Raw genomic sequence first — 141,468 nt, 5'->3', positions numbered from 1 at the left:
AGTTTCTCTTAGATTTTTCAGTAGTGAGAAAGAAGATGACTTACTAAATACTTACAGTAATTCTTGGGAATATCTTTTAAAGACTTCCAAACTGTGCCTTGTTCTCTGGCCATAACAAGCTAGTTATTCCCAGAACACTGCACCTCGTGTCATTCTCTGCCTCTGCTATGCGTTTGTTCCCTCTGCTGGTCCTTTTCTTCGTTTTGCAGGTGAGCCTCACCTACCATATTCAAGGTCGATAAACGTCGCTTCTTTGAGGCTTTCTAGCCCCTACTCTAACATATATCATATTGGATTATAGTTAGGCTTTTTAAAAGGCTTGCTTTGATTTGTTTTACTATATAAGAATTAGAGGACTACTTTCTTGTAATTATAGTTCACAGCTTTAAAGAGCAAACTGTGAAAGTCTTGCCTCCTGCCCTGTTCCCTCCTTTCCTGACTCCCAGTTCCAGCTTGAGGGCAGGGAGGATTAATTCTTTCTCTTTAAGAGTTCGTGTCACCCGAGTCCTACTCCTCCGCTGCTTCAGTAAGCATTCAGCAGATATTTGGGTAATTGAGTCAGGAGTGAAAATAAACCCAGAAAGTCCAGGTGCGCCCTTGAGGAGAGAGATGGCAGGAACAGTACTTGGAGAGCGCGCTAGAGTGGTAGGTTTGAGGTAGAGTATGGCTACAGGTAACCTCCCGCTTTTCCAGAATCCGTGCAGTCACCAGCTCGGAGAATTATTTCGCCCTGGGTGGATGAGGTGGGCAGCAGGTGAGCCGGGAGAGCTGTCAGGTGGAGTGCTGCGCAGTGGGGGTACTGGGAGCTCCACACCTGACCGCCCCTGGGCGAGCTGGGGAATAGGTGGGAGGGGGCTGGGGGCAGGTGAGCGGGGGTTGTGGGTGCTCACCGCAGAGAGCAGCCAGGCAGAGAAATGAGGAAGGTGGAAGAGGCCAGTGGGAGGGAAGGGAACTGGAGCTCAGGGGGAGAAAAATTGTACGTGTTGTATATTTAGGTTCTGTGCTGGCCATTGCTTAGGACCCTAATATATGTTACATACTGTTCTCTGTTTAAGCTCTCACAGCCCCCTGCAAAGTAGGTGTCCCATTTTATAGTTGAGGAAGATAAGGACACTTATCTTAGGCTCAGGAAAGATTTTTTTTCTGAGACAGTTCCCCTGTGCAGTTCAGGCTGGCCTTGAACTCACTTTGTAGCCCAGGCTGGTGTCAAACTTGAGGCGAGGCGATCCTCCTGCCTCAGCCTCCCGAGTGCTGGGATTATAGGCGTGCGCCGCTATGTCTGGCTAATACTTTCATTTAAAAAGTGATCATGCTGATGTTTTTTTTTTGGGGGGGACCATTTTAAATAAAAGGTCAAATTACTTGAATTTAAAAAAACTTTTTTTTGGAAATCATGTTGTTCGCAGGAAGTCACAAAATGAGTAGTGTCCCATGCACCCTTGAGCCAGGTCCCCCAGTGGTGACAGCTTATGTACCAGTGTGTAATGTCAACGCCAGGAAATTGACATGTCAGTTGTTGTCTAAATTACAAACCTGAGTTTTCGTTGGTTTTAAGTGTGCATTCATTTGTGTGTTTATGGTTCTGTGTAGTACTCCATGTGTTAATTCGTGCTGTGCCTTGCAGGTGAGCCTCACCTACCATATTCAAGGTCGATAAACGTCGCTTCTTTGAGGCTTTCTAGCCCCTACTCAGTGCCAAAGCGGGAGGTTACCTGTAGTCATACTCTACCTCAAACCTACCACTCTAGCGTGCTCTCCAAGTACTGTTCCTGCCATCTCTCTCCTCCATCACCGCAGTCAAGGCACAGAACTACCCTCATTACAGAAGAACTCTCGTGTTTTTAGTGACCCTCCCCCAGCAACTGCTCACCTGCTCTCCAACTGGTAGTTTTGTTATTTTGAGAATGTTACATGAATGTAATTGATACTATGAAACCTTACATTCAGTGTATCTGTGTAACCTGTGGAAATTCGTCTTTTCTCTGATCATAGTGCCCTTGAAGTCTATCCATTTTACGTGAATTTTAACAGCAGAGACAGATAATGAAATTGAAAGGAATTATCAGCTTTACATTAAGTCTTTGCTTCAATAATTGTTAGTTCTCGATAAATCCTAGTAGTAAGAATATGAAAAGTATTAAGAAGTGCCCCTGGGTGTGGTAGCACATGCCTGTAATCCCAGTGCTTGGGAGATCGCTGTGAGTTTGAGGCCAGCCTGGGCAACAAAGTGAGTTCAAGGCCAGCCTTGAACTGCATAGCGAGACCCTGTCTCAAAAAGACCTCCCCCTATATATCTATGTTTAAGTTCTAGGCAATATCAGTGACCTTCATAATAGAAGAAATAAGAGAATTTATACTCTTTCCACTTCCTCCATCCTCACATTTGATTATTTTACTTTGTCAGCATCTTAAAGCATCTGTAGTCTGTTTTATAACCATAATTTCCTCATCATTTAGTATTTTATATTTTAATGAATTCAGGGTTTCCCCACTGGTTCTTTCTACTATGGTTTTTCCATTATTGAATTTTGTGATTCATTTCCCTAATGTTTGGATTTTACTTTTTTTTGAGACAGGGTCTTGGTGTGTAATTCAGGCTGGCCTTGAATTCACTATGCAGCTCACTCATAGCAGTCCTCCTATCTCAGCGTCCCAAAGGCTGGGGTTATGGGAGTGTGCCTTCGCACTTGTTAATTTTTATGGAGTACCTAAGTGGTGAATTAAGAATATCTGTGTGCTTCTGTATTTTTTTTTTTTTTTTTCTTTTTTTGAGACAGGGTCTGGCTTTGTAGTTCACACTGGCCTTGAGCTCACTTTGTAGCCCAAGTTAGCGTCAAACTCTCAGCCATCCTCCTGCCTCAGCCTCCCGAGTGCTGGGATTACAGGTGTGCACCACCATGCCCGGCTTGCTTCTGTATCTTGAAGGACATCTTGGCTTGGTACTCCCTTGCTGTGATTTTGTACACATTGTACCTTCCAGGATTGAGTATTCTCTTGATCTTTTTACCTATTTATTGTCCGTTACCTGATAGTTCTTTTCCAAAAGTGTTCATAATCATAAATCACTGTTTCCTGCATTGTTTCATGTTTGAAAATGTCTGCATTATCCTTATCCATAAGTGGAAGTCTTGCTGGGTCGTACATGGTTTTTCAGATACTTCTTTATTGTTTTCTGTCAATACAGCCTGATATATGGAAAAGCCTAAAATTCATATGATACTCTCCCCCTTTCTCAGTCAGAGCTAACTTGACTTTTCTGCCTGGGCGCTGAAGAAATCTCTGTTGAAGTTCAGTAACTGTCAGGACGTCATCTAGGGTACTTTGCTGTGGAACATGGCATGTGGGTGCTCGTGACCTCACCTAGTTCTCTAGTGCTGGTTATTGTGGAGCCAGTGCTTTTTGTTACCTACCCTCAATACTGGAACAGACAAATTTCATGCATCTTTTTATATTCTCTGAATTTGTAGAGTACATTTCTAGAAGTGGAGTTGTGAGGCACAGAGTAATCGCTTTGAAAAATTTTGGTGGCTAGCCGGGCATGGCGCCTCATTCCTGTAATCCTATGTAATTCTATGTAGCCCAAGCAGGCCTTAAACTTGTGATGATCTTCCTGCCTCAGCCTCCCAAGTACTAGAATTACAGGTGTGTGCTACCATACCTTGGTGGTTGGCTATTCTAGAGCTGCTGATCTTTATACATTTTTCTGTTGGGTCAGTCAACAGCTTTTTGAAATGTAATTTGGCTGGATAATTTTAGAATATTTGCCAAAATTGATCAGGTTTGAGTTGCTTGCACATTTGGTTGAGCAGTTGCAAGATGAATCTCATGCTGCCAATTTTGTCAGAATAAGAGCACTAACAGTTGTGTACTAATTCTGTGGACTTGAATAAAATGACAGTTGTGATGGGCTGTACAATCTGATAGTTTTCTAAGTCTTCACACATTTACCCGTTTGTCTAGTGATCGATGTAACTAGGATGTACAGTCCCTCCTGCTTGGTTTGTCGTCTCATTTAAGAATGTTTTATAAATGCAAGTTTAATTGTAGGAGAGCAGTGCCATTATTCCAAGATGTGGAATTTCCTTGGTGAAATAATTTTCTGGTAATCGTCTGTTGCTGGTTCTGTGTGCTGAGTTTAGGTACCAGGATATAAATGCAGAATGTTGTTACATCTTTCATAGAAGCGTCTACCAGTCGTGTTTAGCATTTCTGTAGTTTTTCAGTGAAATTTCCCTTGGAGCGCTAATAACCTGGTTAAAGGAAGGCACCTGTCCTGGGGCTATAGGTCTGAAATGTATTGGATATCTTAGGTTGTATCTTAAATATTTATTGTTTAAAAATCAGTGCAGGAATGACTTAGCCAGACCCTGTCTGAAATTTCAAACTAAAAGGGCCGGGCATGTAATTCAGCGTGAAGGCCCTCGTTGCAGCCCCAGCCTCAGCCTCCCACGTGCCTGGGGCTGCAGGTGTGCACCTCTGCCCTGGGCGGGCTTTGTCGCATGTTTCTGCGGGGTGGCTGGTCCGTATGCCTGCGCCTCTGCAGACAGATACAGTTCATTGAGACGTGCTGTAAGATCACATTGTGGTGTAGCTATCTGTAAATGAAACTTCCTGTGAGGAGAAAAAACTTGAAGGAGTTGAAAAGGTCTCCAAAGCAATTTAAAAAAAAACGTTTTCAGAGATGGCAAAGAACTCCCCTTGCTGTGTGATGGAACATACCTAATAATCCCAGGTACTTAGGAGGCTGAGACAGGAGGAAGTAGATTCTAGGCCAGCCTGAGCAATTTAGTGAGACTCTGTCTCAGAATAAAATACAAAGGGTTTGCTGGGCCTGGTGGTACGTGCCTGTAATCGCAGCACTCAAGAGGCTGAGGCAGGAGGATTGCCATGAGTTCGAGGCCAGCTTGGGCTAAATAGCGATTCTTGGTTTTTGGTACCAGGAATCGAACTCAGGGCCTTGTGCTTGGCAGGCAGGCGTGTGCCACTGAACCTTAAATAAGGGACCTCCCAGCCCCTTAAATAGTGATCTCAAAGCCAGTTTGAACTATATTGTAAGACCTTGCCTCACCCCCCACCCCCATGCACAAATGAAAAAGAAAAAAAACAAAGTTGCAAAACACTGTGAGTGTATCTGGTTTATAGCTACAGAGTAAGGGTAGAAAGGGTAGATAGACCTTCTGAAAGCTGTAATTCTGGAGAGTCCAGCTCTATGTAAAGGTCAGCACAGGACAACGGTGTTGGGGTAAATGCAGAAATAGAGCTTTGTGAGAATTACCCTTGCACTTAAATACAAAGTCTGCTTGAATGGGGGATGGGAGTGCTGCATCAGGGAAGACTTCCTAAAGGAGGTGGTAAGGCCTGAATTGGGTTTCAAAGCCCCAGGCAGAGGGTTTGGCATAGGTGGAGCGGGTTTGGTCAGATAAAGCTTCCGGCACACCGAGACTGGTGAAACAGCTGATATGTTTGGGTCCTTTTGTGACAATGGATGAACGCTTTCAAATGTTGAAGGAAAAGGCCTCTAAATAGGCAACATAGGTGATGTCTGAAGGCAGCTACTCCAGGAAAAGCCTTTTGGGGCTGCGGAGATCGCTCAGTGGCACAGTGTCTGCCTGGGAAGTGCAAGGTCCTGAGTTCGATTTCTGGTACCAAAAAAAAAAGAAAAGGCTTTTATTTAATTCAAGAGAAAAGGAACTTTGGGCTTTGACATTGCCCAGGAAATTGTTTATCAACATCCTGCATTCTGTTTTTTGTTGATAAAGACAAATTATCTATCAAAATTTGTTTATTTTACACCTTTGTTTTTATTTTATTTATTTAGTTTTGAGACAGGGTCTCATTCTGTAGTCCAGGCTGGCCTCAAACTCACAGCGATCCTCCTGCCTCAGCCTCCCAAGTGCTGGGATTATAGGTGTATGCCGCCACGCCTGGCTTGATGTAATTTTAGACTTACATGAAAGTTGCTAAAAATCATTCAAAGGGTTTCTTTATACTTTTCTCCTGTAGGGATTTATTAAAAATGAACAACGGCAATTTCCGTAACCAAGCCTTGCAGCGGTTGTGACCAATTGACCCTCTGACCAGTTGACAGTTAGAGCTGGACGCTGTTCGCAGAATTACAACATCTTCCCTTCCCCTCTTGATTTTGCTTAGTTATTGTCTTTATTGTATTTTGAGCTCTGCAAAATTTTTTTTTTTTTTTGGTACCAGGAATTGAACTCAGGACCTGGCACTTGCCAGGCAGGTGCTTCTGCCGCTGAGCTATATCCCCAGCCCATCTGCAAAATATTTGATAATTCTTTTTTTTTTCTCATCAGATTTAATCACTAATGATAGTTTGGTTTGTTTCCTTTTAGTCTTTTTTTTTTCTGTTTACTTTTTAAATACGGTTGAAATCACATGGTAGATGCAGTTTCTTCTGTCTTTTCCATTATAGCAGTATTTTTCCAAATCATTGTTTCATAAATATTTAGGGCAGCATTATAGTTTAAATTCTTACTATAGATTCTTAAGCATTTAGAGTATTCTTTTTTTGCCATGGTAAATAATATGTGATTAATGTCTTTTGAAAATATTTTTCTGTATTTTAGAGAATTACTTTAGGATAGATTACCAGAAAAGCCCAAGGGTACCAAGTTTTTTTTTTAAGTTTTTATTTTAGAGCTAGTGTGAACTTTTTTTTTTTTTCCGAGACAGGGTCTCACTACACAGTTCAGGCTGGCCTTGAGCTCACTTTGTAGTCCAGCCTGGTCTTGAACTCGCAACGATCCTCCTGCTTCAGCCTCCCAAGTGCTGGGATTGCAGGTGTGCTTCACTACGCCCAGCTAATGTGAACATTCTTAAGGCGCTTCATCGTATGTTTTCCAGAAAGGTTATAACCAGCATATTCTTCCTACAAGCTGTAGATAAGTATATTCATTCATCAGCACTGGTCATCTCAAGAAAAATCTTACTAATTGAATAAATGTTTAAAAAAGTTCACTTTTAATTTTTTTTTGCATGAGTATAGTAGGAAGAGTTATTACAAGTTAGAGTTTACTTTTGTAAACTCTTAGAAAAATTTTACTTTTGTGTGTTTATAGTGGACAGGTCCCTTATCTTTACTTATTATTTGTCTTCTATACTGAGTTTCATGTCCCAAGTAGCGTCATTATCATCTGTAGCATAAAAAAAGATGAATTAAAGAAGCAGGTGTGGTGGCACGTGCCTGTAACCTCAGCACTTGGAAGGGTGAGACAGAAGGATGGCGGGGAATTTGGGGTCAGCCAAGGCTGCCTAATGAGTTCAAGACTGGCCTGGACTACGTAGTGAGACCCTGTCTCAGAAAATAAACAAACCAGCATAAAAACCAAACAGCAAAAAACAAGAAGGTGAATTACATTAGGTAAAGTCTGAACTGAACTGTCATTCAGCATATTTAGCCCCAGGCCCCAGCCACTGGGAAGAAATAGTTTATCATTTTGTCGCTGGACAAAGGGCTATAGGACCCTGGGGTAAGATGGAACCTAAAGTAGGGGCACAGAGAAGCTTGGTCTTAGCGGTTGGCGTCAGACATAAACTGGGAGTAACAGCTGGTGAAATGACAGCACATTTCACAGCTGGGGGTGTACAAGAAAGTTCTAGACGTTATCCTTTGTTTGGAATGTGCCTTGGCGGGTGAGATGTTTGTGTCATAAAAAAATAGCCAGCTGAAGAACAGGTAAGTTCGTTTGTGATAGTGTCTAATACATAGGACCTAGGAAATATTTTTGTTTTTGCCTTAGAGCAAGAGTGACATTGGAGATGACAGGGACGACCAAAGAGGGCTCCAGAGCATGTGTTTCTCTGGCGTTTTCACTGAGAGCCTTGGGTGATGGGGAATTTCCGTGTGTTTAGGTGAGGGAGTTTTATTTGTCAGGTAGATACTTTTCCAAAATGGGAGGAAGCCCTTTAGAGTTTGATCAGACACCACTGAAAGGAAGTGGTTGGTGTCGATGGAGATTTCACTTAATAATATAATACTATATTATGTAGAAAGTTCATAGGCTGATAAGTCAGTGTCTTCTTTTTTTTTTTTTTCTTTTTGAGACAGGGTCTTGCCATGCAGTTCAGGCTGGCCTTGAGCTCACTTGTAGCCCAGTCTGGTCTCGAACTTACAGCGATCCTCCTGCGTCAGCTTCCCGAGTGCTGGGATTACAGGCGTGCACCACCATTCCCAGCAGTGTCTTCTTTTGATTAGTCTGTTTTTCATTTCCCTAGAGCTTCATCCCTGGGTGCAAAAGGGGAGAAGGGAAAGGTGAACCAGCAAAGACTGGAGCTTCTGTGGCATTGTGAAATACGTCTTTATTCCTGTTTCTTGGCATCGCACGACTGCCAAAGTCTTTAGAAACTCCAGAGTGCTTCCCCTTTGTATGGCACTGCGTTCATGGTTGGCGGGCAGGCCGCAGGTGGCGTTAGGAGTGGCCGGTCACGGGAAAGGCCAGTGCAGGAGTAGAGGGCTGGGACTTCTAGCCCACCCTCAGCCTCTCGGGAGGGGGAGGGGTTGAGGATGAAGTTGATTGCCAGTTTGTAATTAATCGTGCCTCAATAATGAGGTGTCCATAAAAATCCCGAGGGACAGGGTTTGGGGAGCTTGTGGCTAGCTGGCCACGTGGACACTCCCGGAGGGCAGTGTACCAGCGCAGGGCTTGGTGCTCTGCTCCCTTTCTCCCGCGTCTCTTCCTGTATCCTAAGCTGGTAAGCATAAGTATCTCCCTCAGTTCTGTGAGCTCCTCTAGGAAACTATCAGATTAGAGCGGGCTCGGGAACCTGGATTTGCAGCCTGTTAGAAGCATGGGTAAATCAACCTGGGCCTTAGTGGCTGACACCGGACGTAGGGCACAGCCTTGTGAGTCAGAGGCCTCACCCTGTGGGACCTGACACTATCTCCGGGTAGATACCGCCTTAATTGAACTGGAGAACACCCAGCTGGTGTGCTTCAGAATTGGTTGCGTATTTGATAAGTGGGGAAGCTTCCGCCTTTTCTATCTGGCGTCAGAAGCATGTTGTCAAAAAATAGGAGAGGCTGGGTGTGGTGGTACACACCTGTAACCCCAGTACTCGGGAGGCTGAGGCGGGAGGATTGTTGCGAATTCCAGACCAGCCTGGGCTACAAAGTGAGCTCAAGGCCAGCCTGAACTGCATAGCGACATCCTGTCTCAAAAATACCAAAAAAAAAAAAAACCCAAAAAACCAAAACGGAGAAACTGAGTTTATTTCCATAATCTCAAAGTTTGGGTTATGGATATGTCAGTCATCGTGTAGGGGGAAGCCTAATACATTTTATTTCAGTGTAACTTATGATTAAGCAGTTAGGAGTGCATTGTAGTGTTTAGTGATTTCACTACATTCTGGATTATTTGAAGGACAGTATAACTCCAAACTTAAGAGCATGAGTTTGGGGACTTAGTTTGAATGCTGGATCTGCCCCTTAGATATTCTGGCTTTTTTTTTTTTTTTTTTTTTTTGAGACTGTCTCACTATGCAGCCCAGGCTGGCCTTGAACTCATGGCCATCCTCCTGTCTCAGCCTCCCGAATGCTAGGATCCAGGCATGTGCCACCACACCTAGCAGATATGTGGCTTTGGACAAGTATTTATCCTCTCAGCCTCATTTTCCCTCTCCATGCAGTAAGTTGTTTTGAGGGTTAAAGGAATTAGTGATGATCTGGTCTTTGGAAGTACTTGGTGTGTATTATGTGCTATGTAAATTTTGGCTTTTTAAGTTATCACCATTGAGTAACTTATTTACAGCCTCACTTGGAGTGCCACAAAGGTTTCTTAAGTGCCTCTATTATCCCCTGAGAATAGAGACAGAGAGGCGGTGGTCCCTGCCTGTGTACTCCTAGGGATACCTGCACATTATGAGTAATTTCTTTTTCTGCTGTTTCTTTCTTTTTTTTTTTTTTTTTGGTGTTTCTCCGGTACTGGGAACCGAACTCACGACCTTGCGCTTGCCAGGCAGGCGCTTTGCCGCTGAGCTAAATCCCCAGGCCCTTTTTTTTTGTCTTTTTGAGACAGGGTCTCGCTATGCGGTTCAGGCTGGCCTTGAGCTCACTTTGTAACCCAGGCTGGTCTCGAACTCGCAGTGATCCTCCTGCCTCAGCCTCCTGAGTGCTGGGATTACAGGTGTGCGCCACCACACCCGGCTTTTCTTTCATTTTTAAAAACAAATATATATTGTACAAAATTTAAATGGTACAAGAGAGTGTACAGAGCAAAGCTGACTACCTTCTTTTCTCCTCAGAGTCCTATGCCTTTCTCTAGAGAGAGCCCCACACATTGTATGTGTATAATGTACACACGTGTGCACATATTTTTCATATTTCTCCCTCTGCCTTTACGCATCAACGTACTGTATATACTGTCCACTGTTTTGTGCGTTTAAAAGTTTATGTACATTGCGCACAGTTTCACAGACATACACAGTGTTCCATTATCTACAAGTACCAAATTCTCAGATTCCCCCCACCACAGACTGAAAACATTAAAAAGTTACTTGTTGGCGTGTGTTACGTAGTTCGGTCTGTGATGTGTGCCTCTGTACTGCGCATGGACAGGCTTTTTCTTGTCATCCTCTAAATGATATAGTCTATTTGCATAGTACGTACATGGTTTTAGATATTATACGTAGATGGAGATGACTTGAAGTATGCAGGGAGTAAGCTCGGCAACACATACCTGTCCTCACTGGTACTGGGGAGCTTGATGTGGGAGAATTGTTGGGTTTAAGGCTAGCCTGGGCAATGCAGCGAGGCCCGTTCTCAAAATGTACAGGAGGGTGTGCGTAGGTGAGCGGCAGATGCTCACCATTTTGTGTGAGACTTGAGCTTCTGTAGATTTCATGACTTGGAGGGGGAGGGGCCCTGGGACCACTTCCTCATGGATGATGGGAGATGAGTGCAAAAAAATTTTTTTTTTTTTGGTCTTTTTGAGACAGGGTCTCACTATGTGCTCATGTTGTAGCCGGGGCTGGTCTCAAACTGGCAACAATCCTCCTGCCTCAGCCTACTGAGTGCTGGGATTACAGGCGTGTGCCACCTCGCCCAGCCTAAGTGCACATATTGACCTCACTTACGGTTTTTCATAGTTGCAGTGTTTCATGCACCTTACTTAACCATTCCTGATGGAAATTTAGGTTGTTTCTGAAAATGTTTTACAATGTTAACATGAAGATCATTTTGTACTTAAACAGAGGCCAAAAAAAAAACCCAAAAGATAATTTCTGGGTGAAGTTTGTATGCTTTCAAAAATTTGACAGATACTACTCACTTGTGGTCTCGAGGTGGCCCCAGCCCGCCCCTGCTCACGCTGTAGGAGAGTGGAAGGGGTCTTTCAGTTGCTTGTATTCGGTGTGTGTTTCGAAGCCCAGGAGTGAGCAGCCCCTGCCGGGGAGCGGGGAAAATACCAGGGTAACGGCGCTCAGTCTAGAAGGGGGAACACTGTACAGAGGGAGAAGGGAGACCTGGGGTCTAGGGGAGGCTGCGGCCAGGTGGGGCTGGACAGAGAGTGAACCTCAGGACGGAGGCTGGGGCGAAGATGGAGGGGTTATTCCTTCACCCTGCTGGGCGGGCAGCAGAGACCCTGAGTGGTGGTGTGGTGATCGTGGGGCTTACAGTGGAAAGAGAGAATTCACAAAGCAGCCTCCCACTTATTTTAATTACTTAATTAATTTTCTGTGGTGCTGGGCACCAGACTCAGGCCTCACACGTACCAGGCAGTGCTCTGCTAGTCAAGCTATGACCCCAGCCCCGAAACCAGCGTCTTCGCAGCCATTTATTACCTCAAGAACCGGAGTCATAAAGTGGCTTTGGCTGGAGCTCTCTTGGCGTGGAGGTGTTTTATTTTATTTTTTTTTAATTTTAATTTTTTTGGTCTTTTTGAGACAGGGTCCCGCTATGCAGTTCAGGCTGGCCCTGAGCTCACTTTGTAGCTCAGGCTGGTCTGGAACTTGCAACGATCCTCCTGTTTCAGCCTCCCTCCCAAGTGCTGGGATTACAGGCGTGCGCCACCACGCCCGGCTAGGAGGTGCACAGGACTTTTGTTTGTTTGTTCCAGGTATTGAACCCATGTGCAGGGGATTTCTGCTCTGGAGGTGTCACGGGTGCTGGGGTTGGAAGCACAGGCATTTTGGGGACTCTTACTCCATCCTTAATAATTAAGCAGAGCCTTTTATTTGGTAAGCTTCTTCATAGTATCTTTCTTAAAAACAAAAAGTGAAAGAATAAATCCAGCAGCTTTTTTGTTAGAATCATGCATGTAATCTCAAACGCTCACTGTCCCAAGCGCAGCTGGAGGCCTGGAGGGCACGTGGTGTCGTTCTCACGTTCTTTGTGTGCAGCCCTGGTAAGTGGTCAGTACAAAAATGAAAGTGAGGGTATTTAGTATTTTGGGATTTTGTTTTTTGGGTACAGGGAATCAAACTCATGACCTCAGGCTTGCCAGGCAGGCGCTTATGCCGCTGAGCTACATCCCTGGCCCCAGTATTTTGGGATTTTTAAAAGCACCTAGCTGGCTTATTATGTGAGGTTTCTGTTTATTTGGTTTCTTTGTTTAAAAGCTTATAGCAGTGAAATATGTAGTGAATAGTTTCGCTCCTTTACAGTTAAGGGTGCTAAGGGATTTGCAGACATTATGTCCTTTAATTCTCGCGAATACCCACTGAGGGAGAGTACTGCTGTAGTTCATTTTGCAAGCAAGAAACTTGAGGCTCAGGAAGTAAAGAAGTTTGCTCAGAGTCATGCAGATAAGGAAGAGGTGAGGTCAGCGAGACGCGGATCTGCCGTCCATGTCCAGGCTGTGCCGAACTGGGAGGGCCGGCGTCTTGTGGGAAGGAGCCCGGTGCGGTGGCGGGATTTCTCCTCATCGTTGGGGTGTGGTGTTGCCCATAGTCGGGATCAAAGCTGCGCTGCAGGCTGAAGGGAAAGCCGGGCTCGGTCATCCTCGCGTGTTTCCCAGTACTTCAGTAGGGTCGGTAGGACTGTGCGAAGGTGGTACAGGCCCTGCTCCCAGACTGATTGTGCACGTCCTTCCGGGTTTCGGAAGCCGGCGGAAAACTGCGCGTAGGCCTATCTCCTCATTGTCCAGGATGTGAGCAAGGCCGAGGTTCCCGGCAGGGCACTTGGACGGTTAATTGAGCACCTGTTTCCTTTCTCTCGGGCACCTTCTCCGCTCCTCCTCCCCCACGAGGGTTGCCATCTGCTTTCCTGCTGCTCACTGCCGCTGCCCTTGTAATCCGCCAGTCACCGGCAGCGTAAAGGGAAAGGAGCCCCATACAGTTCCGACATGACGATGTGAGCCTTCCGTGTTACAGTCATGTTTTAACAGAATTGCATCGGTTAGCAGTCCTGCGCAGAACCCAGAGCTCGTGAGAGCCCCTCATTAGAAAGTCACTGTGCACTTCTCCCTTTGTGGTTACTGACCATCTGTGTGGTGGGAGGAGCGTTCGGACCCCCTCTGGTCAGGCAGAGGCACTTCCTGTTGAACGCGGATCTCCGCTTGTGCAGCACACTTACACTTTCTGTGCAGTGTCATGTCACCAGAGGCCGCCAGCAGCTGCTCCAGTGAGCATCGTTACTGTCTTCCGTGGGCCACTTACGTGCTCCTTGGTCATCATAATCAGAGTTTGAGAGGCTTCCCGAATGTGATTGAATGTCCATTAAAATTAAAGTGTTAGAGTAGTCCGGAGGGTACTCGAGGGATAAGCTGGTGACGTGACAGGGAATTTGTCTTTACCAAAGCAAGTGCATGTGTGCAGGTCATGACGAGATACCTGTTGTGTGGGAAAGATGACTATGTTAGTGCTGGCATAGTGCTTTAAAATGACACAATGCTGGTGTGATGCACACCTGTAATCCCAGCCCTTGGGAGGCTGAGGCAGGAGGATCGCTGCAATTTCTCGGCCTGCCTGGGCTACAGAGTGAGCTCAGGGTCAGTCTGAACTGCTTGTGAGACCCTGTCTCAAAAAGAACCCCCCCAAAAACGAAAAAGATAGGTTTGTGTGGTAATTTAGTATGAAGGTGATAAGGGTTTTACAAGAGAATTGATCTTAAACAGTATACATGGTATCTGAAATGAAATCATTTACATGTGAGCGACTGTGTTAATCAGGTTTGCAGTGTGCTTTTATAGTGGTCTGGAGATCAGTGTCTTGAGAGCAGCACCATGATCGTTATTGACTTTGTTCAGTGCAAGACCATGCCAGCTCATTTATTATCCTTAAAACACAAGTAGAACCCCTTGGTGTTTCTTTCAGGGGTAGAGAAACTGTCAGTGGGAAGGAGCAGGTGATCTGCTTTGTGTTTTGACCAGGAGATTTTGCTCGTGCTGCCGGGTCGGAGTTTATTTTCCTCATCAGGAATGGAAGGTTGGACTTGCTATTCTCAGGGGTTCATTTTTGTCTGGAGATTGTGCGGTCCTGTTTTAGAGTTTCTCAGTAGCATGCTACGTGCTAATGTGTTCAGTCGGTGTCTTTGAGTTCAGTTGACTAGGCGTGCAGAGAGCAGCGTGCGTCCTCCCGGGGAATGTCCCTGGGAAAGAGCAGCAGATGCGGGTGGAGGAAGAGCCTGTTCTCGACTGTATTACTATTTGGGGCAGAATGACTTTTTATTGCTTACTTTTTCAGCTAGTGAAGGCCATCTTACTGAAATATGAATAAGTATGTAAGATATATTTATTTTAGCATCTAGCAGGGTTTTTGCTCAACTAGTAGTTACAAAATTTTTAATGTCTAGGCCATTTTCTATCCCTTTTCAAAAACAGTACTAAGTCAGATTCTGTCTGGCACAGGAGAATAAAATATCCTCCTGTGTGCCGGGCAGCTGGGAGCAGAGAAGAAGGCAAGGTGGAGGAGAGCAGTTCGGCAGATGAGAGTTTTAAAAACTATATATGGAAATTATTTCAAACTGACAGAATGATTGCAAGAAATGAGTAGTATTAGCCACACCTTGTACCCACACTCACCTGTTAACATTTTCTTTGGTTTATTGTCTGCACTTTTTTCTCTCTGTGATATGCACACACACACACACACACACATTCATACACATTCACGTATATAATACTGTTTTCTGAACTATCTAAAAGTAAGTTGTCTATGTCATGGCTCATTGCTGCTATTAGAATCTGCTTCCTTATAGGAATATTCTCTTACATAACCACTTTACTGTACGGTCATTAGCTTCAATTAATTTAATATTGATTCAGTAGTTTAACCTACCATCTGTTGTTCTGGCTTTGTCAGGTGGCTCAATTATGTCCTTTGTAGCATTTCTTTATCAGTGCAGAATCCAGCCTAGGGCCAGGTATAGCATTTACTTGTCATGACTCTTTAGATTCCTTTACATTTACATTGTTTTAAAATTTTGAGGGCCAGGGATATAGCTCAGCGGCATGAGTGCCTGTCTGGCAAATGCAAGGTCCTGAGTTCGATTCCTGGTACCAAAAAAAAATTCCAAAAATAAAATTTTGAAAGCAATACGTTTGTGTATAGGCAGGTAATTAGTGGAGTGAGTGTGTGTGTGTGTGTGTGTGTGTGTGTGCACATCTGCAGTTTCGTTTGAGACAGAGTAGTTCAGGCTGGTCTCGAACTCACTGTATATTCCAGGCTGGCCTCAAACTCTAGGTGCTCCTCCTGCCTCCACTTCTGGGTGCTGGGGTGACAGGCATGCACCATGATGCTCGGTGTCTGGTGGCTTTTGTTTTTACGTGTTGTTCAGTAGTATGGAAATAGGTTTTCTAAGCGTCAAACGCACTGTTCTACCTACAAAGATGTTTCCTTAGTTGGTCCCTGTAGGCATATGCTGCCTCGGCCTCCTCACCTCCACAGAGGGATGGGTGGAGCTTTGTAGCTCAGCCACTTGGCTGTCATCCTACTTCTCATGGTCTTTAGCGGTAATTCTCAGATCCCTTTGTCCATGGAAGAGACAGAATCTGACTCAGTACTTGGTGCAGATTCAAGAAATACTGCAAGAACGTTCGGCTTTGACCAGCCTTATCGTAGTTTTAGGCTAACGTAGAGAAGTGCCCTTGATGGCTGGAATTATGTTTAGATGTAGCCAAGTGTATGTGTGAATCAGATATTAAATATATGCAGGTACTGTGTTGCTCTGTCTGTAGTTACTCCCAAAGGACAAATATTGTTGAGATTTAAGTTGCAGGAAGGACAGCAGGGAGCTCTTTTGGGGTGAGGGGATCACTTTGCTAGTTCGTTCCAGGCATGTGCTCTTGGAGTGGTAGCTGAGCCTCTGCCCTGGCCGGAGCTTCCTGTAACACCATGCTGCGACTGTTTCAGTAGACATTTCCCCCTGTGCCTTTTGTACCTAGAGTTTAGACTCAGTGACTTCAAAGTACGGCAGTGCCCAGGTTCCTCTCTCTTTTGCCTTGGATAAAGAAACAGCCACCACATGAACACCACATGTGTTGCTCAGTAGTAGGGGAATAGGTTTTCTCAGTGTAAAGTGCACGGTCCTACCTACAGAGATGTTTCCTTAAGTTGGTCTCCGTGGGCGTGTGCTGCCCTCCTCTCCGCCTGCTAGCTAGAAGCTTTTGAGCAAGTTGTTCAGAGCCTCCGGTTGGTGGCTGGTCTGTCGACTAGGTTTTGTAGGGTCAGCTGGCCTGGCCAGTTTGCTTAACACAGATTTGTCCTTCAACAAGATACATCTCTGAAGGAAAATGACCTGGGAGGAGCTGAGGCATAAAAGAGTATTATCTCATCTCATCTCATCCCTCTGTGCAGGCTACGGCCAAAGAGATTTTTTCCTCATCTGTTTGCTTTCCCCCGGTGAAGGACGTAGGGGAGAATGAGAGTGTTGAGTTTCAACATCTGTGATAATCCTGTTAGCTTTCAGAGAAAGTTTACATGAGATTGAATTTCTTTGCTTATGACGTCTGTTGTAAACACACCAGGTATATTTTACATAATTTTTCGTTTTCAGTATTGGGGATTGAATTCAAGGCTTTCTCAATGAACCACTGCCCCAACTCTTTCAAAGAAATTTAAGTTTTGATACCAGGTTTTGCTAATTGCCCAGGCTGGGCTCAAACTTGAGATCCTCCTGCCTCAGCCTGGGATTACAGTGCTGGGAGTACAGGTGTACGCCACAATGCCTGGCTGTTTGGTGCACTTGTTAGCTCCGGTTGGCAGCTGATACAGCATTGTTTCTCAGAAGTCTTTGTATACAAGCAAATAGAGTAATGAAATTATTCTAGACATGCCACAGAGTGAGCATGTATTTTGAGTTGGACCCAGGGATGCTAATTCTCATTTTGTTCATGTTTGGTACAAAAGAGATGATGAATCTGAATACAGGACAGCTGTATGATTAATTTCCTATTAGAATATGCAAGAGACAGCACCTTCCTGGAAAAGGTAGCCATAAATTTGATACAAATGTCTTTAGAAACTTGCACCCCCTAAATTCCCATCTTATAAAAAGGTTATACAACAGAGGGGGTTGTTTTAGAGGCCATTAGGTAAAACATTACGGATTTAATTAAGTTTTGAGGAAATCATCATCTGGGTGCCTTAGTTTATCATTGTATTATCTACCTTCGGTTTAGTGTTTTGACTATTTTTTTTCAATAAGTGATTAGCAGCCTTTATTTTTCAAAAAAGATGCATTGAGTCTCTTTGTGAGCAAAGGTCATTATGATTCAAGCCTGTAAAAGGGGAAATGAAGTAGAGTCACATGTAAAATGTGGAGGACTTTCCAGTATTCCTGAGAAGCTGCAGTCCGCAGTCTTCTTGTGCTTTTATTCTGTTGCGTTTGAGCACCAGTCCCGCTCAGTGTTGCAGAGAACACAGACACACAGGCAGCCTTTGGCAGACAGCTTCTGTTGTGGTGAGAGGAGCCTGGCATCTGCAAAGTAGAGGCAGAGGTGGCCCTGACTTTCAGCCCCACTTCGTCGCTGGCATCGCGTTGACCATGTGCTCTATGGGAGCCATCTCATTTAATATATAGGAGAACCCAGTGTAGATACTTTTGTCCCCTGTTTTGCACAGAAGGAAAGAGTGACAGGTTAGAAGTCCGTATAGGGAAAAGCTGCGGTGTGTTTGAGGTTGAGTTCAGGGACCTGACCCTAAGAGTCCCAGTATTCTTTAACTGTTTTGCCATCTGAACTCACCAGAGAGCAGTACCATGGACAGGAGTTTGTGGTGCTGTTTACAAGACAAGGATGAAAGACAGGACAAAGGAGGGGCTCACTGCCGTCTCTGTGAGAACTTCTGTGAAGGCTGAGCTATCAGTTACAGACCCGGGAGAAGTGCAGCTTGGAAGGGGACGTTTGTGTATGAGACCACGCGGTTCTCGGGGAGGGATGGCTCCTTCTGGGGTGTCATGTGGAGCCCATAGTGCCAACCTCCTTTTCCTCCCAGTAAACATAACTGCATTCATGCAGATCCAAATGTTCATCCCTGGGAAGCTTTCCCTCACAGCGTGCTTCGGGCGCCGAGGCTGTCTACACACGCGGCACGACCTTTGGGTGCTAGCCGTCGTGTTCTGCCATTTTATTCGTGAGCTCTGCTCTCTCTTCTTCTCAGGCCACTTCCCTGTCTTTTGGGTCAGGGATTGTCTGACTAACCTCTGTATTGGGGACCCTTGATTTAAGCAGTATCACTGCTCAGTGAGTGTGGAGTTGGTCAGTCAAATAACAGTTTCCTAGTTGGTTCAGATTTAAGCGAAGTTTCAAATAATTGGGACAGAAAGTCGTACTTAGGAGTATTTATCTGGAGTGAAATGCAGAATGATTGGAATCGGGAGGACGTGTCCAGGCAATCAGGAAGTTCAGTTACAGTCATCTGGGCAGGGCTCAGCGGGAAGGAGTGGTGAGGAAGGTCCGGATCTAACAGAGTGTGAAGCAAGGGCCAGTAGACCCGATGGCAGTTTTTGTAGGCGTGGAGGAGAGGCAAAGAAAATTTCAAAGGAGGTGCACTTTCACCTTCTTTTCCTTTATGAGGTGATTTTGAGCCTTGGCGGAATGAGCCGTCTGCCCGTGAGTCGGTAGCGTAAGTCTGAACTGTTGACCTGTGAGCAGCAATAAAAGGAGCAGATAAGAATCCAGGCAGGCGCAGTGGAGAGCCCGTCAGCGCCGCAGATCTTATCTGCTGCTGGAACAGAAAACTTCGCTGTAGATAGACACATTGCTGTGCAGGAGTATATTTTGAGCCAGCGTTAATTCATCACCCTCCCCAGGGATCTTCCGTGTACGTGTCATTTGCTAGCGAGGGGAACCAAGTAACTCGCGGGGAAGCTGAGGGCCTGGGCTAGTAACCCTTGTGTCGCAGCCCTAGCTGCTCTGACGCAAATAGGTGATGGGACCTAGGAATCAAGGAGGCTTGTCTTCTTCAGGTTGTTACCCGAATGCTTCCTGTAGGTCCCCAAATTGTGCTGAGGAGCGAGTGCTAAGAGAAGAAAAGCACAATTTTAAACTCAGTCTGAAAAGGCCAACCTGAATTTAAAAAGTAAGTATAACGTTAGGTTTTAAAAATTGAAGAACAGCTGGGGAGATAGCTCAGTGGCACAGCGCCTGCCTAGCAGGGTTCTGAGTTTGATTCCTGGTACCAAAAAAAAAAAAAAATCGAAGAAGAGTATGTGTATTTATTTACAGAGAAATGCACACATTGTTAAGGTAAAGTGATCATCCTTATAGTAATCAACACTCAGATCAAGAAATAGAATATTCCCAGAATTCCAAAATTCCTTACCCAAAGGTAACCACTATTCTGATTATAACATCATAGATTAATTTTGGTTGATTTTTACAGATTAACATAAAACACGTAATGAAAGGTTGTATTTTGTACAGTCTTACAATCCGTGTTGTAATGAGATTCATTCGTTCGTTCCTCTTGTAATACTCTCTTGTATGGATAAACCAGTTCGTTCCCGAAGTCTTTCGGCTTTTGGGATATTGTGTGTAATGGCACCGTATACAAGTATATTTTTTTGTGTACAGGCACAAATTTCTGTTGGTTATTTAAAGGCGTAGAATTGCAGGGTCATAGAATATGCATACGTTTAGCTGCCAAGCAGCTTTCCAGAGTGGTTGTACCAGTTTGTTCTGCTCCCGCCTATAGTGTGTACATGTTCCAGTTGCTCAGCATCTTTGTCAGCACTTATTGCTATCAGATATGTAACTCTGTCTTGTTCTTAATTTGCATTTCCCTGATGACTAGTTGAGTGTTTACTTACAGGTTTGTTGATTATTTTCTTGTATAAGTACTTGTTTGCCTGTCAAAAAATAATTTTTCTTTTCCTTGTTGATTTAAGTTACTGGATAGCTGATAAGAGTTCTCTATTGTCTTTTCTTACTTCTGGCTTTCTTTGACATTCTGTTGTTTCGTCTGATGAACATCCAGTTCATCACTCTTTTCCTTTATGTTTAGTATCCTTTATGTTTAGTATGTATCTTGTATAGAGTGTATCTTGGGGGATAAGAAATTTTTTCCTCTTTTAAGGTCATGGAGATACTATCCTAAAGGAACTTTATTGTTTTACTTTTCATATTTTATATGTATAATTCACTGGGTATTTTTATGTGTCATGTGTATAAGTATGTATCACTTTCTTTTTTGGAGACAGGGTCTCACTTTGTAGCGTAGGCTTGAACTTGATTGTTCTGCCTCAGCCTCCCGGAATGCTAGGATTACATGTGTGAGCCACTGCACCTGACTTCTCACTTAGTCTTGAACTAATCTTTCCTTGTTTCTCAAGACCTCAGGTGTGCATTCCACGCACAAGATGGAAAGGAGTCAGATATGTCTGAACGCTGAGTGTTCTTCACAGTGAGTCAGTGCGATGCAGGAGATGCTGCTTGAGTAGCCTTTGGGAATTGAAGCTTTCTCTCCCCGTCTCACAGCGTCGCTTAGTTTTTATGTTCTTTGTCCTTTTTATTACTTGAAAGTGTAGTCTGTGGTGGAGTTTTATCACTTACTCACTTGCCGTCAACTCCTCAACCCATCACAGTCTAGATTGGTGATGGCGAGCCCATGGCATGCACGCTCAGCAGGCTATCCGTGTCATTGAAAACTCTGAAAGGTTTGCCGTCACCGCTTCACGTTCCGGCTTCACCACTTCCTCAGAACAGCTGGCCAAGGTTCCACGGTCTCTCGCCAGAGGGGAGGGCAGACGTTCTCAACCCCTTGCAGGTCTTCAGCGTACTCTCTTGTGTTCGTCCTTCTCTTCCGATTGTCTGACTTTGGCCTACACGTTTACATAGTTTCCTTTTTAATATAAGCACCAGTAGATATGCTTGGGATAAAGCCTGGGGTATCTCTAGTTTTAGGGTAGGGTGGACCACTTCTGTTCTTCTTGCATTGGTCTTGCCTTGGTCTGTTTTTATTTGATATCTAAGACCAAGTAAAAATGAGAGCAGCCATAAATACCAGTGAGATGCTTAGTTTTATCTTTGAGGTAGAATAGTGTTGAAATTATAGAAGTGGTTAAAACTGCAAATGGCATGTGTTTTGTTCTAGGTTCTTCCATGTGACCATGACGTGGTGGGAGCGTCTGTGGTTCTTACGTGTGCTTCTGGTTTTCCATTTCTGTGCGGCTTTGTGGGTTGCACCCTCCTGGCTTCTGGGATTTGGGGACTGTGGGTAGGTGGGACCCAGAGTGGAGACAGTTGGATTCTTCTGGGAGACCGTCAGGAGCTCACCGTTCGGTTCACAAACCTCTGCCTCTGGAACCGGCCCAGAATAAGCTGGTGGTTGGTGGTGAGATCAGGAGGTAGAGTGAGGCAGGAAGACACAGCGGGCTCCAGCTGGGTCAATGAAGAGAGCTGACAGAAGTCCCTGGATGCACGCACAGAGCCAGGGCCCTACACGGGGACTTCTCTCCGGAGGGTAGCCGAGGTCTGACGCCAGCAGGAAGGCAGGAAAGAGAGACCTATTGCCGGTGAGCACTGGCTGCCGCGTTTCCTCGTGGTGGCCCAGCTACACTGCAGGTGTACTGTTTTCGGCCATTTTTCTGTTTTTACTTGGCCCAGACCTACTCTGCCGAGCCTGCTTTTTTCCGTGTTTACTCCAAAACTCACTCTGCAGAGCCTGTTTTTTGTTGTCTTTAATAAGTGTAAAACTTTGCCACCATTTATGCTTGTTTTGTTCTTTTTTTTTTTGGTTTTGGTTTTTCTCCAGTACCAGGAACCGAGCTCACGACCTTGCGCTTGCCAGGCAGGCGCTTTGCCACTGAGCTAAATCCCCAGCCCCCACTTGTTTTGTTCAATTGTTTGTTCAGGACAGGAGGAACCTGGAAATCACCTCTGAAAGGAGACTTCAGCACCCCTGAGCCTGGTAACAGGGCAACAGGCAGATTAGGGCAAGGGCCCGAGTAGACTAAATAACCTGAGTAAACCGAAGGCCAAGCGCTGGTGAAGTCAGGCAAGCCTTCAGGGAAATCAGAGCGCAAGGGACAAAGGCCTCGTTACAGCACACAGGGTTTTTTCTTTCCAGGATCTATTTTATAATGATTTCACACAAGGAAAAGTTGTGGAGAGGAATGATCTGAAGATGTGTCCTCAGTGTTCAGGAATAGATTTTGGCTCCGGAAGAACGGTTGACTTATTTTATCTAAATAGCTGATTGTAGTTCAACAGATACTTCTTAATTTATGTTTATTCTTTGGTAGTGTCTTAGTTACTTTTCTTGTAGCTGAGACAAAGCACTCAGTACCCACAAGATAAATGAGGAGGGTTTATTTTGGCTTCCGGTTTGTACAGGTCTCAGCCCATCGCTGGCTGGTTCCAGGTCAGGCTGGCCTGGCAGAGGGGCATCGCGGAGGAGGAACAGTCCTTGGCAGGCGGGTGGGAGGCAGCAAGGCGGCAGCAAGCCTGCCTCTTTCATTCCTCCCAGGTATCAACCTTTTGGGGTCCCCCCATACCCAGGGGGCCTTCCCATTGTCCAGCCCAGAACTACGTTAAACCAGTTGGTGAGCTGATTTAGTAATCACATGCCCTTAATCCCAGCATCACACGCCCTGTACCCAGCCGCTCCCCGATTTCCCAGCTATGAGTGCATGAGGCTTTGGGGGGACATCTTGACGAAAGCCGTAACAGGTAGTAAGTTAAACATGTGCTCTTTCCCTTGGTTCTCAGAAATCTTCTTATACCCTTTTAATTTTGGGAGAGGGTACCGGGAATCGAACTCAGGACCTTGTGCTTGCCAGGCAGGTGCTTGTGCCGCTGAGCTATATCCCCAGCCCATTAATTTTTAAACAGTAGATCTTTTTTCTAAATGAAATGATATATCAAACTTGATTTATGAGACAAATCAAAGCAATTATTCATGTAAATTCATTTTAGAAGTTTGGGTTCATGGCATTGTCAGTTAATGAGAACAAGACTGTTTTGATCAACATAAACCCTTTAAAAATTAAAACAGTTTTAGTCTATTTTAGCATAATTTTCCAACTTGGAAAATTTTTATATCCAGGCATGGTGGCGCACACCTGTAATCCCAGTACTTGGAAGGCTGAGGCAGGAGGAGCTCCCTAAGTTTGAGGCCAGCCTGGGCTACATAGTGAGTTCAGCCTAAACTACATAGTGAGACCCTGTCTCCAACAAAAATTTCTTATAGGCTTTTTTTGTTGTTGATGTTAGTATACAGGGTCTTGCCATGTTGACCATCCTGTTCATGAACTTGTGGCCTCAAGTATCTTCCTGTTTCAGTCTCCTGAGTGGCTGGAACCACACGCGTACTCCATTGTGCCTGACTTATAGATAGTGTTTAATGGAACAGGTTGACTTGCATGGGAGGGATATTTTTCCATTAAATTGACGTATAAGTTTGAAAGAGTGGTAGAGGGCCATTCCTTACATTCATTTGAAATTTAGACAAGAAAAGCCCCCATCTCAGAAGTGCTGTAACTGTTATGTATTAGCATTACTCAGCAGGTCCGTTCTGTTGTCACTGTGTAGCCGGCGTACGAGGACTGCAGTATGAGGGGCAGGTGCCATGGCACTGCTTAACCATGACTCCTGTGTGAGGCAGCGTGCTTGCCCGAGCTGGGTGGTGGGGATCGCCTTCTGCAGGGCTGATTCAGCTTCTGTAACTGGTGGTTGTCTTAAGTGCTGGTTATCCACAGAGATGGCCAGGGTTCCATCCGCATAAGTGAATTCTCAGTTGGTGGCCTCTGGTCTGGTAGTTTGACATTTAACAAATTTGGGTGTGTTGTTTTGAAATACAAGTTGTAGCCAGGCGTGATGGTACGTGTCTGTAATCCCAGGGAGGCTGAGGCAGGAGGATTGCAAGTTTGAGCCCAGTCTAGGCAACTTTAGTAATTTAGCAAGACCATGTCCCAAAAGTAAAAAGGGCTCAGTGTGTAGCTCAGTGTGAAGGACCTTGGGTTGACACACAAGCAGCTTTTGTAGTTAGCTCTCTGGGGATAAGGGAGAAGTTTGGGGCAGGGAGGTGGGTAGGAAGAAAGGAATTAAGAAATAATTAAAAAGCCAGGAATGCCGCTGTTTTCTTGATTCTATCTGGGTTGGATCCATGCCAGTGAGGATTTCATCTTTTTGCAGGCAGGGTGTGTGGTGTTTTCACTCAAGCTCATTGTCACAGCTGTTGTTCCCCCACAGTACCGAGTGAAAGGAAGAGGGTAGTTGGGCCTCCCTGTGGAAGTGGGAGGGGATGAGCCTTGGCCCCCAGCCCTCTTCCTTCTCACTTTCAGCCTGCGCAGTCTGGTTCTCTGCGTGGCTCATTTTGACCCCTACTCTGCTCGGCCCTCTGCTGTACTTTAATTTCCGTTAGCTGCTCTTTAGAGCTGACGCATGCGTGATTCCTGAAATGCCTCCAGAAACCCCAGGAATCCACGCGGCAGCGCGGTGCAGCTGCTCAGAACCACAGTGTGACTGATCAGGCGTGGGGCAGTGTACTGCGGACAGTCTCTAAGGCTCTGTGAATCTCTTCGGTCTGCCTGTTCCGGAGCTTTCAACATCTTTCCAACATTTAACTTTCAATTATAGATCATTGAAAACTACACAGTAGCGTGAATTCATGAAGGTGCTAGAACTTTGGGTATTGAGCCAGCTGGGAAATTCCCTCTGGATTTTCTGGATTAGACCGTGCATTTGAAGAATGCTGAACCAGAATGTTTTGGGGAAGTAACCTGCTCTTGCTGGTGAATGTGACTTGGGAGGGACCGGGGAACTGTTGAGTGGAAGATGCATTCCATTGTTTTTTCACATTTCTTTGTCAGGCATCTGAAGAAGCCTCCCTCAGGGCACTGGAAAGTCTCATGACAGAATTTTTTCATGATTGTACAACCAACGAAAGAAAACGCGAGATAGGTAAGTGAAATGTTGGTTGCAGAGAATCATTTTTAACAAGTAGGGAGAAAGGAGTTGGTGCCCGTGGCTGCTTGCGCATGCATGTTTCCCCTTGAATGCTTTTTTTTTTTGGTACCTGGAATAGAACTCAGGACGTTGCACTTGGGAGGCAGGCACTGTGCCACTGAGCTAGATCCCCAGCCCTTCCCTTGCATTCGTGCTCCTTTTTGCTCTCGTTCCGCTGGTCGGTGGCCAGTGAGGTCTGCAGACTTAGCATAGTGGTGGAATTTCTTTTGTTTGGTGAAGTGTAAAACCCTTTCCCGACTTCATTTCTGATGTTTGCAATGTTTTGAACTTGTACAAGGAGCCTGTGACTGTTGAATGAAGCAAAACTCATGAAAATGTCAAGGTGCGCGTGTTCCGGTGTGCAGAGGTCTGATCTCAGTCCCCTAACTAGTGTTGCTTTGCCTGTTTTCAGCTTCTTTTCTTCCCTTTCTCCACTGTTCCCTTCAAGTTTTCTTGGATAAGGCTTCAGGCAGCAGAGCATTAGGTGTAACCACTTGTGGGGCCTTAGTGTATTCTAGAAGCAGCTTTTGATTTTTATGTTTATTCACACAAGCAATATTAATTAAAGCATACTGTAAAGTAGGAAGTGAATTCAGTGTCGGCTCTCTGCCCTAGGGACGTACGGCCCTGTGGTGCTGGAGCAGTCTGTCGTCGCCTGTGTCTTCACCTCTGAACTTGAGAGTGAGACATGTTCTTTTCCTGTGTAAAGATACGGGCTTTTCCCTCGAGTGTCTGACTACCTGTGCTAATCTTGTATTCTTCGCTTCTGCCTTCTTGGAGGTCTTTTCTGTGGCTCTAAGCGCTCGAGGGCTCTTTCTCTGTCTCCCTTAGCTTCGGTAATCATGTGGGCCGGGTAAATCTCTGCTTGATTCCATGTGGCCCAAAGCCTAGTTGGGGTTCAGAACTTTCCAGGTGGACGGACAGGTGGCAGAGAGCCTGAGTGCTGCTGGTGAGGATGGGGCTTATAATTGAGAGAATTTACAAACCAACCCTCCCTCCACCTATTTTAATTTTCTTTCTTTTTTTTTTTTTGTGGTGTTGGGGATCAGAGCCAGGGCCTCACACATACTAGGCCAGTGCACAGCTACCAAGCTAAGACCCCAGCCCAAAAACCAGTGTTTTAGCAACCATTATTACCTCAAGAAATTTCCCAGACTTGACAGAATCTGAGTCATGAAGTGCCCGTGGCAGCGCTCTTTCGGTGTGAGGTACATCGAGCTCCCTGGTGGTTTTCACAGTTGCACGGTTCTGTGGACCTTTTTAAGCCATCCCTGGTGGAAATTTGGAAATTTAGGTTTTGTTTCCCAGTCATTTGTTTTATAATGTTAACATGAAGATCATTTTACACTTAAACTTTGGAGGAAAAAAAAATCACCTGAAGATCATTTCTGGGTGAATTTTACATGCATTTAAAATTTTGACAGATACTACTAAATGGCAGTCCTTGTCTGTAATCCCAGCACTCAGGAGGCTGATGCAGGAAGATTGCTGCGAGTTCGAGGCCAACCTGGGCTGTACAGTTGGTTGATGGCCAGCCTGAACTGCACAGTGAGACCCTGTCTCAGCAAGACCAAAAAAACACCCCCCAAAAACAAAACAAAAAAACCAGTCCTTTGAGGTGGCACCGAACTTTACCTACTCACATTGTAGGAGAGTAAAAGGTCGTTTCCGTTAAATTGTGTTCATTGTTGGGTTTGAAATTTCTCCGCACATCTTTTAAGCATCACATCTCCTGATAGATGCTCCTTCTTGCCTCTTTTAATTTTAGACATGGTTGTTTGGGGCCTGTTTCCTTCATGGCTTTGCTTCCTGATGGAGCGCACCGTAAGGAACGAGCGCATTTCCGCACAGGGACTCACTGACGGCAGCCAAGCCCAAGAGGCGGCGTCTGGGTTAGGAGCCCAGCTGTGCCTGCTGCTCTGGTCTCTGCTTGTTCAGACGGGCTGACCCTCTCCCTGCCCTCAGAGTGACCCTTTTTAGTTTTCTGCTACTAAAATATCACATGCTTACAGTGAAAATACCAGCCATGACTTTTGCCAAACAAGTTGGAGCATCTTTACATTAGTCTGTTACATTTCTGTACTGTTCATTTCTTTGAAGTCTTTTGTCTTTAAGCTCTAATTGAGATGTTTTTGGCTTTCTCTTAATGTTTGGTTTGCAAATCAAATATTGCTCATCTTGTGTGTTCATGAAATAGAGGTAGAACCTTCTGTGAGATGTCCATATTTGAATATGATTTAAATATAGCTTTATATAACCAGCCGCTGCACATGTCTAATTTAGATGCAGGTTAGGGGAATCCGGAGCTCTGGTTCTGTGCCATGGTGTGTTGTTTGGGTTCTCCTCGTACCTAGGCTTTGCGGCAGGGACCACTCTCGCTTCTTTTTTCTTGTTTTAGGGGAAGCTAACGGCTTTTCCTGGCGGGAGAAAAGAGGGCGGCCTTTTCTGTAAAGGACTTTTCTCACACTGGAGCAAAGGCAGGCAACTGGTGCTGTAGAGAATGGCGAGCTGTTCGTGGAGACCCCAGAAGACTGGTCATTTAACAGGGGAAGGCGTGAAGACCAGGAATGGCTGGCCCGGGCCGTGCTCAGAGCATTAGTGGCGGAGTCCCGGGCAGAGCCCGAGCGTCTCCTTCCCAGCGGTGGTCTGGTTTGACTTCGCCCCTGGGCTTTGTAGAGTTTCCGCTTAATTGTCAGCCAGGCCGGCAGCTTCCTTCTACGGGATTTTTAATAGGAGTTTCTTGTTACATTTAGCCTAAATTGTAGAGAACTAGCAGAGCACTGATTAGAACGAGCTGCTGTGTGTTGTGCTTTTCTGTAGGCTTTTTAAAGTCTCTCAGAGTTGTTGGCCTTGTACTTTCACCTTCGGATTATATTTTATGACCAGTGCTCCAGCTGCAGGTCAAGGTGACTGAGGGGCAGCATGCCCGGGAAGGTGGTTCTTGTGGGTTTCGGCTGATGCTGCCGGCCGCCTAAGAAGGAGGAAAACCACTTCTGGCCGATTTGATATGTAGGCAGGGATGGCAGCTCTCATGAGGTAAAATTGACCTAAATGAAGAGAGTTAGTCCGTTGGAATTTTCTTGCATTTTTCTCCTGTCCTGTCTTTGCAAGGTCAGTCTCTCTCCTTCTTCCTCCCTCCCTCCCTCCCTCCCTTCTTTCCTTCCTTCTTGTGCTGGGGATTGGAATCAGAGCCTTGCACATGCTACCAAGTGCTCCGTTACTGCGGTGTGTCCCCAGCCTGTAAGGGTAGTCTTAATCTTTCGTTTTTCAGCTTCTCTAGCCATCATTTTGTATGAACATGTGAACAACATAGCCTTTCCTGAAGGTTGAGGTGCAGGGAGGACATATGTAGCTCAAATCTGAAGACACAGCTTAGTCATTTTTAAGAAGGTGAAATGAAGCTGGGTTTATTGTTGCACTGCTATAATCCTAGCACTCTGGGAGCCTGAGGCTGTAGGATTGCAAGTTTGAGCGCAGCCTAGGCAACTTTGTGAATCCCTGACTCAAAAAATGGACTGGGATATAGCATAGTGTAAAAGCCCTGGGTTCAATCCTCAATATGGAACCAAAAAAGAAAAAGAATGCAGAGTGATAGTCTTTATTAACTTGCTGTGTACGCATTAACTTAAATAAACAAGTGCTTTACAGTTTCTCTGCCCAAGAAAACATCTATAGCAATATGACTTGCTTTAGATGTCCGAGAACACTGTCTGACGTCATCTGTCAGAAAAATACTGTGTGATTTGTTTTTTTGTCTTAAAGAATCAGCTGGGTTTTGATTTCCATTTATATTACATGGAGAGGCATGTTTAGAAAAAATGGTAAAACAACCTAGCCTTTTACTAATTTCATGTGTTCTTATAGCCTTCTCTTATCGCTAACTTTTCCAGAGGAGCTTCTTAATAACTTTGCCCAGCAAATAGGAGCCTGGAGATTCTGCCTGTATTTTCTCTCCAGCACTAGGAATGACTATGTCATGATGTACAGTTTAACGGTTTTTGAGGTAAGTTGTCAGTAATTTTATAATTTTCTGAAAAGCTTTTTGTAGTCAGTTACCACATCATTCGCACTAGACTTTAGCTGTCATGTACAGACAGCCGTGGAAGCAGGGGTATCCCAGAGCTCAGCGACTCTGTCCCATATAATGCGTCTGCCTGTGGTGTTCCAGGGCACCTTTCTGTCCTCGATCCCAGGAAGACCACCTGGGAGGCTGACGTCATGGTGAAATGTCTGGATGTGTTCGATGATACATACACTTTCCCCCTTCCTTACCATTTAAAAGGAAAGGATAACTAAAGAAAAGCGTTTCAGGAGAGGGGATGATACCCTTAATACCATCAACCTCCAAGTGCGAAATTTTTCCTATATAGTAACCGTCTTCCAATCCCTGTGCTTTGCCTTCTGTGCACATTTAAAAAACACCTAATTAATATCCTGTTACTTGTGCCGTTTTGTGCTCTGTTCCCCCTCACTTTTGTCTTACATTCTCATAGGTGGCTGTGCCGTTATTCACTAAGGCATTCTCCTACTTTTAAACGTTCCTGTTGTTTCTGTCGTTAGTTTTTGGTGGCCACTAGAGACAGTGATGTGACAGAAAGTTTTTATGCATACAGCTTTTTGCGTCTGTTATTTAGCAGATCTTCCTATGAGTGGAATTGTTGTGTCATAGATTTTAATGTTTGTTACTTTTTTGCCAAAAGCCCTGAACCACTGGGGCTTTTTTTTTTTTTAATGGGGAAATGTAGCTAATCAGGGGATGAAAACCTGTTATTTTTGAATGTACATCGTTATTTAAAAGATAAATATTTGCTTTTCAGAATCTGATCAATAAAATGTGGCTTGGGGTGCCATCTCAGGATAAGATGGAGATCCGTAGCTGCCTGCCCAAACTCCTTCTGGCTCACCACAAAACCTTACCTTACTTTATCCGGAACAAACTCTGCAAAGTTATTGTTGATATTGGACGTCAAGATTGGCCCATGTTCTACCATGACTTTTTTACTAACATTTTACAGGTAAGAATGTACCCAAAGAAACCTTACCTTATAAGTAGCCTGTTTATAGAAGTGATTATTTCTTTGAGGAGTTTAAGATCAGTGGTTTGGAACTGCAGTGGTGTGATTATTATAGGATGGATTATTGCAAGCACTTAATTTTATATTCCTGAGACATGTTGTACTTTGTGCAGTGGAGAAGCAACTACTTTATTATCCTCTTGTGAAATCGTTCAGCAAGTGTTTGAAAGTCTGCTGGGTGCTGTGCCAGATGTTGGGTCACAGGGATGACTATAGTAGTTTCAGAACTTGGTGGGAAAAGAGCTGTGTAGACACTATCCAGCGGGCAGGGAGTGATACTCACTGTAATGAAGGCTGTGCAGAGTGCAGTGGTGTGAGAGCATGTGCGCTCAGTGTTCTGATGAGGCGTGAGAGGGAGAGGCACTAGAATAGAGTGTTATTGCTACCTTAATAAGCAGATAGGTTTGATGTTTTGGGGAGCTAATAAAAAGTTTTAAAAGGAGGGAGCCCATGGTCCTGTTTGACGTTTGGGTTGTGGAGGAGCAAAGCAAGAGAGCAGGAGACCAGGCGGGTGGTTGTCGGAGAAGTCCGGGCAAGATGAGGAGGCTCTGAACCAAGCCGAGACCTTACCCAGTGACGGAGGCAAGGCGTGCAGGGGCTTTGGTCAAGGACTAGGTGGTGGTGGTATGGGAAGGAGGAGTCTAGGAAGGGGGAATAGTTTTGGGCAGAAGACGGTGAATTCAGTCTGGCAAAAATTACATTTAATGAGATTTATGTATTCCTTCTGTGTGATATCTCAGTCTGGGGTCGGGAGGGTGCCTGGTTACATTTTGTCTTGGTTACTTTCTCGATGCTGGGACAAAGTACTCAAACCCAAAGTTAAAGGAGAGGGTTATTTTAGCTCACAGTTTGTGGAGGCTTCCGTCCATATTTGGCTGGCCCGGTGCAGGGCGGCTCGATAGAGGGCACAGCAGAGGAGAAACAGCCTGTCGTAGGGCCGGCGCGAGGCAGCCAGCCCCGAGCCTCTCTTTCCCTTTCTTGTAGGCCCCCAGTCCTAGCGTGAGGCTTCTCGTTATCCACCCTATGCCCAGTCCGCCAGTGGACTCACTTCGTTGTCACACATCCTTAGTCCATTTCCGCACCATAGATTGAGCCTTCTCCAAAAAGCCTCACCTCTGATTGCGTGGGGCTTTGCAAGGGCATCTGGCTACAATCCGAAACGCAGGTCGGGGTTTGGAGGGCCTGGGGAAATAGGTGGGACCTAAAAGCCAAAGAAGATACTGTTACTTATTTGAGTCCTGTGTGAAAGTGGGAACATTTTCATGTTATTGGGTAGGCAGGAAGTGGATTTTATACACAGTGCACAGAAATAAAGCTCTGAAAGTAGCATATAGTCTAGTGACTATAGGTTAGGATTTTCTAGAAAATACCATCTTTTAATGTTTTGCTTGCTTTCCTTCTGAATCATTTGAATGGTGCAGTAGTTTAAAAACATTCAACATCCGTGTTGCCTTTTGCAGATTACCTGTCAAAGTGAAAAAGCTTTGGTGTTCAGTTTTACTTTGTTTTATAAATTTATCTCCATGAATTGATCCTGCAAAGCATATTGATGTATCTGTTCCATAAACTTCATTGAACATCTGCCGTGTGCTAAACAAGAAGGTGCTGAGGGTATGGTAATGACCTGTGTTGCCCTTCCTTACCCTTGGCTACGTTTGACTTCTGGTGGATGCCTGAAGCACTGATAGTCCTGGGCCTTAGATATACTGTGTTCATTCCTCTGCGTACAAACCTATGATAACATTTAATTTATAAATTAAGCACAGTAGGAAATTAACGAAAACTAATATTAAAATAGAACATTATCACAAAATGCTGTAATGAAAGTTATGTGAAGGTGGTCTCTCTCCAGATAATTTTATTGTTAGTCTACTTTTTCCCTTCAAGGATGCACTTATGGCTTCTCCTTGGCATAGCTGAATGAGTACTCCTGTGCTTGGGGACTGTTAGTGAGTAGGATAGAGCTATTTGAACACAGCCATACAGTACCATGGCTGCTGATCTGGTAAATGGGGTGGCTGCTGAGTATCTCCTGGGCAGGTGGCATGTGCTGCCCGGCTGTGTTGGATGAGGAGATGGTGAGCGAGTTGGGGCAGGATGGCACCAGACTTCATCACTGCTCAGAATGGCAGGCAGTTTAGGACTTAGGAGTCGTTTCTGTTGGGACTTTTCTGCTTAGTATTTTCAGACCGTGGTTGACTATGGGTAATTCAAACTTCATAAAGTGAAAATGCGGCCAAAAGGGACTCTTAGGTAAAGTATCTGCCTTTCTGGAGTTCATAATGTTGACGTGGGGCACCAGCAAACATGAGCAAATAAATACTCTGACATTGTTTATTGGAAAGAAAATCCAGGGTAAGGAGAAAGAGTGTTGCGGGTGTTTCTTAGGTCGCGCGCTCACGGAGGCTCTGCAGGGGCAGACATTTGAGCAGAGCCATGAGTACAAGCGAGGGAGCCTCAGGTATCTAGGGGAACAGTGCTTGCGGCAGAGTGGAGCGTGGGTGAGAGAACTTGAGGATGGCAGTGAGGCCGGAGAGCCGGGGTTGGGAGGAGAGGCTGCCCTGATTCTCTGCCTAGTATACTTTGCTTCAACCTCATGGCTTTCCAGAAGAGAGCTTGGGACACCTGCTGGAGAAAGAAGGACTGAGAAGGTTGGCTGTTCAGGTGAACTCGTCCTGAGCTCCATGGCGGTCCTGGGAGAAGCAGTGAGGGCTGTGAGGGGGAGAGCCACAGCAATGGTAGGGGGTTGTATTTCCACCCAGGTGGGGTCGGTTCCATTGAGGAAGCACAGACTGTTCTCTGTCTACTTTTTTTTTTTGAGACAAGGTCTCACTATGGAGTGCAGGCTGGCCTTGAACTCTTATGTAGCTCAGGCTGGCCTCAACGCACAGTGACCCTCCTGCCTTAGCCTCGTGAGTGCTGGAATTACAGGCGTGCACTACCAAGCCTGGCTCTTCTGTCTACTCTTGAAGCCTAATTTTTTATAATAAGTTAGGACTGGATTAACCACATTTTTAGGTGAAACACTGTTGGAAGTTTAAAAGGGTAGTTGTCCTTTGCTCACTACCACATCTCCCTTAGCACTCCATGAAAAGTGATTCCTTTACCAGTGGTAGCCTTCCTGACTTTGAAACTTCATGCTATGAAGAAAGCACTAGCCTGGGAGGCAGCAGGGTTGGGGTCTTACTCATTGTTGTGTGACGTCAGCTGTGGTGTTAGCAATTCCTAACACTTCGTGAGCATCTGCCTCTGTATATAGTAAGAGGACGTAACTAAGTAGTCTTCAAATTCTTTCCGGTTGTGTTCCTTTCCACGTCTTGTTTATCCACTGAACCAGTCAGTGGCACAAAATGCAGATTAAGCAAGAGTGTAGCTCAACCACTGACATTTCTGATAATGATAATAAAGTCAAGCTTTTCTTTAGACATCGGTAAAGAAGACCAAACAGGTTCTGGAGTGAATTTTACCCTCACATGTCTTTTGAGTAAACCCTCTAAATTTTTCTTTTCTCAATTTTATCTTGGTCTGTTTGCAGTTTAGCATGGGTCTTTTGATTTTGGTGCATGGTTCTTTCGTTTTTGTTTTTAATCCTGTGTCAATAGACTGGGAATCTGTCTGTGCAGTTTATGTTAAAATTGTGGTGACGGCCGTATCAGGCAGTGAGAGTTGATCCAGGGCCTTAGAGTCAGCTAGAGCTGGCTGGGTTGACTGTACCCCGAGACCACTGCAGAAGGAAGTGATTGAAGTGGACACTGACTTCAGTTCTCCCCTGCTCCCTGCCCGACACACCAGCTCACCGCCTTGCCAGGGTCTCTTCCGCAGCTTCCTGAAGTCTGCTGAGCCACACCTTTGGTTGCGATGTGCAGGGGGCCACATAGTTAGGGGGTTAGCGGCATAGCAAAGAATTGCTGTTTATGAAAAGCTGTTGACTCTTTTTATATAAAATTTTGGGGCTTATTTTTCCCTTTTTTGGTTTTTATTTGTTTTTCTCTTTTTGTTTTTTCCTTTCTTATTTTAATTTTTTTCCCATTTGTTGGACCTTTTAAAAAACTCACTAGAAATCTGAACTTGAATTTGAACCTAAAAGGACTACTCTTTTTAAAAATAAATCGCAGAGATTTTGTTTTGAGCTTAAATTATATATGTGAAGTTGGTAAAAGGAAGCACCATTTTAATAAGGTTTCTAGATATAAAGCTACTTAGAAGAAAAGTTACATATTTTCTCAAGCTCTTCTTCTAAGTAAAGAATGACTTTCTGTAATGTGCCTGAGGCCCTGGCTTGGATAGTCAGCACTGCAAAAGTAAAGCACAAGCAGCAGGTTAGGAAGCTGACTTTGTTTTCCCCATGGGCTTCTTGACTATCCTCTTCCTGGCCCCTTAAAGGACGAGAAAGGGGAAGGTCTTTAAAGATCCGTCTTCCGTCTTGTAGGAATTGACCCTCTCTGGGGAGCTCAGAAACGTTGGATCTCGATAGGACAGTGTGTACCGTTGAGCGGAGTCACTCGGCCGTCTGAGTCACTCCCAGCTGGGAGAGTAAGAGTGAGGGCTTGGGGGAAAAATAGGGACGGAAGAGGCAGAGAAGAAAGGAAGAAATGAAAGGGGGAAGTAACGAGAGACTTGGAGTACAAATGATGACCCAGGGTCTCCAAGTGAAAGGAGGGTTACAGGGAGTCTCTTCTGGTTTATTATGTAACAGAAAATGAGTAGAACCAGGACTTCTGGTTCCTCTTCAGTTCTTGTTTGAATTTAAGTTAGTGTTACAAAGAATGCGGTTGTGTAGAAAATGAAGAGAAAAACCAAGGAGGATGTTCTTCAGGTTTTAGCGCTCAAGAGTTGACTTTTACAGAAACACCCTTACTCTGCTGTTCATACCACTGGCTTCATGTAGTGCTGCGATTTTTTTGGTTGGTTTCTTTGTTTTAGAGAAAGGGTCTCATTGTGTAGTTCAGGCTGCCCTCAAACTCACGGTGACCCACCTGCTTCAGCCTCCTGAGTGCTAGGGATTGGTGTGTGCCAGCACACCCAGCCGCCTCATGCTATTTTTGAGGGCAGTTAAATTGTGCCGAAAGTCTCCTTACTGACTGATGTCCTCCTCTTTGAGGATAAGCTTTTTTTGGGCTTCTTGTGGAAAAGGAAAGTGCTGTGTTGCTTGACGTGAAGAGTATCTGCTTTGTCTGGTGTAGTTCCTGAGTGTGCTTTTCTTTCCTAAAGCTTAAGTTTTGTAGCTTACATAAAACACTTATATCAGGGAGTGAGCTACCCTTAATCATGATGAAAGAAAAAAATCGGTGTTCCTTAAATTGTTTGCGTTAATAGATCGTAGCATGTAACTCAACAGAGAACTTTAGCAGCAGCTTGCTTACTTTGAATTGTTTCTGGGAACTAAAAACTAAATGTAATAGTAATGTTTCTGAATTTTGCAAAAATGATTAAGAAGATACAAGTAGCATTAGTCTTTTGAAGGGGTCTCTTAAAAGTTTCTCTTTTTTGTTTAAACTTACAGTGGAGGCACAGTACAGGGAAATCGAGTTTGTCACATAGGTATTTGCAAGGCCATAGCTGTAGTCATAATTTAATGACATGTATTTGTGCTGCTGCTCTGCCATGTTTAACTTCCCCAAAGCGTGCAAAGCTTAAAAAAATTTAGACCTGTAAAGTTGACTTTGCAACCTGATTATTGAGAAGATAGTACAAATTGACTAACACATGGCTTGATTGCTAATACAGTCTCCAACTTCTGAACTTTCGTGTTGTGAACTTGCACGTACGTACAGACTTCGCACTGCGAATGTTTGTAGCACATACCGACACACCCCTAGGTTGTAGCGCCTCCTACACAGCTAGGCTGTGTGGTACAGCCTGTTGCTCCCGGGCTGTGAACCTGTGCAGCATGTTACTGTACTGAACACGGTGGGCAGTTGTGACGCAGTGTAAGTACTTGTGTATTTTACCTGTATCTAAACCTAGAAAAGGTATGGTAAAAATACAAGCCGATAAGAGCTTTTCAGTTTCTTTATAATTTCACAGCAGGTGTGGTGGTGCATCCCTGTAATCCCAGCACTCGGGAGGTTGGGGCAGGAGGATCACCGTGAGTTCGAGGCCAGCCTGGGCTACATAGCAAGACCTTGTCTCAAAAAAACCAAAACAAAAAAACAACCCCCTCAAAAGCCCCCCCCCGCCCCACAATCTCAGGAGACCACTGTAGTATATGTGATCTGTCCTTGGCATAAGCATCATCATGTGGTGTGTGATTCTGCATGTTTGTGTGTGTGTATAAAACTTGGCTACTAGGCAAAGTAGACAAGACTGTTGGAAATCTGTACTTACATAAAAGTTGGCATGTGAGATATAAAAGAACATTATTTTCTAGGTGTTTTTTTTTTTTTTTTTTTTTCCTCCGGTACCGGAAACCGAACTCACAACCTTGCGCTTGCCAGGCAGGCGCTTTGCCGCTGAGCTAAATCCCCAGCCCCATTTCTAGCTGTTTTTAAGTTCATGGTATTAGAATTTAGTTCTTAAAATGAGATGAAAATGTGTTTTGAATGGTTAAGTAAAGCTAAAAAGCCATACTTCAGGTCATTTTTCCAGAGTTTTGATTTATGTAGCCTGTTCATGTAAGATCAAGCAAATACAAAGTACTTAACAGGGTTAATGCTACCATGTCCTCATGGTACCTTATTACTTCAACTAGCACTGTCCTCAGAACGTACTTTCTCCTGGCAGTTGATCCAGTCCCCCGTGACAACTCCCCTCGGGCTGATCATGTTGAAGACAACCTCGGAAGAGCTGGCCTGTCCCCGGGAGGACCTCAGTGTGGCTCGGAAGGAGGAGCTGCGGAAGCTGCTGCTGGACCAGGTGCAGACCGTGCTCGGGCTCCTGACAGGTAATTCGTTGGGGGCATCCAGAGAACAAGGCCTGCCTTAGATTCCCAGCGCTCGGGTCTTTTGAGCTGCTCCTGAGACTAAGCATGAAAGCGAAAGAATTTAGTGCCGTCACCCCACCCGCGGAGCCCAGTGTCGCTCATATACCACAAGCTCCCGGCAGAGTTGTAACTTCATTTCCTTGTAGTCTTTCCTTAATTGCTCTTCATGATACCTGCAGTTAATGAGACACATTCTAGGTCATGGGGATGGGACTGAAATGTCAGTGCTGTAGTTAAGTTAGGTGGGTGGAAAGCACATTATTTAAAATAGTTGGAATTTAAGACCAGGAGAAGTTGGAAGAGTTGCAAGATGTGAAGATTCCCCATTCTGTGCGAGGAATGAGACACGGTGTGGAATCAGCCCCTGTGCCCGAGGCTGCAGCAGTGAGGAGCATTTTGTCTCATCTATTGCGTTAGAGCCTTGGGATGGATGGGTGTGAAGAGCGGGCACACGCCACAGTGAGACAGGAAGGTGGGGAGGGTGGAGGGCTGGGTCCCAGGGGCTGTGGGGGCTGCTCGTTCAGCGCGTGCAGCGGCTCAGTACTGGGCCCTCGAGTGCCCGGAGCCTGGTGTGCTAGTGGGAGGAGTGTCCTAGTAAAAGGGAGTGTTTTTACCTCCAGCTCCTCTACCTAGATTTCTTCTTAAATGTCTAGTAACTCCTCTTTTTTATGTCCACTTTGATGCTTGGTATGTGGTAAGTATTTGAAATTGGTTGAAAGGATAATTGATTAAAAGTGAACTTGTCACAGGGCGTGGTGGCACACGCCTGTAATCCCAGCACTCAGGAGGCCGAGGCAGGAGGATCATTGTGAGTTCGAGACCAGCCTGGGCTACAAAGTGAGCTCAAGGCCAGCCTGAACTGCATAGTGAGACTCTGTCTCAAAAAGACAAAAAAAAAAAAACCCCAAACTTGTCATTTGTCCCCTCAACTTCCCTAAATCCCAGGTGGGAGCCCTAGCCTCAGAGCATTTATTTTCAAAGCACACTTACTGATGTCCTCACCTAGATGTTAAATTTATACTCAGGGACCATGTCTTATGTCTGTGTCCTGTGCCTAGCAGCATTTCAGATATTTAAAAAATTGAAATACAATTCACAGAGCATAATATTCACTATTTTAAAGTATAGTAAATCAGCGTTTTTTAGTATACTCACAAAGTTGAGCAACCATTACCACTATCTAGTTGTGGAACATTTTTATCCCCCTATAAGGAGTTCTGTACCCATTAGCAGTCCCTCTGCATTCTCTTCCCCAGCCCCTGGCAACCAGTGATTTACTTTTCGTCTATAAGGATTTGCTTATTCTGGACTTCTCATAAAGTGGAATCATGTATGACCTTTTGTGTCTGGTAACTTCCACTTAACAGTGTTTTCAAGCTATACCCATACTGTAAAATGAAATGAGATAAAATATTTTCGTTAGTCAGTCTGTATGAGTATTGCGTGTGCCAGGATCTGGAGAGGTACACCAGGAATAAAGCAGTTCTTGTCCTCTGGTAATTTGCATCCTCATGGGGGAGAGGCAAGTACAGCTAAAAATCAATATGTAAAGAGTTAAATAGAGGTGTGTTTCATGTGTGGCCAAAACTGGGCAGGCTGGGGGAAGCGACAGCTGGGTGGGGTTCTCAGGGACAGAGGTACAGGTACCTGACGGAAAGAAAGGTCAAGTTGGGACTTGGGATAGAGCAGGTCAGAGGTGGAGAAACACATGTTGACGGGCCTGCAGATGGCTTGGCATGATGCGTCCTCGTGTGGGATAGCTTGAAGGCTGGGGCAGGTGAGCAGAGGCCAGCTGCCAAGGCTTGTGATGCGGTACTTTGACGCAGTGAGGAGTATGAGAGGATTAATGGTAGGTTTGTGGGGAAGAAAAGCTGAGTTTGGTGTGTCCAAGTGGAGTTGTCCAGGAAGCCGCTGGCTGTGCGGGTCTGTGAGTGAATGTCTCGCCTAGTTTTTAAGTCCCTGTGATGTGATGTAGTGTGTGGTGTGGTATGGTGTGGTGTGGTGTGGTGTGGTGTGGTGTGATGCAGTGCCATGCGATGTGACGTGACGTGACGTGATGTGAAGCGGTGTGTGGTGTGACGTGGTGTGATGTGGTGTGACGTGGTGTGATGTGACGTGTGATGTGACGTGAAGCGGTGTGTGATGTGTGGCGTGTGGTGTGATATGGTGTGACGTGGTGTGGTGTGGTGTGACGTGGTGTGATGTGACGTGAAGGGGTGTGTGGTGTGCTGTGACGTGGTGTGACATGTGGTGTGGTGTGATGTGAAGGGGTGTGTGGTATGATGTGACGTGAAGCGGTGTGTGGTGTGTGACGTGTGGTGTGATGTGTGACGTGGTGTGACGTGTGACGTGGTGTGTGATGTGACGTGAAGGGGTGTGTGGTGTGCTGTGACGTGGTGTGACATGTGGTGTGGTGTGATGTGACGTGAAGGGGTGTGTGGTGTGCTGTGACGTGGTGTGACGTGGTGTGGTGTGTGATGTGAAGGGGTATGTGGTGTGATGTGACGTGAAGCGGTGTGTGGTGTGTGATGTGTGACGTGTGGTGTGATGTGGTGTGACGTGGTGTGATGTGTGACGTGTGTGATGTGACGTGAAGGGGTGTGTGGTGTGGTGTGACATGTGGTGTGGTGTGATGTGACGTGAAGGGGTGTGACGTGGTGTGATGTGTGACTTGGTGTGGTGTGATGCGGAGCTGGTATGTAAAGTCAGGATGAGTGTTGGAGGAGCCTCAGAATGTTGTGTTAAAGCCATACCAATAGGTATGTTGCATGTGCAGCCAAAACTGAGCAGACTGGGGGAAGCAACCACTGCGTGGACTTCTGAGGGACAGAGAGGGACAGGTAGTCTGACGGAAAGGTCACTTCAGAGGGTGCAAGGAAAGGAAAAGGTGGGGGGCGAACGTGGGGTCTGGCGAAAGACGTGTAATTGAAATGATGGGTGGGCAGGGCGTGGCGGTCATGGAGAGAGAGATGGGATCGTGTTTAAGGAAATCCGAGAAGAGAATGGCAGCAGAGCTCAGAACAGCGTTGAGGCGGTGGTCTCGAGTGCCAAGGAGGACAAGGGGGACAAGGACTAAGACGTCCCTTGAGTGGACATAGCAGCCAGGTGGCCTCGGGAGGGAGCGGTGTAGGTGGAACAGTGGGAGGAAGCCACACCGCCAGGCTGAGCTGAGGCGCGGGGACCGAGTGGGACCGGGCTCTCCAGAGCGGCAGCTGCAAGAGGAGGGCCGTGGTCCTTAGCTACAGGGGAGCACGCACTGGAGAGGGATGTTTAGATACTAATGTTCGCTGCAAGGGGTTGAATCACTTTTTCCTCTCTGATTTTGATATGCTCTGCTTCATCTCTCCTGAAAGTCAGTTTCTCCTTCCTTGGCAGGTATCTTGGAGACCGTCTGGGACAAGCACAGCGTTACTGCCGCCACTCCGCCACCATCCCCGACCTCAGGAGAAAGTGGTATGGTCTGCCTGGGGCTCAGTGCCGTGCGTGGGGTGTCTCAGCAGAGCTTATGGGTGCAGACCCCGATTCTTCCCTAATCTGTTTTGGTCTTTCTGACCATGTTTCCCAAATAGCTAGCCTTGCACTTCCTTTTTCTTTGCTAAGTGTTTGTGCTTTCTAATACACTAGCCTGAATAACACTTTCTGCTTCTTTTGTACCCATGATGAAGATGGCATCTTTGATCTTTTGTCATCAGCCTCAGTCCCTTTTTAATGGGTGGCCCTTCTGGCGTGGGGCCGTTAGCTTTCCGTGTTCTCTCTGATTTCATGGTTGTGTTGCTTGTGTTGAGGTGGTCAGGAGCCCTAGGGCTTGCAGGTCTGCTTAGCAGAGTAGCAGGTGGCAGTACCCTGAGGAGAGGATCGGGAGTGCAGGGTGCCTCGTCCCCCCGGCCTGGCCTGGAGTCATGTTGGCCGGGACACCTTGTCCAGTGTGCAGCAGGCAGTTTACGTTGGTTAAGAATGACTTGATAAAGCCTGGGTGTAATCGCCGTGGTTACCAAGTACTTCACAGTCGCTGGTTATTGTCCACAGCTCTGCTGATCTCTGCTTCAGAGATGACTGCCTTCAAAGGATGGTTGAAAAGAGGAAGTTGTGTCTGAGCAGGAACTTGCAGTTTCGAAATCCTTGTGTTTACCTAAATGATCACAAGTGCTTTTCAAGTAGAGTACATCCTGTGAATTGGCACCTGTTTTCTTCCTGTACTGTAAGGGTTGATGGGGCTAATGAGAAATATTTCTCCATCTGTCTTTTTTACCCCAAGGAAGTGAGCTGTTGAAATCATATATTTGGTTTGTTTGTTTGCTTGCTTGCTTTTTGGTACCGGGAATCAAACTCAGGACCTTGTGCTTGCCAGGCAGGTGCTGGTGCCACTGAGCTACATCCCCAGCCCAGAAATCAGATATTTGTATGGTCTCAGTCAAAGCTGTTTCATATAGCCTCTTGCTAATATGTGGAAACTGAAATGCTTGCAGTTACTATAGAATTAAAATATATCATGAAGTTTCGGGGACTGCTCAGAGTATTCCAAATTTCATTTACCACACTTGGATTAAAAACTTAAAGAGGCATTTATCATACAATTTAGGTTAAAAATGACGACAGTACGGGGGTATATTAAAAGCCCACAGAAATTTGAACTATATTATTTGTATTTGGTGGCAAACTCTGTGTGTGTGTGTGTGTGTGTGTGTGTGTGTGTGTTGCTGGGGATTGAACCCAGGGCCTCATGCGTGCTAGGCAATTAATTGCACTACCACTGAGCCCCCCCCACCCCCCCATCACCATTCTTAAGGTAGATATTAGAGGTGGCTCAGTAGATTTATATTTTTCAGTCTTTGCGTGATTAAAGAAAAATTTATAAATGATGTAGAGATTTGATTTTATGATTAGGCAAACATGTTGGAGTCTCCCATAGTTTGTTTAGTCTTTAAATTTATCATTTCACTTAAGTGTGATTTATAAAGATTAGTTCTTTCGAGTTGGGTTTGTCTTTAGGTAGTAGCATACTGCTGACCTAGCATCCAATTAAAGTCAGTAGCAGCGGCTTACTACAGTAAAACTTGTTTTTCTAAGATCATTTTTCAGCCTGCAGAGATATGTGTTTTATTTGGCTTTGCTCAGGCATGTTCTGAGCTAACTTCGTTTGTACTTTGATAGATGTTATTTTACTTGGGGCCAGGTTAGGGAATATCGTGATGATCATATAAATGAAAAATATATTCTTTTATATGTTGCCTAGGTTTTGTTTATAAAGTTAGGGGAAATAATCTTGACATCTCTGTATAACAAAACCTAGACACGTCAAGCTTTTAGTACTGGAGAACATGCTAAGTAGAGATGTGGGGGTGGGACGCCCGGGTGGTAAGCAGGCTGTCAAGCTGTGCGCTTCCCCTTTAACGGCAGCCACAGCAAGGGTCGCGTGTGCATTTGTTGGATTGTTTTTTTCTTTGTAATCATTCTAAGTGCAGTCATTGGATCTTAGTCCAGTATTTGGACAGTGTTGATGATTTAATCAGTGTTTATTTTGCCGCTTTCTTTGTGCACTTAAGACACCAAATTAAGTAAAACTTAAGAAAACTGTTTAGCTTTCTTGACCTCCTAGGCTGAGTTTGGTGGACGGTCATTCCGAGAAGCTGTAGGACCGGGCGAGTAAGCCCAACGGTTTCCTTCACAGCCCCCATGGGCAGTCTTTGTGGGTGCTGCCTACCCTGCCTGAACTCCTGGGAGCGCCCTGTCAGACTTAGGAGTTTCTTTAGGCTTTTCGCCTCCTTTCCCGTGCACATTCCTTTAGCAAAGTTTTGTCTGGTTACTTTCAAAGACGAGTGTCAGGGACTAGTAGCCTCTGCAACAACTGCAAACCTCTGGAGATAGAAAAGGTTTAAAAGGGTCGTTCTTTCCCCACAGGATAGTCCCCCACACTTTGCCTAGTCTCCCGAACCCACCGAAGTAGCGATCGCTCATTGTGCTCGATGGGACTTCTGGAAAGCGGCTGATGGTTTTACCTTACTTGCACGCAGGAGACTAGGGCTCATGGAGGCTGGCTGGTCAGAGCGCACGCAGCTTGCGCACAGTGTAGCGGGGACTCGGGCTCACCGCCCTGTGACCAAGCACATGTTGTGTGTCCTAACTCAGTCCCCCCTTTCCCACGATGCTGAGGATGAGCCCACAGCACACGTTAGGCAAGCGCTTCACCCTGGGCCTCAGCTCCGGTGCCTCATTCTGCCTTCTCGTCACTGTCTCCGGTCACTGTCTGGCCGCGTCTTCCTTCCCCTGGTTTTGAGTTCTGGACTATCTGCTTACTGTGTGACCTTGAACAGCTCCTTTACCTCTGACCATTTATGTCCCTAGCTATAAAAGGAGAATAACTGCTGCTAAGGTAGAAGGCGGGAAGGAGAAGGTGGCTAGAGCTCTGCCTGGGGCACCCGAGCCTTCCTGCTGCACTTGCACAGCCTGTGCCTCTTGTTCTGCTCTTGTCTGCTCTTCCTGCTTGGACGGGCAGCTGGGGGAGTGCAGAGTGACATTAGGAAATTCTTCAGTTCTCGATTGGGTGTGATTGCCTGAAAGAGAGATGGAGGCGCCGTACTGTCTTCACATGGGCTGTAGTTTCACATGTAGATCTGTGATGTATTAGACGCCTTGAACTGCGGCCACGCTCTGCCTTCCTCCCGCCCCCAGTTCCTTTCCGCTTGCCTCTCTCTGCGTACGCGGATGTTTCCGTGTATCCCTTATAAGCTGCCCGTGAGAGGTGAGACTCAGAAGCGTCGCCCACAGCTCCTGTGATCTCACGGTCTCCTCCCCAGGGCTCCTTGACTGCTTTCCCCTCACCTTACTGAATTCATGGTGCGGTCGCATCTGTGGTTCCCAGCCAGGCTCTTCTCACCTCACAGGGTATATTTGGCGATATCTGGTGACATGTTTGGTAGAGCACTGTTGACATCTAGTGAGTGGAAGCCAGGGATGTGCTGAGTACCCCGTAGTGCACAGGACGTCAAAGAATTAACTCTCCTGAATATCAGTAGTGCTGAGGCTGAGTGTCTTGGTTACTTACTCTCGTTGCTGGGACAAAAATACCTGACACCCAAAATTAAGGAAAGGTTTATTTCGCTTACAGTTTGTGGAGGTTTCAGTCCGTACTTGGCAGGTTAGAAGGCAGAGTGGCACATGGCAGAGGGCTACAGCTCATGGCAGCAGAACACAGCAAAAGCAACAAGCACACACAAGGGCGGAATGGCCTCAAGCAGCCTCTTCCTCTCCCTTACATATGCAAACTGTCCACCCCAGGGCGGGTGCAGCTCTCACACCCATGATCAATCAAACTTTAAAAGCCTGCCCCCAGACCGCATGAGGCTTTGGGGGGACACCCAGACACAAACCATAACAGTGAGAAACCCTGAATTAGTAAGTATAGAGCCGAGTGGAAAACATAAAATATCAGAAAGTTTAAAAAAAGAAGAAATAAAGCTGATGAGAACTTCGCATGAAGATCTGTTACAAGCGTGGCAACTGTTTCTGGGTTGTGTCAGTCAGTAAATACGCATTCGTCCGCGTCCGTCTTCAGACATGGGCACAAGCTGATGCCAGGGCCCGGCCTAATTCAGGAGGGGGAAAGTCACTCACAAGTGTCCTCCTACATAGAGAGCCTGAACGTTTGCGTTGGAAATGCTGCAGCACGAAGCAGGGTCTCTGTTCTGTGGTGATTATAATAAAAAAACCTTTTTGTAAGATGGGGTCTTGGTGTTTTGCCCAGGCCAGCCTCAAACTCCTGGGCTCACATGATCCTCCTGTGTCATACTCCTGAGTAGTTAGGCCTACAAGCATAAACCACCGTGCTCAGCTTTTATTTTATTTATTTATTTTGGTTGTTTTCTGGTACCGGGAACCGAACTCACGACCTTGCGCTTGCCAGGCAGGCACCGTGCCGCTGAACTAAATCCCCAGCCCCTATGTGCTCAGCTTTTAAAATCATTTTTTATTGAGAAACAGTTAAAAGCTTCTTGGCAGGGGATAGAAAAACCTCACAGATCATCTTCCTTCTACCAACTTTTGCATGATCATGTTTGTGTCCTTGTGCGTGTATCTTTCTACAGCTGGAGTCACGTTGTACACGTGCTACTTTACGTCGTACATATTTTCCCGTATTATTACCTTTGCTCTTGTTCATTTTTTTCTGGGCACATAATTTTTCCAATTGACGTGATTTTTGGCAAGGAACATCAACTTTGAGATCAGACCTGATTTTACTTTTATTTCTGTCTCTTGCTAATGAGGGGCTTGGGGAAGCACTTGATTCATCTATACTTACATTCTTCTAACAGTCTCTAAATGCTAGTAGTGTCTGCCTTAGAGCTGTAAAAATGAGAAATTACAATAAGAATACACATGTGAAATTTTTCATACCGGGCTGAGCAAATAATAACACAAATATTCTTACTATTATCAGTGATACTTGACCTATTTTCCCCTAGCAGTCTCATTCTGGACAAATTCTTCTAAGTCACCAGGTAGGGGCAACTTACTCCTCTTCACAACAAAATTAAACCCACATTAATAAAATCACAGTCTTCATTTTAATGGCTGAGGAGGTTGAGGGTGACAAAGGTTAATTGACTTGTTCATATTTACCACATTAACACTAGCATAAAGAGGGGGTTCTCCATACGTCCCAAGACTCCTGGAGGTCCCGCTAAATTTCTAGGGCACCAAAAGATCAAATATGTGCTCATAAAAATTTTAAGACATTGTTTTTTGTTGTTTTGTTCTTTTTGTCTTTTTGAGAGTGTTTCGCTGTGCAGTTCAGGCTGGTCTTGAGCTCACTTTGTAGCCCAGGCTGGTCTTGAACTCACAGCAACCCCCCTACCTCAGCCTTGTGAGTGTTTGGATTATGGCGTGTGCCACCATGCCTGATGGCATTCTTTTTTTAGTTCCATTTTCTTGTGAATGTACAGAATAGAAAAACTCATTGAAATTCCACATTGTAGTTAAAACAATTTAAGAAATTGTCAGATTTTAATAGAATATTAAAGTTACTTACAATGGCATCTGAAAAGCTGCTTTTTCAATTGCGTATCTGTGTGAAGCCTGAGTTTCTTCATACACTTTGCTGACAACCATGTATTGTATGTAATACGCTGACTACAGAAACGTGAGAGAATCTTTTTAAAATGTTAAAGAAATTTTCAAAAATGTTAAAGAAGTGCTACTCTTTTTGCTGTTTTTTAGTAAGGTAGAAGGTTTTTTAAAATTAAAAATATTTACACTAACAATTTTGTTGTTTAGGTGAATTAAAATTTTTTAAAATTCTCAGCTTTAATTTCTAATTTGGCAGATATCAATAGAAATAACCCACGTAAACAAAAGCTCTTTGGGATCCCAATAATCTTTTAAAAAGTAAAGAAGTTCTGAGGCCAAAAACATTTGAAACTGCTACTACAAAGTACAGAATACAATGTAAAAATTCACTCCATATTCCACCATGCAGAAATTACATTAAATAATACTTGGTGGCCATTCCAGACAGATATCTATACATCTGATAACAGATGTATAGATATAGACAGATAAGACAGATAAGATAAAAAGTAAAGTGTCATAATTTCATAAATTTCTATTTAAAAAACTTTTTTTTTTTTTTTTTTTTTTGTCTTTTTGAGACAGGATCTCGCTATGCATTTCAGGCTGGCCTTGAGCTCACTTTGTAGCCCAGGCTAGTCTTGAACTTACAACAATCCTCCTGCCTCAGCCTCCCCGAGTGCTGGGATTGTACGCCACCACCCCGGCCCCTAAAAAACTTTTAGTCTTCTATATTTAATTTAATTCTAGCATTAGTCCTTTTGCTGCACTCCATTCCTTAATTCTTCATTTTGATTAATCTCTTTATTTGCATATTTTCATTATTTTGAGATGGTGTCTTGACATTTTGCCTAGGCTAGCCTTGAAGTCCTGAGCTCAAGCAATAATTCTGCCTCGGGGCTGGGGATTTAGCTCAGCGGCAAAGCGCCTGCCTGGCAAGCACAAGGTCGTGAGTTCGGTTCCCGGTACCGGAGAAAAACCAAAAAAAAAAAAAAAAAAAAAAAATAATTCTGCCTCAACCTCTGGAGTAGCTAGCAATATAGACATGTGCCACTGTGCCTGGTTTATCTGCATGATTTCATTGTCCATTATCATCCTTGAGAAGAAATTAGGGGTAATATAATTATCTGAGTTCTTACAGTTTTGAAAAATGTCACCTTTCTTTAAACTGAAAGAATAACTTCGGGTTAAGTTATACTTTGTAGACATACTCTGTACCACGGCTTCCTGGCTTTGAGTGTTGCACGGGAGAAAGCTGGTTTAGGTGTTTTTTCCTTTCTCTATGTGCTTTTCTCTGCCTGCATTTCTTCCTTATTCCTAAAATTCTTGGTGTTGACCATTATCATTGTTTTTCTTGAGACAGGATATACCCTTTCATTATGTAGAGTTTCATCTTCATTTAAAGAAGTTTTTCTTCTTGTTACAGTTTTGTCTTCTGTAAAATAGTTTACAGTGCTTACCCTGCATGTCTTTTCTATGATGTCCTCACCTTATTTCTTTAATGACACTGGGTCCAGCAGTCCCATCCCTTCCTTTTCTACTATAAATTTTTACTTCAGTGTGATAGTAGCCAGCTGTGTGTCTCACTGCTTCTCCCTGAGGGATGCAGGAGGCGATCTTTGTGTTTGCCCACTTGGTATGGTGAACAGCAAGGTGTGTACACATATGCAAAAGTGACAAAGAGGGATTTTTTACCCTCCTGATGCTCCATCTAACTGGTTTTGCGTGTGTTTTACCTGAGCATCACGGAGGGTTCGGTAGACCCACATCACTCCAGGATTTGTTAAAAAAAAAATTTGCTTTTGAGTTTTCTGGAAGAAGTAGCCCAGTTCAGTACAATGGCACATGAAAAAAATCAGATTTGCAAGTTTTAGAGGGGGCCCAAACTGAATCATCAGATTACTCATGCATGAATGATGAAGGTGATCCATTATGGTAAAAGGCATGTGTTGCCCCGCATGGGGTGGGGGTAGGGGGTGCGGAGCAGATATTAGAGGGGGAGGTCCCAAGGTTTAAAGAGCACACATGTGCAGGACGTCAGCGGTAGCAGGCAGTATGGAGCAGAGCACAGGAGTGCAAGAGCAGCCCGTGTCTGTACTGTGTAATTCTTAAATAGGTTCTTGTCTCGTATTTATATTCTTACATAGTGCTGTAACCAGCGCATGCATAGTTACCTGTGCTAAATCATGATTCCATAACTACCATATGCCTGTGCCAGACGACCGTGCTCACGCCCTCCGATGTCCTTAGACACCCCTGAGCTTTGAAGCAGTCTGAGTGGTTCCCCACAGCATGCTGTTGTAAGGCTTGCAAGGGGATAGATTTAGTACAGGGCACATCATTTATAGCATTATTTTATAATAATCACCCCAAAAGTCAAATACGGAAGAGTTGGGGAGATCTCTCCATATACTAGAGACCCAAAGAATCCAGCTGAGGGCCTGGATCCCACAGCAGTGTCCTACACAAGTCCAGCTGAAGATATAGAGCCAATGGCAGTGTCCTCCATGCGTCCAACTGGAGGCCTAGAGCCCACGACAGTGTCTCAAGCAAGTCTGTATCAAGGATCTGCACTGGGAAGGCCCAAAGGTCAGTGGTGGAAGCTAGAAAGTCTGTGCCAGTGGGCTGAAGGATCTGTGCCAGCAGCTGAGGGTCTGCACTGGAGCCAGGAAGCGATGCTCAGGGGAAGGGCCAGAACTCCCGAAGAGAACCACAGTCATCTTCAGTGACAGCAAGGACCCAGACTCTTCCTCTGATGAGAACAACTTGAGTTCATGTCAGGCAAACCATTGCGACAAGCTTCTCTAGGCGAATCAGCCGCGTACCATCTTTCCCTCCAGTTCTCCTTTTATGCTGTTGGCAACAATCCTCACTCAGGTGGGCCTTCCTTACTCAGCACCACACTGATTCAGTTCAGCTGGGTGTTACAAGTTGAGCATTAGTTAATCCACTACATGTGCTTTCATAACAGAAGAGTGGTGTGGGTGGGTGATGATGATTTTGACTTTGGTCATGTGAGCCAAAGTTTCTGTGATAGTGAACTGGAGCAGGAATTGACTGATACCCAGGGGATAAAGACCTTGACTCAGGTGACAAAGACAACGGCAATGCGAGTACATATTTGACTTGTCAAAGTGTTGTGAAGTGGCAGCACAACTATGTGGGATAATTCAGTGTTAGAGCCAGGTCCTGAAATATAGTGAGGGTCTTGGCAGGCGTGAAACTTACTGGACAGAATGTCAGCACTGCCATTCATAGTTGGAAATTGTAAAGGTGCGATGCCACAAGATGCTGTGAAATACACAAAAGTTGAAATGCAAGTAAAATGTTCTGTGTGCACCAGTAGCCATATTAAAAAATTATTTATTTTCAAAAATATTTATTATGACACCTCACTAAATGAACTGAAAGCATTCATAGGTCTGCTGTACTTAGCAGGGATTTCTCATGGTAATCACAGGAATGTGAAAGACTTAAAGAAGAGTGATGGGTCAAGATGTGGCATAAAAATTTATGCTCTTGAGGTGTAAAGACTTATGCTTTCATGTAGATATTTATCCTGGAACTCATCCACCAGGTTATTTGTATAGTAATAAACCAAATGATGTTGCAGACAGACTTGTTGCTCCCATGTCCCAAACTAGTCAGAATGTAACATTGGAGAATTGGTTTACCAGTTTCCAATTAATGTTACTTTTGCTACCATGTGGGAAAAAGGGGTCCAGAGGTCTGGTTGACGGCCGTGGCAGAGGAGCGGGTCTGAGCAAACTCAGACTCGTCATGTCCTCAGCAAACGGAGTGAGTCGCCCGCTTAGCCTGTCCCGCTCTGACCTCTTACTTCTGCGCTGCCCCACCGCCTATAGTACCACCTCCAAACCACGCCTCTAGCCTGCTCTATAAAACGCTGGCACTTCCGCAATAAAATAGATCTGCGCCATCAGCCTGGTCTTCGGTGTCTCTTTTCACCGTGTCGCCGCTTACCATGGGCCCAGGTCCCTGGACCCAAGGAGGTTCAACCTCACTACCAGAGCGCAAGTTGACACCTGCAGGAACTGTATGGAAGAATAAAGCAGAAATTTAAAATAAAGTGTTGCAGTTTCAAAACAGAATTGTGTAATACAATCTTTGGATTTCAAAAGATGTAACGTTGGCCGGATTTCAAAAGATGTAACGTTGGCCTTGTATATGGCAAAGAAAAACAAACTGGTACTGCTGATGTCAACATCACACCGTGGTAGAAATATTGATAGGGAAACCTTGACAAAGTGAAAGGCTGAGATGGAAACTTTCTACAGCAAAACCACAGGTAGAGTAGATGTTGTTGGTGAGTTATACAGCAACTGTGATGTCACTTGAAACACAAAGCTTTGGGCAATGGTTGTGTTTTGTTCAATCCTAAATGTGTGGCATAAGTAGTTTGATAGTGTACAAAGAAAATCATAAGTGCAAAATATCATGGAAAAATTTTCTTAGAGGATTGGGACTGGAGCTCATAGGAGATCATGTATAGCAGAAGAAAAACAAAATACTTCTGCTCGGGACTATGTTAAAACAATTGTGCAGCGCACTGGTGAGCGGACAGATGAACAGGCAGGCGCAGTGTCCCTAAGATCTACTGCAACAGCAGGAAAACAAAGAAGATGTCAGCTGTGTCCTATAAGGAAAGGACAGGAAAACAAAACATACGAGCAGTCAGGGTAAGTGATACTCTTGTGTGGAACATGCCGTTCTCATGTGTGAAGACCACCTTGGTGTGACAGTTGAAGAAAAGCTTAGGTTTGTTGTAGAGTTCCATTGGTATTTTTATTGTAGTTCATATAAGAATTTATTTCTGATGTTATCTTTTAGGTTTTGCAAGTAAGTACACAGCTGATGTGAAAATGTTGATGTTGACTGGGGATTTAGCTCATCGGCACAGCACCTGCTTGGCAAGTGCAAAGTCGTGAGTTCGATTCCTGGTACCGAAAGAAAAACAAAACAAAACAAAAAAAAAAACAAGAAAATGTTGATGTTTATGCTAAACACAGTACATATTAGGAACTTTATTTTACTGAAATTTTATATTTCTGTTAACTAAACACTGTATAAATAAAATAAGAACCTCCTGACAAAACAGTGAGATGTCAAGTATGTCTTACAGAAGGCTAGGAAAGCAAAACACATGTGCTGTCAGTATAGGTGATACGTGTGTATGGAACGTGCTGTTGTACTGTGTGTGGGCTGCTTTAGGTGTGATAATTGAAGTAAAGTTTTTTTTTTGTAAAGTGCTACTGGTATTTTCATTGTAGTTCGTATAAGAATTTATTTGTGTTCTTCATTAGCCTTTGTACACCAAATACCAGTTGATGTTGAAAATTTTGATGCTTTTTTAGAAACACTCAATAAAAATAAATATTTAAGATTTAATACTTTATTTTTTTCCTTTAAGTACTCATTATGTAATAAAACTCATAAAGTTAAAATTAATAATTCATCAATAGGAATATTCTAAAGAATAAATATGAAAGACCCACGTTTCTGTGCCTTTATGACAAAATTAGTGTTATGCTCTTTAAAAGATGACCCAGGCACAGAATCCCCTGTTGAACTTACGAACTACCAAATACCTGAGGCCCATGCCTTTAGCTCTACTTAATAAGGTCCTGGGTAGCCCCTGATTGTTTTTGTTTCTGAAGGACTCCAGGTCCACAGACCTCATCTTTTTTTATTCTTAAGAAAGGGTTTCGGTCTGTAAATTAGGCTGGCCCTGAACTCACTGTGTAGCCCAGGCTGACCTTGAACTCATGGGATTCTCCAGCCTCAGCCTCCTAGGTGCTGGGAATACAGGCATGCGCCACCACACCCAGCTCACAGGTTCTCAGATTTTTGGTTTTAGAACCCATTTACTGTTAAAAATCATTGGAATTTTCAGAAAGCTTTGTGAATTATATTTATTGATAGTAAAACTGAGGAATTCATAAATATTTAGAAATAAATGTGATCAGCCAGGCACCGTGACATTGGCACATGCCTGTATAACCCAAACACTGTGGAGGCCAAGGCAGGAGGATTGTAAATTCAACCCCAGCCTGGGCAAGTGACATCCTGTCTCAGGATTTAAAAAAACTTGTAAAAAAAGTGGATTTGGGTTGTAACTCAGTCTCAAGGCCTTGAATTCAGTCCCAAGTACTACAGAAAAACCAAAACCAAAACTGAACTCATTCCATGTTAACAGGTAATATAATTTGATAAAAACTATTTTCTGAAGCAAAAACTAAAATTTGTTGAAAAAAAGTGGCATTATTTTACATTGCTGACAATGGCAGGAGGCCAGAGAGTGAGGATCAGGCCTGATCGACCTTCCTTGAGCACAAAGGAGAAGCACAGTAAGCTGTGCGCCTTGTGCACCACGCAGGTGTGCTGGGATTTGCGGGCTCTAAGAGAGAAAGTCCGCACAGCTGGGCCTGTACTGTAGGCAGCAGGAGGCAGATGAATCTTCTTTCACCCTAATTGCTTGTTCTTGCGTCGGAGGAAATGAAAACGAGGCGAGCCACAGGCTCGGGACTCCTTGTCTAGGAGAGGCCAGAGCCCCCGGCCCCTCTTTCTAAACTAACTGTGCGTCTGTTTTTCATCCTAGTTCGCCCTCTGGTCAGGGACAGGCTCACAGGCAAACTCGCAGGCGTTCTTAGCAGGCTTGGTTTCCTACAGCCAACTTACTTAATATGGAGGATAATTTCTGCATTCTGTGGCAGTATAACATGCAGTAAGAAAGGAAAATAACTTGTTGTTCTTCCAAAAATAATTTACAGGCCAGGAGTGGAGCACGCCTGTAATCCCAGCACTCGGGAGGCTGAGGCAGGAGGATGGTTGCAAGTTGGAGAACAGCCTGGGCTACAAAGTGAGCTCAAGGCCAGCGTGAACTGCAGAGTGAGACCCTGCCTCAGAAAGACCAAAAAAAAAAATTGGGGTATGCTGGGTGTGGTGGTGCACATCTCTAACCCCAGTACTTGGGAGGCTGAGGTAGGAGGGTCGCTGTGAGTTCCAGCCCCGCCTGGGCTACGTAGAATTCAAGGGCAGCCTGAAGTACATAGCAAGACTGTTTCGGAAAAACAAAAACAATTTGAGATGCTAGGAATCTGGCTCAGTGGCCGAGCACCTGACTAGCGTGTGGGAAGCCCAGTGTTTGGGCCTCAGTACCACCAAAGGGAGAGAAAGTTTTGATAGGTGGACCTCCTTGTAGTCTTGGAGGGGGCGCTCAGGACCAAGCCGAGAACTGAGGCACTTTGTATTCATGCTGGGATTTAAAGATTTTCAGCTGGAAGGGCAGGTGTTGAACCTACACTGCCCGGTTTGTAGCACTCGAGTGTCATGGGTTTATTTAGGGTTCCTGTCACGGTTACCTGTTTGCTTCGAGCCCCATTCTCCTCTGCCCTTTCCCCACAGTGAGCAGCCATCTCAGTGTATATAATGTGTGTCCCTCTGTAGTATCATGTTCTTGTAAACAGCTACCGATGCCCATGTATTTCAGCATTTAAGTGATACGGTAGTACACGGGTGCTTCTGACTTTATTCAGCACTCTTTTGAAGGTCTAGCTTTTGCCTGTGCCTTTAAAACACTGCTTCTAGTAGCACGCTGCGATACGCAGCCCCGGTACCTCCTCTGTCTTCTCGCCACGGGGAAGAGCCCAGCTCGCTTCCACTCCTTCCCCTTCCTTCCTCCCCACGTCTGCCCTTAGACCTGCGTGAGGGCTGCCTTGGGAGCGTACTAGGAGGGGAAGGAGCAGCAGGTAGCACTGGGATGGGAACGGGGTCGGTTTATGACCTGCGGAGGGCCAGGTTCCTGGACGGAGCAGTGGTGCTGTGCGAATGTTCCTTTATCTATCCCCAGTCTCCAAACTCGCCGTTCTTCAGCACTGTTACTTCAGAATATTTGCGCTTTCTGGTCGCCGATGAGTTTGGTACCTCTGTGTGCCGGTTGCCCTTGTACATTTCTTCCACATCCACTGCTTGTCTGTGCATCGCGGTGAGGTGTGCTGTGCAGCATTTTTCTTGTGTATTTTAGATTTTCGTCCTTTCTAGTGTTAGACATTGTGTTATCTTCCTGCTGTCTGCTCGGTCACTTTCCTTTTAATGTTTTTTATTAACTGGAAATTCATAATTTCATTAGAACTTTTTGTTAAGGTTTGTGTTTGGATAGTTTCAGTATGTCTTTTCCTCCCTTTTCCTATAGCTCAGATCGTGTGTTTTTTCCTTTGAACTTTAAAGTTTTGTCTTTAATTTTTAGCTCATTTGACATCTAACTTTATATGTATTTTGTTAGGTGGTTTTATTTAATGATCATTCCTCCCCCCCCCAAAAAAAAAAAAACAAGGCTGTGATTTTGGAAGGCAGAAGAAAAAAAGATAGGGTGGAGTAGGGTTTTAGAGCCAGGGAAGGGTCCCTTTGTTTCCCCATAGCTTTTCCGCTCCTGGGAAACTGCTTTTCTACAAATGTCACTAAAACTGAAGTTAACTTAAAACACTGAAGATTATAGCCAGAGCTTTTCCTTAAGAATCAGAATCAGTGATTTTACTTTGCTATATTATTATGCAGTCTTTATAGTTATTTCTTAGTGGGATTGAATCCAGGGTTCCTTGCATGCTGAGCTGCTGAGCACCTCTTCTTACCACTGAGCTGTACCCCAGTTTCCTTTAGTTGGTGTTTCACATTGAGCGTATTGATTTTATGTGTTCATTTCGTAGGTAACTCAATTTTTTTCCGAAGAAAAGTTACTTAAAATTGTAAGAGATTTGTTACTGGGTATCATAAAAGCCTTTTTAAAATTTTCAGGTGACTTGCTGAGTAACCTGTTGCAGAGTCCTAGTTCAGCCAAGCTGTTAAGTCAGCCAATCCCCATCCTCGATGCGGAGAGCGAGTATGTCTGCTCCCTGGCCCTGGAGTGCCTGGCCCATCTCTTCAGTTGGATTCCTCTGTCTGCCAGCATCACCCCGTCCCTCCTCACCACCATCTTCCACTTTGCACGCTTTGGCTGCGACATCCGAGCCAGAAAAATGGCATCAGTGAATGGCAGCAGCCAGAACTGTGTTTTGGGTCAGGAGCGTGGTCGACTGGGGGTCCTGGCCATGTCCTGCATCAATGAGCTCATGTCCAAGAACTGTGTGCCTATGGAATTTGAGGAGTACTTACTGCGCATGTTCCAGCAGACTTTCTACCTCTTGCAGAAAATCACCAAGGATAACAATGCCCACACAGTGAAGAGTAGGCTTGAAGAGCTTGATGAGAGGTAATGACAAGCGCTGTGCGTTGTGCCCTGAGAACGGGCCTGACTGCCGTGCCGTGCTGTCGTGGCCGGGATCCCCTCGGGTGCCGGGTACGGGGTTGCTGGTGAGGAGCCGCGAGGTGCTTGTCTCCCAGTAAGTCTGCAGGAGTGGAAGGGCCAGGGCGGCTCGGGGAGATGCGGTGCGTGTGGAAGGTGACTGTGGGTCGTGGAGGCTGTCTCCTCTCCCCACTCATCTCCTGGCCTGTCTTCGTCCCTCTGCCCTGCGGCCTCATTACTGCCTGTGGGTCTGAGGCGCTGCAGGAACTGAGCGCGCTGCTCCCGCGGAGGCAGGATCAGCGGAGGTCTGAGGAGGTCCAGGAGGCGCCCTCCCCGCCCCACTCGCTGTCGCTTGCGGCTTTCACTGTTGGCTTTCCCCGAGTGAACGTCCTGCGGCGTTGTTCTCGCGACTGTCACACAAATGCCGAGCGTAGTGGAAAGGTGGAGAAGTTCACATGAGCGCAGTCGGTGTGGCACACACCCGTGCCGCCTTGTTGTCATCCTCTGCATACAGCCTGAAATCCCCAAGCGCCAACGTTGTGCTTAGAGCTCTTCAGACGGTGACTTCGTCAAGGAGTCTGTGCTGGGGTATTGTTTACTTCCTGTGCCGCTGATGTCATCTGTCGTCCGCTTTCACTACCGTGGTGCTGCTGTTACATAGCAGACAAGGGAAACTGGAAACTCCCGTGAGGAAAAGCCATGTTGACTGTTCAGAGACATCCAGGCAGATACAGTAGATTGAATTAGTTCGTATTTATAGATTTCTGGCAGGAAGCATTATTAGTATTTTAGTCAGTTTTTCCTGCACTGTTCTTAGTACTATACAGAACAAGAATATAAGCTGTTTCTCAGAGTAAAGTAGTGGAATGTAAAAACTGCCTAAGTTAAATTTTTAGTCTTTTTGAAACAGGGCAGTTTCAAAGTTTCTTTTGTTTTTTTTGGAGACAGGTTCTTGCTGTGTAGTACAGGCTTGCCTTGAGCTCACAGTGTTCCTCCTGCCCCAGCTTCCCAAGTACTGGCCTGGCCATGCCTAGCTATTTCAAGGTTTTCTAACTAAAAAAATCAATACATTTATCCACTGTAAAGAAGTTTTGCATGTCATTTGCTTTGTATAATCACAGAAGAACCCATAATCTGATACAATTTTTTCATTTCGTAATACTAACTTTTTATATGAATTCTCAGTTTTACATCCTTTCTAGCTTTGATTGATAAAGGCTTTGTTAGCCATTCATGGTGGCATGCACCTATAATCCTAGCTACTTGGGAGGCTGAGACAGGAGAATAAAAAATTTGAGGCCAGCCTGGGCAACTTACTATTTTTTTGTCTTTTTGAGACAGGGTCTCGCTATGCAGTTCAGGCTGGCCTTGAGCTCCGTTATGTAGCCAAGGCTGGTCTCAAACTCGCAATAATCCTCCTGCGTCAGCCTCCCGAGTGCTGGGATTATAGGGGTGTGCCATCACGCCCAGCCTCAGTCTGGGCAATTTAAACTATGTCTCAAAATAAAATTAAAGAGTTAGGGTTATAGCTTAGTGCTCCTTAGGTTCAATCCCCGGTGTGGGGGGAAACAATGAAGAAAGGCTGCTTTGTCCTTGTGTATTAATAACAAAAATGTAGCTGCTTGTGCTGACCAGCAGTCGTGTATCATTGCTTTGCGCGTTTCCCTGAAGCGCGGTGTAAGCAGTCGCAGACACTCACGTCCGGGTAGTACACGAGTGTTACCATGGATTACCTGTGCTCTGACTTGGTTGTGCTCTTGGTTTTAATCCTGTGCTTATTGTCCTGTGAAAGCTGAAAGGCGCCTGGAGGCAGAAAGGTGACGTACGCACCCCTGCGGCGCGCTCCCCGGCGCCTGGCTCTTACCACTTCCATGCAGCGCAGTCCATTCTCGGCTGTTCAGGAGCCACTTAGCAGACCCCTGGCTTCTCTTCTCCCAGACAGCTTTTTTCCCTTCTAACTTCGTATTCCTCGTTAGCAGCTGCACCAGAAAGTGGGCAAGGTAAAGACAATGAGGGACAGCTAGTCTGTAGTTTTAGTCACTGAACAGGGTCGTTTTTAGAAATTGGGTTGGAGGTTAAATGCTGGATATTTTGCTCATGACTTCTCCTTGTTCTCTTATGGGGGTAGAGAACTGAGCGCAGCTTCTCTGCAGAGCAGTAATTTGGCTGACAGCTTCGAAGGTCCGTGTGAAAGCGTAGTAAATACACTGGACGAGGAGGGAGGTGGCCCTCCCTAGGGTCAGTGCTCAAAGCCGGCAGAGGAGCGCCCGCACTTCCCTGTGTCCCAGAACAATTGATGTTCAGTGCCCGACCGCTGTTCCAGCTTTCGGTCCATGAGCCAGGCGCAGCCCTTGTCCTCACCGGAACAAACCAATGTATACTTTCAGAAAGCTGCAGATAAGCTCAGTTTGCAGCTCTCAGTTTGGACAGGCGGGGTGGCCACCGCAGGGTCTGGGTCCCAGGAACAGGACGGGACATTTTATTTCCACCCGGTTCTGTCATTCTGAGCAGTAGCCATCTTCCTGCCTTTGTTGTTTCACGTATTTCTGCTGTAGCTTTTTGCAGTTGGGAATTTCAGAATTGCTTTTAGACAGTATTTAATTTTCAGTTACGGCTTAACGTGTCTTTTCCTTTTTTGTTCGTCTCTAAAATGTGCCTTACAAAGGTATGTTCATCTCATTGCCTAATTGCCTTTTGGTATTGAGGCGCTTAAAGGGACATGTGTGAAACGTGAGCGTGCTGACGTGCGGGGTGCTCAGTGACTGCGGCCTCTCATTCGTGCCGCGGTGACCTGCACTCCTTTGTGAGAACTGAGTGACCTGCACTCCTTTGTGTGAACAGAAGTGGATTCGGGATTCACAGCGCTGTGAAAAGAGAGCACTGGGCTCATGGGGTGAACGTCAGTTCCCTTTTGCCGTGAGCTGGCCGAGTGACCTTAGCTGGCCTCCGCCTCTGTGGGCCTCGTCTGTAGCATGGGAGCATGAAACTGAATTGCTCTGGAGGCTTTCCCCGCTCCCACGGCTTTCCTTCCTGATATTCGAGAGTCGCTTCTAGAGTGGGGAGGGTGATCACCAGGAGCCGGGAGGCAGAAATGAACGTTAGGTTGTGAGCCCGAGTATATCTGACCTGAACGGCCTCCCTTTTGCATAGAGCCTTCTCTTTATGTCTGTAGCACAGTTCATTTTCATTTGCCCTCCTCGCAAAGAAAATCAGGCTTCCAGATTTCCCACATGGAAGTAACATAGTAATCTACCTTTTTAGCACCATCCTTTCACTTACTTGGGTCATAACTCTACAGCTAGAAAATAGGAGAGCGCTAGTTTATGAGAAGCCTTGGTAGATGGTGTCTCAGGATTAAAGTTGCCTTTCTGCTGTTTCAGGTGATGGTGGAATGAAGGGTTGCCTGTCCCGTAGGTAATTGTTGCAGGTCTTTATATTTTTAACTGAAAACATGTTACAAACCTTTAGAGTTACTTATTGGATGAAATTTGGGTTGGATTTAAGTTCTTCCCTAAGGAGCTCTAGGGTTCTGATGTTCCGTGTGTCTTCTTGTCTCCTTCAGCTACATCGAGAAGTTCACCGACTTCCTGCGGCTCTTCGTGAGCGTTCACCTACGGAGAATTGAGTCCTACTCCCAGTTTCCCGTGGTGGAGTTTCTGACCCTTCTGTTCAAGTACACATTTCATCAGGTGAGGCACGAGAGCTGTTCATCCTCTCTCAAGAAAAGGTCTTCCTCGTTATTTCCAGGAGAGGAGGCCTTATTTTATTTCCTAAACATTTATGTAGTACTTAATGCATGAAGTATAATGCGTTTGACCTTCTTAGTGACCCTGTGAGGTAGGCGGTATTCTGTGCACTTTACAGGTAAAGAGACAGACACAAAGAGCAGCGGGCTCTGAGCCACAGAGTCTGCGCTCTACCTGCTGTCAGGGCAGAGAGGGAAAGGGCAGAAACCAGATGAGGACCTTCAGTTCTGTTCTCTCACCGTCGCTCAGACTCCCCCAAGAGGTACTATAGTGAAGCTATGAAAGTTCAGTTTTGGTGGCGTGCAGATTTTCCTGTTTAACAGATATTTTGTGAGCCCCTCTTCTATTTCCGGAACGGGGCTATAGTGTTCACACACACAGTGCTTGCCTTCGCGGAGTTTACATCCCGTGACCGTCTGTTTTATGCATATGTGCGTATATATACATACATGTGTAGTTTTGAAGCTTTATTGTGTTACGAATCATAAAGTTCACTCATTGTCATTTAAGAGCGCAGAATTGACAGCGTTGTGCAGTCATCACCGTACATTTCCATCGCGTACTCCCTTTGCCTTGTGTGTGTCTGTAGAATATGCTTTTTATGAAAGTACGGCACACGTGTGAAAGTACTTAAGTAATACATGGAGAGCCTGAGGAATTTCCCCAAAAGAACATCCATGGATCCACACCTGAGTCAGGAAATTGAACATTATCTGCACCCCCAGAAATCCCCCGTCCCTTCCCTGACCTACTTCCTCCCCTTTCTTTCTACAAGTAACTTCATCCCTGGCCTGAATGCCACAGGTTAGCTTTGCCTGTCTAGAACTTCTCTGAATGACAGCATAGAATGTGTGTTTGTTTTGCCTGGCTTGCTTTTGCTGGACATTTTGTGAGGCCCGCCCCTGTGTCCGAGGTGGTAGTTTACTTGCGTTCATTGTGTTGCAGCAGTAAATTGTCTGATGGCCCGGTGCACTGCTGATTCGGCTTCTTGTACTCTGGGTAATCTTCAGTCATTCTGCAGCGACATTTTTGATCATGCCTTTTGAGGTGCACTGGTAGCTCTTTCCTGTTGGCACATATACCGTAGATGAGATTGCTGGGTCCGTGACGTCTTATTTTAAAGTTCATCCTTTTAAAGTTTTTATTTTATTTGTTGGATTTTTTTGAGACAGGGTTTTTGTTCCATAGCCCAAGCTGGCCTTGAACTTGGGATCCTCCTGCCTCAGCTTCCTGAGTGCTGGGATTACAGATGTGTACCACTGCATCTCGCTAGGCTTTTCTCTCTTTCTTTTCATCTTTTCTTTTCTTTTCTTTTCTTTTCTTTTCTTTTCTTTTCTTTTCTTTTCTTTTCTTTTCTTTCTTTCTTTCTTTCTTTCTTTCTCCCTCTCCTTCTCCCTCTCCTTCTCCCTCTCTCTGTCCCTCTCCTTCTCCCTGTCCCACTCTGCATCCCTCTCCCTGTCCCTCTCCCATCCCTCTTCCTCCCGTCCCCCCGGCCACTAATGTTGTGGCGTAATGAGGCTAGAAGAGGCAAGAGTCTACACTGGGGGGCTGTGTGTATGTGATTGGGGGTTTGGAGCAAGGGTTGGGATGAGAGCTAGCCTTCCTCAGAGGGACTTGGTACATAAAATTAAGAGTACCCGGTGTGAAGGGTGAACTGTTCCTGGGATTGGTGAGAAGAACGCGTGACAGCAGCAGGGGAGGGCCCAAGCCTGAAGCGTCTGGATGTCTAGTGCAGGGCAGTGAGTGCAGCTGCGAGGAAAGCGCAGGCTTAGCCGGCCTTGGGGGCAAAGAGAAGAGCAGAGGGGGGAGGGTGAGGACATAGAAGAGAAACAGTGGAGATGGGAAAGTTTTGAGACAGATGCAGAAAACTGAAAGGGGACCGGGAAACGAGAGCTGAGAGAAGCCGCGCGGGTGTGAGTAGAATCTCAGGCTCAGTGGGGCTGAGCTGAGGGGTGAAGAGTCAGTGCGGACATCAGAAAGAAGGGGCTTCTTCGGGGAAGGAGGCTTACGTTTGCGCCCTGGGCAGAGCGGGCTCTTTCGGGGAGACAGGTCCTTCGGGAGTGGGAAGCGGAGCTAGAGACGGAGGGAGGGCGAAGGGAAGAGAGAATTCAGATGTCTGTGCATGCAGCAGCTCCGCACGGTGAATATGATCACTGTGTATAGCAAATGTATGCTAACGGACGCCAGAAGTAAGATGGGCTTTTTAGTGTATGTGTAATATAGAGAAACCTAAGGAAATGCTTTCAGTTGGGGCTGTATTGATTGACAGCACTTGCCTAACAGGCAGGAGGCTGTGGGTTTTAATGGCTGCACCCCCTCCCAGGTATTTTACAGTACAGAAGTCTTCTTTATACTTTGACCTAAAAGTTCTGTGTTTGAGCTCTGGTTGTTTCTCTTTGGCCTGCATCCCTGTCCGGTTATTTTAATTTTCTTAGCCTACATCTCGCTTATCTAAGAAGGTAGGCTTCAGTGGAGGTAGCCTTCAGGGTCTTCCCCAGGGTCTCATCTCATGATTCTTTTGCTCAGCTTCTATGTGTTAGTTTTTTATTGAACCGAAAGTGGTGGTGTCTCATTTTATAGATGGGTAAAGAGAGGGACATGTGATCAAAACAAAGCAGTCTTCCTCTTTCTTTCTGCCCCTTACCTGGAGGTCGTTACAGCTGAGCTCCCTGCTGTCTCCTGGCCTCCTCGATGAGAACCCTACTTTCTGGGCACAGGTCGCCGCTCTGGGAGTGGGTGTCTGAGATCCAGACAGAATTGCGTGTCTGAGCACTGGGTAGAAGAACAGGAAGCCAGAAGGCGCTTACTGTAGGATGGACAGCCGCTCCTGGAGAGGCGGAGCAGAGCAGAGGGGCCACGGAACACTGTAGGGCTAGGGCCTGGCTCTAGAGGAATTCTTTTGGGTAGGGCTAAGACTAAGAAGTGAAGTGTTCTCAAGAGAGAGTGTCAAGTCCTCATCTGTTCACTTAACAGTGTGGATTTCCTTCATCATAACCTGCGGAGCGGGTTGTTACTATGGTTGTTACTACGAGTGCACTAAGTGTTTTTGCCTCTTCTTTCTCAGTTCACATTTTAGTACTGGAAAGCGTGTTTTGAAAGAACAGTAAGACAGAAGGTGGCGGGAGTGTCTAACCATTTCTCATTTTCTGTCCCCTGTCCTGCACTGTTCTTTGACCCAGCCGCTGCGCTCCGCCATCAGCCCCTGTGGCGACTTTTCACCTGGTGTTTCTTTTTTTAAACTCTGCTTGGCTACTGAGCCTCTTCGTCTGTCTTCCTGTACCGCCTTGCCCTGTGTCCCCGCCAGTCCCTTCTAGCCCTGCAGGGTTCACTTTGCCCTTCTCCCGCCAGTGGCTGAGGTGGCGTGGCCCAGGTGAAGGGCCTCTGCATCAGGAGCTCTCCATGGTCTAGCTCTGTTCTGTTCCTTAGTCGCTTTGTTTTCTTAGGCAGATGACTTTCCTTCTGAGTCTTGTTTTTCCTTTTTTTTTTTTCCCAGTACTGAGAATCGAACTCACGACCTTGAGCTTGCCAGGCAGGCACTGTGCCGCTGAGCTAAATCCCCAGCCCCTCCTTCTGAGTCTTGGTTTCCATATCAAAAGTTGGAAGAAAAAACCCACCTTCCAAAGCCACCTTCTAAAGATCAGTAGACCAGTGCAGATGAAAATAAAGCACTGTAAATCAGCTGGATTGGGAGAGGAGGTATTACCGTCCTGTTAGGGTTTTCAGTGACCAGTTAGCTCTGGGATCTGAAAAGTATATCTGAGACAAGTACACTTGAAAAATGGGTCTGTGAGGGCTCGGAACATTTAAGTGACTCCAAAAGTAGAGTCAGCCTGACATCTTCATGATCCCAGTAACCTGTATCCTCAGCTGTCGTCAGAGGCCAGATCATGGGTAGCCTTTGGGCAGCACACAGGCCTCACTTGTATGGCTTGCAGGTCTGGGTGTACATGGTGGTACTTCAGCTCACAGGGTGGTGCATTGGCCACCCTTTTAGGAAAATCCTCCCAACCTTGAGCCACATACTACGTCCTCAGCTCAAAGGCCCGGGAATGGGTGTAATTATAAAGTACTCGTCACCAGACAGGTTGAATTTATGTGATAGCTTTTCTCCAAAGCACTTCCACCAGCGTCAGATCAGTCACGCTCTTTGAGGGCTGTGAGGGTGTTTTCAAATCGGGAGGGTGATGGGCTGACTGACTTCAGGGAATCTCAGCAAGCAGAGCCAAGGCAAGACCACACCCCTCGGCCGTGCAGGTGCTCGTGTCTCGTCTGCCGACCACTGACATGATTTTTCACACGGTGTCTTAATTGGTTAGTTTCATGTCCTGGACATCCCAGGTTTGGCCAGGTATGGAATAGGGACAGGAGTTGGTCATTTTGTTTCCTGAGGTTGATTTTATTGGGTCCTGACTGAGCTCTAGACTAGTTCTAGGGCTATTCTTTGCGTTATGGGGTTAGAGTCTGCCTGGTTTTTTAAAGTACAGTTTTTTCTGTTTGAGATTTCAGTGTGGTTGTAGAACTCTGAGACACACTGTCGCCCACCCAGTGTTAATTATTCATTGTGCAAATTCCTTATGTGCACTTGTAAGCTTGTGGATTTTCTTAGAGATCAGAAATAGAAGGAAGCTGGTCCAAAAAGGTGATGGCATTATTTCATCGTATATTTGATGCTGTCCCCAAATGTGTGGTCCAGGGAGATATTCACCAGCAAAACTAACAGGTTTCTGTGGGTGGCCAGAATTTGAGCGGCTCTGTCAGAGGCTGGGGCCTGCACTGGAGCCTGAATGTGTATGGGAAGGACTAGATGCTGGAGAGGGTGAGGCCTGAATTTTGCATGAAATCAAATTCAGAGGTCTTCAGAAAGTTAACAGGTATACCAGGCCAGGCACCAGGGCCTTAAAAAGACTTGCTCTTCTCCTCTTACTGTTTGTCCCCACCAGCACCTGTTCAAGGTTGCTGTTGGCCTGTCCGACGCCGCCACTTTTGCAAACTGCATAATTCCTTAAGGATGATACTTACCAGCTCCTTTTCAATTTGTTGTATAAGAAGACTTGTAAAGATTACTCTCCTTACCTTCAGATGTGTAAACTTGTCACCTTTGAAGCCAGGCCAACTTATTTTTGGTTTTGAAATGGTTTGTAGTAGAAAGGGAATTGGTTGGGGGTAAAGGGGCTTCCTGCCCTGACCTTGAATAACTCATATTTCAGGATCTCAGTTGCTTTCTTTCTGAAATAGGCTTGAATTGGGTGATCTGTAAGAGCTGTCTTTCCCATTGTCCCAGATTTTAAGTAGGCTTCTGCTCAGGGTTCTGTGTAATTCAGCGTGACGTACACAGCACCTCCTAACGATGTGTCCCACAGTACCCTGGTGTGGGTAGGTTCCGCAGGGAAGACTGACTAAAACCCTCCAGGGGCAGCTACCAGGACTGGGGAACCTAGGCCCGTGGTTACCGTTCTGGTGGAAGTAAGCACTGGTATGTGTGTTTCTGAGCAATAGTTGCATTAAGTAATTTCATTGTCTGGATTTCTTTTGTACCATAGCCTACTCATGAAGGTTACTTCTCTTGTTTGGATATCTGGACACTCTTTTTGGACTATCTGACAAGTAAAATTAAAAGCCGTCTGGGAGACAAGGAAGCAGTTCTCAACAGGTAAACCCAGCAACACTGATGCATAAAAACAGCCGTTGGTGCCAGTTGCTCTCGTGGCCTGAAGGGGCGGCCGCGCAGCTAGACCTCACAGGGGAGCAGACACGTAAGCTGTTCAGGCAGTGGTGCCGCTGAGCATTTCCATCTTTTAAATAGCTTACTTTCTTGAAACAGGTTTTTTTTTTCTCTGATTAAAAATAATATGTATCATTAATTTTCTAGGTATGATAACACTTTTGTGCCATTTTTTTTTTAAGGACTTTGTTCTAGAACTACAAACAGCTATTTCCTGAATGAAATGATGTGCTGTCTGAGGTTTGCTTTAAAATAATCTATTAGGGGTGGAAGCAGAGTGGTTTGATGTATAAAAGAAATGGGGTTGGCCATGTATTGGTAATCCATGTTGAAGTTGGTCAGAACTTGGTCTTCATTTTGTTTTTATTCCTTTTGTATGTATTCCAAAATTTCCCAAATAAATTAATAAATGCTTGTCAAGAAAAAAAATTATTTATTTTTAAAACTAGGAAAAGATAGAAAAACCTAAGTAGGATCTGTAATCCTATACTCCAGAGGCAGTTACTTTTGTACTTTTTATTGTGTTTTTTTTCTTTTTCTTTTCTTTTCTTTTTTTTTTTTTTTTTTGAGGCAGGGTCTCGCTATGCGGTGCAGGCTGGCCTTGAGCTTGCTTTGTAGCCCAGGCTGGTCTTGAACTCGCAACAATCCTCCTGCCTCAGCCTCCTTCCTGAGTGCTGGGATTACAGGTGTGCACCACCACGCCTGGCTATTGTATTTTTTTAGTCACAGAAAATTGGGAAACATTCGTCATTGTGGGCCCCGCTCCTCATATTTCTTGGAGACAGAAAGTACATTAGCAGTACAATATACAGTAATCTTAGGGCCACTGACTGGGGGACGAGGAGGGGACGTTGGAGGTTCAGCATGCGAGGAAAATCATGGCAGAATCCACATATAGAGAAAGTAAAATGACTCCATTTCTTGGCAGACGTGTACCAATCCTATTGTCCGTGTGGGGCTCTATTTCAGTCACATACTGAATAGGCAGGTTTGAAAAAGGCAAAAAACAAAGAAGAAAGCAAGAAACTGGGTGTGGGGGCTCATGCGTGTAATCTCAGCACTTTGGTGGGCTGAGGTAGAAAGATTGTAAGTTTGAGCTCAATGTGGGCAGCTCAGTGATTTAACAAGGCCTTGTTTCAAGAACAGAAAACCTAAGGCCTGGGGCTGTAGCTTGGAGGAAGGCCCTGGGTTCAATCCCCAGTACCACAACAAAACCAAAAGGCCTCTTGTTTTACATTGTAGGATTTTAACCTTGAACCTGTGTTTCTTGTTTACCACTCAAGGCCAGTTTCCAGAGGACAGGTTGTTGGGACGGGAAAAAGATTTATTTGGAAGGCTGGCAAACAGAGAAGATAGAGACTCTTGCCAACAAGACCCCCTAGCCAGGGAGTTGCAGGCAAGAGACTCAACCACTCACGTTTGCCCCGAGCGTCACTCGGGCAGTGCGCCTGCTCACACACTGACACCCACGAGCTAGGCAGGTGTCATCTCCACCAGCCGCTTCCTGTCTGCAGGAGATACACGTGTGTGTTTGTGTGTTTTATATGGACTATTTTTTTACACCTCTTTTTTATTTACAACATTGTATTTGCCTTTGATGTTTGTTTCCAATGTAACTTAAGAAGTTCTGGTTATTTTCTTTCACTAATTTGTGTTCATTTGTGAAAAATAACCTGTAATTTTGTTGCACAATCTATAAAAACTCTTAAGTACATTAGGATACAATTTTTATATTTCTCCAGAACTCAATGCTGTTCTTTTACAATACAAAATGGACACATGTGGGGTCACTGAGACTGAATAGGAGAGAAATGCCAGGAGATCTGCAAAAGAAAAAATGGAAAAGCGAGAGATGCTAGCATAGCAGGGAGGAAAAGGCTGTGTTACGAAATGGAGACACAAAAAGGTGTCTCTTTACTGTCCGTTATGTGTAATACAGAAATTATAGAACTTCAAAGAAGAAACAAAGCTAAAAATGTTCCAGTAGCGGTCAGTGCTTATAACAACTCTATGGGTGGTGCTGACAGAGGTGACCGACGTCTAACAAACTAGCCTCTAATCAAAAAGTGGGGAAAAAATATTATTATAAAATAATTGTGCACCTTCTGGACCAAACAATGTGGGACTCATTCACACAGTTTGAACTTATATTCAAAACAAAGGGGTTCAAAAAATCATTTACAATTTAGATTCGGTCTAATAGACCAAATAATTGAAAAATATAAGAGCGAAATGCCAACCAGAATACGTCTTCACCATTACATTTAGTGGGTAGATGTGTTATTGAAAGTACACCCACCCCCCGGGAAAAGGAAGGACACACCGAAGTACGCAGTGTGTTACTCAGAGAAAGACAGCAGTGCAAGAAGAATTTGGAAAGAGACCAGATAGACTGTCCAGCCTGTAACGTTGCGTTGTGTATTGAGTATTTTAAGATACACCGTACACAGAAAAGTTATTGAATAGCTTTGGTAAAGTTGTCATTTTGGCCGGGCGTGGTGGCGCATACCTATAGTCCCAGCACTTGGGAGGCTGAGGCAGAGAGAGGATCATGGGGCATTTGAGGCCAGCCTGGGCTGCATAGTGACACTGTCTCAAAAACCAAAAACAAGACGACTGTCATTTTTATATTTCCTTTTATATTATCTTATAATCATTAATGAAAAAATATGCAATTTGTGGTTACCCTGTATTTAAATAATTGGAGTGGTAAGTGGTTAGGTAGAGAGTTGTAGGGAGACAGAGCAGGTAGTGGGTACCAAGGTAATTCCAAATTCCAGGTAGTTACAAATTTGGGGCAGTCTGATTTTCTGAAGGATGGGCCTTGTTATCTGCAGGTCAGTGGATGCTTCAGGTTTTATAAATCTAAAGAAAAATTAATGATTAGAAAGTCTTCTGATTCATGGCCTCCTATTTCCTTTGCCCAAGAATAGTTAATTCTGCAATGAATTACTAGGATACAAAAGGTATCTCTTCCCCAGAGAGCAGCAAAAGCCTTCTTTGCCCCTACGGGGGGAGATAGAGAAAGGCAGCTTTCCCCTGAGGAACAGGCGGAGATAACGTTTGCCGGAGAGCACTTGTTAACCTGATAGATCTTCAGTTAGAGGTATCATCTACAGCGGGGTCAGTGGGAGACTAATAACGTATCACCCAGCTGTGCGTGACTGCTACAATTAGTGAGCTGAGAGTCAGTGAAGCTAGAGATTATTTAGATTTTTCCTTGTAACAGGATAGAAGAATTCCTTATCAAATTAAATCTGATTCTTCTATCTCTAGTGCACGCATACCGTTATGATAGGAGGTTTCAAACTAGGTGATCCAGCCCTAGGTACTGTATCACGTCAAGGGAGTGCCTGCAGATTATGTTCAGTTTGGTTATACCTCGTGTGTGTGTGCGCGCATGTGCCTGTGTTAGTTACTAGGGGTGGAACCCAGAGCTTTGTGCATTCTAGGCAAGCACTTTATCGCTGAGCTACATCTCCAGTCCTTTTAATTTTTTAAAATTTTGAGACAGGGTTTTGCTAAATTACCCAGGCTGGTGTTGAACTTAGGATCTTCCTGCCTCAGCTTCCTGAGTCGCTGGGTAGTTATAGCCCTTGCATCTTTGCACAATACTGGTAAGAACGGTTTCACATTAGGTGGTCACTGTGTGTGAAAGCTGGCGGTGTGTGAAGGCGGTTCTGCTGCGAAGATGCCCTGGTGGAAAGTCAGGCAGCCCAAATCCTAGATTTGGATCCTGGCTTTGTTATTTCTGGTTGCAGATACAGTACTTGCGTAAGTTACTTCGCCCCTGGAAGCTTTCGTTTCCTCATTGGAAAACCGGGGGTGATGGTGGGAGCTGCTGACACTAGATGAACTAAGTATTCAGTACGCTTGGCGCATTGTCAGTGCTCAGCAGAGAGTACTAGTGACTAGCATAGAGTTTAGTGGATGCCGCTGCCCCAGAAAGGAACCAAATGGAGGGAAGGTGGAGGGAAACTCCCCATGGGCGGAGAGGATCGACTGAATCTTTGAAACCCTTTCCATTGCTGAGTCTTTAAAGTTCTAAGCGGGTTATTGACATCCAGGCTGAAGTATTTGACCTTTTGATTACAAATGTTGTTTTTTGATGGTAGAGTAGCTTCTGTGTTGCCGGGGAGTCAGGTGAGATGTGGTTACGGGGAAGCGAGTGCATTCGTGCTTCAGAACCTGTACTGTGTAATAGTAGGTCCTGTTTTTAGTGAAGTCATCAGCTTTAACTGATGTTAAAGGAAATCCCTCAAAGAGAAGCTCCTTCTGCCTGATGTCTTTTTCTAATGCCCAACTGCCATGTCCATTGGTTCTGGACTTGTGCCTGATTTTTCTAAATCTAGATGTAGATATTCCTTCATGCTTCTCAGGCTTATTGAGAGAATAACATGGAGACATGGTTCATGTAAAAACGCTTTTTAAGCAGAATAAAGAGAGGAATTTGGAAGAGTCTGGCTGCACTGAGAAAACGTACACCAGCACATTATTCATGGTAGGTGGGTAGGTTATTGTTACCGTGTGCAGATACTGTACCAATAGAGGGAGCAGTGGAATAGTTTGATAGGGTTCCTTTTCTGCTTTGTAGCCGCAGTGTTCCTCTTGGTCAGGCTCTGTGCCGATCACATTTCCTCTTTCAGGACTGACATAGAGTACTGGTACCTCTTGCAGGATGGTGAAGTAAGATTCGAGGAAATTATATATATAACACACCTGGCACGCTATCTAGACATATTTAATATTCGTTAATGGTCACAGCCATCCTGCTAACAAGTAACGGCAGACATTACTGCCACCTGACTCATCGTGGTGACCGTGGAGTTAGCGGACAGGCCCCGGACAGGCTCAAGGCCTTTTAGCCGCTTGGTGTCATCTGATGCCACGGTTCTCAGGGGTTCTGGCTGACCGGTTTAAATACTAGGAATTTTTCTCATTGGTTATTTGATTATCATTTTAAACAAAGCTTTATTTTTCATGACTTAAGTTTTTTAAACACTCGTGCAGGCACACGCACCACACTTTCTTTTGCTTTTTAAAAACAAAACAAAAAAAGGAAAAACGCTCAAAACTGGCCTGTGGTGTATGCTCAGTGGCTCCCACCATCCGGAAGCTGCTTGTGCTGTGAGACAGTCTCTAGTGGTCCAAGGCAGACTACAAAGAATACCGATGCCCAAAGGAAGCAGTAGAACTTCGGCTTGTGTCTTCTTTTGAATCAGAGCTTTGAAAGCTTGGCAATCCCTGCTTCGTGTTATGGGAGCCCCCGCATATCAAAGACGTGCCGTTTTGTTTGAGCAGCTGGATTGGCTACTGGTGATTACTACATTTGTTTTAACTAAGAGCATGCAAATGTGACCAAATGTTTTTCACTGATGAAATACATGGGGGTGCTTTTGAAATCACATTTGTGGCTTAAGCCAGAATTTCAGAAGCAGCTGATCTTGCAGGAAGTAGACAACACTGTTTTCTTGGTGTCTTTACTGGGAAACGTAGGTGTGGTTAAGTCACAGAAGCAGCGCTCAGTTCCTGTCCCTTGTGGTTTCAAAGTTTTACAACATTTATCACAACAAAGTGGTAGGCATCGTGGGCGACAAATTTAGAAGCACAAATGTTCATGAATTTATTTCTGGCCTTAGGAACTTGGAAATTGGAGCTCTGCTGGTTTCTTGCACGGTGAGAGTGTTCAAGAGCTTCTTGAGTGGAGCTGGTGGGGACTGCGGAGAACTGTGTCCCCTTGTTACTGGGATGAGAGTTTCGTGCCTGCTGAGCAGAGGTGCTGGCGGGTAGAGCGTCCCAGTTGCCATTTTGAGATGGTGTGGAAAGGCCTGAACTTGAGTCTCCTCCCCCTCATCTGTACTTCGAGGGGATGGTCGTGTGTTCCTCACAGGCCCTGAGAAAATGGAACGGGCCGTTTCTCTGGGAGTGCACAGTGCCTTGGCCGACAGTCGGTGCTCACTGAGAGCACTGGTCTCCCGCCCGTTTTCTCTCCCTCCTTCACACTGGCGAGTGGAGGGGGTCGCCTGTGTGGAGACTTACAGGAAGATGAGGAAACGCGAGCTCCCGGAGCAATCTGAAGTTGTTGAGTCATGTCCCATGAACTCCTGTCACCAAAATACTGGCCACAGACCTGCACAGGCGCTGCGAGTGACCTAGGTTATACTGTAAACAAATGTGGGTAAGCGTGAGGAAAAAATCTTTTTTTAAGGGTCATTCCGCAAGGTGGAGGAAGTGCTGTTGTTGCACCTGACTTCTGACACAGTAAATAAAGTGTGTTCGCTCAGAAGTCACGTCCCAGACACCCCAGAGTCAGCTTTTCGTTGAGTTCACTGCCTTGGGAGTTTGTTCATCTGCTGTGTGCTCAGTAATTTTTTATCCATGATAAACTTACTGGGTACTACCATGTACTTGTCTCAGCGTGGGTCATTTTGTCTGACTCGCGTAACTTGTGAGGTCTGTATGGTTTGTCTTCAGTGTGCACATAAACATCTAATGCTGCAGATTTCCTTGGAAGCACCGGTTTGGCTTTATCTACCAGAATGAATGAAAGAACGAATGAATGTATTTATTTATTAATTTGTTTGGTACTTAGAGACAGGGTCTGCCTGTGTAGTTTAGGTTTCCTTGAACTCGCTGTGGAGCCCAGGCTGGCCCCCAGCTCATGGTGATCCTCCTGCCCCAGCCACCCGAGTACTAGGATTCCATGCCACCGTGCCTGGCTTATCCACCAGATTTTAATATGTTGCATTTTATTTGATATAAAATATTTTCTAATTTTCTTCAAATCATTGCTTTCCAAATGTTTGTGAATTTCCCTTGTCTTTTGTTGATTTCTAGTTCAACTTATTGTGATCTGTGTATGGTATCAGTTACTGTAAATTTAAGGTTTATTTATTTCATAACCCAGTTTTGTAGGTTGTTCATTATGTACTTGAAAAAAAGTGAATAATTCTAATGTTAGGTGGAGTGTTCTGTGAATGTCAGATTAGATTGGTTGATAATATTGTGCGTGTCTTTTTATGTTTAGAGGCGGATCCTCCAGATGTAATTATGGACTGTCTGTGTCGCATTTCATTTCTATCAGTTTTACTTCACTTGTTTTGAGACTGATATTAATTGTATACATATCAGTTTGCCTCCCTGTCTCCCCGCCACCCTCCCTCCCTTCCTCCCTTCCTTCCTCCTAGAGATGGAACCCAGGGCTTTTGTACTGAGATACACCCAGCCTTTTTATTTTGGGATAGGGTCTTGCTGAGTTGCCCAGGCTGTGTTTGAACTTGCTGTCTTCCTTCAGCCCCCGGAGTGCTGGGATTACAGGCGTGCACAACCATGTTTGGCTGACTGTAACTCTTTATGTGGGTTTATTTTTACTGGTTGCTCTGAGTATTAATGTGTATATTCACTTTTCATGGCAACATTTTACCCTGGTGTGGTAGAGAAATTTTATGACCATGTAGATTTATTTATTCCCTTCTTTACATTGTGGTTGTTGTTTGGTTTACATGCTTTGAAAGCCCCATTAGACAGTTCTGTGGTGTGTTTACTTTCATCCCTGTGCATATTTTAAAGGTCTTAAGATCGGGAAAAAAACTGTTATATTTACCCAGACATTGACCAGTTTTCTTGCTTTTCCTTTTTTCTTGAAGTTCCCTGTTTCTTTCTGATACCAGTTGCGTTTAGTATTAGTTAGCTCAGATTGCAATAGCAAAATAAGGCTGGGTGTGTGTTTTATTTTATTTTTAGTAGTACATGTTTTACATTCCTTGAATGGAGTTGTAGGTGTGCATGACACAGCTTTCTTTTTTATCCCCTTTACCACCCCTCCTCCTCCCTCCCTCCATCTCTTGATCAGGTTCCCCTGTGAGAAAAATCTCTCTACTTCCTATTACCTATCTTTTTTAATTTGCTCTTTATTTATAATTTAGGTTTCTCATATAAGGGAAACTGTGGTATTTAAGCGTGTGTGTCTGATACATTTCACTGAATATACGGTCTCCAGGTACATCATTTTCCTACAAATGACTCAGGTTTTTTCTTCATGGCACAGTAGTACTCCAGTCTCTGCAATATCACTTTTTTTTGGTACGGGAGTCGAACTCAGGACCTTGAGCTTGCCAGGCAGGCGCTTATGCACTGAGCTATATCCCCAGCGATAGCACATTTTCTTTGTCCATCATCTATTGATAGGACCTATAGGGTCCTTTCACGATTTAGCTATTGTGAATCGTGTTGCTGTAAATATGGGGATGCATGTGTGTGTCACTATATGATCTCTTTAACTCTTTCAGAAAAATATGTAGAAGGAAATAGATGGGTCAGATGGTACTTCTAGTGTTTTTTTGAGGAATCTCCACGCTGATTTCCATAGTGGTTGAGCTAGTTTACATTCCCACCACAGTGCAGAAGGCTTCCTTTTTCCCTGCAGCCTTGCCAGCATGTTATTATTAGATTTCTTGCTGATGGCCATTCTTTCTGGAGTAAGATGGAATCTCAGTGTTGCTTTAATTTGTTTTTCTAATAGCTAGTGATGTGGAGCATGTCTTCATGTATTCATTGGCCATTTGAACTGTTTCTTCTGTGAAGTGTCTATTCCAGTTGCTCATTTTTTGACAGGGTCTTTTGTTTTGGGGCAGGGTCTAATTTTTTGAACTATATATTCTAGATATTTTCCCTCTGTCTCAGGAAGAGCTGGCAAAAATATTTTCCTATCCTGTAGGGTTTCTTTTCTTCCCTTTGCTCTGCAGAGGCTTTTTCGTTTGATATGATCCCATCTGTTGATTCTCAGGACTATTTTCTGTACAACTGGGACTTTGTTCAGAAAGTCCTTGCCTATGCCTCTAACTTCAAGAGTTCTACCTATTTTATCTTCCAAAACATTGTTTCTGTTTTAAGGTTTAGTTCTTTGATCTGTTTTGATTTTAGTTTAGTACAGGGTGAGAGATATGGGTCTAGATTTTATCTTCTGCATGTGGATAGCCAGTTTTCCCAGCACCATTTATGAAAGAAACTACCTTCCCTCCAGTTTATGGTTTTGGTCTATTTGTCAAAAATCAAAGAGTTGATGTGCTTTGGGTTGTTTCTGTATCATCTGTTCTTTTCCACTGATTCTCATGTCTGTTTTTTGTAGTACAACCTTAGGTCAGGGATTGTGATGTCTCCCACTTTGCTGCGGATACCCAGGATTGCTTTTGCTATTCGGGATATTTTCTGATTCCATATGGATTTTTTTTTTTTTTTTTTGGTTTTTCTCCGGTACCGAGAACCGAACTCACGACCTTGCGCTTGCCAGGCAGGCGCTTTTGCCGCTGAGCTAAATCCCCAGCCCTCCATATGGATTTTAGGATTGTTTTCTCCAGTTCTGTTGGTTCTGCCCACCAGGAACAGAGCATTGCTTTCTCTTTTCTGATGTCCTCTAAAGTTTTCTTTTTTTAGAATACCGGAGTTTGCATCATAGAGGTCTTTCACATCCCTAGTTAGGTTAATTTCTAAATATTTAGTTTTCCTTGGTGCTATTGTGAAAGGTAATTCTTTTCTTAATTTATGTCTCAGGAGGTTCATTACTGTTGAACAGAAGAACCATTGGTTTTTGAGTGCTGATTTTGTATCCTGCTACATTACTGAATTTTGTTACTAATTCCAACAGTCTTTTGCTGGGTTCGGGGAATTTCTGTATAGAGGATCATGTCATCTGCAAATAATGATAATTTGATTTTGTTCTTTCCTATACATAACTCTTTTATTTCTTTTTCTTGCCTAATTGCTCATGCTAATGTTTTGAGTACTATGTTGAACAGGAGTGGTGATAGTGGATATTCTTGTCTTGTTCCTGGTCTTAGAGGGAAAGCTTTCAGTTTTTCCTCACTTAATATGATGCTGGCAGCATGTTTGTCATAAATGGCTTTTATCAGATTGAGATAAGGACCTTTACACTTTCTTTAGTGATCTAATCATGAAAGGGTGTTGGATTTTGTCAAAGGCCTTTTCTGTCTATTGAGTTGATCATGTATCTTTTGTTCTTATGTTTATGTGGTGTTTTGCATGTATTGATTTGCATATGTTGGACCATCCTACATCTCTGGGATGATGCCCACTTGGTTATAATGTGTGTGATCTTTTTGATGATTTGTTGCATTGTCTTTGCAAGTATCTTGTTGAGGATTTCGCGCTTTTCCTGTGTTCATTAAAAAGATTGGTCTATAATTCTCTTTTTTAGTTGGATCCTAGTGTGGTTTTAGGATCAGGGCAATGCTAGCTGGCTTCTGAGAGGGACTTTGGGAGTGCTCCTTCCCTTTCAGTTTCATTAAGGAGCTTTAAGAGTATTGGTGTTAGATCTTTCCTGAAGTTTTTGTAGAATTTAGCCGTGAATCTCTGTGGGCCTGGGCTTTTCTTGGTAGGATTTTTTTTTTAATTACTGTTTCAATTTCATTATCTGTTATTGGATTATTCAAGGTTTTTTAAATCTCTGGTTTCATTTTTGGTAATTTGTACATATCTGGGAATCTATTCATTTCTTCTGAATTCCAGTTCATTGGGCTTTTGAGGTGTCCTCCCAACAGCAGAGACCCCTCTACCCATTCTCCCCAGACTGTCCAAGCAAGGTGCGTCCTTGCTCCTGCTATAGATGCGCAATGCATCGGCACTGCGGTCTCTGTTGGAGTTAGGCTGTGGCACGAGGGTTCAGGGGACTGTTGGATTAAACGTCAGCGCTCGTTGAGTTGGATTGTTTCTTGTAAAGGGCAGGGCCTGTGTCCTTCCCAGCATACACTCTTTCTGGGGGGGGGGTGTCCTCCCTCTGCAGTGGTCTCCTGTGGTGGTTTCTCAGCCATTCACTTTGGGAGGGTCACATTGGAGTTCCTGACATTGCTGGCCGGGTCTGATACTTCTCCCTGGGTCTGCTGTCTTTGCAGTGTTACTTTCTCTCCGTAGGCACGTTCCTTGTCTAGATTCAGGTCCGTTAGTTGGTCTGCCTCTCTGCTGCCCTCTGCCAAGGGAACCAAATGTATAGGTGCCTTGGAGTGGGTGGATGGTCATGCTTTTGTGTTACAGGTGCAGGTCTGGTGCAGACCACTGCTTGTCCGCGGGCCTGCTTTCTCACACCCAGCTGTGAGGTTTAAGTAACGTAATTTTATTCTGTGTTCTCACAGTTCTGGTGGTAGAAGTCCCGGATAAAGGTGCCAGCGGTTTTACTTCCTGCTGCGTGCTCTTTTGTTGGTTTGCAGATGACTGCCTTCTCGCTGCATGCTCACACGGCCTTTCTTCTGTGCATGTGCACGGAAAAGAGCGCTGCTCCTGTCTCTTCCTCTTAGAAGGGCAGCAGTCGCATTGGATTACGGTCCTACCCTTATCACATCATTTGACCATTTTTACCTCTCTGTAGGTCTTGTCTCTAGTAGGAATAGTTCTTCAGCATGTAAGTTGGGGGTGAGGAGATGTCGGTGTAAAATCACTTTCTGTGTGGGGTGACAGGTCCCGAGAACGAGGTATGGTGGATGAAAAGAAAAATGAGAGACAAAGTTTTGGGATGAGGGGGCTGCAGCCTCGTTTACAATTTTCTTTAGCTTTTTGTTGGGATACACACCAAAAGCAGCAACAGGGCAGTGGGAGGAATCATTAACAGGATTAGCGAGGGCAACACAGTTTAATTATCCTGGGAACTGGACTTTGACTTGGCCAGCCATCATATCATCATTTCTCTGGACGTATCTCAGCAAAGCACTGTCCCAGCGGCTTTCCACAGGGACTAAGGTCCTGCTGTTAATCTACACTAGTGCTTTTGGTAGACTTCTTCCAGAAACAGTCATATGGCTTGGTCACGCTCAAAGTCCCACATAGGTAATACATTGAAAGGTAAACCATAGAATGTCCTTCTCCACAAGGAGGGACACAGTTCGTTTCCCAACTCTGGTCTTCTGGAGAACCTCACTGATGTTATCATGTCTTATAGTAATGGATAATCCTAACACCCGTGTCATCTTTTTTTTTTAATTTTCTTTTTCTTTGTCGTTTTGAGACAAGGTCTCACTATGCAGCAGCCCAGGCTGGTCTCGAACTCCCAACGATCCTCCTCCTGCCTCCACTTCCGGAGTGCTGGGATTACAGGCGTGCGCCACCACGCCCGCCCTGTGTCATTCTGAAGTTGCCATCTCTTGGTTGTTTTTCTTTTAAGAAATCCTCAATATTTGCGTGTTCTTTGTGTACCACATTATTTTTGAACCCCTTTACCTGTTTTTTTCTACTGGCCTTGGAATAAAGCATGTCTTCCATCTCCATCGTCACCTTATAGTCAAAGATGGATGCTGGATGGATGAGCAGCTGTCATACAGGTCACAGGAATGAGCAGTGGGTAAAGTTGGACAAAGAAGTTTGCCCAGAAGCCCCACCCAGTGACTTCTTTTAGTATTTCATGGGCTGTCGCTGTCTGCGAAGGAGGCTGGGAAGTGGCGCATGCCCACTACTACTTAGTAGTGGTGTTCTCCTCCTAAGGAAGAGAGAGAGAATGGGTATGGGCAGGCAGCTAAGGTCTCTGCTCTCTCCACGTACCCCTGACAAGCCCCACTTGCAAGAAACACTGCAAGAGCATTCGTCTGTGTGCTTTTAGCCTGACTCCTCGTCCGGTCTAAGTTTTTAAGTGGTACAGGTTTGCTTTTGGCTAGGGCTGCCAACTGTCACAGTAAGGATTTAGTTCAAAGTTAGGGTCATTCTGACATACAGAGTCCCTAAATCCCCTCGTAGCTCAGTAAGGCAATTTATAGATCACAGAATTTGTCCACCTTCTGGTCCACCTCTAGTCTGAAGTAATTTTCTTTCTGTGAGAATGTTTTGCTTAATTTATAGCATGAAGCTTTTGTAACTTTAGGAATTTATGTTATGAGCAAATGGCAAATACAGACTTCAGGCCTGAGTTGGTCCTGCCTTTCTGTAAAGTGCGCTGAAGTGTGATTTTTGACTCCAGCATGGTTTTCCCACAGATGTTGCTGCTGCTGTTAGTGATTTTCCCCAGCAGCATTCTTTCGCGGGCGCAGTGTAGGCCTGGGGTCTGTTACTGCTAAGTCATTTGCAAACGGGTTGGGTTGCCGTCAGGGATCTCTGTCTTTAGTTAGAAGATGAGCTGTTGTGCCTACCAGACTCTGAAGTGTGACCGTCCGGAAGGACTTGTGCACGTCCCAGAGTCTCATCGCCTGCCTTGTAACGAGCTCCCAGATGAAGTGGGTTTACAGTGGGTAGAGTACTAATTAGGGTTTGGCAGGAAAACGGAAACAGCAATTAATGATTGCAGCTGAAAGGTCACTGTAGGAAACAGGTTTTAGAGGGCTGGAAAAGCCAGAGAGTAACACTGAGGTAACTGGGATGTACCTAAGGGAAGCAACTCCATGCTGAGGCTAGGGTGCAAAGGAAGGAGGTGGGATTGTGAAAATCCCGGAGAGGAGAGGGGTGGGGCTCGCGGTGAGGGCTCAGCTCTCCGGAGAGCTGTTCCCTCAGCTGCCGCGGAGCACGGAGGGCCCGGGAGAGCTGGGACGTGTGCCTTGGAGGGGCAGGAATACCCACAGCAGGGCCGGTGCTGGGCCTGGAGTGAGGGTGGAAACTGGCACCGGGTGCGGTGGGGAAACGCTGACCAGAGAGCACGCCCCCCGGAGAAGGGAGCGCTCACCTCTCCTTGTCTCGGCTCCCTTCACCGTCCTTTTTGGCGGAGCCTCATGGGCTGAGGAAGAACGAGCTTTGTGCGGCCTCAGCCTCAGCCCCACAAAGCATGGCGAGTAAGCTGGCAGTGGAGGCTTGCTGGTCTGCCTGAGTGGTTTGCTTTGGGAGCCGCTGAGCTGGTCCTAGAAGCATTTCAGACAGGCAAGCATTTAGGTGACGTGGTTTGTTTTTGAAAAATGAAAGGTTTGTGGTTTGTTGAGCTGTGAGGTAGCAGGTGTTGCGTATAACTTGGTGACGTGGTGTGTTCTGAGGTAGGTTCTTATCAGTGTGGGAAGTAGTGAAGCCTTGGACTCAATATTTCTTTGACAAATTACTCTTCCATACCGACCAGAGGGTCAAGATTTCCTAGGCTTGTTCTATTTCTTTCTTTAGTTGCTAAGTCTTCTTCAAATTGACTAAAAACTGGGGTTTGGTGTTGGGTGGCAGAGGCACAAAACCCTCTGTGGTTTGTATGGTGGGGGAACATAGGATACTGAGTTAGGGAGCCCTGGATCCCTGACTGATTTTCTCATCGAGAAGTGTGGATGATGGTACCACTTACCTCTCCGGCTGTTAACAGTGTTGCGTTATTGATTTAATTGATACTTACATATAATGCCTATAATTCCCAGGGTACACACTAAGAAAATAAAAATGTGTGTGTGCTTAAAAAAAAATGACATACATTTAAAATGCTACACTAGAAAATGAACACAAAAGAAGGCAAACATAGAGGAACTGAGGAGCATGTGACATACAGAAAACAAATAACAACGTGGCAGAGATAAATCCTTCCTTGTCAGTAATTACATTAAATGAAATGGATTAAATTCTCCAGTTAAAAGGCAAAGGTTGCAGGATAGATTGTTTAAAACCATGATCCAATTGTGTGTTGTCTACAAGAGACTCACTTTAGATTCAGGCACAGGTAGATTGAAAGGGTGGAAAAATAAACTCAATGCAAACAACCAAAAGAGAGCTGGATTAGCAATACTAATATCAGACAGGGCCGGTGATACAGTTCAGTGGCATAGCGCCTGCCTGGCAAGCATGAAGTTGTGAGTTTGATTCTTGGTATCAGACAAAATAGACTTTGAAATAAAAATTGTTACCAGAGATAAAAACAGACATTATCTAATGGTAAAAGGACTCAGCCACCAAAAAATGTATGAGGCCCAGAATGTAGTTTAAATAAATCCCCCTGCTCCTGTTGTGTTCACACACATCCTTGCGGAATCATGCACTTAGCATTGGGGATTTAGGTGCTTCTTGCATGTGATTTTTCTAACCTGGCTGCTATTCCCTTCATAGTTCAGGAATCCTTTTCAAAATTCTAGACTATTTAAAAAAAAAAAATACAATAACCATGGTTAGTTTCCTGCAACTATGTCTGTAACTCTATTTTGTTTGTATTGTTCTTATGCTATTTTGTAAATGGATGTCTGTTTGTTAATATGTTTTCGTTTTATTTTTTAAAATAAAAAAAATAAAAAAATTCTAGACTCAAAGCTTCCTTTGGCATGATGTGGAATTTCTCTCTTCCGCGTAGGTACGAAGACGCCCTGGTCCTCTTGCTCACAGAGGTGTTGAATCGAATCCAGTTCAGATACAACCAGGCCCAGCTGGAGGAGTTGGACGACGAGACTCTGGATGACGATGTAAGCACCACAGCCTGACCAGCCCTTGGTCAGCGTCGCGAGGTGATGCGGGTCGGATCGGAGGCTTGGAGCCGCGACCCTGTGCTGGACATGTCTTCAACCACAGTAGTCTTAACCGCTTGAGCTGTACATTTAGAGTATTTTTTATGTCCTAGTGGACTGTTTTGTCTCACTGACCGAAAAAAAAGCATTTGTGTCTTTGTGGACTAAAAATCTAAGTAGAGAAACCAGATACGCAGGGAAGAGTGGGTTAGTAGATCTCTGTACCCTTCCCGCTCCTTCTCCGTGGCACCTTTCTGCCTCCGCGCTCTGCTCTGGGCAGCAGAGAACCTCTTGGTGGAAATAGTTGAGGAGGTATTTCAGTGCTGAGGCTACAATGAGAGGAAGTCTGTCCTGAGTATATTTTGTAAACTGATTTTTTTATGGTTCTCAGGATTGAACCCAGGACCTTCTCACTGAGCTACATCCCCAGTCTATCTTAAAAAATTTTTTTTTACGAGGCTGGATCCCAGTCACTAAGCTGCCCTGGGTGGGCCCCAGCTGGGCTCCCGCCGCAGCCTCCCAGAGCGCTGGGATTACCGCGTGCCGGCGCCTCCAGCGTAAGCTGTCGCTGAGTGCAGTTGACGCTGGTGCGCGCCCAGCATGAACCGCTTCACAGTTTACACCGAGCGCCGCTCCGGTGCTGCCCGGGCAGGTGTGAGTTCAGCAGTCTTGTACTGAATCCATTTGATAAGTTTGTTTTTCTATTTCCTGTTACCGTAAAAATTCACAAACGATGCAAGTTTTGGTCATCCTGTATTTAAATAAGTGGACCGGTAAGTGGTCAGTAAGGAAAGTGTTTGGAAGATCACAGCTCTAGGGCTCCTTTTCCTTAACCACTAGACCCTTCAAGATCTTCAAGTAACTGCTGCTGTTCCTGAAATGACCGTGACGTGGCAAGGTCAGGGTCGGAAGGACAGCCACGCTGGGTTATGGGGGCAGCATGCGCTTGGGCCCTGTTGTCCTGGATTTCAGTTGTGACAGCCTGGAGCTCAGAGGAGTTGGCGGTCTGAGTGTTGAGTTTCTCTGAGGGTTAATTCCCTCGCCTGCCCAAAGGGACCCAACGGCTCTGACAGTTAGAGGAGCCACCCGGTGAGGAAGGACTGCCGCACGCCGGGGACATCGTGTGGGTGCTTGGTGAACTGCAGCTTCACCTCTTATTAACTCTGATTTAGAGTGGTGCTTCTTAACCTTTAGTTTGGATAAGAATCTCTTACGTAGCTTGTTATGGTAGATGCTGATTGTGGCGGGCTGGGGCAGGGGCCGCAGAGCGCGCTGCTCCAGGCCCCCAGGGGTGCTGACGCTGCCAGTCGGTGGCCCACACCTGCAGTGTCACTGCTGCGATGAGATGTGTGTGCACGTACACGGTCACGGTAGTGGACCGTGTCAGATGGTGATCAGTGACTGATTCCTGTAGATGGACAGAGCAAAGGGCATGCAGACCGTTCACAGGTGCTTTTGACCTCTGTAAACCTGGGACCCATGGGGGGAAAAGTGAATTTTTTTATGTGAATTGTTTGCCTTCTAAGGAAATAGATTGTCATGAAATTAATTATTGAAGTAAACACCCAAGAGTTTCTGGCTTATCTTTTAAAAGTACCAAATAACCCAGTTCCATCATTTTCCATTTCTTGAGTCTTACGTCCAAGTGTGGACTGGAAGCTTAGGGGAAGCTGCAGGGAAGATGACAGGATGCTTCGGCCTGGGCGGGAGAGCTGATTTCTTTGTTTTCTCGCAGCAGCAGACAGAGTGGCAGCGGTACTTACGCCAGAGCTTGGAGGTCGTGGCCAGAGTGATGGAGCTCCTGCCTACGCACGCCTTCTCGACCCTGGTAACCTGCGCTTTGACGGGGATGGGGGCTCTCAGTCGCTTCCTGTACCTGTAGCATGGCTTTTTGTGCTTCTCTCTCACCACCCCTCTCTCCTTAGAAAAAAATTTTTTTAACAGAGAAGCATAATTCCCTTAACGGACCCTCAGCTCAAATTTAAGAAATATTAATGTTTTCACAAACTATTTTAAGTGAACTTTGGAAGCCTTGTTTAAAATATAATAAAATTGGATAAAATATGAAATTCTAAAAGCACCCTTTTACTTTGCATGTGCCTCTCTTAGGCACGTCTAAGGGGACACATACAAGTTTTCCCTCCCCTCTGGGTACCGGCAGCTGAACCCAGGGCCATCACACTGAGCTACGTCTCTAGCCTCTCTTAAAATTTTGTTTTGCTTTAAATTTTGAGACAGGTTCTTGCTAAGTTGTTCGGGCTGGCCTGAAACTTTTGATCTTCCTGCCTCAGCCTAGAGTGCTGGGATTAGAGGCATGTGCCTCCACCCCCACTTGAGTTTCCTTTTTATTTTAACAGTGAATGTAGCAACTTTATAAGGAAAGATCCAGCTCTGGTTCTGCAGTCCTATCTGCTTCATAGACATGGGAAACTGGCTTCCAAAGAGTTTGGCCCATCTTTTTACTTTATTATATGCTTTCCCCGGGCAAACCCGGCACTTCCTTTAAGGACAGAGCTTCCCTTGTACTTTTTTTTTTTTGGTTTTTTTGAGACAGGGTCTCATTATCCAGTTCAGGCTGGCCTTGAGCTCACTTTGTAGCCCAGGCTGGTCTTGAACTCAAAACAATCCTCCTGCCTCAGCCTCCCAAGTGCTGGGATTACAGACATGTGCCACCAGCCTTTCTCTTATACTTGAAGGAAGATATGGGCCCATCTCACAGCTGTGGAAAGTATAGACTACTTGGTGACCTGGTAGTTTCTTTTAGGAATATAAGTCATACCTTAGTATCTTTTGCTTTGCTTTAAAAAAATCAAACTGATATGCTTTTTTTTTTCTATTCTGTATTGTAATTGGTAGTTTCAGCTGTAGAAATTTTTGGCAGGGGACACTGAAGAGGAATCACTTTTTCTTAGCTGCTTGTAAAGATTTTTGGAGAAAAAATTTTAATTCTGCCTTTCTCCCCATAGGTACTTAGTTCTAATGTTAAAATGCCATTAAAACTGGCATTTGTGATTTATTTTTTTTTAAACTTTGTTTCTTTGTTTTCAGTTCCCTGTTCTCCAGGACAATTTAGAAGTTTATTTGGGATTACAGCAGTTTGTAGTTACTTCAGGCTCAGGTAAACTCATTTTTATGTTCTATTAACCAAATATTTTTTTAAAAAAATCAGACTGAGAGTTAATTCCTGCCAACTTTGCTGTCATAATGTGATTTTTCCAATGCAATCTCCCTCTTCCCAATCTCTCTCCACTTTTTTTTTTTTTTTTGAGACAAGTTCTCACTATGTCATTCGGGCTGGCCTTAAACTCACTATGTAGCCCAGGCTGGCCTCTAACTCACGGCAATCCTCTTGTCTCAGGCTTTCAGAGTGTTGGGATTGCCGGTGTATCCCACCATGCCCAGATTTTCCAGTTTTAAACGGAGCAGTTTTTTAAAAACTCATAATTAAAGTAGTTAAGGAGGTAAAACATGAAGTTACGACATTGTGTTCCAAAGAAGTATTTGCAGAAGAAGTTAGTCTGGACCAAAGAGGTGAGGTTTACTAAAAACACTAGACTGTTTCCTTCTGCCCTTTAAAAAGCAGATCTGCTGGAAGGGACTGACTTGGGCTTTCCTGTGATGTGCTCCGTCTCTGGCTTACAGGGTCAGGACAGGGGAGCAACCGCAGAGCAGCTGGAACTTGGCCCCCTGCCTCTCCCACTGCGAAAGGCCTTTGGCTGGAAAGGCTTTTGGCCACTGTTGGCTCTTTCGTCTGCTTGGGGTTTAGGGCCAGCATTTTTTGTTATTTTGGTAGTTATAATAGCCTCCTTTATATGGCGCTCACTGTATGCCAGGCAGTGTGTTATTACTGTGTTATTAATTAGCTTCCTGGAGGTGCGCTATTACTAGTTACTCTCTTCCGGAAGGGGACAGTGATGTTCCGAAACGTCCACTTAGCCCAGATCACATAGCTGTTGGTCCCCGCAATGGTAGAATGTTGAGAGTGATACAGATAAGTTGTAACTGCTGTTCATTTTTGCTAGCTCAGAACACAGGGGTCTTAAAGTTCCGCATGTTCTCCCTGCCCCGACGTTCCTCCGTGCCCTTTTGGTTTTTCAGGAGTTACACCAGGCCTGGCCGGCAGCCCCTCTGCTGGGTCAGGGCTGTTTCAGCTTGGCACCGAGCTGCGTAGAGTGTAGCTCCGTTTTCGGCCGGCTTGTTATTCATGGCAGGGCCTCCGCGGGAGGCTCTGTCTGAGGCTGCCCTTCTCGGGCTCCTACACTTGATCTTAGCCAAAAGGCCGAGAAGCGATCCTTCTCGGGCTCCTGACGGCTTATTTCCATGACTGTATTAGCCTCTAAATACTCCAGTGGGCCCCAGGAGATTGATGGGACCTGGCATGCCCACGTCTAGGCTCGGGCTCTGTGGACAGGGTAAGCACAGTTTACAGAGAAATCTAAAAGGCAGTTTTCAAAACAGACATGCCTGTAAGAGAAGTTACCAACACTAATAAAAGTCATCTGACTCTGTACAGATGCTACAGATGTTTCCACAGTGCATGCTTTGGAATAGTCATGTCCAGTAGTCTCTCCCTCTGGGCCGTTACTCAGATTAGAATGTACTGTCACCCTAAAGACTTGATTGTTTTTTTTTTTTAAAGCCTGTCATGGCAGCAGATACCTGTAATCCCAGCACACTGGAAGGTTGAGGCAGAGAGAGCCTGCCTTTGATCCCAACCTGGGAACTCAGTGTGAGACTTCGTCGCAAGTAAAAAAGGACTGAAACCAAAGCACCCCCCACTCCAGCTAACAGCAAAACAAACAAAAAGGGCTGGGGATGTATCTCAGTGCAGAGGCCCTGGCTTCGGTCCTGGCCCGGCACTAAGGGGAAAAAAGTGGAGCTTGAAATCACCTCTTATGTTTCCTACTTAGTGTTGTAGTTTTTTTTTTTTTTAAACATTAAATTGAGTCTGTTTTTAGATAAAATTTTGCATTAAGTTTGAAGCTTTTTTCTGAGCCAGCTGATACTTCAGAGGTCTCTCTCTCTCAGAAGGGTGATCTGATTTATTTCCCCCGAAGTCAAGCATCATATTCTCATACTCAGGGAAGCACATTTACTGGCAGTTTCACAGAGCCCTTGACGCCTCCAGATCGTGTGCAGGTCTCATCCTCACTGCTGACCCTTGGTGCACACTCTGGTGGCCAAACATCTCGTGCCAGAGAGACACATACTTTCCATTTCAGAACGAGCTTTCTTCCCCATCACAAAGCATTCCTTCATGCCTTAGTGGCTCAGAGGCCAAGTTTCCAGTGCAGAGGCTGTTAAAACGTAGGAATTATGGAATAGTTTGTTCCCTGGTTCCCATGGCCATTTGCCCCCTCCTTGCTGAATTGGCCAACCTTACTGCCTCTTAGCAGGAATCCTGTTTCCTTTTCTTGTGCTAGATTGTGGTCCCCTCCTTTCATTTGTATTCTAGACCTACTAGACCTGCTTTAGTTCTCGCGTCTCCTCTGTTACCCTTGTAGGTGGGAGCCGGCTGCAGTTCTCCTCCTGTAGTGTGTCATCATTTATGATAATTGGGTGTACATTTTGACCAGCAGTAAAACTACAGGGTTGTTACCAAGCTCAGAAGCACCTATCCCTCTTATCTTGAAATTTTGTAGAGCGTTCAGATTCAGAAGATTTGGTGCGGTTACTGTTTCCTCTGCTGCCACTAATCTTGCAGCCACTTCCTCAGAAAAGCCCAGACGAGACCTGTAGTGTCCATGTTGCGCACCAGTTGTTCAGAGCCTTTGGCGCCCCCCGCAGGTCAGCTCTTGCTTGCACTGTCTTGATGGTGTTGGAGGGTAAGGAAGCTTTTCCCCTCAGAGCCTCCATGTATTTGGCCTCCGCTGCCCTCACTGAGGTCTCCCCCTGTGCTTTGTAACCCCTTTAACTTTTCTGCTTAGCCCTGCCAGCTTTCTTGCCCACAGGATTGTTTTAGTTACAATGTTTAAGATTTTTAGACTTCTGTCCTTTGTTCTGCTTGGATTCACGTATAATTTATTCATTGTCTCAGAGTAGAAAGCCTCAAGCTAGCTTTCGTACTTCTGCCTTCTGCCCTCACCTGCCCAGGCAGGGGTTTGGCAGAGAGCTTTCCTTTGCGTATTTTAGAGCACATTTACGGAAGATGGGATATTTTCAAAGTCTCTCCAAACCTGTACATAGCAACATTTTCATCTGAAAAGTTCTACTTTATAGATGTGCTGTGCTTTGGGGGGAAGTCTAAGCCTTAGCTAAAGAGAAGGAAATGTCAGTAGAGACACACACACACACACACACACACACACACACACACACACACACACACACACCACCGCCCACCGCCCCTCCCCCCCATTTAGTTGATGCCTTGTGTGATTCCAACACACATACACACACACACTCCCTCCCCCGTTCAGTTGGTGCCTTGTGTGATTCCGTGGCGGGCGAAGTGGAAGGTTTCTAGGTTGGAGGGAACAGGAAGCAGGGAGCGTTCGATGGGGCCCCTCCTGCCTGTGTGTCTGCCTTTCAGACAGAACAGGAACGAGCCATCCGCAGCGTTGATTGACTGGGCCTTGCCGTGGCCCACGTGTGCTGAGCTGCCCTGTGTGGGATCACGGCTTAGCTCGTTCAGAAGGGGTCAGAGAGCAGTAGTTTCACATGGTCCCCGCCAACAGGTGAAAACACACAGCGCTTCGGAGTTGTTTTCCTGCCTAGCTGCTGAGCTTCGCTGACAAATGAGGAGAGGTTAGAGGGGTGATCAGGGTGGAAGCATTCGCAGATGGAGGTTAATGGGAGATGGAGGGACCGGGACTATGTTTAAGCCCAGAGGGGTTTAGAGTAAGTCCCGTCTGCCTCCGCTCGTCTGTTGGCAGGCTTTGTCTTGTTTTGTGTCTGCTCTCGAGGCTGGCCCAGGGACAGTGAGGAATGACAGGGAGACATATCTTCCCTGTGTTTTTGACCATGTAGTGTGAAGATGGAGGTGTCTCTCAAGAGACACTGCGCTCCCTGGGGTGAGGTGTTCCAGAGGAGACTGACGGGCCAGGGGTGGCGGGGAGATGCTAGGCAGGGGGAAGGGGCAGGGCTTTGTCAGGCGAAGGTTTAAGCTGCCCCGTAACCGGCTACTGAGGACCACGCTCAGGTGGAGACTGGACGTAAGGCAGAGTGTTGGTTTAGTTTTTAAAGGAAGCAGAGTATTTCCTTCGTATACCTAAAACTAAGTCTTTCCCTTGTGTACCTAAACTAATGACGCCTGGTTCAGGACGTTAAGTCCAGTTAGTAAGGTGAGGACCAGCGACCAGCAGAGATCTGATCGGCGTGAAGGTGGGCGTGAGGGAGACGGCTCCTAAAGCTGTCAGGAACCTTCCCAAGTTGCTCTTTGAAGCACAGGCTGGCCCCGCCTGTTTCGGGCCGATACTACCCGTATGTTCGCTTTCAGAAATTGACCTTGGGAGTTGGTTACACGGTTGTAATCCTGAAAATCCCGTCGCCCTTCAGATTGTGTGCCATCGTGGTGCTTTAGTTGAACTGGGGGATGAGGGCCATCTCTTGGCCCTGACGAGAGCGTGTTGCTTACGAGAAAACATGACCAAAAATACCTGTCGGTTCTGTTTGTCATCTGGGCTGCCTTGCTGTGGCTGGAGGAGCGGCCTGGCTCTCCTTCGCCACCACTCACAGGCTTCTCAGGGTGGCTGCAGCCCGGCCTCTGCTTAACTGCACCGACACTGCTGTCCCTGTGGAGGCGGGGGAGGCGATTTGGGGCAGGGTTGGCTCTCTCCTCGTAGGCCTTTCCTCAGGTTGCTCCTTGTTTTGTTCGCTTTTTCTTGGAATGTGAACCCCTGTGACAGTACCCTGGCCAAGGCGTTCCCCTTGTCAGGCCCCCGTTTTCCTTGGTGCCGTCACGGTACTGTCGCTGGCCTTACTGCTTGGAAGTTGGCGTGGGGTCTGAGGCATCTGGCCCGTGCTTCATCTGCCACTTGCCCTGTGGGGTTCACCCTTGCTGGGCTCCTGTCCAGAGATGCTGCTTTCCTGTATTCACCTTGAAGCACTAAAAGGGACTGTTTCAGAAGATCACGCTCCTGGGGACGCCCTGACCTGCTCTAGTTGGCCATCTGTTCTATTGTATTGAAATTGCTCACACATTTATGCTCACTCACTGTGTACCAGGTGTCCTGCTGGCGACGGGGCCTAGTCCGTCCCGGGGGATTTCAGAGTGCCCGAGGAGCAGGCTTGTCCATGGTTGTGGAGCCCCGGGGAGGAGGGCTGGAGACGGCGGGTGTTAAGGGCTGAAGTGGCCGAGGGAGGGAGCAGATTTGAAGAGTGCTAAGGCAGTGGTGGGACTGTAAGTGCCTAGAGCTCGGCGGTGGCGGGTGGTGCTTTCAGACCTTCTGAGGAGGTAAGGCGCACCTGTCGGGCTCAGAGGTCTCCGGCTGGACATTGGTAAGGAAAGGGATCCGGAGGCCAAGGAAGTGAGGACTGAATTAAAGATGTTTTGGTCTGTCATCTTAGCCTCCTTGCTAGGTTTGAATAGATGCTAAAAATGAAGAAAGTTTAAGGCCTTAGAAAGTCACTAGCTCTGTATAGTTTACAGTGTGACTGTAATGTCTTATAGTTCATAGGGTTTTTAGTGCCTGCGATTTAGCCCTTGAAACAGTGAACGAGGAGCACCACCTTCCCCACCCGCACCCTCGAGGTGAGGTCTGAAAGGGTTCAGTGGGGCACAGAGCTGCGTGCAGCAGGGACTGTGTCTCTGAACCGCAGTCGTCACCTTTTACCCTACGCTGTGCCACCCGGGAGCCCAGGGTGCAATGGGATGCACCCCTGCTCTAGCAGGGCCAGCAGGCTGCTGGTCAGAGATCTAGGCTAGACTACCAGCTGTGTCCTGGAAATAGGACCGTGTCGGACAGGTGCCCTGGGGGCACTGTGTGTGTAAAATTGGGATGTCAGTACCTTCTGAGAATCCAGACGATTCAGCTCAGGGGCTCCTCTGGCTGGCTGACTCGTCCTCCCAGGCCCGGGGGCACATGTGGGCATAGCTGTGGGTGGAGGCTGGCCCGTTTGACTTGGTACTGAGAAGCACCCTGTGCCTTCCTTTGTTTGGAGAGGAAGCAGGATGCCCTGCACGTCCTGTCGGGATGAGCTGCTACCTGCAGTCACAGAAGTGTGTTCTGTGAGAAACTGGCTGGCTGTTGTATTCCAGGGCACAGGCTGAACATCACTGCGGAGAATGACTGCCGGCGCTTGCACTGCTCCCTGAGAGACTTGAGCTCCCTGCTGCAGGCCGTGGGCCGCCTCGCCGAGTACTTCATCGGAGATGTGTTTGCCGCAAGGTTCAATGATGCCTTCACGGTCGTGGAGAGGTAGGCCGGCTGTCACGCTATGGATCCGTTCCTTCGGAGCTCAGCTTCATCTCCTTGTTAGCGGAGCTGCACGTTATTGCCAGCTCTGCCACGTCCAAGCTAACATGGACGGGATGGCTGTTAACCTCTCTGAACTTCAGGTCCTTCGTCTGTTGCATGGAGTGGAAGTCATTTCTTGTAGGTTTACTGTGGGAGTTACAGGTGAGGTACTCAGCACAGTACTAGCACATCACAAAACTGAATAGATCCAAGTGTTACTTCATTCATGATCTTGTCTTGTAGGTAGACAGTATTGGTCTTGGGAGAAATGAGGTGAAGTCTGCCTGTATTTTTTTTTCCTCTTAGGGTAAAGCAGCATTAAGAAAGCCCTACGATAGGGACACAACGTCACTAGCCAAGTAGCCAGCCAAGTGCCAGAAGTGTGGGGGCTTTTGTGGTTTGCCCAGCCCCATTAGGGTGCTGAGGAGGTGAATCGGGCAGCCTCCAGGCCTGGGTTGAGAGCGGTTCCAGCCTTTCCCCACCAGGCTCCTTTCAGGACTTTCCCTTGGCTCCTTCAGACGAAGTGTGGCCCGGCACATCTGCAGTGCCCCTGTTGGGGAACATCTGCTCTCCCAGGCTCCCTCCTCCTCCGCGGTACCCTGGAGTCAGACGTAAGTGATTGGAGATTGAGCTCATTTCAAGGTAGTTGGTAAACCGGTTCGCTGTGGGTCCAACTTGAAGCTCAGACACCTGATACCGTCATTGGCACGGTGGCCTTTTCCCCGGCGACACAGGGAGACTGAGCCTCGGGAGTGCACTTACATGCCTTCCAGAGTTTCCTTTACCTGTCACGCGTTAGCTTAAAAGCAGAGATAACTACGTTTTTTTTTTTTGGTGGGGTTGGAGATTGAACCCAGGGCCTTACTTGCTGTGCAAGTGCTCTACCACCAAGCTGCCTCTCCACCTAAGAATTTTTAATCCCTTAACAGGCAAAATTAGTAATGAAAACCACATCGAATAGTAAGAAATTTGCAAAAGTGTTTTTGCATTTTTTTCTTCCTTCATTTCCTACTTTGGGAGACCAGTCCTGGGCATTTTACTGTTGAGCGACGTTGTGGCTCAGAGCCGAGAAGCACACGCGGAGCTCGCGTGGTTTGTGACGAGGAGTCTGTGGGTTTTACCTGGTTTCCTGAGTTCAAGTGCCAGGCTCATTGCAAACTACAGAATTTCTGTTTTGAGAGCCTGGTTTTCCTCTTCGACTCACAGGAGGCGTGTTTGTGCTGAGGTTAGTGTAGGAGGGATAGGGCACATCTTTCTGATTGAAATGTGTAAGGTGTCCATTTTTTGAATGTACTGGTCACGGTATATAGATCTGTCAGTCATCTCAGCCGGAGCTCCCAAGTCACTGTTTTCTAAGTCCGTAGATATACATGCTTCTGTGCTGCTTTGGTCAGCAAGTGCGGTAATTTGCCTGCGATTTTTTTTTTTTTTTTCTTCTTCCTTTTTGAGACAGGGTCTCAGTTGTTTTTTTCTTTTTTTTTTTTTTCTTGCCGGTACCGGTAATCAAACTCATGACCTTGAGCTAAATTCCCAGCCCCGAGACAGGGTCTCGCTTTGCAATTCAGACTGGCCTTGAGCTCACTTTGTAGCCCAGGCTGCCCTTGAACTTGGAACAATCCTCCTGCCTCAGCCACCCAAGTGCTGCGATTACAGGCATGTGCCACCATGCCCAGCCCCTGCCTGCTTTTAGACTGAGGTATGAGAAAAGTCTCTTTGTTTGGCTACATGGTCTTACTTGCCAGTGTGCTTAGCAAGATTTTCATTTCATTTACAGATTATGAAGAACAAACCTAAAGTTAAGACTGCCAGACATAGATGTATGAAGAGACAGAGTTAGCTGTTCATATTCTAGTGTGGAAGGACTTAAAGAGTGAGGCGCTGGGTGATGTTACGGTGCTTACTGAGAGCTACTGTTTTGATTCCTAGTTATCACCAGCACGGTCTAGCCAAATTAAGAACATGGCTCCTTTCCCTCACCTCTGTGACTCGCCCCAAGTGCCTCTTTCTGACCGTTCTGCACTGAGTGGTGTTGGTTTTCTACTTGGAATAAAGCTCCTCTTTCCCGGTGTCCAAGAAGAGCATTTCCCAGAGTAGAGACCGTCACTCCTGGGTGCTTCTCAGAGAGGCAGATTTCCAGACCCCACTTCGCACCTGCAGAATCTACCTGTGGCCAGGCCCCGGCAGCCTGCGTTTGCTGCGTTCCCAGTGGATTGGCCTGCTTCCAGGTTTCCATGTGGGCTGGGCCCCGAAGCCAGATTCCTCTTCACTCAGAGAGGTTGCCTTTCCCAAGGAGAGAGGCATTTCCCATTTCCTAATGGAACTAGTTACCATGTGTAATGTTCCTTTGTGTATCTTGCTCCTGAAAGAATGGTATGTGGCCTTTAAAATTCCCCACTTTTGTTTCAGAAACATTCTTCCTCCCTTCTTTCTCTTCCTACACGTGACTGTAAACATTTTCAGATTCTCAGAAAAGCTGAGAGAATTGTACAGGCGAAACACATACCTACCACCTAGATTTGGCAGTACACATTTTGCTGTATTTTTTTGTATTAAATATCAATTCATCTGAAACATTGCCTTTTAAAAATGATTTTAATGATACCATGACATATACATACCTGTAAGCCCAGCCTCTCCCAGAGTAGAGGCAGGAGGATGATAAGTTCAGGGCCAGCCCAAACAAACAACTTGGTGAGACCTTGTTTCAGAGATGCAAGGCTAGGGGTGTGGCTCAGTGTGAGGCCCTGAGTTCAATCCCCAACATCCCCAGTCAAAGTCAAGTTAGTTTTTCCGTGGGTTTTTGTTTTTATTTTTGCAGTACTTGGGATCCAGCCGAGGGCCTCATGCATGCTAGGCAAGTGTTCTAACACTGAGCTACTGCATCTGGCCCATGTTCGTTTTGGAATATTTTTGTTTGCTTGTTTTAGTTTTTTGAGACAAGGTCTCACAGTGTAGTCCAGGTTGGACTTGAAGTCAGGGTCATCCTGCCTTAGCTTCCTGAGTGCCTTCCTATGTAGGATTACAGGTGAGGGCTGCCATGCTCAGCTCCAAGTTGATTTTAACCTTACAAAGATTTTGTCAGCCTAAGGATAAACTATCAAAAGGAAAGCTTTACTTTATAAAAAGTAATTTTTAAATTCTCACATAGAAAGGTCCTATAGCCAGGTCTATGTGCCCACCTGTAGTCCCAGCACTTAGGAGGCTGAGGCAGGAGGATCACTGCAAGTTCAAGGCCAGCTTGTGCTGCATAGTGAAAGAAAGTTATTATATATTCCTTGTAGACAATTTGGAAATAAGAATATGAGGTGGAGGGAGATTACTTATATCACGTGCTCCACCAACCTCTAAAGCAAATGAGGCCAATAGCATATTTCGATAAAAATTCTTCTAGCATTTTTTTCTGTTAACAGATACACTTTCTCTTTCTCTCTCTGTCTTTTTTTTTTTTTTTTTAAAGACAGTGGATTGCTCTGTATAGTCCAAGCTGGCTTTGAACTTCGCTTCTCCTGCCTTGACCTCCCAAGTACAGGGATTACAGATGTGTGCCACCATGCCCAGCTAAGACATTTTAAAAACAAAAATCAGTATACTATATAGTAGTTATGGCCTTTTCATATTTCATGTCTTGAATATTTGTTCTGAAGTATTTTAAGCATAATTTTTTGAATACATTATATTACATTCTTTGACATTTATAATGTTTAAAAAGTTTTTTGTTTTTTTTTTTGGAACTAGGGCCTTACTGTGTAGTTCAGGCTGACCTTGACCTCTTTATGCAGCCCAGGCTGGCCTCAAACTCACCATGATCCTCCTGCCTCAGCCTTCCAGATGCTAGGATTATAGGCGTGCACCACCACACCTAGCCCCAATACTTTTAAAACTTTTGACAGTGTAAATAAAGCTTTAGTAAGTGTCAATATATATAAATCTTTGTTATATATGAGTTGTGTATAAATCTTCATATTATTTTCTTAGAATAAAATTGAAGGGTTGTTTTTGTATAGTGAGTCCCTGACTGATGAATGAGTTCCGTTCCGGGAGACTTGTTTGTAAGTCAGGTTCATTTGTGAACTGGCAAAGCGAGTCTTACACAGTACACGCATGAACGTTTGCGGCTCGAAAGATCGTAAGTCAGGGATTTAGTGCATGGCGAAGGGAGACTCTGTCAGTGTTGGTACCTCGTCATTGGAGCCACTAAGCTGAATGTTCTTTCTCCCCTGCTTCTTTGCCCATAGGTTGGTCAAAGTCACTCTGTACGGATCTCAGATAAAACTGTACAACATTGAAACTGCCGTGCCGTCGGTGCTGAAACCCGACCTCATTGATGTGTAAGTGGCTTCTCGGCAGAGTCCGTGTCCCCCATTCCACGGGATTTTATGAGAAGGAGACAGCAGCTGTTGCCACGAACGGGAGGAATCCCTTCACCTCTGACCTGGGAAGAGAGATTGTTGGGCGGTATCTTGGGGCCGGGGTGCTGCTGTAAGGGGACTGGTGAGGGGAGTGGAGCCGGCAGAGCAGGCACCCGGGAGGGAGGAAGCGAGCGGCCTGAGGAAGTCGCGTGGTTGGGACGTGGCGAGTGCTCTGTGATGGAAGGGAGTGAGGCAGAAACACCTTAATGCCGTGAGTCTCACCCCGTATGTGGCCGTTCTCTGGGCCTGCAGCTGTGGAGAAAAGCTCAGGTGCAAGATGTCTCCGACACCCTGCTGGGACTGGGAGGGGCTTTCTTCCCACGGTTAAGCGGGCATCCGAAACCGGTTGGATGTCCTCAAGCTCAGTTCAGTTCTGACACTGCCTGGAGACGGCATCAGATCCCACAGGTTGAGGACCCAGTCCCCCGGGATTGTCCCTGCCACCCCCGTCCAGGGCCAGATGCAGGCCCCGGCTCGCTGTCCTGTGTTCTGACTGCCTGGCTGTGCGCTGGGCTCCCACAGCCTTCTCCCCGAGTTTAATTTGCTAGAGGGCTCGCAGCTCTCGCGAGACACACTTGCTGGTTTATTACCAAGGGTGTTGTGCAGGGTACTTCTGAACATCGGGTGAGAAGATGGATAGGGCAGATGTGAGGGGCAGGGTATGGAACTCCCACGCCTTTGCAGGCGGGCATCCTGCACGCACCCCATGTGTTCAGTTACCCAGAAGTGCCTCCAGCCCGCTGCTCCGAAGCTCTTGGAGGGACCAACAGAAAAGGTCCTTGGTTCGTATTTTAAAACAAAAAATAACCTTATTAAAGCTCTAGTCACTTAGCACATTATAAGGAATTACAGGAACGAACCATGAGCCAGGCCCTGTATCAGAAGAATTCTTGGGAACACTCTTCTTGAGAGACTCTGACTTCGGTAGGATGGCGTAAAGCTTAAGCATTTGTGTATTATCATTGTTATTATTGCTATTTTAAAATATGCAGCGCTTCACCAATTCGGGTGTCGTCCTTGCACAGGGGCCATGCTCCTCTTCTCTACATTGTTCCAGTTTTAGTATAGTGCTGCTGAAGGGAGCACAAGTATTTGCGTGTTATGCAAGAACCTCAGGTTATGTTGAAGCAAGACATCTAGGAACCGGACTGCACTTTGAGAAGCGTGGACATAGGAAGTACAGAGCCATGTGGGAGGGGTGGAGCGGTGGGGACTGGGAGACAGGCTCTTATTCCAGAGATTACATCGCCCAGCCGCTTGCTGTTGCCGGGCCTGGTGGTGCACCCCTGTAATCCCAGCGCTTGGGAGGCTGAGGCAGGAGGATCGTTGTGAGTTCAAGGCCAGCCTGGGCTACATGGTGAGTTCAAGGCCAGCCTGGACTAGATAGCGAGACTCTGTCTCAAAAAACAAAACAACAAACAGAAAGCTTACTTTAGACCAGAGCCAGGATTAGCAGACACAGCCTGGGCCAAACCAAGTGTTCCCGTGAGCTGAGCAGAGGTTACTGGTTTTATGGATAAGAAAGGAGAAACAAAAAGATTGTTCCAAAGTTATTTCCCCTATAAAGCATATTCAAGGAAACAATGCTCTGGAAATAACTGGTTAACGTGAGGGTTCTTCAGATTACTTTCTTTGGGTCAGGATTAAGGCAGAGGGAACCACATTACCATGCTGTTTGGTAATGCCCTGTTAGGGAAACTTGGCTGTTACCTCTCATCCTGAATTTTAGGGCCCTCAGGTAAGCAGCTTCATTTCTGTGGCGTGCCGGCTTGCGTAACACCATTGTGGTTTTTAGCCTGGTCTCTGGGGCTACTGCAGGAGCTCTACCAAGACAGCAGCCGTCTATGATCAAATTTTATTGAAAGCAGCCAGGCCCGTGCATTTACATATCGTCTCCGGCTGTCCTTACCCTACAGCAGCAAAGTTGAATAGTTGTGACAGAGAGTGTATGGCCTACAAAGTCTTCAAAAAAAGGTGGCTTTTGTAGAAAAAGTCAAGCCTGGCGTGGTTACGCACTTGTAATCTCAGCACTCTGGGAGGCTGAGGCAGGAGCCTTAAAAGTTCAAGCCCAGCTTGGGCAGTTTAGTGAGGCCTTGTCTTAAAAAGAGGGGAGTGGGGCTGAGGACTAGCTCAGTGAGAAGCCCGTGGGTTCATTTCCCAGTACCACCCCCCCTGTAGTCTACTGATCGTGTATTGAAGCTTTTTCCTGACACTAGGGCTTGAACCCAGGACCTTTATGCAGGCTGCCTCCGCCTCACCCCACCCTCCTCCCCTTTTTGTGAGACAGCGTCTTGATAAATTGCCCAGACTGGGCTTGAACTAACAGTCTTCCTGCTTCAGCCCTCTGGAGTGTGGGACTTCCAGGCAGGTGCTGCCATGCCCGGCCCTAGAGCGTTCTAAGTAAATGATGGAAAGAGTCCTATTTACCGTGGTTTTAAACTTTTAAAAATACTGCTTTCCCCTCTGAGCATTGCAGAAAGCTGTGAGGCGTCTTAGATGCCGCTTTGCTTGTGGATGCAGCAACTTTCGCGTTCCAGGAACTTTGAGAGCCTCTAACCTTAGCCCTGAGGCGCTGTTTGCGTTAGACTACAGCTGTTAGATCCCGGGATTGACTTGATGTTCTTCCTCCTCAGTTTGTAACTGATGACTTCTGAATATAAAATACAAAATAATTGCCTGTGCACTATGAATGTAGGATGCTTGGTGCCTCTTTTGTTTTTAAAAAGTCCAAATCTATGGACTGTGAGAAAAAGTGTAGAATAAGTGCTCTCCTGTCTTTAGCCTAAAGTCATCAGTATTTTTGTTTTTTATGCTTGCTTTCTGTACACATGCACCTTTCTATAATTTATTTAACTGAACCATTTGAAAATAAATTACAGACATATCAGTTCATACGTAAATTTAATACCATCATCAACACTTTACTGGATAGAATACTGTAGTCAAATATACAGCATATATGCAGATTTTCCCCAGTTGTTTCAGGAATGTCTTTTATATATATTTTTTGGGTCTAAGCTCTAACTAATCGTGAGCTACCTACTAAATCTATCTTGTATAATCCAGGACGTTCCCCCAGTTGTGCTCCCCAGACATGTGCGTGCATTTCAGAAAGAGGCTTTTGGAGATTCAGACCTAAATTTTTTAAAAACGACTCTCTTGTAGTCTGGAGTTGGCTAGTTTCCACTCTTGATTTAGGGGCTAAACATTTTTGACAAGACTCCCACAGATGCATGGTGTCCCTCTCCTCTTGCCTCTTGTCAGGAGGCCCTTAATTTGCCCTGTGATTGTTGATGCTAAGTTTGATTTTAAAGTGAAGTCTGCCTGTGCACGTATCCTAGCTCTGTCCGCTGACTGGAACCCGGAGCAGTGACCTTGCAGGAGCTGCACTACCCAGGTCGTGGTTCCAGCAGTACTTTATTAGAAGAAGCCAGAGCTCTTTGGAGAGAGGTTCAAGTCTAGCTGAGGGAGCTTCTGGGGAGTCTCGCTGAGTTAGAAGTGAGCGGGTCTGTTACAGGCCCGTGAACATTTTGATGAGCTGTGTATGTGTGTTGAAAACTTCACATCTGTTCAGCAGTGATCAAACTAAAATACTTTGATTTGTTGATGAACTCCTAAAATAGGGAGTCGGATTAGAAGACTTTGGAAGGGCAGAAATCTAACTTGATGAAAAGTTATTTGGGGCTTTCCTGTGAAATGTGTGTGTGAAGGGGCTCAGAAAAGGGCACAGGTGACAGTGCCGTCTCCCCTCCTCCCTGCGTAATGGGAACCTCGCATGCTGGTCCCCTCCGCGTGGTAAAGAGTTCCTTTTAGTGGTGCGTCTGTACTCACTTTGTATGGTCTGCAACAGCAGCGGGGCATCTTTAGGAACAGTATCATATATAAGCAGTATGCTCGGATCACATTCAGGATGTGTACAGAAGAAAGTTAGGGAAACTGGAAACTCCTGCATTGGTGCGCACTTTAGGCATAGCACTTTCGATACATTTCATAAAGGTGTTTAATGGAGCGGAATTAAGGTTTTCAAACGTGTAAACAAAGAAAAAAATTGAATTGTAGTTCATTTGGTTACTTGGGAGGCTGAGGCAGGAGGATCGTCTCTAGTTTGAGACCAACCTGAGCTACAAAGTGAGCTCAAGGCCAGCCTAAACTGCATAGCGAGACCCTGCCTCAAAGAGACCCAGAAAGGGCCAGGGATATAGCTCAGCGCACAAGCACCTGCCTGGCAAGTGCAAGGTCCTGAGTTCGATTCTTGGTACCAAAAAAAAAAAAAAGAGACACCCCCCGAAAAAAAACCAAAAAAGATTGTTAAAAAAAAGTGACCAAGTACTTGAAGAATGTCAGGGACCTGTGAAAAGGACACTTATGGACTAGATAATCAAGAAAAAATCAGGGAATAATGGGCTTTGCCATATTGACTAGTAGGAATCCTTACATCCATATTGATTTTTAAAAAAGCTACAGGAGGGGCGGGGACACTCTTCTTAGAGAAGAACGCCAGCAACAAACAGGAGAGGACAGACAGGATTGTCATACAAATGACCGCTTTGCAACCCTAGTGTGTGATGATTTAGACCAAGATCCCCAGCGGCATCAAAACCACGGGAACAGTATATTGTCATCCCATGTAGCCCGCCACAGATTAGTTAGTAATTGCTGCAGAAAGGAGAGAAAGTACCTTGGGCATATGCCAGACTCTGGTGCTTTGAAGCTCTTAGACAACTCCCTTACCTTAAGATTTGTTGTTTTTCCTCCTTGGTGAATTGTAAACTTTTTTGAAGTCTATTGCTTGTGTGATGGAGTACAACTTTTGCAGAAAGCAGATACCGTCTTTGCCGCTTGAGTTATCTCTAGCCAGATGCATGGTGTGATGGAAGCTTAAACTTCAGACTCTTACATCAAGGCTTTATTCACAAAGCTGTAATATCTGGTACTTGTCTTCATCTTGGCTGCAACTATGGGTATTAAGTTTTTAATAATTCTAAGACCAACACATTATCATTCAAATTTGTTGGTTCTCTCTTTGTAATTTGCCATCCTCTCAGATGAACTCAGGTGTCTCACAGAAAAATTAGGACCCGACAGACATTTTCACCCACTGCTATCTGTGTTCTAGACTGGCCATTTGCACATGCTGGATATTTGAATTTTCAGGCCTTTGGGCGAGTAGGCAGGTGGATTTTAGGCTGTCACCATGTCCCAGAACGTCCAGCGCAGTGGGTCGAATTCTTGTCCTGTGGCGAGTTCGTGCTACCAAATGCTCACCGACCCCCGGCTCACGAGGTCTCCCCCTCCGCAGGCACGCGCAGTCCCTGGCCGCGCTCCAGGCCTACTCCCACTGGCTGGCGCAGTACTGCAGCGAAGCGCACCGGCAGAACACGCAGCAGTTCGTGACGCTCGTCTCCACCACCATGGACGCAGTCACGCCTCTCATCAGTACCAAGGTCTGGCAACAGTGCGGGCTCCACCTTCTGTCTCACGGTCTCTCTGTCCTGCCCACATCGCTGTGTACCATGAAATCAAACTGTCTCACAAAGTTAGCCCTTAATTCTCACCGCTGAGATACAGCATTGTCGTCTACGTGCAAATACGACTTTTTAGTTCTCCGAGTCCCACAGGAGTACATGCTCACTGTAAGGAGGTGAAACATCGTTGAGGGCTACAGACTAAAAAGTTAGTGGTCTTTAATCCTTTCCTCTGAAACACTCTCCTTCTCTGGGAAGCGCGGCACTGCTGGGTTGTGTAGTCTTTTAGACTTTCTCATACATCAGTGGAAGTTTGTAGCTAACTAGCGGTAATAGCTGCTTCTGCCTAGTACTGTGCACTGTTTCTGTCATAACAGTGTAGCAGCTTCCGTGATTTCTCTTGCCCAGTGCTGTTCTTTCGTGGAGATGGGTCAGTTCTTCTCTGTGGATGGACGTAGGATCTCCCTGTGTCTCTTTCTTACATGTTTGTGGGACTTTGCAGAATGAAAGAACACATCCATGTACAATTTGACAGATTCCACTAAGTTGTCCTCCAGAAAGATGGCCGATGTATGTTAATAGGCCCTGTAATGCTTGTTTTTCTTTTATAGTTTTAACCATACTGCATAGCATTTTGTACCACTTTTAACAACGCATTATTTTCCCTAAGTGAAAGTTGTAGTGATCATTGTAAATTGTAAAAGGGTTATAATGTCCCCTAAGGAGTGTGGTCCATACCTTACCTAACTTTTGCTGGACTTTCGACGATCTCCATTTAGAAAAACTAATTATGAATAATTCTGAAATGCATGTATTCATGAATGTGGCTTTATTCTTTTTAGGTAATTTCCTTAGACTGAGTGGAGATTATAGTGTGAAAAGTTATGACTGTTTGGTTGTTCTAGGAAATTGTGACATTTCTTTTCTAAATAATTCTGGATGGCTGGGTGTGGTAGCTCACACCTTTAATCCCAGCACTCGGGAGGCTGAGGCAGGAGGATCGTTGTGAGTTTGAGACCAGCCTGGGCTATAAAGTGAGCTCAAGGCCAGCCTGAACTGCATAGCAAGACCCTGTCTCAAAAAGATTTAAAAAAAAAAAAATCTGGGTGTCCCAGCTATATTAGGTCCTATTTATAGGGCTGGGGTGTAGTCAGTAGGACATGTGGCATTTAGTAGAAGTTAAATCTAGGACTTCTGCACTGAACTACACCCCACGCCCATTTTATTTTGTATTTTGTAACAGGTCTTACTGAGTTGCCCAGGTGGAAATTGAATTCATGCTGCCCACTCCTCAGCTTCCTAGAGGGGTGGGATTGCAGGTGTACACTGCCACGCCCAGCCAGAGTGTGTGCTTAATGTGCACAAGGCACTGGATTCTGTCTCTACCCTCTTCTCTCTCCCCGAAAAGTTTTCCTTTTTGGGGGCTTGAAAGTGATCGTAATATCTGAATCAGGTTTTTGATAGGCATTTGAAGTGAAGGCAGAGAGATGTGCGAGACTGATGAAGTGTAGAAAGGAATTACTGAGCGAGATCCTGGTTGGGTTGGAGCCAAGGGAGTGAGGTGAAGAATTCCACGTTGTTTGAAGGGGAAGGCTTGGGTATCGTGCCGGGGAGTGTGCCATGTGATAGAACACCTCCGAGGGAGCCACTGTGTACTCTGGGAAGATGCCGCTGGAAGTGATACTGATTGAGGTGGGGTGTTGCGTGCCTGTCATCCCAGCATTCTGGGAGGCTGAGGCAGGAGAAATTCAAGTTTGAGCCCAGCCTGTGCAATTTAGTAACACCCTATCTCAAAATTAAAGCGAGCTGGGGGTGTATCTCAGTGTCAAGGCCCTGGGTTCAGTGGCCGGTACTGAGAATAGGGGTGAAGTGGGGCTGGTGTGGGGAGTGGAAACGGGCTTGAGGGCAGGAGCTATGGATGTGGAAAAAAAAAGACAGGAACCTTGTTGAGTCAGCATAGGAGTAATTCTGGAGAGGAGCCTGGATGGCGTAATTTGGCAGTCTCGCGCAAGGTTCCCCGATGGCGCTCGGGCGAGGGATGTAGTAAACCAGCTCACCCTCTTCATCCCAGGTCCAAGACAAGCTGCTGCTGTCTGCGTGCCACTTACTGGTGTCCCTGGCCACCACCGTGCGGCCCGTCTTTCTAATTAGCATCCCTGCCGTGCAGAAGGTGTTCAACAGGATCACGGATGCGTCTGCTCAGCGGCTTGTTGATAAGGTAAGACCCCAGGGAACCCCTGGGGCCCCCAGAGCTCAGATCGGGGGAAGCTGAGGAAGCAGAGACCGGCTTGGTTTTGAACTCCTGCTTTATGGGCCACACGGTGCTGGCTGCACTGCACAGCCTCAGTGGTCTTTCATGTGCCGGCCTTTCTGAGGCAGACAGAGCGCTGACTCGGACGTGGGAAAGCGCTTCCTAACATGCAGACAGGCTTTGCTGCTTTGAAAACTGGTCGTCTGGCCAGTGCCAAGAGAGTTCTTGTGCTTTTTAGTTCAAGCCAGTCTAGTCTGTGTTTTTTAGGGTCAGGAAGCTCCAGGCACGTCTCTGCTCAAAGAAGCCTCCTGGGAGGCTCAGGCTGGGTGTTTTAAAGAAGCAGAAAGGGGACAGGGTGGGAGAGGTGGAAGCAGGTTCTGCAGAGCACCCGGGTTAAAGTGTGACGAGGAGAGGCTCCGCACAGCCCTGCTCTGAGTGGCTCTCGGTGGGTGTCCGCAGGGAGCAGCTGGGAGGTTGGATTCAGTGTGTGCGCTGGCATTTCCCCCCGTAACCGTTGAGGAACCAGAGGGGAAGTGTGAACAGCAGCAGGGACATGCCGGACTCAGACCCCAGGTTCCTGCTACCTAGCCTTCTCCTGTGTGGGGTGCCTTGGCGGCGGCTGCAGGCCTGACCCAGGTTAGTGAGAAGGACCTGGGGCCCCGAGCTCAGAGCGTGCGGGGAGTCCAAGCTGTGTTAGGCACAGACAGCTGCTTGTGGTTGTTCTTTGACTTCTGCTGGGTGCTTCTGGGTGTCTTGCAGGCACAGGTGCTGGTGTGTCGAGCGCTCTCCAACATCTTGCTGCTTCCGTGGCCAAACCTTCCTGAGAATGAGCAGCAGTGGCCCGTGCGCTCTGTCAACCATGCCAGCCTCATCTCTGCACTCTCCAGGGACTATCGCAGCCTGAAGCCCAACACTGTCACCCCACAGAGAAAGATGCCCCTGGAGGACAGTAAGTGACCCCTGACAGGAAGTGACAGCCCAGGGAAATGGTTAGGGCGGATTGCGTGTCCTTTGTGGCAGGTGAGATTTGCACCTGCGGCTCATGACCACACTGCTGCCAGGCAGGACAGTCAGACTTGGGTGGTGGAATTCCACTTACCTGTGGAATTCAGTTAACACATCAGTGGGATGTATTTCCTGAGCCCAGCCTGCCCCTTCTATTAGGTAAAATGTAGAAACGGTTAGAGACCTAAGGAAAGTATCTGTACCTGCCTTTGAGAAAACAAACCTTACAGTTATGATGATGATAATGATGATTATTTTTTGTCTTTTTTGAGACAGGGTCTCACTATGCAGTTCAGGCTGGCCTTGAGCTCAGGTTGGTCTTGAACTTGCAAGGATCCTCCAGCCTCAGCCTCCTGATTGTTGGGATTATAGGCGTGCACCACCACGCCCGGCTTTACAGTGATTATTGATCCATTTCACATACTTGTATTAGCAGACAAATGAGTTCCTCTTTACACTGGGAGTTTAAGAACTTTTGTGAGATTGGTAGTAACATTTTCTAAGTCCATATATTTTAGAGGTTTTGAAAGAGCTTGGTATCTTCACAAATGGCTCTTGAAGTTCGGTTTTTTTCATAGAGGGAAGAAAAAAAAAATGAAGTGAGGAATATTCTATTTGAAGTGCAAGGTATCAAATTTTGCTGCAAAATCTTCCTGAAATAACAAGTATAGAAATAGTTTAAAAGTACAATTTTTTTTTTTTTTTTTTTTTTTTTTTTTTTTTTTTGGTTCTTTATATATCCTAGGTTTTTTTTTTTTCTGGTGCTGGGAATTGAACTCATGACCTTGTGCTTGCCAGGCAGGCGCTGTGCTGCTGAGCTAAATCCCCAGCCCCTGAATACAGTATTTTTGCAATAAGAAAATAGTGAAACAAAATTAGGTGGCTTCATTTGTAGAATGTCAAGAAAAATGCCTTATGAAACATCCTAAGTAGTAATATGTACTCAGCATAATTTTTTAAAATATTGTTTTTATAACATAAGATTAACATATGCTCTTTGTTCAAAAATATTAGAATAGTGTAAGGAAGGATAAGGAAACTCCTAAATCTAACCAGTTTATTTTTTGTTTGTTGATTGATGTTTTGAGACGTGGTCTTTCTATGTAGTCCACAGGCTTTGAACGTACAAACTTCCTGCCTTAGCCTACTCTAGTTTTAATCTTTTAGAAAGTAATAATGTTAGCTATGCTTTGTTACTGTTGTCATCTTTTTCTTCTTATCATCCTCCTTGTCTTCATCTTTCTGGTTTTTTTGTGTGTGTTTGTTTTATTTTTGAGACAAGGGTTCACTCTGTAGTTCAAAAAAACTAACTGTGTAAATCCCACCCAGCAGCGTGGAGCACGGCTCCCCGTCCTGCCAGGTCACACAGTTCTTGGGAGCTGTGGGAGTGGAGTAACACGGACCTGTCACCTTTTTTAAAGACTATGCATCCGCCCCTCGGCTGACCAGTCTGTGTTGCTAAAGCCAACTGAAAGGATAAGGAAAAGTCCCAGCCAGCTTTGTGCACATCAGTACGTGCAAACAGGGCCAGGGTTAGCCAAAGTGGAGACAGTTGCTTTTCTTTCAGGGAGAGCTGCCTGGGGTTCTCCACACTGTGGTGATTTCATACCCACTGTCAGATCTCTAGCTCTTCTAGCATTTACCTTCAAAGTCTGATGTTGGATCCTGGTGCTAAATATTTCCCCAAAAATTCAGTAATGCATTCAGTTCTCGCGTTAGTTTTATGAGGCAGGTACTGTTTTCCTGGTTTTAACCACGAGGAAGCCAAGGTATGGAAGATGAAGTAGCTTCCCCGGGGTGACAGGCGGCTGTTCAGGAACAGTGCAGGGTTAGTGTCCACGCTCCTCGCTTCACCTTCGCGGTCGCGCTCTCCTCCAGCACGGGCTGTGCTCCGGGGTAACAAGCGGCCCAGGCAGGCGGTGGCTTCGTGCAAGGGGGCAGGACGATGTCTTGTTCGTGCTGTGTGTTCAGGACCCCGTCTGACGGGCGCCGCCTCAGTCTGTGCTCACACTGGAGAGGACGTGCGGTGGACAGTGGAACGGTTCCTGAGGCTCGTGCCCAGAAATGACTTTTCCGTTCACGTTTCCTTTCGTTGGCCGTGACTTTACCTCGGAGGGGATGGGAAGTGGAAGGCCGTGTGCTAGAAGTGCTTGCCACGTAGCATGTATGATTCCCTCTGAGCACAACCAAAAACATGGTTAATAGTGTGTGAGTGTTTACCGTGTGCCAGGCCCTGGGCTGAAAACTTGAGATACGTTATTTCATTTAGTCTTCTTTCTAATCTTGTGGGGTGTATCTTACTGTCCTCAATCACAGTGATGAAATGAGTTTGGAAAATTTTTCTCGGGCTGGGGATTTAGCTCAGCGGCAAAAGCGCCTGCCTGGCAAGCGCAAGGTTGTGAGTTCAGTTCCCGGTACCGGAGAAAATCCAAAAAAAAAAAAATTTTCTCTTTCAGCTTTGAAAAAATTTCAGACCTACAGAGAAAAAGAAGTGGTTTTTTTGTTTTGTTTTGTTTTGTTTTCTCTTTTTGAGATAGGGCCTCACTATGCAGCTCAGGCTGTCCTTGAACTCACTTGGTAGCGCAGGCTGGCCTCGAACTCACAGTGATCCTCCTGCCTCAGCTTCCCAAGTGCTGGGATTACAGGCGTGGGCCACCACGCCTGGCCAAGAAAATGAAGTTGAGTGACGAGACAGTCTTCAGTCTTTCACCCTCATTTACCAGTTGTTAAACTTTTAACGTTTATGTTTCCTCTCCCCAACATATATGTGCTGTGTGTGTGTCTGTGTGTTTGGTGCAGGGGATTAAACCCATGGCAATTTGGCAAGCTAGGCAAGTGCTGTACCACTGTTACATCTCCAGCGCTTTCTAAAATCTTTATTTTGAAACAGGGTATTGCTAAGTTAGCCCAGTGGGCCTTAAACTTGTGTTTCTCCTACTTCAGCTTCCTTGGTAGCTGGAATTACGGGCATGCGCTATTGCACTGGACCGCTTTTTTTTAAACTTAGACTCATGAAGTTCATTGCACATAGTGACATTTTATCCCTGAATACTTAACCTTTATATAGAAAAAGATATTCTCTTATATAACTTAACACAACCAAAATCTTACAATATTTTAACATTTGGACTACATTGAAAATTTCTCCCATTGTTACCAGGATATCCTTTTTGCTTTTTTAAGAAATTGGGGATTATGCATTATATTTAATGTTTAATACAGAAGAGCATCCCACTTTTTGTCTCTTATGACATTGGCATTTTTTGAGAGGTCCAGGGCTTGTTATTTTTTTTGTCTGATTATCCCAGCAGATTTAGTGTAGTGATATACTTCCCATTAAATGTCACTTCTCTTTGTTCCATTGTTTTTCAGGTAGTGTCTCTCAGTGTCCCTTGGAAGGGTACTTTTTCCCCAAGGCCTGGCAGGTCTAGGCACAGGACCTTAGATGAAGGAGTGGGGTCAGGAGTTTGGGTCTGAATGGCTTTAGATCCTGGGCTGGGTACTGCTTTGCTGCTAAAGTTGCTTCTTTCTTCTAGAAAAGGTGGTTTTGAATGGCTTTATAATATCTTGTCCTTGTGAAAGTACAGTAGCTTTCTTACCCATCCTCACACTATTATGTACTTGCAGTGTTTTCAGTTTTTTACATTTGTATTTTTGAAAATAACCCTTGGTCTCTGCATTAAAAGTCTCATTGCATTAAAAGTCAGAGGTCAGATTTTGGTCTCTTGACTTGGTTGGTGTTGCCGTCTGAACTGCTCCCTTAGTGTCTCATACCCTCTTAGGAAGCGCCTGCCTTGGTGAGTTCCTAGCGTGGTGGAAGTCCGTAGGCTTGCGGTGATGCGAGCGCCTCCTCGGTAGTGCGGGTGTGCCTTTCTCTCGCTGCCTGGCACCGCCGCGAACCGCCTCGTGGCTCAGGCCCGTTGTGAACCATTGTCTTGTTCTTTCCTCAGTCCCGTGAGAGAAGTGATGTTACCTGCCCAGATTTTCAGGTGAGGAAGCCAAGACCCAGCAGCTAACAGTTAGGCGCCTGATTCTGTACACTTCCTTCTCTCGGCTCCACAGAAGCCGGTGAGGAGATCAGAGCGATGCAGAGAGTTCTGCCCGGTAGAAGGTCCTGAAGCCAGGGAGCCTCCTCCCGTGCTGGGAAGTGGCGCCAGTGTCCCTGTCCTGGCCTTGCTTACACGCCAAGGGCTTTGCTAGAATTGTTTGAACTTGTCTCTAACTCTCTCACAGCAGCCCTGCAAGATGGGGCTGTGAGCTGTTCCCTGTGCCCCAGGGAGACCTGGCCCGGGTCTGCAGGCACTTGTGGGTCCCATCCAGGACTCACTGCCCTCCTGTGTGTTGGCCGCTGCCTCTGTTTTCCCAGGGTGCTTGTGGAATCACCAGGAGAGCTCACATGCAGCGTTGTTAATTATATCTGTTGCGGATAATAGAACAGTAGTCGTTTGTATTCTCAGGCTGCAGACCTGATGGCTTACGGTGTGGGTGTGAATTAGTGAGCTGGGCGGTGTCTGCAGTGGCAGCAGAAAGTTTGATGTGCATGTGTGCATTCTTACCCATGGTAATTACCCTTGGACACTTAACTTTTCTCACTGGTCTATTCATCATCTTATTTTTGTTTTTTTCCCTTGTGCTGCTGGGTATTGAATCCAGAGCCTCCGGCATGCTAGGTGCATGCTTTGCCTCTGAGGCACATCCCCAGCCCTCATTGTGTAATTTTGAGTAAGTTGGCCGGGGATGTAGCTCAGCGGCAGAGTGCCTGCCTGGCAAGCACGAGGTCCTGAGTTCAGTTCCCGACACAAAAAACAAAAAAACGTTGTAAGTCCAAGGCAACTGACATGGGGGTAAATGTCTTTATTTTTCTTCTCTGTGGACTTGTTCTGGTGGGTAGAGGTAAAACAGACACAGACCTGAGCTAGAGGACGGACAGATTACTGGAGTTCTGGTGGTGGGAAGGAGAGAAAGAGAGACAGAGAAAAATGTACATAGTGGAGCCAAGGCAGACTGTTCCAGAGCAAACCTGTGCGGTTGTCTTCCCGATCCCTTTGCAGATTTTGTCCTCTTCCCTTGTGTCCCCTTCATGCTGTGCTTTATCCTCAAACAACTCATAACCTGCAGCTTAATCTTGATTTGCAGCCAAAGTGATTATCCATCAGACACTCAGTGTCTTAGAAGATATCGTGGAGAATATCTCTGGGGAGTCCACCAAGTCCCGACAGATCTGCTACCAGTCACTGCAGGAATCCGTTCAGGTCTCCCTGGCCCTCTTTCCAGCCTTTATCCATCAGTCAGGTAAGAGCTGGCCCAGAGGCCTCCCGGGTGGATGGCACTCCCCAGTGCCGAGTGCTTGCTTAGATCTGTCGAGCGTGCAGCGCAGGCCTTGACTTACTCGGGGAAGGGAGCCGGTGCTGACAGCAGAGGGCAGTGCTGTTCTTCTGGGAGTTCCGGGCTGAGTCCCCATGAAGAAGCGGGCCGATCCTTCCGTGTGGGCCCTGGTGCCTGTCACGCTGTGCAGTCATTTGTGGCTTCCTGCCTAGTTTCCCGTCTTTCGTCTTTGCCTTCTCCCCGTAAGCAAGATCAAGTGAGAGAGTAGTGACCGTTACAGGAGAGGCGAGAGGACTGTCTCAGATTAGTGCTTGCCTGCCGGGCCAGGTGAGTTCGGCTGAGTTGCTCCCCTCACCCCGCTCTGTCAGTGTCGCTGGTGAGGCTGTCTAGCGCTGGGGATGCACTTGCCCGGCTGTCCTGACAGCACGGCTCAGCATATGTTCAGAGTGTCTCTGGTGAGCAGGTTGGGTGGGGCTAAGTTCACAGTACACCATGCAGGATAATTGCGGGATCTGGAGGTGGAGCCACACGAGCTGTAACCCGTATTTTCTGCACTTAGTCCACTTGGTAGAGCAGGGCTGTGCAGCCTGAGGACACCCTCATTATCCACATTCAGCCACTTAGCTCCTGACCCCGCTGCAGGGATTCCTGGTCATGGAGAGAAGCGGCCAAGTCACTCAGGTTGAGTAGTTCATCAGAGTAGCACAGAACGGTCCGGCTGCAGTATAAACTCTAGCGTGGCTGGGTGCTGGGCATTGAGTGAGGCTTCCAGGCGACCTCCATTTCCTTTGGAGCCGTCAGGCTGGGGTTCCCTGTACGAGAGCTGTTTTGTCAGCAGGTCCTTAGTCATTTTCTGCTTTCTGTCATTGGCTCTGATGGTACCGGGGAAGCTTCCTCCAGCAGGAAGCATTAGAGAGAAACGACTGTGCAGATCGCAAAAGAAAGTCGGTCAAGCCCAGGGCCTCCTTCCCCACGCGTGTAACTCTGCCCGTTTCCTTCATGTAGATGTGACTGATGAGATGCTGAGCTTCTTCCTCACTCTGTTTCGCGGCCTTAGAGTACAGATGGGCGTGCCTTTTACTGAGCAAATCATACAGACTTTCCTCAACATGTTTACCAGGTAACCATGCCCCTGCCACCCAGCCTTCCCAGACGCGCGTGAGAAGTAGTGGAGCCTGGCCACACGCGGGGGACTTCCTGCGGCTTGTCTTCACTGCCGTAGACATTGGTTTTCATGCTGTTCCCCCAAGCAGGCAGGCGTTGGTTACTGTGTGATGCTCTCGTCCGCAGAGAACAGCTGGCCGAAAGCATCCTCCAGGAAGGTAGCACCGGCTGCCGGGTGGTAGAGAAGTTCCTGAAGATCCTGCAGGTGGTGGTGCAGGAGCCTGGCCAGGTGTTCAAGCCCTTCCTCCCCAGCATCATCGCCCTGTGCATGGAGCAGGTGTACCCCATCATCGCTGAGGTAGGCAAGGCCAGGGCGGGCCCCAGAGCCGCCACGTCCCGCGGCCCCAGCGTTGCTTGGCATTGGAGAGAAAGGACATGTCAAGGAAAAATGGTTTTTAAAGTTAATTTGGTACTTTAGGAGTCCGTGAATCCCCTCCCCGCAAGAAACAATGCCTTTAGCTTAGTACGGTCTTGCTAAAGTGGTCAGGTTAATGAGAGTAGACCAGTGTAGTCATTACAACATGGATTGGTCGGTAAGGTCAGTCTCTCTTGGCTTTGTTGAGTGAAAATGTATGGTTTTCTGCAGCAAGCAGTATTAGAGATATACTTTCCTATTAAAGTATTCATGATCTCACGGACGCAAGGCACGTTCTTGGAAGCATTCAAACAAGCCTTTCAGTGTTACAGGAAGGCTCTTGGTTCTTCTTGGAAAACAGACGCTCAGCATGACAAAATGCAGAAGCTGAATTTTATGATAATAGTTACATAAATAGATGCTAACCTTTTTAGCTGAGCTAAGACTGAAACAAGTCCAAGTGCTTTGCATCCTGAAGCGTACTTAGGCCTCGCTCCCCTTCCTGCCGTGGAACTTGTGACCTCAAGCGTCAGTTTAATTCTAATCAAACAAAACTGGATGAAGTGTACCTGTGCCTGATAAGTTCGAATTCTACGGAGACATCAGGAATGATGTGATGTTCTCCAGTGATAGGGAGAGTTTTGGTTAAGTTAGAAAACACACGGAGCCCGCCCTCTTCTTGGGGAACCCTGCTTGCCAGTAAAGGAGGCAGCAGACAGACAGCAGTTAGCACGGTGTGCTGCCTCCGCCGGGACGTCTTCTGTAGCGTCTCTCTGTAGTGTTAAGGGCTCTTTAAACTCTTTCTATGACAAGCAGCACTGCTTTTAAGGCATCTTGCCGTCTGTAGACGCAGAGGCTGTGTAGGACCAGGTCAGCTAGGGCAGCGTTTTATCCTGGGGGAGGGAGCACAGCCAGGAAGATACGACATATCACGTGGCTGTTTTCTCAACAGAAGGCGCACATTCTTACTGTCCGCTGCTCAGTGGTCTCTTTCCCTGCGTACAGGGCTGAGTACTCGTCCCAGAAAGGGTCCTTGGGAGTGGCCCCGCTGTTGTGTCCCAAGTGTGGTCCTCTATGGGAACTGCAACTCCGGGCGCAGGAAGTGAAGGCGTGTGGGCGGATGCCGACGCCCCGCGCTCTGTTCTCAGGCATCTCTTAGACTTCTGTGCAGCCCCGTGCCCAGGCCGTGCGTGGCTCCCCCAGCTGCAGGGAGGGAGTGTGCAAATGTGTGTGTGTGTGTTTCCACAGCGTCCTTCCCCGGATGTGAAGGCTGAGCTGTTCGAGCTCCTTTTCCGGATGCTCCATCACAACTGGCGCTACTTCTTCAAGTCCACTGTCCTGGCCAGTGTGCAGCGGGGCGTGGCCGAGGAGCAGATGGAGAACGAGTCCCAGTTCAGTGCCATCATGCAGGTGAGGGGCAGGGGCCGGCGAGGCTTCTCTGTGCCCCAAGAGCGGCGCCCTCCTCCTGCCGCCCACGGTCCGTGGCCCGCCCTGGCGTAGAGTCCCACTGCGTCCAGCCTGGCCACTGCTGCAAACCCTGGCCTCGGCACCTCGCAGCTTTGGGGTCTGAAACGCAGTTCAACCTTTAGTACCTGTGAACTTAGTTGGTTTCTCGCCCGGTGTCCTCACTGTAAAGTGGGGTGACTGCCTGTTTCACGGTGTTGTGAGGCACATGAAGTAAGGTGCGTGGGTGCGTACTCTGCAGAGGCACGGGGTCATTCCCCTCCTCGGTGCGGAGACGGCCTGAATCCAGGCCACCGCGGCTCTCCTTTCCCGGAGACAGCTGAAGAGGCGTCGTTCAGGGAGGGGCCCAGCTGTCTCCTTTCTTCAGTCACGGTACTGGAGATTGAATCCAGGACCCTCACACTCAGGAACATCCCCAGCTCTTTTTATTTTTCTGCGACGTTGTTTTGAGACAGGGTGTCACTAAGTGTTCCAGGCTGGGCTTGAACCTGTGGTCCTCTCGCCTCAGCCTCCCAGAGTGCTGGGACGTAGGCACACGCCGGCACGCCGGGCTCCTCGCAGTGTTGTGAAAGGCAGCCCTGGCTCGGCCCACGTTGAGAGCAGTGCTTCCCCACGGGTCAGGGCTCACTCTCACACAGGGTCTCGCTGCGTGCCCAGGCTGGCCTCCGCCCCCTGCAGCCAGCGCTCTGTTTGTAGTGCATGCTCTTCCTTGGGAGGAGCCCAGAGGGGCTTCCTCCCTCCCTCCCGCTTCCCACTGACACACAGCGTGCACCCGAGCGCACGTGTTCTCATGTGCACATACCTGTCTGGAAGAGGTGCCCTCCCCTGGTCCCTTCGTCTTCGGCACGTCGTCGAGGGCTTGTGTTTGGAGTGGCCTGGGGTCTGCTCCCCTCCTCCCTCTCCTGAGCTCTGCTCCTGCTGTTAAGGGTTATTAGGCAGGGGCCAGGGATTTAGCTCAGCGGTACAGCATCTGCCTGGCAAGAGCAAGATCGTGAGTTTGAGCCCTGGTACCAAAAAAATTAAGAAAACAAAATTATTAGGCAGAGTAAGATTTACTCCCAACTCAGGCCCAGTAAAAGTCACTCGGAGAGTATCTACACAATTTGGCACACCCACCCCACCCCTGAAGCACTAGGCTTGAACCTAGGGGCACCAAGCAGTACCTTTCTTATTTTCCACGCTGAGACCGCGTCTCAGTCAGGTGTGAGCTTCGCTCTTCCTGCTGCAGCCTGCCAAGCAGCCGTATTACCGGCGTGCACCACCGCAGGATGGCGGACTCGTACCATGTGAAAGATGTAGTTAGCACAGGACCTAACAGTTCTGCTCCTAAGGATTTTACTCACGGTAAATAAAGACATCTGTTCACGCAACCTGTACACAGATGTTTGTAATGGTTTTTTCATAATCGCTAAAACCCATCAGTATAAACCAGTAGGCACGTGCGTATAGTGGACTGCTACTGAGCAATGAGTCTGATGGATTCCGTTCCATTGTACGCCATTCTAGAGGAGCAGAACTTCAAGGACAGAGAATGAGCCAGCGCTCAGCGGGAAGGAGAGAGGGCAGTCACACGGGCACTGAGGGAGCACTTGGGGGTGAGGGGGATGTTGGGGGTCCTGATTGTGATGGTGGCACAGCTGATTGTGTTGGTCAGAGTCACACGTTGGTAAACCTCAGAAGTTTGAGCGTATGTTTTGCTTCAGGAAGCCCAACTTTAAAGAATAAAGGAATGTAAACCTTGGTAATCATGGATTACACGGTCCCTTTTCGTACCTTAGCGGCCCAGGGTCGGAATGGCGAAGCAGTCGCCACTTACCCAGGGAGGGTTCCTGCAGACCACCCGCGTCTGCACTTCCTGTGTCACTTCTGTTGGAGCAGGATGGTTGGTGCTTGTGGTGTGAGTCATTTCGCCCCTGAACTAGTGACTTTCCCTGCAGGGATTCAGGGCAGTTTACAGTGTTGTTGCTTAACCCCAAGGCAGAGGCTGAGAAGGCGCCTCTAAGGATCGGTGCCTGTCGGACCTGGGGTGCGAAGGAAGAGGGTGCTTCTCCAGGGCGCGGCTGCTTGGGGCAAGCAGGCAGGCAGGCTTCAGCGTCTGCTGGGATTGCCAAGGGATGTGGCCAGAGCCGTGGCCTTGTCGTTGGAAAGACCCAGCGCAAGGGTTCCGGTGGTTGTCTTGTAGAAGATGCGAGGCCAGGCTGCGAGGGGAGGCTCTGTGGGGAGACCTTGGCGTGCAGGCTCAGGTGTGTTGCGGCTGGACGGGTCGGGAACATCAAGATGGGATGCCTCCCTGTAGGCTAAGGCAGGGAAGCTGCTCAGCTCTGCGGGTATGGGTGGGGGCCCCGGGAGGGCTGGACCTGGGGGTGCTCCAGGGCTGCTTGTAAGACGGTGGTCTTGTTCCCAGGCTTTTGGGCAGTCCTTTCTCCAGCCGGACATCCACCTTTTCAAACAAAATCTGTTCTACTTAGAGACTCTCAACACCAAGCAGAAGCTGTACCACAAGGTAAGTGCCATCTCTCGGGGGACTCCCACATCTCGCACCCGGGGAGCAGGGCAGCCCCGGGGGCTGCATCAGCCTCACCCCTGCGCTCCCCACACCTCTGCCTGCAGAAGATCTTCCGGACCACCATGCTTTTCCAGTTTGTGAATGTGCTGCTCCAGGTCCTGGTTCATAAGTCCCACGACCTCCTGCAAGAGGAGATCGGCATCGCCATCTACAACATGGCCTCTGTGGACTTTGACGGCTTCTTTGCAGCCTTCCTTCCAGGGTTCCTGACCGGCTGTAACGGTGTAGACGCCAACCAGAAAAACGTGCTGGGGCGGAATTTCAAGATGGATCGGGTGAGGAGAGCAAGGCCAGGCTAGAATGGCAAGTGCGGCAGGCTCTGGACCCTGCACCTGTCCCTGAGGGCAGGCTGCCCGGGGCACACCAGGCCTGTGGGTGCGGGCTGTCCCCACCCCGTCATGTGGTGGCGGCTTGTGCGGTACTTGGATGGCTGGTGCGGGGCTGGGCTGAGGAAACTTGTCTTGGAATCTTTCTCCCTTCCCGAGCCTTGCTTCTGTAGCTCGCGGTGCTTAGTCTCAGCCCTGCAGCCCCGGTCCCTGGCTTCAGCAGTCCCTCACCTTTGTCCTGAAGGGTGGGAAATTGCCCCATCTTCTTTGCACTTAACTACTCCGCCCCCACGAGAGCACCCCTCAGCTGGGCCAGAGGCTTCATCGTGGACGATGAGCCCCGCTAGGGCGAGCGCTATTAAGTGTAGAAAGTCGTACTTGTCACTAAGTTGCCCGAACTTGCAGGTTGGCTGAGAAGACAGATGCTTAGGAGCTTCAGCTCTGCCTCCCGACCCTTGCTAACGATGGGCCTGCTTGCCCGTCTGTCCAGAGTTCTTTCCAGAGCAGCTCCCGCCCCGGCTGGGCTGGCATGCTGCGGGTTCTGCGGGAGAGTCTTTGAGGTGCTCCCCCTCTGTCCCATGCTGCCTTGGGGCGGGGGAGCAGGGGTGTGGATGGCTCTGAACGCACGTGATGCCCTCAGTGCTGGGGTGTCTGGACCCGCAGTGCCCACTTCTCCTGTCCTGCCTTGCTGGGAGCTCACCTCCCTCTCTGTACAGGTGTCTGAAGCTCCGCTCCTTGCCCAGTATACTCTCTGGAACTTTCCTGTAGAGCAGGTTGTGTTCTTCCTTGATCCCTTCACACATACGTGGTGACGTTAAGAGAAGAAATCTTTAGGCTTTTGTGTGTTTTCCTGATGCTCCTGACTTCTCAGTATCCCACCCATGGCCCCCTGCCAGATAAGGGTTCTTGGTCTTGCTGGGGTGGACATGACTTCCTGCTTCTCTCACAGTATGCCTTGGGAAAGATGTTTTTTGTTGTTGTTGTTGTTGTTTTTTTGTCTTTTTAAGAAGGGTCTCACTATGCAGTTCAGGCCAGCCTTGAGCTCACTTTCTAGCCCAGGCTGGTCTCAAACTCACAGGGATCCTCCTGCCTCAGCCTCCCAAGTGCTGGGATTACAGGCACGTGCCACCACACCCAGCTCAAAAGTTTTTTTGTTCTTGTTTTTTTTAAGACCCAGACCCTACTTTCTTTTGTTTTGGAATGTTTCTTTCCTTGAGATCTATTTTATTAAGTTAGAAATTCACTTTAGGTACTTGGATATTTTTTCTTTCTTTTCTTAGAGCCCACATCCTAATATCTATCTGTCTGTCTGTCTATCTTTTTGGGACAGGTCTTGCTCTGCAGTTCAGGCTGGCCTTGAACTCACCTTGTAGCCCAGGCTGGTTTCAAACTTGCAGTGATCCGATCCTTTTGCCTCAGCCTCCCAAGTGCTGGGATTACAGGCGTGCGCCACCCTGCCAGGGTGTCGCATCCTCATATTTAAAGATCAGTTTCTAATGACATCAGTATCAGTTAACTTCTTGGTTTAAAGCAGTGGCTTCCAAATCTATATATTAAAGACAGAGAAACAGACTTGTATTCCACTGAGAAATTCTGATATGGTGTTTGAGAGCCCCTGATTTAAAGGACATCCTTTGTTTTTTTTTTCTGAGCATGAGATAAAGGAGTCCCACTTTCTGGAAGTTCATTTGTTCTCTCTGTGTTCGGAGCTGGCTTTCTCAGGCCCAGGGCCCCAGCTGGGGTCCCAGCTCTTCCCTTTGGCCAGTGTTGTGCAGACAGGTAACACAGTGTCCCCTGAGGGCCACGCCACGCAAAGCAGTTTCTGCACCCTGCCCTGGCTAAGCCTTCAGCAGAAGTGTAGGTGCGGCTGCCAGCTCCGCTTCATTGGTGAGCGGGGCTCCGAAGGTCAGCAGGTTGTTGGGGCACAGTGCCAGGGAGCAGGACTGAGGCCTGGGTGTTCCGTGTAGGGAGAGCCCAGCAGAGGTCTGACCTAGCCAGCTGGGGCAGGACAAGGCCTCCAAGCAGCTCTTCGGAGGAGACAGCCTTGTTGCCGAGTTGCGGAGGAGCAGCTGTGGGCAGGGGAGGCGGTACAGGTGGGATGCAGGAGGGCTAGCGGTGCCTTCCACGGCTTCCGGAGTCGGTCTTGTCACCCCGTTTGAGGAAGGATTCCCTTGGCACCACTAGCCGGGGCAGGCAGCCTGCTCGTCCTGTGACAGGCTTCGTTACGTTCCTCGCATGGACTTACGCGGCAGGCCTCCCGTACCGCCGCACTGGAGAGCAGAGTCTCACGGGGTACGTGAGGGCGTTCAGGGTTCCAGCTGCGAGGGGTCCCTTTCCTCGCAGCCTGGGTGCCTTCGCACAGGCGCTTGTGGCTGGCTGGGGCAGCCTGGAGCCGGTGGAGGGAGGGTTCTGCGGGGTGATGGTGTCGCTGCAGGTGGCCGTGGTGAGGGGCAGCGCTGCACGGCAGCTGAGCCTGGCTGGCCCTTCCTCCCTGTGTGCAGCCTGTGGTGCCGGGGTAGTGGTGAGGACGCAGTGATGCTGGCTCTTCGCTGCCACGCTGCCCGGCACCTTGGCTCTGGAGAACGCGTGTCGCGTCAGGGCTCCGCTGCAGACCTCACCCTGGAGCTGGGCCCTGAAGTAGTGGTGGGTGACCTGGGGTGTTGGAGGGCGAGGGCCTGCAGGGCAGGGCTTCAGCTGTGCCCCTGCCTTCTAGGACCTGCCCTCGTTCACGCAGAACGTGCACAGGCTGGTCAACGACCTGCGCTACTACCGACTCTGCAATGACAGCCTGCCCCCGGGCACGGTGAAGCTCTAGGCCCCCTGCCGAGGGACACGGCCTGCTGCGCAGTTACCACAGCGCCTCCGCCTCCCACCGCAGGTGTCACCAGGCAAGTCTCAGCCAGTCCTTGGAGCCTCAGCCCTGAGCCTCGCGGCTGGCCTCTGCCCCTCCCACTGCCCTCTCCTGCCACCACCCGGCAGAGCTGGCTTCAGGCCCGTCACCGCGCTGCTCGGAGCTCCCAGGGCATTTGGAGCACAGGGAGGCACCGGGAAGCGCTGGGGCGGTCCGCGCGGTCCCGTGCACATCAGTCGCGGGGCAGAAGCGCCAAGGACAGTTCACGACAGTGCCACCTTCTCACCATTCCACCTCCCCCACCCGGGCCCCGCTGGCCGCGAGAGACGCGACGTTGGGACTGTTTACCGCGCCTCCCCTCCCCCCTCCGATTGCCTTGAAGTCTCTGCTCCGCCAGGGTTTGCAAAGACTCGTGTTGTTGTTTTCTCATCATTCCATTGTGATACTAAGAAATGAAGCTTAATGAAAAATAAAATGCTTACCTTGTTATATAAACCTGGTTAAGGAGCTTCTTTCTGCCCAGCAAAGCAGGTGAGGGCCACTGGGGCGAGTGCGGCAGTGAGGGCCGAGGGCAGCGGCGTCCACGTTCGTGTCGGGCTTCCCGGCGAGGGGCTGGCTGCGTCCGTCTCCCAGATGAGGTCTCTTTGAGGAATGTGAGGGGACGGGGTGCCTGTAGCTTGTATTCAGAGGAGGTAGCGGAGCTGGTCTCAGCAACACCGGCCTTTTGGTGAGATACGTGTGCCCAGCCTGCCTGACTGCAGGGCCCAGAGCTGTCCCCCAGGCCTGCTCTCTGCATCAGAAGCATGGGCCCTGCTCCCCACCTGCGTGTGCCTTCCTGTCTTGGCTACTTTTCTCTCACCGCTGAGACAAAATACCCAATGCCCACAATGAAGGAAGGACAGGTTTACGTAGCTCACAGTTTGTGGAAGTTTTAGTCCATACTTGGCTGGCTCCAAGGCAGAGTGGCACGTGGCAGAGGGCAACAGTTCATGGCTGGGGAAAACAGCAAAAGCAACAAGAGCAAAACGGGGAGGAGCAGCGGAGAGCAAGCCTCTTTCCCTCCCTCACGTTGTTTGCGGGCTGCTCACCCCAGGGCGGGTGCAGCACTCACACCCATAATCCCAGCCTTGGTCTATGGATCAGTCAGAAATCCAGAGGCCCACCCCATGACCAAATGAGGCTTTGAGGTTTGTGTCTTCTAGACATAAACCATGACACTTCCCAAGATGCCCCACCAGGAAGTGTCCCTCGGGACTGAAGTCTGCTTGAGGTATGGAGGTTGAGGTCCCTAGTTTGCCCAGAGAACAGAGGTAGGTAGAAGAAAGGGCTGTGTGGGGGCTGGGAGTGGGTCAGACACAGCTCCCTGGGGTGTGTGAGAGCCAGGCATCGCCCTGCCATTCGTGTGTGGGAAGGGTCCTTGTCCTGAACTTCCCAGAATAACAAAGATGTCATGGGGACTGATAGGCAGAGCTCACGCAGATTCTGATGTGAACCTGGCTGGAGAGATTTGCCTACCTGAAAGTAGGGGTGTGGTGTAGGAGAAGGAGGCGGGCACTGGGTTTTGGTCGAGCTGCGGAAGAAAGGGGCTATGGGTAATGACTTGTGTTTTCTGGGGCCTTGATAAGAATCACTTTGCAGTGGTGCTGGGGCCAGCTTGCACAGGGTGTGTGTGTTCTGTCTGCAGCTTGCCCCACTTCAGAGCTCTGAAAGGGGATTGAAACCCTGATTGCTCTTCTGCAGAAAGGAATTAGCATCCGATTACTCCTAGTCTATAAATACTGTCTCACCTGCCTGCTGGGAAGGCTGGAGGCTGGCTGTGCTGGGTGAGAGCTCTCTGTCGGGCTGGAGCCAGAGGGGCCGGGGCATGGGGCCGGTTGCCTGCGAGCCCCACCCTGAGAAGGAACACAGCAGAAGTTGGGGTAGCGGTGGCAGGGCTCGGGGAGGAAGGCGGACCGAGGTGGAAGCTCTTGCTCCAAGACCAGCTCTGTGGGCTGTGTCAGCTCACAGTTTCTGTTTCGGTTACGCACGGGGTTGGTGGCCTGCAGACAGGGGCTCTCCTCCCTGAGGGGGGTCAGTACCATCTCTAGTCTGGGTCTTCTTACGGGCTGTGTACCCTTGGGCTCCAGAGCAGGCTGGAAATTAGCTTTGTGTTCTGAGAACGGGGACAGGGAGGACAAGGAGGACAGTGTGAATGATGTTTTGGTCTGTCTTGGGTGGGAACGGGCAGTAGCAGGGGCTTCACCCAGGAGCCCCTGAATGTCCCTTGGAGGGGTGACGCCTCTCCCTGGAAGACGTCTTCTCTCCGCACCGGGACCCTGTCCCACCCTGCTTCTGCTTGTGTGGTTTACATCTGCCAAAGGTGCGGCTGCTGGCCTTGGAAGAAGAACCAGTGACACCCCGATCATGCTGCAGTCCAGCACTTTCTCTTGCCCACCTTTATCCCTGTGTGGTACATGGGAATTTTTTAAAACAGCATTTGTGTTTCTCCCGTTAACTATTTGTAGTGGAATACATGAGATACACAGAAAACTTAAAATACGAAATCGTCTAACCCTGCTGCCTGGAGAAAGGGAGTACTGATATTTTGGTGTTTTCTTTCCTCATTTTCCTACACATGTGCAGATATGTCTGCTTTTGCAGTTTCCTTTTTCTTTTTGTAGCACTGAGCTCCTGGCTGCTTTGTTTTTTGGTTTGTTTTGTACCGGGAATCGAACTCATGACCTTGTGCTTCCAGGCAGGCACTTGTGACACTGAGCTGTATCCCCGGTCCTCCTGGCTGCCTTGCAGCCTCCCTCTCACACACTTCACGCGTTGTGACCGTTTCCGTGTGTACTAAGGACTCTGCAGAGCGTGCTTGTTGGGGCAAGGGCGTTTCATCACACGGATGGGCCACTGTCCGCAGTTTTTCTTGTTACCAGTGGTGCCGCTGTGAACATCCATGTGCATAAATCTGCATGCTTTTCTTCACATAAGCTAAATTCTGACGCCTGGAACTGCTGGGTCCAATGTTTTGGCCTCTTGTGGATATTGCTGGGGCCTGATTTCTCTCCTGAAGAAGGGTAGACGCTACAAAAGGTTTGAGCAAAAACATGTCCAGGGGCCATGTGACTAAACCAAGCCCTGGCTGGTGGACCCTGGGGACTGAGAGGCCCAGCAGGTGAGCGCCAGGGCCTTCTGAGCACCTCGTGATCCTGCTGCCCTCCCCATGTGTCCCGTCTGCAGGGCAGCTGGGATGGGGGAGAGGAGAGGAGCAGCTGCTGCTTCCTCGCTCCCCGGGCCTTGGCAGAAGAACCGTGACTGATGGCCTCTCATTAATTTATCACGCGTTATTTGTCAAATTCCCCTACAAGCCAGGTGCTGGGCTGCATGCGGAGGGTTGCACATTAGTAAGACGCAGGCTGTGCCCCCACAGAATCACAGGGCACCTGCAGACAGCCAGAAAACGGCTGCACAACGAGGCGCTAACCCCTGCGATGAGGTCGGGCCTGCGGGGCCTGGAGACCAGGGAACACTTGACTGCGAGCGACAGCAGCCGGGCAGGGCCTTGGCACATGTGAGGAGCTCAAGCGCGGGTGGGTGGGTCTCTGAGACAGGCAAGAATGGAGGGTGACAGCCGCTTCCAGGCTGGAGCTGACCGGAGACGTGGGTCAGCAGGGAGCGTGCTGGGATGGCAGGACGCGGCTGTCCTTTGCTCCCCACACGGCGCGTGTTGAGCAGAAAGACACTCTCAGTCGTGATTCTGGGGTCGCAGCTGCGCTGGGACTGTCTGTCTCGCTAGTCATGGAAAAGTCGTGGAAAGGAAGTCCCTGGCTCTGTCACGGAAGGTGAACGGGCAGGGTCTCGCCAGCTGCTCCTTCTCCACTTGAGCTGCGCAGCCCGGTCTTCCGGGTGTCCTGGGCAAGCAGGTACCAGGCTGGTGGGGTTCAGTGCGTGGTTCAGTGCCATTTGCCTGCCTTGCCTCACCTCCAGACAGAGCTTAGGGGTGCCTGGCAGCTTCCCCGGCTTTTCTCTGCGCGGCGGCCCCATCCACCTTGCTGCACCCCAAAGGTGCTGCCGCTAACTTCTTTAGGGTCTCCTAAACAGCCCTCCCCGGACCACGTCCCCTCTTGGAACTGGTGCCAAGATCCCCACCCCAGTGGGACCCGCAGGCAGGGTTTGGGTCTGTGTCCCCCGCACTCCACACACTCCCCACCCCACCCCAAAGTGAGTGAGTGAGGATTTGTCAGACTGATCCGAACGGGCTTCTCCCCCCAGGAAGCAGCGTGGGGTCACGTTGAGGTGGCTTTGACGGATTTTCGGCATTTTAAGCCAGGGCTCTGGCGCCTGCCCTGAATGCCTCGGTCTTGCCTCTCGGGGCTCCTTGGGGATAGCTCTTGAGCGCAGCTCTTCAGTGAAGGGTTTCTTCAGCTCGAGGACTCCTTTTCCGCTCTCCCCTTCTATATCACTGGGAAACATCTTTTAAAAGCCTTGTTAATTAATTGGCTCAGGGCCTCCCTTGGAGCTGGCGGGTGGCAGAGTTGCTGGCGGACCTGGGTCAGCCGGAGCCTCCGTGGGGACGCAGGGTGGCGGTAGCTCTGACGGGGTCGGAGTCAGGCACGAGGGGGTTGGAGCATCAGTGATTAAAATGCAGCTCCACATAGCTGGGCTTTTTGCAACAGGTACATTTCCTTCGCTTCCCCACCCTTCTCTTCTGCATGGAAATAGTACCTACTTGTTTTTTGCAGATAAATAGGAAGATAAGTGTCTCCTCCGTTGTTTAATGACGCCCAGTGGGTAGCCTGCAGGGCCTTCCTGGGCGTTTATGCATAGATGTCCATGCCCGCGTCTCTGCCTTCACTGGGAAGAGGGTCCCGGTCCGTGCATGGCGGGTCCTGCCTGCCCTGAGGCCTCTGTGCACCTGAGCGAGGCCCCACGGCCCCGGAGGCCCTGGCTTCCTGGCTGTTCGTTCCGAAGCCACAGGAGGTGGGTGGACGTGGATTCTGTGTTCTCTTTCCTCATTTTCCTACACGTGTGCAGATACGTGTGTTGTTGCGGTTTCCCTTTTCTTTTCGTAGCATTGAGCTCCTGGCTGCCTTGCAGCCTCCCTCTCACACACTTCACGCGTTGTGACCGTTTCCGTGTGTACTAAGGACTCTGCAGAGCCTGCTTGTTGGGGCAAGGGCGTTTCATCACACGAGGGGCCGCTGTCCGCAGTTTTTCTTCTGTTACCAGGAGTGCTGCTGTGAGCGTCCATGTGCATGGATCTGCATGCTTGTCTTTTTCTTCCTCTAAGCTAAATTCTGACCCCTGGAACTGCTGCGTGGGTAGGAGTGGATTCTGTGGACCGTAGAGGAGGGTAACCCGGTACCTGGTCTCTACCCACACGGGGGTCTGAGCTGTCCTCGGGTCAGAGCCAGAGACAGACACATACCTTGTCATTCTCAGAGTGGCTGAGGATGGCGGAGCGTGCAGCCTGCCCGCCCGCCTCTCCCGGGCTCATTCCCTGTGGCCGCCCTGGGCTGGGTGGTTCCCGAGCTAGGGGAGTTGTGTGACCTTGCTTCCAGCCCCTGAAGGGCGCTCGAGGAGAAGTGATTCCGTGTCTGGAGAGCGATGTGAACAGCATCTCAATTCTCCCTTTCCCAGCCGCCTGGAGAGGGGGCGGTCTGGGGGCCGCGGCTACGCTAGTGCTCCAGCGTGGGCCGTGGCCGAAGACCGTCCCCCGCCTCTGCCACGGAGGTTCGCCTTCTGCGGCACTGCCGCGCCCACCGTAGGATCCCGTGCTTGCAGAGCAAATGAAGCTGACGCTAAAGAAGGCAGGTGACTTCCTCAAGACCACACAGCCGGGCTGGCGAAGGTGGGGTCTGTCCTAGAGTCCGCGCTGTGTGTGCTCCGCCAGCGCTCCCTGGCCTGCCTCAGCCCCAGGGGAGCCAAGGGCCCTGTCTGTCTGCTCACGTCAGCATCCTTAAACTTCACGTTCTGGTGACTTGGGGGGACATTCGTCACCGTTCCCACTGAGCCAGAAGGACAGGGCGGCCCAGGGGTTAGTGACTTGCCCACACTCACACAGCTGGAACACAGCGGGGGCAAGAATTCAAACTGCGTCTGGAGGGCCACAGACCCTGCGCTTGCTTCCGCTCCCAGGCAGGCGGGTGTGGTGTCCTGCTCCTGTCACCAGCTGGCGGAGGCCAGAGCCAGGGTGCTGCCGCCAGGGATTCTGGAGCTGGGCCTGGCAAGCGGAGGGCATGGGGGTCAGCCACATCTGCTGTGTCCCGGGCCTTTCCAGGCCCTGCCCCCCTCTGCATCGAGGGCCCCTTCCTGGTGCACAGTAGGGCCGCAGGCCTAGTTGTCTCCTCTTCCTCCAAGGCAAGAAAGTCATTTGCGAGGCACCACGCAGGGAGAGGCCCTGGCACAGAGCTAATGCTGGGCTTGTCTGTGGTCAGCTGCGGTTTCCCTTTGGAGGGGGCTGTGGGTGACCTTGTCCTCCCACTTCAGCTTGGGGACACAGGCTGTAGCTCCCCTCTGGGTCCTTCTGCGGACACCAGCTTTGCCTCGCGCTCTGCCCTGCGGCAGGCGCTGGGTCAGGAACGTGTGGTTCCTGCCTTCCACAGGCAGGAAGGAGCGCTCGGGCTGTGTGTGCACGCGTGTGTGCCCCTGCACGTGGGCTGTGAACCCTGACTGGGCTCAGGTGGTGCAGGGCACGCCCATTTCTGTACCTGATCTCAGCCTGTTTTGGAAAAACCAATGTTGGGGAAAAATTTTTTTGAATAAAAATTTCTGGTTACACAATTCATTTTGTCTAGTTTTTTTTTTTTTAACCAATAAATAAAAGTAGAGGAGAATAAACACTTAGCAGAAATTGAGCAGTTTCAGGATGGCAGTGAAAAGCGGGCTTTATCCAGTGTAACTGTTTCCATAACTGTAACGGACCTAGAAGCTGGGCCTGCAGGTGCCCCGGGGGTGACACAGGATGAAGCTGGCATCTCTGCCTCTGTTTTATATCTGTCTCATTTATCGCCTTAAAACTTTGAGTCAGATCCAGGTTCAGCTCTGCACATAGGCGTGCTAGTCATTCAAGGGTATCTGTCTAAAAACTACGGATAAGCCGGGCGTGGTGGCACACGCCTGTAATCCCAGCACTGGGGAGGCTGAGGCAGGAGGGTCGTTGCGAGTTGAAGACCAGCCTGGGCTACAAAGTGAGCTCAAGGCCAGCCTGAACTGTATAGCGAGACCCTGTCTCAAAAACACAAATAAGTAAATAAATAGAAACTACTGGTAATACAAGTTTTATTGGCTCTGAGTTACCTGACCTGTTTCATCCCCCTTCAGGACCGGGCACACCCAGGTGTTTTCAGGGTTTGCAGGGGCATCGGATTGCTGCTTTTTACATTGTCCTGTTCCAGACCCCTTGGAGCGATACCTGGAAATCTCCAGTCCTTGTGCTAAATCTGCAGGGACCTTGGGCTCCAGAGCCTTGCGGCACAGCCCACCCCACCAGGATGTGAAACCCTCCCCCAGGCAGGAGCAGTTCCTGCTGGCCAGTGGCTGGGGCGGCTCTCCCAGGAGCCAGAAAACCGGCCTGAGACACCAGGCCCCGGAGACCAGGGTTACATACGCTGCCAGTCGTGCAAAACCCCTCCTCGGCTCCCCTCCTGTTCACCCCAAAGCTTCTGTCCGTCCTGGAAGACAGATCTTGGTGGCCATGCCGATTAAAGATCCTTTCCTGCCTGTACCACTGCTCCCTCTTTTTTGTTCTTTAAGATTTTTTCAGCTTTATTAAGATACAGTTAACAAAAACTGTGTATTTTTGTGGCATACAGTGTACTGATTGACATGAATAACATGGATAAGTAAGTCAAGCTAATTAACGTCTGTCACCTCACGTACTTACCTGTGTGTGTCTCTGTGTGTGTACGTGCATGCTTACTCGCCTTGATTGGCATTTTGGGACGGGTGGCCTCCAGGCTTTTGCCCTAAAACTCCAGTTTTAGGGCAACTTCTGAACGTTATCTAATTTCAAGAGTCGTAAAATTCATCCTAGTACTCTGGGAGGCTGAGGCAGGAAGATCGCACGTTTGCACCCAGCCCTTGGTCACTTAGCAAAACGCTGTCTCAAATTTAAAAAAAAAAGAAAACAAGGCTGGGAATGTAGTAATGTAGGTCAGTGTAAAGACCCTGGATTCGCTCCCCAGCACTACCACACCCCAGGAAAGAGTAAAGTGAAAGAAAAAGTCTGACCACCTATCTGTGGCGGCTTGACTGTTTTCAATAAGAAAACTCCAAGTCACTTCAAAATATAAGGGTTAAGCGAGGGCGAAAGCATTATGAAAAATATGAAAGGGTTGTCCATCATCATACTTTGGAAAATCACTTTTATTGTTATTTTGAAACACTATAAAAATAGCGAGATTTTCAGCATAAAACAAAAAAAAAATACAAGATTTAAGTCAATATAACCTCTCACCCTTCAGCATCTAGCTGGCAGGCTTCTTTCTGGCTTGGGGTTTAGGCGCAGGCAGCCAGACGTGGTGGCGTAGCTGGGTGTGCTCATGCACGCGCTCAGGCAGAGGCAGGATTGCCATGAGTTTAAGACCCTCCGGGACTAGCTCCATGTGAGTTCAAGGTCAGTTTAAATTGTAGAGTGAAGCCGTGTCTCAAAACAAAACAAAGACTGGCAGGCAGTTGAGGATGTTCCTCGGGAATTGGGCTGGAATGAGAAGCTAAATTCCAACCGTCTTGTAGCAGAAAATGCCCTACCCCTACCTCAGCCAGCATACTTCAGTTTCTTGGTTTCCCACGTAACAGTTCTGTGCCAGTTCCGGTTGCTCCCGTCTCTTACAAATGGTTGGTCGCTGTGAGGCACACTGTATAAACCAATCCCCAGTGACAAGTCATTCTGCCTCTGTACTTCCCTGCTTGCTTGTCCCATATAAGCGCTAGACCACCAGAGACCAGGGCCTGATATTCTGGGAATGGTCCCGATCGGTACCTGTCCACGTAAATAAATCTGCCTCCAAATCCTGGGTGTTGTTTTATTGTTTGTATTTGTTATTGCATATTTGACTAAGCTCTTCTGCTTGAACTGAGCGGGACTGACAGCCTGACTGACTGGGCGGTCCCAGGGGTCTTACCAAAATCAGGCAAATTTTGTTCTCCTCCCTTTGGGGTCTGATGTGAGCCGTGCGATCCAGGAGCCAGGAGTCCTTGTCCACACCTCCAGGGGGACTCAAGAAATCAGCAGGGCGCACCTTCCCATGAGGACCTGGAGAGGTCCTTGCTCCATCCTCAAGGGCCAGGACTGGTGACCCAGGAGGTCAGTCAGTCTTCCTGGCCAGTGCACCAGATGCAACAGCAGGCAGAATGGCTTGTACTGGGGACTGGTTTATACAGTGTGCATCACAGTCACCAGCTTTCTAAGAGACAGGAGCTGGAACAGGAACTGTTACCTGCCCTGGGCAACCAAGTTCATGTTCCAGGCAGCAGTGGAGTCACACATAAGTCCTTTGAGGGCCACTGTAGGCCAGAACTGGCCAAGCGGGGGCTCCTGCACACCTTCCACCTTCTCCCTGTGACCAGCTCCTTTGGGCAGAAGTTGAGGAGGAGCCTGGACCAAGGCCCCTGCAGATGCACTCTTGCAGGTGGGAGGTGCCTACAGAGGAGAGCTCCGAAGATGGAACTCTGCAGATGAGGGAGGCCCCTGCAGACAAGGAAGGTCTCTGCAGATGGGTGGTCCCTCCATGGTCGGGGTAAGGTCTTCTTGGGACAGCGGCCTGATCCCTCTGCCCTGAGGTGGCCATTGTCTCCTCTCTGGCCCTCACAGTGACTCCGTCCTTCGTCCAGCTCAGGCATCTGTCCCACCTCTCAGTTGTCTAGAGCAGTCTGTAAGGCCCACTGGGTCAGAGGACGCCGGGAAGGTGGTCTGTCCGGGCTCTCCCCAGACACTTGGCCCCACAGCTGCTCCTTCAGGAACCTCAGGCTGGAAATACCATCTATGCCTGAGTTCCCAAGTTGCCCCTAGGAGCTGGATGTGGTGGCACACACCTGTAATCCCAGCACTCGGGAAGCTGAGGCAGGAGGATCGCTGTGAGTTCGAGACCAGCCTGGGCTACAAAGTGAGCTCAAGGCCAGCCTGAACTGCAATGCATAGTGAGACCCTGTCTCAGAAAGACAAAACAAACAAAAAAACCAAGGTGCCCCTAGACTCTTTGAACACAAGCCTCAGGGATGGCCTGATTCTCTGCCTCTCCAAGCCTGAGACCGCTCCTCCCGTAAAGAGGTGGGATTTATTGCTCTACCCCTTTGAAATAAGACAGGTCCCCTTTTGGGACAGGAGATGGAGCATTCTGCAAGGACACAATCAGCTACTGGTCCGCTAACCATGAGGGCATACTTGAGACCAGTGGGACATTGCCAGCCCCTCGTTCACCCCCGTGATGCTGTGAAAGCCATACCTGCGCTTCTGTGAATCGGCCAGTCTGTAGCAGATTTGTGTCCCCTTCAGCTATTCTGGAGCTAAAGCCCCTGTTAACGGTTGATACCGGGGAGTCTAGAGGTTTGGCTAAGTGACTCAGCAGGTCTGCATCCAGGGGTGAAAAGGAGGTGCCCTTCCTGCTCTAGGATGTTGTGCATTGTGTCAGTGTGAGAAGTTTAGAAGGTTAACTGTGACTCAGCAGGCAGCCAGGGTGCTTACTTTTATTCATCCGAGCCTGTGCAAGAGGAGGGCATGGAGATTGTGTGAGTGCTACACGCCCCCTGGGTGGGGGTAGCCTGCTTACAACATAAGGGAGGGAGAGAGGCTTGCTCTGGTCTGCCACTCCTCCCTTTTGCTCTTGTTTTGCTGTCTTCCGCTGCCATGAACGGTTGCCCTCTGCCATGTGCCACTCTGCCTTGGGGCCAGCCAAGTATGGACTGAAACCTCCATAGACTGTGAGCTAAATAAACCTTTCCTTCCTTAATTTTGGGTGTCAGGTATTGTGTCTCAGCGAGAGAAAAGTAACCAAGAGAGCCATCTCTCCTACATTCTGTGCTATTTATCAGTAATTTATTGATACTGTGTGTTGAACCCAGGGTCTTTACGCTGAGCTACACCCTGAGCCCCTTACTTATTTCTCTGAAGTTGCTAAGTTGCCTAGGCTGGGCTCAGACTTGTGGTTTTTTTTTTGTTTTTTTTTTTTTGTTTTTGAGGCAGGGTCTCGCTATGCAGTTCAGGCTGGCCTTGAGCTCACTTTGTAGCCCAGGCTGGTCTCGAACTCTCAATGATCCTCCTGCCTCAGCCTCTGGGCTCAGACTTGGAATCCTCCTGCCTGAGCCTCCTAGAATGCTGGGATCCCAGGCCTGCTCCTCCATGCCTAGCTTGCATTTGTGTTAATGTCCATTTTCACAGGCCGATTGCCTTGTGTGCCCTGTATCATCTCGACTTGGGTCAGTAGTGTAACGGAAATGTGATGGGTATCGGTTCTGAGCCTAGACCTTCACAGGCCCTGTGCTTGTCTTTGTCCGCCTCTGTCACTGTCCTGAGAACAGTGTGCCTGATGATCACAGGAGGAGGGTGAAGGACACACAGAGGGCTCTGAGTCACCTCATCCAGGCCTCTGTCCCATTTTTAAGGATGTGACCAAGGCTTCTCTCTTGTAGGGGCTTCAGGATGGGCCTACGGGATCACCAGCTCAGACCCCAGTCTTTTTCTTTTTCTTTTCTTTTTTTCTTTTTTGTCTTTTTGAGACAAGTTCTCACTCTACAGTTTAGGCTAGGCTTGAGCTCACTTTGTAGACCAGGCTGGTCTCGAATCACAACGATCCTCCTGCCTCAGCCTCCCGAGTGCTGGGATTACAGGCGTGTGCCACCATGCCCGGCTACCCCCCAGTCTTTTCCTACATTTCTCACAGAACTGCTGTGCTGTGGTTTGAATGTGTCTCCCAAGGTTCCTGGGTTGGAGGCTTCATCCCCCGCGTCCCCATGCAACGGTGGTGGGAGGTGGAGCTTTTACCCTGCAGTCAGCCGGCGAGGACTCTGCCCCAGCGAGTGAGCAGCTTTGCTACAAAAGCAAATCTGTCAGCTGGGTGTGCTGACACACCTGTAATTCCAGCAGGCTGCAAGTTCCAGCCCAGCCTGGGCAATCTAGGAATTTAATGAGACTCTGTTTCACAATAAAAATAAAAGGCTGGGGATGTAGCTCAGAGCGAAGGCCTTGGGTTCAATTCCCAGCACCGCCAAAAAGCCCCTAACAGCAAGCCGACTTTGCTCCCCCTTGAACTCTCTTGCCCTTCTCCCTCCTGCCCTGGGTCAGACCTTGGAGCTCCGACTGCCCAGCCTCCAGCCTGGAGAGAGCAATCTCTGTTCCTGGTAAATGACCGTTTCTGTGGGAGGTGGGGTACCCAGCAACTCTCCTCACCTTCGGGCCCTAAAGTCACACAGGGACCGGGCAGGAAAGACTCTCCCTGGATGACCTGTTACCTGGATATTATCTTTTGCAGTGCCAGCAAGATGACATAACAGTAAGTACTTTACAGATGGGGAAACTGAGGCTTGGAGATGGTAAATGATCGTCCCAGGGTCTTAAGTGATGGAACCAGGGAGGATGCGAACATGGTTGTGTGTAACACCATATCCCTTGTTTGTGAATGCTACGTCCTGCCACCCTCTGAGGACTTGCTGCAAGCCCTGGGGAAACACAGCCGTCTCTGGCTCCCTTCTGCTGTCTGAGCTGCGATGAGCCAGAGTGTCTTCATTTATTTATTTTTTGTCTTTTTGAGACAGGGTCTTGCCGTGCAGTTCAGGCTGGCCTTGAGCTCACTTTGTAGCCCAGGCTGATCTCGAACTTGCAGTGATCCTCCTGCCTCAGCCTCCTGAGTGCTGGGATTACAGGCGTGCGCCACCACGCCCGGCAAGTCAGAGCTTCTGCAAGGTGCTCCCCGCCCTGTGCCACCCCTCCCCCTGGGGAAGAGCAGCTGCTCACGAGGGCGGGCTCCTGGGTAAGGGCTGGGAGCTGTGTGTCAGCAGGACAGTGAGAAAAGAGCGGGGCCCAGGTGGCCGTGGCTCTCCGGGTGGCCTGCCTTCCTTCTTCATTTCTCCCTTTGGTGGAAATTCGGTGAGCATCCGCCTCATCCCAGGCTCCACAGTGAGCCAAGCAGCCTGGCCCTGCCCCCTACCACCGGTATCCTAGAGACCGCAGACATCCTTTGAGTTTATTCATCCATTTCTGTTCCTGCACCAAATGCTCGAGGTGGGTATAAAGGAGAGAGGTTTGTGTAGCTCAGTTTGGAAGGCTGAAAGTCCAAGCAGCAGGGCCCTGGCTCTGGTGAGGCCCCCTTAGTTGCACTGCATCATGACGGACGGCGCCCTGGCAGGGGTGCGTGAGAGACGGGTCCAATGTCAAGATGGGGGCCAGAGAGGGGCTGGGGAAAGATCAGTCCTGCTTCTGAAGCACCCCGCTCCTGAGAACTGTCCTTAATCCCTTCCCGGGGTGATGCTTCCAGTGACCAAGTTACCTCCCGCTAGGTGACCAGAGGCGTCCATAGTAACAGGAGCCAGCCCCGGGGGCAGGATCAACTGGGTGTGTTTGAAAGCAGAAGGCTAGCGTGGCTAGAATGTGTGTGTGTGTGAATCAAGTTTTAATTTCCTTGCTTACATTTGTACATGTATTAATTTGCTAGGAACTGGAAAACAGCAGAAGTACGGAGGAGTACTCACCTCTCCCCAGAGGCTGGGGGCCGACGCTCTTGCTGCCTCACCGGGAGTGGGTCTCAGCCCTTCCCTTCAACACCCTTGCAGTGTCCACGCCCTCCAGCCCCTCGGGTCCACACAAGGAGCAGCAGGCAGGGCCGGGCGGAGAGAGCAGTGCTGGATGGAGCTGGCCACCTGGCGTGGGCTGCGCACACTTTCTCTTCTCCAGGACAAGGGGTGGACCCCACAGTGCTTCACGCTGAGCTACATCTCCAGTCCTTTTTGTTTTTTCTTTTAAACTTTGAGACAGACAGAATTCAAACGTGTTATCCTCCTGCCTCAGCCTCTTAGAGGTCTGACCACCACAGCCAGCTCACACACATTTTTCTCAAGTGCCCACAACTCATGGACCCTGAGCTTTTGGGATTTTGTGGAGGCCTCATTATGTGGGCTCAAATGGTCCCATCACTAGATATAGGGGTGATCAACTTAAACCTCAGCCCCCTCCCAGAGGTCATGGATAGGGGTGGGACAGAGCAGCAACCTCTAATCCGAGGTTGGCTCCCCCGGCAACCACCCCCACCCTAAAAGCCTTTGGGTTCTCAAAGAGTTTCCTCTTTAGAACAGAGATCCTCTTATCACCTGGGCTATTCCAAGGGATTGGGATCTGGAGGTCAAATGCCAAATATTAGAAGAGAAAGCTCTCCAGGTACCCCCGTTTATAAGAGTTTTGGTTAAGAACTGGGAGGCAGAGACCAAAGACTGTATGTCTTATTATACTGCAGCATCACACACCTGTTTCTTCCTAAGGGACTTAATCACCAGAGTTTCAGGTTTGGGTTGCCCAGGGCGCTGACTGAGGTGTGCACGCTAAGCGGGGCCTTGCAGCGAGGGCCTTTGCTGACAGGGTCCTTCCGCTTGCCTGGCGTTGGAGCTGGAACCCAGGTGCTCCTCCACCAGCGGTATCCAGATGATAAGGGTGTTGTTTCCCCCTTGCCCGCTGCCCTCCAGCCGTGGGGGTCCCCAGCTGCTCCTTGCACATGCCCACGTGCTCCCACATCACCCCACACCCAGGGCTCCCTCCCTCCCCAAGTTGGCTCACCATACTTCTAGGGACCTCTGCTCAGGGCTTTGCAGTGACAGGCTCCTCCCCCTCCTGCACCCTCCCCTCCCTGCTTCAGTTTTCATCATAGCTCTGATCAACACCCGGCCTGTTATTATTCTCCATGGTGGATGTTTTAGCTTTTCACCACTGTGACAAAATACCTGAGATAAATAGCAAAGAGAAAAGGTTTTATTTTGGCTCCCTGGTATCAGAGGCTTTATCACCCGTAGTTGTTTGGCCTTGCTGCTTTGGGCCTGTGGAGGGACAGTGCATCACGGCTGGGTGTGTGACAGAGAAAGTCTGTGCAGTTCCTGATGACCAAGGAGCAAAGAGGGAGGAAGGGGCCAGGGTCCTAAGATTCCCTTCAAGACCACACCCCCAGTGACCTAACTGCCTCCCACTAGGCCCCACCTCTTAAAGGTCCCTCACGTCCCAGGTGTACCTGAGGCTGGTGACCAAGCCTCTACCACACGGGCCTAACTCTAGTGGAGGGATCAACATGTCTTCCTTCAAAAGAATGACATCTTCTAGAAGGCATGAAAATACTTACTGTGGGTTGAATAGCTCCTGTCCCCAAAGATATGTCCACCTCCCAGAACTACAGGTGTGACTTTATTTGGCAAAAGGAATCTTGAGGTAAGACCATCTTGGATTATCCATTGGACCTCAAATCGAGTGAAAAGAGCCCTTTCAAGAGACACAGAGTGAGGGAAGATGGAGGCAGAGGCTGGAGGGATGCAGCCGCTGGAGTGCTGATGCCGCAGAGCCTGGAAGGGGCGGGGAGGAGTCTTGCTTCAGGGCGGAGGGTGGCCTGTGGGTGTGACGCTGACTCCTGACTTCTGGCCTCTGGAAGTGTGAGAGAACCTGGTCCGGTTGTCCTAAGTCGCCATGCTGGTGGTAACTTGGTGTGGCAGCCGCACAAGCTAAGTCAGCAGTGCCGCCCATCCAGAAGAGACCCGGAATGAGGCCACGCTGGGGACAGCAGCCTTCCCCGGAAAGAGCCTGCTGGGAAATATTTGAGGCTTTGCGGGCTTAATATTTTGAGGCCTGTGGCTGTAACAAGCACTGTTTGCACCTAGCGCATGAACACACTGCTCATAACATGCAATGCCTGGCCATGTCCAAATAAAACTTTATTTATTTTTTGTCTTTTTGAGACAGGGTCTCACTACACAGTTCGGGCTGGCCTCGAGCTCACTTTGTACCCAGGCTGGTCTTGAGCACACAACGATCCTCCTGTCTCAGCCTCCCGAGTGCTGGGATTATAGGAAATAATAATTTCCACCACACCCAGCAAATAAAACTTTATTCACTGAAATAAAACTTTAATCACTGAAATTTGAAATCCATGTCATTTTCACGTGACACAAAATTTGCTTCTTATTTTGACTGCCAACCGCTTAAGAAGGTAAAAGCCATTCTTAGCCTGTGGGCTGAGAACGCTTGTCGGGAGGCGGCATTTGGCCCGCAGGCTGTGGTCTCTGCCTCCTGTGGCAGATGCTGCACGCGCGTTTGCTGACGAGGTGAGAACCACGAGAGGCGGCAGCTGGCTGTGCCAGGCTAGTCGCTCAGAGACGGAGAGGAGCCGTTTGCAAACGAAGCCCCTGAGGAGGAGGACAGGCTGGGAGCTGGGGCTGTTCACAGCTTCAGGAAGGCACCTCACCCGCAGGTCTTCGGTCCCGGCCGACAGGGGCTGCGTTTAGGGCTGGTGGTCACGTTGCTCCCAGATCTTCAGCGCTGGTCTGTGCCAAGGCACTAAAGTGATGGACGAGATGCGGGGAGGCTGTGGCTGCCTCGTGTGGAACGGGATGCCGTGAGCTGAGGCTGGCGAGGACAGATCCTGGGATAAGCAGCAGGGGGCGCTCCGGAGGACAGCTGGCCAAAGCCCCGCTGCAAAGGCGGCAAACTCCAACGATGCCAGGCGCGGGTCAGGAACATAAATGGTCAGCGCTGGTCTGAAATAATACAGCAGGGCCCGGGGGGGACTGTGGTAAGCTGGGGCGGCCGTTTCTTATCTAAAGCAGTTACACAGCTCTGGCCAATTCTTCAGGCTGAGAATGCAGGCCCGGTGGGGGTGGACGTTTGCATTGTTGCTAAGAAGGCGGAGAATCCAATTGTTTGTGTGAAATCTTCCGATTTAAAAATCTTGGGCGTAGAGTTCAGTGGATGCTTAGCACGTACAAGGCCCTGGGTTTGATCCTCAGCATCGTACACACACAATAATAAACAAATATCTTGGCACACATACACGTGGACAAAAAGCGGAGCCAAGAGTTCGCTACATGCTAAATGGGTGTTGTTTTGTCTGTCCTGCACATGGTTCAGGGAGGCTGGGTCACCTGATCAGCAGCACACAGCACACAGCTGTGGGTGTGGGGAACTACCACTGTCTTCCAAGCAGTGGCTGTAGATGGCCCTGGAACTAAGGGGAGTGGCTCAGAGGGCCTTTCTGCAGCCAGATTCTGGCTCCAGTCTGGATTTGGACTCTACTCCTAACCCACCCTCTTCCCAAGAGTTAGTTCAGAGAATTCTGTTAGCAACTAGGGCACAATGCACCGAGTGAAGACCCTAGAAATATTGCTTGTTGGCTTCTTCAGAAGCTGATGTTTAGAATAGAGCTGGTGACCATGTTTGTGTTAATCAGCTTTCCATTACTATAACAAAATGCCTGAGGTAATTAACCTGAAAAGAGGGAAGGCTTGTTTTGGCTCTCGGTTTGGAGGTGTCAGTGCATGGTCTGCAGCCCCGGAGCTCTGGGCCTGTGTGAGGCAGCACAGCATGGCGGGAGTGTGTGGAGCAAGCTGCCCGCCTCGTGGTGCATGGCAAGAGAGCACAAGGGAGAGTGTCCCACCTTCCCCTTTGAGGCCGTGTCCCCAGGGACCTGAGAGCGCCCGCTAGGCCTCACATCCTGAAGGGTCTTCCCGATGGCATCAGTCTGGGGCCTTTAAGTCACGGGCCTTTGGGGAAAATTCCTGGTGCAACCCACAGCAGCGTTGTAGCACATGGGTACAGTCTTTAAATCCGCAGGCAGCCCAGGAAGACATTAGCACGGCCCCCGGGCCTCCGCTCTGTGGACGCAGCCCTGTGGGGGCGATCTTGCTGTGACTTGCTGACTCCCAGTCCTGCAAGCCTCAAGACCTCCCGCCAGCAGCACCTCCCACCCTCCCCCTCGCCCCACAGGCAGACCTGTCTTTAACCCCACAGCTCGGCTGGTAGAGCGTGCTGGGTCCCCCGCAGCAAGGAGGACCGGTGGGCACCGCCACCCAGGGCCACAGGAAGAAGGTGGCACTCGGGTTCCTGAAGAGACAGAGCCGCACGGGACTCTCTTCTTAGCTGATGAGGTGGCTGGGCATACGCGTGCGTCTGATGAAGGAGGGGTCACTTGTGCGGGCCGTGGACACGGCTGTGTTGCCAAGAGACCCCGGGGAAATGGGCCTTGCTGCGGCACGTGTGTCCTCAGGGCCTGGGACAGCCCTTGGCGTGCGCAGGGTGGACAACCCACCCTGCAAATACCTCTGACCTCCCCCGGCACGCCACGGTTCTGGCAGGACCCGCGACTGCCCTCGTGGAGAAGCATGTGCTCTGGGTGAGCTGCGCAGCATCCCTTGTTTGCTTGGATGTTACAGTGTTGACAAACTGTATCCCTTAATGAAAGTTTCATAACTCAATTTAGTGTGGGAGAAATGCAGCCCCAGACCCTTCTGCCCTAGCTCAGAGATTGCTTCTGATCCCGGGATAATCCTGGGCTTGACACAAATTCAGTGTGCGTGCATGCGTGCATGTGTGTGTGTGCGGTGAGGTAGACTGAACCCAGGGTTTCCACACTGAGAGCGACATCCCCGGAGTTAGGACCTTGGTCCCGGCTTAGCATCGGCACCGAGACTGGCGTGGGCCTCTGTGGGCGGAGGGTGCAGCCTCTGGCACGGCCTCTCACAGCACCCACTGCTCCTGTCGGCACATGAAGGCCCTCTGCCCAGCAGCCAGTGCAGCAGCTAGATCATCACTGGCTCAGCCTTCAGGAGAAGAGGCCCAGGAGCAGCTCCGGGAGAAAGGGGCGGGACCCCCCGGGTTCTAGCCCTCAGCATCCTGGGCAGTAATAATTGCTGCTTTAAAAAGCCATGAAGTTGTAGCTCAGCGGTGCGGTTCCTGCCTAGCAAGCGCAAGGCCCTGAGTTCGATACCTGGTACCAAAAAAGAAAACAGAGAAAAAAGCCATTAAGTTTTGGAAGTTTGTTACTCAGCAACAGACATACCCAGCATAGCTACCTTTCCCTCACCCTCAGCCATGACATTTGGGGGAACTGACTCCAGGGATACATCTTGACTGGTACAAGCCAATCAGAGCAGCCCTGTCTCCCTGGCCACCGTGAGACTTTAAGAATCATTCTCTGGGACTTCTGAGAGAGAGAAACTTCCCTCTTGTCTTAGAAAGAGATGGTATGGGATGAGAATGTGATGTCAGGAGTCAAGGCAGCCATTTTGTTTCACACAGATTTCCATGGGAAGCCAGAAGACGAAAGGATGCAGGTAACAGTGTAGAAAGAAAAGCAGGAAGTTGGAAAGGATCCACGCCTTTGATATCTTTGAGGTGCTGGATCAAGCCATACCTGAAGCAAAATATCCCTTTCAGCTTTCCAAGTATATAAACCAGTGACTGCTATTGAAATGGTTTATGCCAGCCCTGAATGACATACCTTGCTTGTAGTTTAGTTTTTTTAAAGAGCAGGGGTCTGCATAGACAAAGAAATATGTTAAGGCACTGTTTCTTTCTTTCTTTCTTTCTTTTTTTTTTTTTTTGTCTTTTTGAGACAGGGTCTCGCTATGCAGTTCAGGGTGGCCTTGAGCTTGCTTTGTAGCCCAGGCTGGTCTCAAACTTGCAACGATCCTCCTGCCTCAGCCTCCCGAGTGCTGGGATTAGAGGCATGTACCACCACACCCGGCAAAGCACTATTTCTATTAAGGTACTTTTTTTTTTGTACTGGGAATTGAGCTCAGGACCTCACACTTGCTAGGCAGATGCTGTGTCACTGAGCTATACCCCCAGCCTGGCACTGTTTCTATTTTAAAACAAACAAAAAAACAAACTAGAAATAAAGTAGTTACCCAACAACAGGAGATTTAAAAAGTAAATTTCAGATCATCCACATAGTGAAACACTGCAGTCCTTGAGATATGACAGAAGTCACTGGCTCTGCAGTCTTGACTGTCACTGATTTCCTGTGTGGCCCTAGGCTCGCTGTGTGGCTTCTCTAAGCCTCAGTTTCCTTATCTGTTTTTTCATTTGTACCAGGAGTCAAACTCAGGACCTTGTGCTTGTCAGGCAGGCGCTGTGCTGCTGAGCTATATCCCCGGCCCCAGACCATTACAATGGTGTCTGCTCACAGGACTTTTTACGGAAACTTACACCCAGTGCCTACAGCGTCCCTAAGTGTTTGACTAATGACGCTTCCTGTTATGATTAACCTCTGAGGACGTGGGGCAGTGATCACGACATGACTTTAAATATGAACACCCAGGTACAGAACTGGCTATGCACTGTAATGACAATGTTATAAAAGACACATACATTTTTTTCATTAAAACCCTGGAGTATCCAGTGAAATGAATATCCAATTGCGAAATCGCAAGCAATTTAAAAGTATTCATAATTTTTGGTATCCTCTAAATTTTCTACGCCGTAATACTTTATGCTCAGAACAAAAAATAAATGTCAAAATGGAAAGAAGAGAGAAGGAAAGGTGGAAGGAAGGCAGAGAAGGAGGAAGGAGGGAAGGAAGAAGGAAGGGAGGGAGGAGGGCAAGGAGGTCACTCTCGACGGCCAAGCTCTGTAGCTCCTGGGGAAGAACCAGGACCCGGACTCAGGGGTCGGACCCCCAGCCCTTGCCAGGTTGCTCTTTGCCGAGGAGGACACGAGCTCCTGGGGCTGCCCCGCCCCTGCAAGCCCTCTCCTCCCCTGCCCGTCGCCAAGAGCACATTTTGCTAACGTGGCTGGGACATAAATTGAAACAGCTTATCCAGTCACGTGGCTGTCAGTAAAAAATAAAGACTGTTAAATGAAGGACTAAGAGTTTGTGGTAAATGAAATAAAAGCATTGAAAAGTAGGGTTCAATCTATTTTTTGTTTCGTTTGTCTTTTTGAGACAGGGTCTCGCTGTGCAGTTCAGGCTGGCCTTGAGCTCACTTTGTAGCCCAGGCTGGCCTCAAACTCGCAGCGATCCTCCTGCCTCAGCCTCCTGAGTGCTGGGATTACAGGCGTGCCCCACCGTGCCCGGCGGGTGTAATCTAATTTCAACCCTACTAACTTAATCTACTTTAAAGTGACCTGGTTTATGATCGTCTTTACAAGTTCTTAGTTCTGTACGCACTTTGCATACTGCTAGTATGTGTGCATCGCGACGTCATGTGCACGCATTTTCACCCGGCTGCAGCCCTCTGCTCTTGGTCACCTCCGTGAAGCCTGGTCCCCCTCCGCTCCCCTCCGTGCCCCCCACCTCAGCTTCTTGTAGCACAGGCAACTCCTTGGTCCGGGAGAGCTTGGCTGGTAGATCCGCTTGTGGCCCATAGAGGGCAGCAGAGGGAAGCAAACGACAGCCTTGGAAACCTTCAGAAAATCCGCCGGGAGCACTGAGGACAGTCTCACTGCGTGGGAGAGCAAGGGGCGGAGCCTGGACGCCCAAGGCTTTATCTGAAGACGCGAGAGAGGTGGCTTGCAAGAGGTCAAGGGACCAGGGTGGTCCTCTACTCTGTCCCTGGCTCCTCCTCCTCCTCGTTCTTTTCTCTCTCTTTCTTTTGATATTGGAAACTGAACCCAGGGCCTTTGCACTGAGCTACAACCCCAGCCCTTTTTATTTTTTAATTTTTTTTGAGACAGGCTCTTGCTAAGTCACTGAATTGTTCAGGCTGGACTGGAGCTTGTGATCCTCCTGACTCAGCCTCCCAGACTGCTAGGATTACAGGAGTGTGTCATCATGCTGGGCCACTGTTACTTCTTGAGCCTCAGTCTCCCCAGTGGAGATGTGGAAGTGTTAGAGATCTGGGGAGAATTCTAGAAAGATTCAATGATGTCCTCTGGCCAGGGTGCCTGGCATGCAACCAGTGCCAAATCAGCACTCACAGACCCAACCTCTCTGCCCCGTGCCCGACGTCTCTGAGTTCAGGCCAGCCGGCTGCTGTAGCACCGGCATCTGGCACACTTGAGGGCAGCTGCGTGGAGGGTGTGCGTGGCGGAGTTCAGCTCTGTTCTCGACCGCAGCTCTGTCTTAGCACCCAGAGCAGGCTACGGTGCTCGGCACGGGCTGTGGCGATAGCCTCCCGTCCCCTCCCCAAGCCGCTGCACCTTCGTCTTCCTGCCCCACCAGCTCTCTGCTTCTTTATCTGTGAAATGGGCACAAGGAGCCCTCGAGGGCCAGGAGTGACCAGCGATGGGGGACAATGCAGAGAAACAGAGCAGGCTGAGGTCCCCTTCCCCTCCCGTTTTACAAATGAGAGAACTGAGGCTCCGGGAGGTTCAGGGCTGAGCCAACCGTGAACTGTGGCCAAGAAGCAGCAGAAGCCAGGATTAAAATACAGCTCTTTGGCTGGGCTTGGTGACGCACGCCTGTAATCCCAGCACTCAGGAGGCTGAGGCAGGAGGATTGTTTTGAGTTTGAGACCAGCCTGGGCCACAAAGTGAGCTCAAGGCCAGCTTGAACTGCGTAGCAAGACGCTGTCTCAAAAAGACCAAAAATAAATAAAATGAAATAAAATAAAATACAGCCCTTTGTGTGCTCCTCCTGGGGCATCTCTTTCCCCTTCCCAGCTCCCTGCCCTCCTCTGTGAGGCCCCCAGTCACTCCCTCTTGTGTCCCTTCCCTCTTCTGCCTGCTCGTATCACTGTCTGCCTCCATGGGATGTCTTGGCTGGACCCCGTGCCTGTCGCTGTCTTCCCTTCAGAACCCAGGCAGAGCCAGGGGGATCCTGGTCCAGGGCAGAGCTCAGAAAAACTTCTTGAAGAGCCTAAAATGCTCAGCTAGTTTCAGGGTGCAAGCTGAGGGGCCGGGGTGTGGGTCAGCGGCAGTGCACCTCCTACCCAGCATGTGCAAAGGCCCTGGGTTCCATCCCCAGCCCTGGGTTGGGGGAAGACCGGCTGGATGGTTTCACTTTCTAATGAAGCAGATGCCTTGCGCCTCTGAGTCTCCCGTGGGAAGCCTGCTGTTGCACAGAGCGCCAGGTCCCTCCTTCCCTGGGGCCCGGGCTCTGAGAAGCAAGCAGCCTCCTGGAGACGCACCGCCAGGCTGGCATTGTAACCAGGGGAATGAAGTGGCATTAGGCTTAGGTACCTTGGGAGTCAGTGTTTAGAAAGCCTCCCTGGTCACTGGAAATCGGCTACTCTCCTGCTATAGCTCGGAGGCTGGAGGCTGGGACACCCTGCTTTCCCAGGCTGGGGTGTGAAGTTCCGGCAAACAGGAAGTAACTTCTGAAGCCCCTGGCGGGTGCGTGTCTCAGTGGCAGTGGACTCTCCGGAAAACCAAATGCGAAGCGCGACTGGGACCTCTCCCTTCAAAGCACATTCACATTTCCCGAGAAGTCTGCGTTCCATTATTAATAGCAGCAATTTTTCTGGTTAATTTTGTTGAGCGTAAAATCGTGTACAATTCCCAGCTGTAGGGCTCCGTGAGCTCTCCTCCCGCTTCGAGGGCAGCTGTGGGGCCGGCCCAAGACCCGCCCGGCGGCTCCTCCCAGCCAGTGCTCTACGAGGCAAACAACAACGTTTAGCATCAGAAATGGGTTTTCTCAAAACTGTTTGGGGCCTTGGAGTCCAGGGTCTCAGATTCGAATTCCCCAGACACGCTGGAAGGGCCCGGTGGCACCGTGTTCCCTGGTGCCCAGGTACAGGGACATTTGCCAATGTTTTGCCAGTCAAAAATGTAGGTCCAGTGGCTGGCAGGTAACTCACCTGCAAGAGACGCTGAGGCTACATTTTTCTCCGACATCTCGTGATTCTTGAGTGCTGGTTACACACGAAACTCTGACACACTGTGGAGGTCAAGTCCCTCTAGGCCAAGCGGAACGAGTGTACGGAGCAAGTCTGGGCCCCAGGCCTCCGGGGGACACGGGTATGAAAGCAGACATCACCGTTCAGTGTGATCCACTCGTGCTGGAAACCCGAGGCCACCTGAGCGGCTGCCAGCCCCGGAAGAGTGATGGGGTACAGCACCGGAGGGGCAGGGGCTGGAGAGGGGCAGGCACAGGGGCTGCGGGTGGCAGCTGACCCGGGGGCTGGCCGCTGTCCTGTAGGCCACATGACGGGTCACTCACAGGAAGCCGAGGTGGCAACTGGCACAGGGCAGGGGCTTTTGCGGGGGGGATGTCGGGGACAGCAGGGTGAAGGCCTTGGCCTGTGGCCGTGGGCTAGGAAGGGAGCCAGGGCTTCAGCCCAAAGTGCTGGCCTCCCGCACCTGTCCCACTGCCCACCAGCCCCTGTCCAGGCCCAGGGTCACCGCAACCATATCATCGCCTCGGGTAATATCCTGTCCAACAGGCTCGCTGATGCTGTTGGATTCATTTAGGAGGTGTAGACGCACGCCCCCCACTGGCGAGCCTCCCCCAGTGCCATGTCCTTAGCTCGA

The 141,468-nt window shown here is 47.9% G+C and overlaps 1 protein-coding gene across 5 annotated transcripts; it reads left to right on the top strand.

The window, feature by feature from the left end:
* The first annotated feature begins 25,204 nt into the window (after window positions 1–25,204).
* Window positions 25,205–117,614, top strand: Xpo6 (exportin 6). 5 transcript variants are annotated; one of them, XM_005405147.1, is made up of 23 exons: window positions 25,205–25,295; window positions 29,231–29,343; window positions 30,158–30,355; window positions 37,139–37,298; window positions 40,713–40,790; window positions 55,209–55,662; window positions 59,258–59,384; window positions 64,982–65,091; window positions 80,390–80,498; window positions 82,279–82,368; window positions 83,589–83,658; window positions 89,740–89,899; window positions 94,174–94,266; window positions 99,647–99,791; window positions 101,884–102,030; window positions 102,823–103,012; window positions 108,205–108,360; window positions 109,399–109,513; window positions 109,684–109,855; window positions 111,161–111,322; window positions 113,781–113,879; window positions 113,987–114,217; window positions 116,982–117,614. In XM_005405147.1, the coding sequence occupies exons 1-23, from the start codon at window positions 25,244–25,246 to the stop codon at window positions 117,081–117,083; spliced, it is 3,333 nt and encodes a 1,110-aa protein (XP_005405204.1). In that variant the 5' UTR covers window positions 25,205–25,243; the 3' UTR covers window positions 117,084–117,614. The 5 variants fall into 5 exon arrangements, with proteins under 5 accessions (XP_005405204.1, XP_005405203.1, XP_013360316.1 ...); XM_005405146.1 differs by having other exon boundaries at window positions 82,276–82,368; XM_013504862.1 differs by having other exon boundaries at window positions 82,276–82,368; window positions 113,987–114,245; window positions 116,982–117,066.
* The last annotated feature ends 23,854 nt before the right edge of the window (window positions 117,615–141,468 follow it).

Source organism: Chinchilla lanigera, unplaced genomic scaffold (assembly GCF_000276665.1).
Source record: "Chinchilla lanigera isolate Chin_1 unplaced genomic scaffold, ChiLan1.0 scaffold00092, whole genome shotgun sequence".
In the NCBI taxonomy this organism is placed as follows: domain Eukaryota; kingdom Metazoa; phylum Chordata; class Mammalia; order Rodentia; family Chinchillidae; genus Chinchilla; species Chinchilla lanigera.
The sequence above is the reverse complement of the archived record's forward strand: the minus strand, read 5'-3'. Positions and strand labels throughout refer to the sequence as shown.

Excerpts from the sequence above, each read along its gene's own strand:
- Xpo6 (XM_005405146.1), top strand. The coding sequence starts at position 25,244 with ATGACAGAATTTTTTCATGATTGTACAACCAACGAAAGAAAACGCGAG. Across the intron at positions 82,369-83,588 it reads CGCACGCCTTCTCGACCCTG|TTCCCTGTTCTCCAGGACAA; the intron begins GTAACCTGCGCT and ends CTTTGTTTTCAG. Across the intron at positions 89,900-94,173 it reads GCCTTCACGGTCGTGGAGAG|GTTGGTCAAAGTCACTCTGT; the intron begins GTAGGCCGGCTG and ends CTTTGCCCATAG.